Raw genomic sequence first — 144,179 nt, 5'->3', positions numbered from 1 at the left:
ACATAAACGCAAACAAAAAATACCTTCAATAAAGTATTAAATGAAGTGAGGTAGCATAGCGATCTGGAGAAAAGTTCGGTCGGAAGACCACTTGTTGCCCTAGCAACAAGAAACGCATCTAGTTATTATTCTTATTCTTATTTTTTTGACTTTCTAATTTTGTGCACGCGATTTCTCGTAGACTATTGGATGGATTTACACGAAGTTTTCAGGAAAAGTGTGTTGTAACATGAACTTGATCTATCTGAGAGATTTTTTGGAAATTAACTGCCGGTGCCAAGTTACAGACCATTTTCTGATTTCAAAATGACATTTTGTCCGCGGATAATCTCAAGAACGACAAGAGATATCAATGTCAAACTTTCAGGGATTATAGTTCGTGATAGGTACTAGCCGGATCGCTACTTTTCGTTCGTCGTCGGCACTTCCGGTCGCTTTCGGAAGTGATCAAAGAAATTGTAAAATTTCAACTTTCCTTTCTTAAATCAATACTTACATCACATTATTGGATCTCTTTTGTAGTTTCGAAATATGTTGGTCCCACCGGAAACAAAAAGGTCAACTTCCGGTTATAAGAGAAAAACTACATAATTTGAGTATTTTTCTTTCTCATTAATATCTTTTGTAGATGAAGTATTTGAAATGAATTTTAAATATGTTTTTCAGACTAAAAATGTCTAGAGTAACTTCAAATATCTTTGTAAAATTCACTTCCGGTCGCGTGTTTTCCTGTCCTCAAAATGAGAAGTTGTGTAAGCAAGATCTCGGAAACGGTAAGAGATTATGACACCAAACTTATATGAGCAACAGACCTTAAGATGTAGGCAAAACCATTTGGGTTAAGAGCGTCAGCCGTCACTTCCGGTCGTCAAAGGAAGTTATCAAAGAAAACGAAAATTTCAACTTTTCTATTTTCAATTAAAATTACATCACTTTATTGCATCTTTTTCGCAGATTCGAAAGATGTTGGTCCCACCGGAAACAAATACGACAACTTCCGGTTAGAAGAGAAAAACTAAATAATTTGAGTTTTTTAATTTCCCGTAAATATTCTTTATAGATAAAGTGTTTGAAATGAATTTTAAATGTGCTATTCAGAGTGCAAATGTCTAGAGTAACCTTAAATATTTTTTCAAAAATTCACTTCCGGTCGCGTGTTTTCCTGACCTCAAAATGAGAAGTTGTCTGAGCGAGATCTCAAAAACAGGTAAAAGATTTAAACACCAAAATTTTAAGAGTAATGGACGTTTAGGGGTAGGTGAAACCATTTGGGTTAAACGTGTCAGTCGTCACTTCCGCTTGTCACAGGAAGTAATCAAAGAAATCAAAAATTTTAACTTTTCTTTTTTAAAATTAAAACTTACATGGCCTTATTGGATCGCTTTTCCTGTTTTGAATAATGTTAGATTCCACCGGAAACAAAAACGTCAACTTCCGGTTTTAGGAGATAAACTACGTTATTCTTATATTTAACTTTCTCATAAATATCTCTTATCGATGAAGTACCTGAAATGGTTTTATGCATGTTGTAGATACTGCAAATGTCTAGAGAACAGTCAGAGATTTTTTTTTATAAAATTCACTTCCGGTTGTGTGTTTACCTGTTCTCAAAATTAGAATTTAATCCCACCATATTGTTCGGCAACAGTAAACGACTGAGGACTAAAACTTTCAGGACTGATATTCAGTCATCAGTTTATTTGAATCGTGAGAAAATCTTGCATCGCCGTTACTTCCGGTCGTGAAAGGAAGTGATGTAAAAAAGTGAATGGTTAAAGGTTAGCACGTTGGATTTTCACGCTGACGATTAGGGTTAAATCTCCAGAGTGTCTGAATTTCTTTTATCACTTTTTAAGCTTGAATTTTCCATTTATATTTTCAGAATCGGACGGAAGACCTCTCATTGCTCGCAATGAGTTTCTAGTTAGTATTATTATTCTTATTCTTATTTTTTTGACTTTCTAATTTTGTGCACGCGATTTCTCGAAAACTATTGGATGGATTTACATGATATTTTCAGGAAAAATGTATTGTAACATGAACTTGATCTATCTGAGAGATTTTTTGGAAATTAATTTCCGGTGCCAAGTTACAGACCATTTTCTGATTTCAAAATGACATTTTGTCCGCGGATAATCTCAAGAACGACAAGAGATATCAATGTCAAACTTTCAGGGATTATAGTTCGTGATAGGTACTAGTCGGGTCGCTACTTTTCGTTCGTCGTCGGCACTTCCGGTCGCTTATGGAAGTGATCAAAGAAATCGTAAAATTTCAACTTTCCTTTCTAAAATCAATACTTACATCAAATTATTGCATCTTTTTTGTTGTTTCGAAATATGTTGGTCCCACCGGAAACAAAAACGTCAACTTCCGGTTATAAGAGAAAAACTACATAATTTGAGTATTTTTCTTTCCCATTAATATCTTTTGTAGATAAAGCATTTGAAATGAATTTTAAATATGTTATTTGGACTAAAAATGTCTAGAGTAACTTCAAATATCTTTGTAAAATTCACTTCCGGTCACGTGTTTTCCTGTCCTCAAAATGAGAAGTTGTGTGAGCAACATCTCGGAAATGGTAAGAGATTATGACACCAAACTTATATGAGCAACAGACCTTAAGATGTAGGCAAAACCATTTGGGTTAAGAGCGTCAGCCGTCACTTCCGGTCGTCACAGGAAGTGATCAAAGAAAACGAAAATTTCAACTCTTTTAATTAAAAATTGCATCACTTTATTGCATCTTTTTTCGCAGATTCGAAAGATTTTCATCCCACCGGAAACGAATACGACAACTTCCGGTTTGAAGAGAAAAACTAAATAATTTGAGTTTTTTAATTTCCCGTAAATATTCTTTATAGAGAAAGTATTTGAAATGAATTTTAAATGTGCTATTCAGAGTGCAAATGTCTAGAGTAACCTTAAATATTTTTTTCAAAAATTCACTTCCGGTCGCGTGTTTTCCTGACCTCAAAATGAGAAGTTGTCTGAGCGAGATCTCAAAAACAGGTAAAAGATTAAAACACCAAAATTTTAAGAGTAATGGACGTTGAGGGGTAGGTGAAACCATTTGGGTTAAACGCGTCAATCGTCACTTCCGCTTGTCACAGGAAGTGATCAAAGAAATAAAAAAAATTAACTTTTCTTTTTTAAATTAAAACTTACATGACTTTATTGCATCTCTTTCGCTGTTTTGAAATATGTTAGATTCCACCGGAAACAAAAACGACAACTTCCGGTCTTAGGAGATAAACTACGTTATTCTTATATTTAACTTTCTCAAAAATATCGCTTATCGATGAAGTACCTCAAATGATTTTATGCATGTGGTAGATACTGCAAATGTCTAGAGAACAGTCAGAGATTTTTATAAAATTCACTTCCGGTTGTGTGTTTACCTGTTCTCAAAATTAGAATTTAGTCCCACAATATTGTTCGGCAACAGTAAACGACTGAGGACTAAAACTTTCAGGACTGATATTCAGTCATTAGTTTATTTGAATCGTGAGAAAATCTTGCATCACCGTTACTTCCGTTCGTGAAAGGAAGAGATGTAAAAAAGTGAATGGTTAATGGTTAGCACGTTGGATTTTCACGCTGACGACCAGGGTTAAAACTCCAGAGTGTCTGAATTTCTTTTATCACTTTTTCAGCTTGAATTTACGTTTTTATTTTCAGAATCGGACGGAAGACCTCTCATTGCTCGCAATGAGTTTCTAGTTATTATCATTATTATTAAGGTCTTCCGTCTTCACGGAAGACCTTATAGTGATTCTACTGTTTCTTATTAAGGTCTGCCGTCTTCACGGAAGACCTTATAGTGATTCTACTGTTTCTTATTATTAAGGTCTTCCGTTTCAGACGGAAGACCTAATAGTGATGCTACTGTTTCTTCTTCTTCTTCTTCTTATTTTTTTTTCCCCTTTTCTTTTCGGGGCGATTTCTCAGAGATGGCTGGACGGATTTTCTTGAAATTTTCAGGGATGATAGAGAATGAAAATACCCCCAGGCTTTTTTTTTCATGTTTTCAAAATTCGCTTCCGGTCGTCAGATATGTCCGATTTCCGGTTTTTTTTCAAAAATATTTTGTCCAAGTCATATCTCAGAAACGGTAAGAGATTAAGACACCAAACTCTTATGGTTAATAGATCTTGAGGAGTAGGCAAAACCATTTGGGATAATAGCGTCAGGCGTCACTTCCGGTCGTCACAGGAAGTGATAATAGAAATCGAAAATTTCAACTTTTCTTTTTTGGTTTTTTTTTTTTGCATCACGTTATTGCATTTCATTTGTAGTTTCAAAATATGTTAGTCTCACCGGAAACAAAAACGACAACTTCCGGCTATAAGCGAAAAACTGCATAATTTGAGTATTTTACTTTCCCATAAATATTTTTTATAGGTAATGTATTTGAACTGATTTTTGAATATGTTATCAAGACTGCAAATGTCTAGAGTAACGTCAAAGATCTTTGTAAAATTCACTTCCGGTCGCGCGTTTAAATGTCCCCAAATTGAAAACTTGTCCGAGTGAGATCTCAGAAACTGTAAGAGATTTAGACACCAAACTTATAGGAGTTTTAGACCTTGAGGAGTAGACAAAACCATTTAGGCTAAGAGCGTCAGCCGTCACTTCCGGTCGTCAGAGGAAGTGATCAAAGAAATCAAAAATTTCAACTTTTCTCTTTTGGAATAAGACTTACGTCATATAATTGTATCTTCTTCACAGTTACGATATGTGTTGGTCCCACCGGAAACAAAAAACGACAACTTCCGGTTATAATAGAAAAACTACATAATAGGGGTTTTTAATTTTCCCATACATATCACTTATAGATAGAGTTCTTTAAATGATTTTTATATATGTTATTGAGACTGCAGATGTCTAGAGTGACATGAAATATCTTAGTAAAATTCACTTCCGGTCGCATGTTTTCTTGTCCTCAAAATGAAAAGTTATTTCAGCGAGATGTCGGAAACGGCATGAGAGTAAGACACCAAACTTATAGGAGTAATAAAACTTGGTGAGAAGGCAAAACACATGGGGTTAAAAGCGTCAGCCGTTACTTCCGGCCGTCACAGGAAGTGATCAAAGAAATCGAAAATTTCAACTTTTCTTTTTAAAATTAAAACTTTCATCACTTTATTGCTTCTTTTTCGCAGATTTGAGATATGTTAGATTCCATTAGAAACAAAAACTTTAAACTTCCGGTTTCAAGAGATAAACGACGTTATTTTGTTATTTAACTTTCTCATAAATATTACTTATACATAAGTATTTGAAATGTTTTTTACATATGCTGTAGATACTGCAACAATCAAGAGAAAATGCAGAGATTTTTATTCAGTTCACTTCCGGTCGTGTGTTTTTCCTGTAATAAAAATTATATTTTTTTCTCACAATTCTTAGGCAACAGTAAAAGACTGAAGTCCAAAACTTTCAGGACTTAAAGTCAATCATCAGGTCATTTCCATCGTGTAAAAATCGTGTGTCATCATTACTTTCGGTCGTGACAGGAAACGAAGCAAAAAAGTATTGTTTTAAGTTATTTTGTTTCTACATAAGTTTTAGGCTAATACCGACGTTGGAAAAGACATGTTCATGCAAACAGGAAGTAGTATAACGGAAGACCTTCTCATTACTTGTAATGAGTTTCTAGTTATTATTATTTTTTTTTCTCCCCCCAAAATTTTGTGCAGGCGATTTCTCAAAAAACTTTTCAGTGGTTTTAAGGACGTATGGTAGTGACGATTTTGAATCCACCGCGCAACTCCGAATGACGTAAATGAATCTTATGTCCTTCATCTCTTTAGTAGAGTTGGAAATAAAATTTACAATGCAACTTATTTTAAAGATATACTTGATATAAAATCATATAAGATGTGACTAAAATTTCATTGGATTCAAACTAACAACAAGTCGAGGTAATTTTACGACTTATTTTACTTTTCGGTAATGTAAACAAAGCGGATGTTTCGAAAAGAATGAAATGCGGAGAAACGAGGATTTTGGTCAACCAAATCTATTCAGCGGTACAGCAGGGCTTCGTTGACTCAAAAAAGGCGATGGTGAGCTGCGTCTGACTGAAAATTACTGTGCAAAGATTAAACCCATCATTCGAATCACAAACGCATGACAACTCTAGCCTAGCAAAAACGATCTGCCCAGGTTTGTCTCTAGTATTTGACACCATTTAACTAACATTACCTCAGAAATTCAGTAAAAGTGATTGTGGCTCAGCAAAATACCGGTATTAGATAAGATATATATATATATATATATATATATATATATATATATATATATATATATATATATATATATATATATGAGTGAACTGGGTACTTTTTTTCTGAATTGGGGGCATGAGTGAACACACAACATTATAAATTAGTGACGATTCATGTTAAAGTTGTTTTTTTTTTTAAAAAAAAAGCAGAGATTTTGAGATTAAAATTTGTTATATTCTTCCTTAGTTGTTGTTTGCAATATAGATTCGAAAAAGGGATAAAGAGCACTACACTATATTATAATAAAAACAATACCACTGGTTACCAGTGCACACATGAGGGGGTAATTTACATGATTTATATACAATTCTGTTTTGTAATTTATTTTTATATTGTGTGACATGATTGCATTCCAGAATATTGGTGAATCAATAAAAATTCAAAAATTTATTGATGTTATTCAGGTGCGCTTGATTTTGGAAAAAATGTTTCGAGTTTCATGTACTCTATCATGTCTACATGTATGTATTGATGCTTTTAAATTTAGCAAACATAGAAAATATATTAAACGAAACAATAATTTATTATAAATGTCAAGTCATATGAGACACAGTTATAACTCAATGAAATTTGAAGGTAACCAGATGCAAGGTGTTGGACACTGTCTAGACAATATTTTCTTCCAAAACATACTAGATAAAAAATTCACTACACTACAACACAAAATAATACTTACCACTAAATTCTTTGGCCTAAAACAGGACTTTTCTTTTTATTAAGATTATTTCTTTTCTTATTAATTTCCAAGTTATGTTGATGGTGGAGTGTCTGAATTGCAATTTTGATTATAATCATTTTTTTTTATTGAGTTTTCTTCTGAGTTCATGAAAGCTAAAAGCATCAATACATATTATAGAGTATGTAAAACTCAATCATAATCATGTAGACCACACAATATGAACATAAAATAAAAAAAACTCGTTTTTTTATATACTGCATCTACATTTACATATATGCAGTGATAGGGAAGAAATCTCAGCTATATAGATTTAGTAGTACATGTATATTATTTGAATAGGTATCCCTAATATTGTGGACATTGAACATGAAGTTGAGAAGGAACAGGATCTGGAACCCTTAATATCTGCTAACTGGAAACTTGGAAGGAGGGTTATGGAACTGGGGATGATATGACAGATGCTCTAAAATGTCCATTCCATTTCAGCAGCTCTTCCATGCTGTGGATATCCTAACTTATGGATCATCAGCTATCATTAAGGTACATTTACATTTGTCAAAATGTTAGGCTGTGTTGTTGTTAGGCAAAATTGTTTCCACTTTCACAACCCAGTGAACCCACCCTATTTTGTAGCTGACCCTAATTTTTTAAAATGCTTTTTCAAGAAAAATATGAATATTCATTTTAAATTCCCCAATAATAGCAGGTATAAAAAATTTCCACCATAAATAAAACACTATTTCTTTGACATCCAGTCTATGCAAAAGACATCGGACCGTCAGACCTGACCAATGTGCAGTGCCTCTGGTCCGATGCGTCATTTTTTACACCGGACCAGAATGTCCGATGTGTCGGTGTTCAGTTTTGAGCATTATTATTTCTATGGGGAGTCATGTAAATGTTTGTTATAAGTAAAAAATTTCGCACAAATCCAAATACGTAAATGAAGGTGATTAAAACCGTCTACAGCACTGTGCGGGAGCAATCCCTTGTAAAAGAAAAGGTGTTAGGCTTACTACTCTGCATTTTCACGTGTTTCACTTTTTTACATTAGGTTTTATGGTCCGACAAAATTTGATTCGGTCCTGTGTGTTCATTGATTACACAGGACCGAATGTCCTGTGTGGTCCAAAAAACTTTTGCATAGACTGGACATCAGTGTTACTTGGTTGTTTTATTTAAAAAAGTCCATGTAATCAGTCAATTAGACCTATGTGTCACTTTTAGACAAATACATGTATATCATAGTTGATACCCATGACAAGTTTTAGATAAAGTTTAAAGTACCATATGTAGTGATGTAACGATTAATCGATTAAATCAATTATCTAATCGAAATGGTCCCCGATTATAGATAATCGATTACTCAAAATATTAGTTAAAAGCAAATTATTCCTTTGATTTTTGATTCATTCTTCTTTGAATTTAACTAAATCCTAAATAATAATCTAATAAATGAACCCAATGATACAAACTATTTCAAAAATGTATTTTGGAAATCACTCCAGAATTTCTAAACAATTTATTCTACATTTGAAATTGAAGAAATATAATATTTAAAATTAATCAATTTTTTTCGATTATAGTGCATCCCATTATTCCAATAATCAATTATGAAAAAAATCCCAATTTCCCATCACTAACCATATGCAAGAATTGTAACTGTTTGATGAATACTAACTGGTATATTAGGTTTGACATTAAATATTATGAATTATACATAAATACAAACATACTTAATTATTGTTTATTTATAGTATCATAGGGACATACAACTTGTATGTTTCATAGTTATTAACTTATTAAACATTTCATGTTTGAAATAAAGCCAACAGGTAAAGGTCTGTGAAATCACTAACTGCCCATTAACATGTAACTAGTTTATTGATGCAGACCTCTAGTAAAAAAAAAAAGGGTGGTGCAACCGACATCTTAATGAAAATTTACTCTATAGCCAAATACTATTCTCAGAAAAAAGTTAGGAGGACAGAACCCCCCCCCCCCCCAACACACACAACCATTCTGTAGGCCTGTATTGACTAGATCAGATGGACAAGATCATTTGATTGTTATTAAAATGAAAATTATTTTATCACCTGAACTAATAACTAAAACAAGATTATTGTTTCTTACAGAGAGCGGGAACATCATGATCATATCAGCAATGAGACGAGAAAAGTTTTCAACTTTTCACGAGAAAAGTTTTCAACTTTTCCCACAAAAAACAATCAATAAACAGGCAGACAAAATTACAGGTCTAAAAATAAATGGAATGAAGGTGTACAATAACAAGTGAACATAGAAGTTTCTCCTGTAACAATCAGAATTAGACTTAAGTTTTGAGTAACGACAAGAAAAGTGTAGTCACTGGATACACTATCATTTCCTATGATGTCCCGGTATTACTGAATGCAGTTTAAAACTGGCATTGTCAACAAATTTGATATCGAGTTATTGATGGAAGATGTGAATTGAAAACTGTGTGTGACTCCTTATAAAAAGTAAAGTGGATTCTATCTCAGAATGCAGACTTTTTCAGTTGAAAGACCCCAGAGTTTTATATGAAAAGAGTCATATATCTTCAGTCTGTTTGAAATGTCCATGACATCAGTTGTGGATACATTATTGGTGTTATCAGAATTTGCTATGTCTGTAGCATCATTTTTAGATACAATGTCAGTGTTTGGTACTAAATGTAATAAGTTTTCATTAATTTAAATTTGGTCAAATTACAAACTATTTTTCTTTTTTTTTTAATTGTAGATAGAGCAAATAAGTTTTCAGTATGTTAATGTATTTTGATTCTCATGAATTTTGCAATATTAAATACATTTCATTATAAAAATTATTTTATTACCTTATCATTGTATGAACAGATGCTAAATACACTGCATGTTAGAAAAAAAGAGTAGAACCTGTGAAATTCATCTTTCTTATTTTTAACAAGGTTTTCCATTGGAAAAATGATGAAAATGGCACACAAGGACTGCTAATGACCCAAATACGTGCCATGACCTTGACTCAAGATCCTTTGATCAAGTTAAATGTCATTTTAAGAATAACATTGAATTCCTTTATTTTGTATGGAGAACATGAGATGCTCATACTGATCATAAATATTGCATATAACCTAAGGTTACATGTATGTATTGAGTAACTGACCTTGACTCAAGGTCATTCCAGCAAGTTCAAGGCTTCTGGCAGAAAAGGTGTATTATTTGTACCTGGTCTATTACTCTCAAATGGAGGCTAATTGGTAGTTGATACTTGACACAAAAATTGCTTATGACTCAAATCTGTGTCATAATCTGACCCAATGTCATGAATGTATAATCTCCTACAACTTTCTTGTATTAATAATCTCCCATCCCTCATGCGTATGGCTATATTGAGGAGGTAATAAGCTGCCTCACGTCATGTACTGTAAGTTTTTATCTTCATTTATAAGCTCCTGTCAGTGTGTGAGAGTTATGTCAGGTGCAGTATTACAAAGCTGCTCAAGCCCGTAGAATGCTGGGGGGACCTACTTTTTCCTAGTATAGTAGTTTGCTATAGTGATTGCCCCCCCCCCCCCCGCTCCCCCCCCCCCCCCACGTTACTACAAGGTCAAGCACTGTCAATTTCCACGAAAATGAAATTTAATTAATTTGGTTTCTTTTTTTTTGCCTATCAGATTATTTTGGGGAGTTGCCCCTCCCCCTATTTTTGGTGAGTTTAGTTTTTTTCTTTTTTTTTTTTTTTTTTTTTTTTTTTTTTTGCTTGACAGATTTTTTTGGGGGAAGGTGCCCCCCCCCCAACTTTTGAAACCGCTGCTACAAGCCTGCTGCTTGACTTGTAAACTTATGATACTTATTATTAGAGAAACAAAGGTTATTTTAACCATAAAAAGAAAACTAGAAAAAGATATTTAAGTTAAATAGTTTAAAACCCTTCAAATTATAAAACATAAGTTCATCTATTTTAGTGAAGGACTATTTTTGTACTTTGTGGTTTTAGCTCTTAAAATTTTATCTGATTTTGTTAAATATTGCTGTTACTCTACACCATATTGTACACATGCATAGCAAAGTACAGTGTAGTATATTGTGGTGATGCTATTTTCCCTAGCTTCAACAGCATGTGTGATGGTTTAGTCAGACTTGTAGCAACAATTTCAAAAAAAGGGGGGGGGGCAACTTCCCAAAATCTGATAAAGGGAAAAAAGACCAAAAAGGGGGCAATATTTCTCAAAAATCTGACAAGCAAATATAAAAAAAACACCTAATTTCACTATCCAAATCCTGGAATTTGCTAGTGCTCGACATTGGAGACACTAGCATCTAATGGAAAATTTACTACAACAATATATTTTACTCATACCCCCCCCCCCAACCGGCATTCTACGGACCTGGGTTTAATAGCTGGATAGTTAATAGTTACTGAATCATATCTAATCTTTCAATATTGCTGAAGGTGGAAAATATTCATTCAAGACAAAGATTTATTATTAATTAAAATTAAACATGGAGACATATCAGATAATGACATACAATAAGCCTCGAGCATTCTGCATTCTGTCTTCGTCAATTCACTTTATTTCATCCGTTCCACTAAAACGTAAGAAATTATAAGCCGGAGTTTCAAATTCTATTTTTTTTTTTTTTTTTTTTTTTTTTTTTTTTGTTCAAAACAATTCATAGATAATTGTAAACACCTCCTCCAAGTCTACTTTCAACTTTGATTCCGATTCCGGATTCGGCATTTTGTGTACGAGTTGCAAACTGGAAGTGACGTGTACACGATAATGTACAAAACCAAACCGGAAAATCGGAAGATTTTCGGATTGTTCGGCAAAAATCTGGTGAAAAGCATTGCCCGCCGTGTCGCAAGAGAAAAATAATTATTATAATAAAAATTTGAGTTTAAAACGACAAAATCAGGAGAGTTAGAAACTATAAGCAAGTAAATAAATTGCAATCTCATTATTTTAACATTTTATAACAGCTTTTTGAGCAGAGGAAATTCGGGTCAGGAAATTCGGGAGCACATTACTCCAAAACTACACACTAACATTATAATTTTTTATTAGCAATTTGTAAAGCAAGCAAATCACTATAAATATAGCATAAGATATCAAACTTTTAATTATTCTTTCATTATTAAAAAATATGTTGTACATATACATGAACCCATTTTCCCAATAAATTGTCATGATATAAAAGAATCAAAATTAATTTGTCTTTTTGGCTTTTTTCTTGCACTATTTTGTTTTGAAATTAAAATTTCTATATTGTGGATGACATCTTTTTCAAAAAAAATATTTTTATATTGTTTTTATTGTTGTTCTCAATTTTTTAAAAATTGGTTATAAAAATATCACTTTATCATACAGAGTTACCCCCCTTATTTTAGTGCGTCATAATTTTAGATTTACTCACTAGAACCTTTTCTTAAAATATTTTATGAAATATATAAAGGTACTTCTTTCATTTTATGTGGATGTTTTAGAGTTTTAATTACTCTGAAATTAGGACTTGTCAGTACCATACTCCCTTAAATGAAACTTTCAAGAATTATGCGTCATCAAATGGACTTTATTAATCAGAAGGAAAATTTGGAAAACTCGCTTCCGGTGCCAAGTTATTGACAGTTTTCTGATTTTAAAATGAAATTTTGTTCCCCCTTTTTTTCAAAAATGGTTTAAGATATGACCTGGAGACTTGTTAGAGATGATAGGTTATGTCTTGTACATGAGGGGAATTACCTTTTTGTGCGTCGTCAGTACTTCCGGTCGTTACCGGATGCGAGTTTTTTAAAAGTCGAATTTTAAAACTTTTTTGTTTTTCGATATTTTTCTTTTATTTTAATAAGGTTAATAGAGGCTCTTCTGAAAATGCTTAATATATAATTTATTTTAGAATTGATCAATCCAAACTCTAGATATTCGCATTTCTAAATTTGAAGCGGGTCCAAAATGGCGGCTGTCTCTGTAAACTCCGATAAGTAGGTCGGAATTTACGGAGTCAGCCGAGCGTTTGTTTGAATGAAAGTACCATAAGGATCAAAGAAATGTGAAGGAATTGTTGGATTGTCACATCACAATTACGTTGCAATTCTGTTTCGAACTAGGGTTTTAATCCGGGGTTTCCTCAAACGTCTACTATAATTGTTTTTGTCTGTATCTCAAAGTAGAAAAACGACATGACTACAAGTGGAAATACGATAACTTCAACCTTTTGTTTTACACCACGGAAAAACTGATCCTATACCATGGTTATTACTAATAGCTTTTCAAGAAACTTGCCTGACTAAAGCAATCAATATATAGTAATTATTACGTGGCCATTGTTTTTTTCCCATGCAGGCTTGTGTCATATTAAATGAACAGAAAAGACAAAAATAAGAAAACCATTTTTTTTTAAAGATTGTTTAATGAAGTTGATATAAATATTTTTTTTTCTAAAAGATGTTTTTATTGAACGTAAATGGTATCAGATTCCTTGACCGTCGCAGGACGAGACATGTTTTTGGGCGAAACATTCCAGTCTTTTCATGAATGTGTAACTAATCGGAATAGTCCACTTTGGGGTAAAGAGGAAAATAAAACTTGTAGAAAATCTTACCTAAATCACTGCTTTAGTGTTACTTATCCATACGATATATAATAAGTACAATATGATAAATATATTTTCTCAAGCTCGATATTCAGGTTATATGAACATACATTTTGAAATTTCATTGAAGCTATCACCATTCAATAGAAAATACATTCCAAAGGAAATGCGGGAATATTTACCCGTGACGTTTCGCGCGAAATAATGTATCGTGACCAACCTTTCGTAGTAGGACACAAATGGTCTGATGCAGAAGTATATAGAAGTGCAGAAAAAGATTACATGGACATGCCTGTATATGGAATTACATAAAATAAAATATTGAATACATAAAGAATAAAAGAAAGTAAACAGTATCATCAGAAAATGGCTAAAGATATGAATATGAAACTTGCTGAGGTGATAGAGCATCAAATGTAGATATGGTGATCGACCATTATTTTTCGTCGTTCTTACTTCCGGTCGCAAACGGAATTGAATTCAAAAATGTTAAATTTGCAACTTTTTGTTTTTCAATATTTTTCTCTGAGATTTACAGGGTTAATAGAGAGTCTCCTAGGAGTTTTATGTATGTTTTCATCTTTTTGATTGTAAAAGTTTGCAGAGATTTTTATAAAATTCACTTCCGGTCGAGTGTTTACCTGTCCTCAAAATTAGAATTTGTTCTCACAATATTGCTCGGCAACAGTAAACGACTGAAGTCTAAAACTTTCAGGTCTGATAGTCAGTCATCAGTTTATTTGAATCGTGAGAAAATCTTGTATCGCCGTTACTTCCGGTCGTGACAGGAAGTGATGCAAAAAAGTGAATGGTTAATGGTTAGCTTTCTTGGATTTTCACGCTGAATGTCTTTTATCACTTTTTCAGCGTGAATTTTTGTTTTTATTTTCAGAATCGGACAAAAGACCGTTTTCACGGAAGACCTTATAGTGATTCTACTGTTTCTTATTATTATTATTATTATTTTTTTGACCAAATTTTGTGCAGGCGTTTTCTCAATAACTATTCAGTGGTTTTCCGTGAAACTTTCAGGAAAAATTAGTCATTGTATGAACTTGTTTCATCACAAGGAAAATTTGGAAAATTCCATTTTGGTTCCAAGTTACGGGCAATTTCCTGATTTGAAAATGAAATTTTGTCGCCCCTTTTTTTCAAAAATGGCTAAAGATATGAACTGGAGATTTCTTGGAGAGCATAGAATGTGACTTCTGAATTTGCAGAATCGCATTTTCGTTCGTCGTCGGCACTTCCGGTCGTTTACGGAAGTGATTAAAGAAATCGTAAAATTTCAACTTTCTTTTTTTAAATGAATACTTACATCACTTTATTGCATCTCATTTGTAGTTTCAAAATATGTTGGTCCCACCAGAAACAAAAACGTCAACTTCCGGTTATAAGAGAAAAACTACATAATTTGAGTATTTTTCTTTTCCATTAATATCCTTTGTAGATAAAGTATTTGAAATGAATTTTAAATATGTTATTAAGACTGCAAATATCTAGAGCAATGTCAAATATCTTTTGAAAATTCACTTCCGGTCACGTGTTTTCCTGTCCTCAAAATGAGAAGTTGTCTGAACGAGATCTCGGAAACGATGAGAGATTAAGACATCAAACTTATATGAGCAACAGATCTTAAGATGTAGGCAAAACCAATTTGGGTTCAAAGCGTCAGCCGTCACTTCCGGTCGTCACAGGAAGTTATCAAAGAAACCGAAAATTTCAACTTTTCTGTTTTTAAATAAAAATTGCATCACTTTATTGCATCTTTTTCGCAGATTCGAAAGATGTTGGTCCCACCGGAAACAAAAACGACAACTTCAGGTTATAAGAGAAAAACTACATAATTTGAGTATTTCACTTTCCCATCAATATTTTTTTCTTGGTAAAGTATTTGAAATGAATTTTAAATATGTTATTAAGACTGCAAATGTCTAGAGTAATCTTAAATATCTTTCAAAAATTCACTTCCGGTCGCATGTTTTCCTGTCCTCAAAATGAGAAGTTGTCTGAGCGAGATCTCAAAACCAGGTAAAAGATTAAAACACTAAACTTTTATGTGTAATAGACCTTGAGGGGTAGGCAAAACCAGTTGAGTTAAACGCGTCAGCCGTCACTTCCGCTTGTCACAGTAAGTGATCAAAAAAATCTTTAAAAAAAATTAACTTTTCTTTTTTAAATTAATGCTTGCATCACTTTATTGCATCTCTTTCGCTGTTTTGAAATATGTTAGATTCCACCGGAAACAAAAAGTCAATTTCCGGTTTTAGGAGATAAACTACTTTATTTTGATATTTAACTTTCTCATAAATATTGCTGATCGATAAAGTACTTGAAATGACTTTATGTCTGTTGTATATACTGCAAATGTCTAGGGAAAGTCAGAGATTTTTATAAAATTCCTTCCGGTCTCGTGTTTACCTGTCCTCAAAATTAGAATTTGATCTCACAATATTGCTCGGCAACAGTAAACGCCTTAAATCTAAAACTTTCATGACTGATGGTACGTCATCAGTTTATTTGAATCGTGAGAAAATCTTGTATCGCCGTTACTTCCGGTCGTGACCGAAAGTCATGTTAAAAAAAGTGAATGGTTAATGGTAAGCACGTTTGATTTTCACGTTGACGACCACGGTTAAGTCCCCAGAGTGTCTGAATTTCTTTTATCTCTTTTTCCGCTTGAATTTTCGTTTTTATTTTCAGAATCGGACGGAAGACCTCTCATTGCTCGCAATGAGTTTCTAGTTATTATGTTCCCCAAACGAAGTTTGGGAACATATTGTTAGGGTCTTCAGTCTTCAGCGGAAGACCCTTCTATTATTCTTCGGTTTCTTTTTCACCTTTATTAGGGTCTTCCGTCTTCAGCGGAAGACCCTTCTATTATTCTTCGGTTTCTTTTTTACCTTTATTATTAAGGTCTTCCGTCTTCAGCGGAAGACCTTCTTGTTTTTCTTAGGTTTCTTTTCCACTATTTTTTGTTATTATTATTATTGTTTTTTTTCTTACCGATTTTGTGCACGCGAGTTCTCGGAAACGGCTCGCTCGATTTTCATGAAACTTACAGGTCTGATAGAACATTAAAAAATCTAGATGTATATTTTTTTGTTTTGATGACGTCACTTCCGGTTCCGAGCTTTCCGCGATTTAGTGATTTTCGGAGGGTCACTTTGTCCGGCAGTTTCCCCAAAAGGGCTTCATGGTAGAAGCATGAAATTTTTCAGCGATGATAGAGCATTATGTGTAGATGTGACATACGCATTTCTTTTTCCCCGGAAGTGCCGTACTTCTTCGTTCGCTATGACCCGAAAAAAGTCCTATCGGGATTTTTAAAATTTCTAACACTTTTTCTACAATATCTTTTTACCTGTAAATATTTTGTTAAAACATATAGAGCAAAAGTTGTGTAGAATGATACGATCTTTCAAAAGATATCAACAATAAGGGGCTGGCCCCTAAAATCAGGGAGCTAGAGGGGCCAAAAGTGTTTTCCTGATATCTCAAAAAGTATTGAGAATTTGTATAGCATCATAGAAGCTAAGTTGTTCAAAACGACAAGTAGCAGCTAAGAAGATCATCAAAAGTCGTCAAAATGACGTCACTTCCGGTCACACCGGAAGTAATGGTAAATGGCTCATTCTTGCTCATATGACCGTAGATGTCTCCCGAACTCGATCTCATCTCCTTAAAATTTAGACGGAAGACTTATTTGTTGCTTTGCAACAAGCTCGTCTAGTAATGATTAACTTCTTTAACCTTTCTGAGCGAAATCTCTTGAAATACCTCTGTTTAGTGGATCTTTCCACCTGTCTGTATTACCTTGACCTTTGACCTTGAACTTTGACCTTGACCTATGACCTTGACATGAAGGTCAGAATGTTTACTGAGGAAGTGGAGAGTTAATTACAACTCCCAGTTTGTAACAGGCTAATGATTATTATATTAGCCCCCCCCCCTTTTTCGGAAAAAAAAAATCACAGCAGTTGCTACATGGAATATCTTTGTAAAATTGAATTCACACATCGGATCGACACAAAACTTTAGAGAACTGTAGCTGAGACGCCAAAGTAACTTCCTGCAGAGTTTTATCGGCTTTCTCTGAAAAATGTAGAAATTACAAATTTTTTTGGGAAAAAATTGAAAGAAAAAATTCATCCCGAGAGCAACGTGGAATCTTTCTCTTAATTTCAAGTCACACTTCAGATAGATATAAGATTTCACGGAGTTGTAGCTACGAACCTACAGGAACTTTCTAAAGCGTTTTATTGTCCTTCTCTCCCTCTCTCCAAGAAAAAAAAAAGAATAATGAAAATTATCGGCAAACATGACCTTAGGTTAAATTTGAAACTAAGGACATGCATCCAGCTACAGTATCAGGTTAAAATATAGAAAGTAAAGATTTTTTTTTAAATGACCTTGACTTTTGACCTTGATCCAAAGGTCACAGTCAGGCTTAAGGATGTGGAAGTAGTTACAATTCTTAGTTTAAAAGAGGCATAAAATATATAATTAAACCCAACCCCTTCTTAATAAAAAAAAAAAAAAAAAAAAAAAAAAAAAAAAAAATTACATCAACAACAACGTAGAATATTTCTGTAACATTCAAACCAGACCTCGGATCGACACCAAATTTGATACAAATGTAGTATAGACCTCAGAGAAACTTTCTGGAGAGTTTTACGGTGAGTCTTATAAGTTGATAAAAGTCACGAAGTTTCACGTCAAAAACTACAAGTTTTGTTGTGTTTGAAATTAAAGTGCAGGTGAACGAAGAAGTGATCCAAACCTTTTATCGGCTATTTCTTCAGATGTCGTTAATAGCATTCGATTATCCTGATATGATATGACATTTTAATAACGAGCATTCTCTCTTTCTTTCACATGTGGAATTTATTTGATTTTTATTTGGAATTAATCAGTTTCCCGAAATAGCGATTTTCGGTATATTAAAAACAATTCTCGCTGTCATTGTCGTGTTTCCCTTCTGAAAATGCATGTTGGGAGTTTAATTTGTGCTACATATATTTAATTTAACCCAAAGAAATGCTTATTTAAATGTTTCATATTTATTTCAGGATATTCAGTCAGAAATGTTAAAATCCGAACCCGATCTTTTAAGCTTTCAAAAAAGCTACATGTATTTACAAAAAATTCAGCATGCTCACAATATCGATGAATCGGGCTACAGTCCACTAATACATTTTCATTAGGGAACAGTGTTAACGTTTTCTCACGCAGCCCGTCCCTCCTTATTTTATATACTGCTTGCAAGTTCAGGAACTATTTCCTTTTACGGAACTTCTTTCTTCCCTTACCGATTCTAAAAATACGCTTGCATTTATTCTATAGACCTAAACATTTTAACTTACTAATGTTATCGGAATGCGTGGCCTAATGGTTAGCGCACCTGCCTTTCAAACCAAGGGTTTTGAGTTCGATCCCTGCTAGAGGAGCATTTTTTTTTTTTTTTTTTTTTAAATAGACTTTTAAGAAAACATCGAAAAATGTTTAATGACTAGTAATTTGTCTAAGAGCAATGATTTCTCTTTTGTTTTATTAAGGTCTTCCGTCTTCAGCGGAAGACCTTCTTGTTTTTCTTAGGTTTCTTTTCCACTATTTTTTGTTATTATTATTATTGTTTTTTTTCTTACCGATTTTGTGCACGCGAGTTCTCGGAAACGGCTCGCTCGATTTTCATGAAACTTACAGGTCTGATAGAACATTAAAAAATCTAGATGTATATTTTTTTTGTTTTGATGACGTCACTTCCGGTTCCGAGCTTTCCGCGATTTAGTGATTTTCGGAGGGTCACTTTGTCCGGCAGTTTCCCCAAAAGGGCTTCATGGTAGAAGCATGAAATTTTTCAGCGATGATAGAGCATTATGTGTAGATGTGACATACGCATTTCTTTTTCCCCGGAAGTGCCGTACTTCGTCGTTCGCTATGGCCCGAAAAAAGTCCTATCGGGATTTTTAAAATTTCTAACACTTTTTCTACAATATCTTTTTACCTGTAAATATTTTGTTAAAACATATAGAGCAAAAGTTGTGTAGAATGATACGATCTTTCAAAAGATATCAACAATAAGGGGCTGGCCCCTAAAATCAGGGAGCTAGAGGGGCCAAAAGTGTTTTCCTGATATCTTAAAAAGTATTGAGAATTTGTATAGCATCATAGAAGCTAAGTTGTTCAAAACGACAAGTAGCAGCTAAGGAGATCATCAAAAGTCGTCAAAATGACGTCACTTCCGGTCACACCGGAAGTAATGGTAAATGGCTCATTCTTGCTCATATGACCGTAGATGTCTCCCGAACTCGATCTCATCTCCTTAAAATTTAGACGGAAGACTTATTTGTTGCTTTGCAACAAGCTCGTCTAGTTATTATTATTTTTATTCTTTTTTCTTCTTACAAAATTTGTGCAGACGATTTCTCGGAGATGGCTCGTTCGATTTTATTCAAATTTTCGTGGTAGATGCGTTGATATCTGAAGTTAATTCCGGCAAGTCTGTTAAGTGATATTTACTTCCGGTCGGAAGTTATCGCCCTTTTATCAAAATTTAGAGTGCCTCCTTGTCTGCGATGGAACTCAAAAACGGCTCAAGCTAGAGCACTGAAATTTTCAGTGATGATAGACGACATGTTGCCATTTTGCACCCGGAAGTGCCTAGTATGGAGGCTCGGTAGGGGTCGAAATTAAGGACACGAATCATGAGTGAATTTTTGAGACATTTTGTGTCATATCTTTTAAAGTATAATTATTTTGTTAAAACATAGTGAACAAAATTTGTGCAGAATGACAAGATCTGTAACATGATATCAAGAAAAAAGCGCTGACTCATCACATTAGGGGCCAATAGGGGCCAAAAGTCTTTAATCGATAACTCTTAAACAAGCAATATTTTGGTATACATTACTGGAGCAAAATTATTCATCTTAACAATTTACAACTATATATTATGATTTTTACGTCGTGTGGCACATAATTAGGGGCCACAAGGGACCAGAATGCTAAATCTTTATATCTCGAAAAGGAGAAACATTTTGAAAAGCAATATTGAACAGAACTTGTTTAGAATGATGGTCTCAACAATGTGCATCCTTTGAATTTTTCCTAAACAGTCCCTATAAGGACTTAAAGGGACGGCCCCTAAATATTTTAAGTCCACATATCTCGAAAACGAAACGAAACTTCTGAATACTTGTTGAACAAAAAGTCTTCAGAATTACAAGACCTTTCATGGGATATCAAGAAAAAGGGGCTGACCCCTCAAATTAGGGGCTCAGAGGTGCCAAAAGTCTTTCATCTATAACTCCTTAACGTTAAATATTTTGATATTAATTATTGAAGCAAAAATTTTCATCTTCACAATCTGTAACTATATATCTTAAAATTTTCTTCAAATATTACGTCATTAGGGGCCATAAGGGGCCAGAATGCTTAATCTTTGACGCTTTATATCTCCAAAAGGGGAAACATTTTGAAAAGCAATATTGAACAGAACTTGTTTAGAATGATGGTCTCAACAATGTGCATCCTTTGAATTTTTCCTAAACAGCCCCATAAGGACTTAAAGGGACGGCCCCTAAATATTTCAAGTCCACATATCTCGAAAACGAAATGAAACTTCTGAATACTTGTTGAACAAAAAGTCTTCAGAATTACAAGACCTTTCATGTGATATCAAGAAAAAGGAGCTGACCCTTCAAATTAGGGGCTCATGGGGGCCAAAAGTCTTTCATCTATAACTCCTTAACGTTAAATATTTTGATATTAATTATTGAAGCAAAAGTTTTCATCTTCACAATCTGTAACTATATATCTTAAAATTGTCTTCAAATATTACGTCATTAGGGGCCATAAGGGGCCAGAATGCTTAATCTTTGACGCTTTATATCTCGAAAAGGAGAAACATTTTGAAAAGCAATATTGAACAAAAGTTGCTTAGAATGTTGTTCCCAACAATGTGCAACCTTTTAATTTTTCCTAATAAGCCCCTTTAAGGACTTAAGGGGATGGCCCCTAAATATTTCAAGTCCACATATCTCGAAAACGAAACGAAACTTCTGAATACTTGTTGAACAAAAAGTCTTCAGAATTACAAAACCTGTCATGTGATATCAAGAAAAAGGGACTGACTCCTCAAATTAGGGACTCAGTGGGGCCAAAAGTCTTCCACCTGTAACTCTTTAACAAAAATGTTCTTGTTCACGATCTGCAACTATATATATCTTAATTTTTTTTTTTATCAAATATTACCTTATTGGGGGGCCATAAGAGGGGCCGTAAAACCTTTTATTTATAACTTTTTAATGATCAAAATTTTGTGAAATATAGCTAAAGAAATTGTACAAAATTGTATGTTTCGACTATCTATATATCCATGAACGAAAATCTCATTTAAATTCATATCTCATCTAATCAAAAATCGGACGGAAGACCCACTCGTTGCTCGCAACGAGATCGCTTCGGGTTATAAGGGTCTTCCGTCTTCAACGGAAGACCCTTCTATTATTCTATTGTTTCTTTTTCACTTTTATTAGGGTCTTCCGTCTTCAGCGGAAGACCCTTCTATTATTCTTCGGTTTCTTTTTTACCTTTATTAGGGTCTTCCGTCTTCAGCGGAAGACCCTTCTATTATTCTTATGTTTCTTTTTCAAGTTTCTTATTATTATTATTCTTTTTTTCTGCACAAATTTTGTGCAGACGATTTCTCGGAGATGGATTGATGGATTTGCTTCAGATTTTCAGGATTGTTGCTAGGTTATCTGAAGTTAATTCCGGCTAAACAATTTTTAGAAATTCACTTCCGGTCCGGAGTTATCGCCCTTTTATCAAAATTTAGAAGACCTCCTTGTCTGCGATGGAACTCAAAAACGGCTTAGGCTAGAGCGCTGAAATTTTCAGTGATGATAGAGGACATGTTGCCATTATGCACCTGGGTTTAGATATTTTCCAGAAGTGCCTAGTATGGAAGCTCGGTAGGGGTCGAAATTTAGGACACGAATCATGAATGAATGTTTGAGACATTTTGTATCATATGTTTTAAAGTATAATTATTTTGTTAAAACATACTGAATAATATTTGTGCAGAATGACAAGATCTTTAATATGATATCAAGAAAAAGGGGCTGACCTGTCATATAAGGGGCCGAGAGGGGCCAAAAGTATTAAATCAATAACTCTTTAACGATCAATATTTTGTAATGCATTACTGAAGCAAAAATGGTTAATTCAACAATTTACAACTATATATAACAGTATTCACATCATATGTTACATAATTAGGGGCCCTAAGGGGTCAGAATGCTAAATCTTTGACACTTTATATCTCGAAAGTGGGAAATATTTTGATAAGCAATATTGAACAAAAGATGTTCAAAATAATGTTCTAAACAAGATGCAACCTTTCATTTTTTGCTTAACTTCCCCATTAAGGAGTTGAAGGGCCGGCCCCTAAATACTTCTTTTGCAAATATCTCAGAAACGAAAAAGAATTTCTGACTAGTTGTTGAACAAAAAGTGTTCAAAATCATGAGAGCTTTAAAGTGATATGAACAAAAAGGGGCTGGACCCTCAAAATAGGGGCAGAGAGGGGCCGAAAGTCTTTGAACAATAACTCTTTAACGATCAATATTTTGTGATGCATTACTGAAGCAAAAATGTTTATCTCAACAATTTACAACTATATATTATGATATTCACATCATATGTTACATAATTAGGGGCCATAAGGGGCCAGAATGCTAAATCTTTGACACTTTATATCTCGAAAGTGGGAAATATTTTGATAAGCAATATTGAACAAAAGATGTTCAAAATAATGTTCTGAACAATATGCAACCTTTCAATTTTTCCTAAACATCCCCATTAAGGAGTTGAAGGGCCGGCCCCTAAATATTTCTTTTGCAAATATCTCGGAAACGAAAAAGAATTTCTGATTAGTTGTTGAACAAAAATTGTTCGGAATCATGAGAGCTTCAAAGTGGTATGAAGAAAAAGGGGCTGGCCCCTCAAAATAGGGGCCGAGAGGGGCCGAAATCTTTAATCAATAACTCTTTAACGATCAATATTTTGTAATGCATTACTGAAGCCAAACTGTCTATCTCAACAATTTACAACCATATATCATGCTATATACATCATATGGTACATAATTAGATGTTCAAAAATAATATTCTTAATAATATGCAATCTTTCAATTTTTGCTAGACGTCCCCATTTAGGACTTAAAGGATCAGCCCTTAATATTTCTTTTGCATATATCACAGAAACGAAAAAGAATTTCTGAATATTTTTTTAACAAAGAGTGTTCAAAATCATGAAAGCTTTAAGATGATATCAAGAAAAAGGGGCTGACCACTCGTAAAAGGGGCCAAAATTAAGTCTGTAATCTATAACCCTTTAATGATCAATATATATTGTTACACAGTACCAAAGCAAAATTGTTCCTCTAAACAATTTATTTGTGTCATTATATTTGAACAAAAATCTCATTCACATTCTCATCTCATCTTATCAAAAATCGGACGGAAGACCCACTCGTTGCTCGCAACGAGATCTCATCTAGTTATTATTTTTATTCTTTTTTCTTCTTACAAATTTTGTGCAGACGATTTCTCGGAGATGGCTCGTTCAATTTCATTCAAATTTTCATGGCAGATGCGTTCACATCTGACGTTAATTCCGGCAATTCCGTTAAGGGATATTTACTTCCGGTCGGAAGTTATCGCCCTTTTATCAAAATTTAGAGGACCTCCTTGTCTGTGATGGAACTCAAAAACCGCTTAAGCTAGAGCGCTGAAATTTTCAGTGATGATAGAGGACATGCTGCCATTTTGCACCTGGGTTTGGATATTTTCCGGGAGTGCCTAGTATGGAAGCTCGGTAGGGGTTAAAATTTAGGACATGAATCATGAGTTAATTTTTGAGACATTTTGTATCATATCTTTTAAAGTATAATTATTTTGTTAAAACATATTGAACAATATTTGTGCAGAATAAAAAGATATGTAACATGATATCAAGAAAAAAGGTCTGACTCATCACATTAGGGGCCGATAGGGGTCGAAAGTCTTTAATCGATAACTCTTAAACAAGCAATATTTTTGTATATATTACTGAAGCAAAATTATTTATCTTAACAAACTACAACTATATATTATGATTTTTACGTCATATGTTACATAAATAAGGGCCACAAGGGGCCAGAATGCTTAATCTTTGACGCTTTATATCTCCAAAAGGGGAAACATTTTGAAAAGCAATATTGAACAAAAGTTGTTTAGAATGATGATCTGAACAATGTGCATCCTTTGAATTTTTCCTTAACAGCCCCTATAAGGACTTAAAGGGACGGCCCCTAAATATTTCAAGTCTACATATCTCGAAAACGAAACGAAACTTCTGAATAGTTATTGAACAGAAAGTCTTCAGAATTACAAGACCTTTCATGGGATATCAAGAAAAAGGGGCTGACCCCTCAAATTAGGGGCTCAGAGGGGCCAAAAGTCTTTCATCTATAACTCCTTAACGTTAAATATTTTGATATTAAATATTGAAGCAAAAATGTTCATCTTCACAATCTGCATCTATATATCTTAAAATTTTCTTTAAATATTACGTAATTAGGGGCCATAAGGGGCCAGAATGCTTAATCTTTGACGCTTTATATCTCGAACAGGGGAAACATTTTGAAAAGCAATATTGAACAAAAGTTGTTTAGAATGATGATCTGAACAATGTGCATCCTTTGAATTTTTCCTAAACAGCCGCTATAAGGACTTAAAGGGACGGCCCCTAAATATTTCAAGTCTACATATCTCGAAAACGAAACGAAACTTCTGAATAGTTATTGAACAGAAAGTCTTCAGAATTACAAGACCTTTCATGTGAAATCAAGAAAAAGGGGCTGACCATTCAAATTAGGGGCTCCGAGGGGCCAAAAGTCTTTCATCTATAACTCCTTAACGTTAAATATTTTGATATTAAATATTGAAGCAAAAATGTTCATCTTCACAATCTGCATCTATATATCTTAAAATTTTCTTTAAATATCACGTAATTAGGGGCCATAAGGGGCCAGAATGCTGAATCTTTGACGCTTTATATCTCGAACAGGGGAAACATTTTGAAAAGCAATATTGAACAAAAGTTGTTTAGAATGATGATCTGAACAATGTGCATCCTTTGAATTTTTCCTATACAGCCCCTATAAGGACTTAAAGGGACGGCCCCTAAATATTTTAAGTCTACATATCTCGAAAACGAAACGAAACTTCTGAATAGTTATTGAACAGAAAGTCTTCAGAATTACAAGACCTTTCATGTGAAATCAAGAAAAAGGGGCTGACCCCTCAAATTAGGGGCTCAGAGGGGCCAAAAGTCTTTCATCTATAACTCCTTAACGTTAAATATTTTGATATTAAATATTGAAGCAAAAATGTTCATCTTCATAATCTGCATCTATATATTTTAAAATTTTCATCAAATATTACGTAATTAGGGGCCATAAGGGGGCAGAATGCTTAATCTTTGACGCTTTATATCTCGAAAAGGGGAAACATTTTGAAAAGCAATATTGAACAAAAGTTGTTTAGAATGATGATCTGAACAATATGCATCCTTTGATTTTTTTCCTAAACAGCCCCTATAAGGACTTAAAGGGACGGCCCCTAAATATTTCAAGTCTGCATATCTCGAAAACTGAATAGTTGTTGAACGAAAAGTCTTCAAAATTACAGGACCTTTCATGTGATATCAAGACCCCTTGAATTAGCGGCTCAAAGGGGCTTAAAGTTTTTCATCTATAACCCTTTTACAGTAATTTTCATCTTCACGATCTGTTACTATCAATATTTTAAAATCTTCATCAAATATTGCGTTTTTTGGTGTCATAATGATCAATATTTTGTTAAACATAACTGAAGCAAATTGTACTTTTTCACTATTTATATATTTATGAACAAATATCTCAGTCAAATTCGTATCTCATCTTATCAAAAATCGGACGGAAGACCCACTCGTTGCTCGCAACGAGATCGCATCTAGTTTTTACTCTGTTTCTTCTTCTTATTAAGGTCTTTCGTTTCAGACGGAAGACCTTATAGTGATTTTACTGTTTATTATTATTATTTTTTCCCCGTTTTTTGTCCAAGCGATTTCTCAGAGATGACTCGATGGATTTTCTTCAAACTTTCAGGAATTATGACAAATTAAATAAACTAAAAAGATTTTTAAGGATTTTGCAAAATTCACTTCCGGTCGTCAGATATGTCCAATTTACGTTTTTTCAAAAGAGATCATGTCCGGACGATATCTCAGAAACGGTAAAAGATTAAGACCTCAAACTTTCAGGAATTATAGATCCTGACAAGTACGTTTGCAGAATATGTTTAAAATTGTCAGCCGTCACTTCTGGTCGTCACAGGAAGTGATCAAAGAAATCAAAAATTTCAACTTTTCTTTTTTGGATTTAATCTTGCATGGCATTATTGTATCTGTTTCGCATTTTTGAAATATGTTGGTCTCACCGGAAACAAAAACGTCAACTTCCGGTTATAAGCGAAAAACTATATAATTTGAGCATTTTACTTTCCCATAAATATCGCTTATAGATTAAGTGTTTGAAATGGTTTTTTAATATGTTATTTAGACTGCAAATGTCTAGAGTAACGTCAAATATCTTGGTAAAATTCACTTCCGGTCGCGTGTTTTACTGTCCGCAAAATAAGAATTTGTCAAAGTGAGATCTCAAAAACGGTAAGAGATTAAGACACCAAACTTATAGGAGTAATAGAACTTAAGGAGTAGGCAAAACCATTTGGGTTAATAGCGTCAGCCGTCACTTCCGGTCGTCACAGGAAGTGATCAAAGAAATAAAAAAAATCAACTTTTCTCTTTTGAAATAAAACTTGCATAATACAATTGAATCTCTTTCACAGTTTCTATATGTGTTGGTCTCACTGGAAACAAAAAACGACAACTTCCGGTTATAAGAGAAAAATGTAATTGGGATTTTTATCTTTCCCAAAAGTATCGCTTATAGATAAAGTTTTTTGAAATGATTTTTATATATGTTATTGAGATTGCAATTGTCTAGTGTGACGTTAATCATCTTAGGAAAATTCACTTCCGGTTGCGTGTTTTTCTGTCCTCAAATTGAGATTTTGTTTACCAAATTGCTCAGAAACAGTACATTGCTGAAGTCTAAAACTTTCAGAACTGATAGTCAGTCCTCAGTTTATCTACATCATGTAAAAATCGTACGTTGCCGTCATTTCCGGTCGTGACAGGAAGCGATGCAGAAAAGTGAATTGTTACAGTTTTTTCTTTTTACAGAAATATTTGGCTAATGCTCATGTTAGATAAACCATAACCATGCAATTTATTTTCACCGGAAGTGCAAACCGAAAAACCGGAAGTTGTCTCAAACATGAGTAGTTTTTCAGGAAACTTGTAGGGAGGATCAGTTGTGAATAATTAAGGTGTAGAATGAACATTTTATTCGTTTGGAGCACTTTCGTTCATGATGAAGTACATAAAGAAAACAAGAAAGCAATTCCGTTTGTTTTTATTTGTATTTACATATCTTTGGAAGCCTTGAGATAACTTTTGTTAATTGTTTAGAGTAATCCTATTGGCAAGATTGTGGGGGTTTTTTTTTCGAAGAAGTCAAGAAAACGGAAGACCTGTTATTGCCTAGGCAATAAGTATCTAGTCATTATTAAGGTCTTCTGTTTCAGTCGGAAGACCTTATAGTGATTCTACTGTTTATTAAGGTCTTCCGTTTCCAACGGAAGACCTTCTACTGATTCTGTTGTTTCTTTTCCACTATTATTATTTTTTTTTTCTTACCGATTTTGTGCAGGCGATTTCTCGAGAACGCCTCGATAGATTTTCATGAAACTTTCAGCAATGATGGCAAATCATCTGAACTTAGGGCGTTTTTTTTTTATTTTGCCGTCGTCACTTCCGGTCGCGAGATACGGCCATTTTTCTTTTTAAAGTTGCATTTTGTCCGAAAGTGTTCTCAAAAACGCTTTGCGATTGAGTCTTGAAACTTTCAGAGATGATAGATTGTGACAAATAGATTTGAATTTTTTGATTAGTGTATGTTGCCGTGACGTCCGTTGTCCACCGGAAGTAGTTTAAAAAATGCAAATTTTTATTTCTTTTTCTTTTTTAAATGTTTACAATAGAGATAATAGAGACAAATAGACTGTTTCAAGTCATACTATTTCCACCGGAAGTTATTTCTTCCAAACCGGATGTAGACGAGAAAATGCTCATTTTTCTTCGAAACTTTGAGGGATGACTCCTCCACACTCAGTGAGGAGTTAAAAGTCATTTTGAGTACTTCCGGTCATATCGGAAGTGAATATAAAAGACCGAAAGTTGTTTGAAATTGATAGATTTTACTCTTTCATGTGTTGTTAAGCATATTTTGAAGAATTGATATGAATATTTTTTTTTCATTTGAAGTTCTTCTACTTTCTTTAATCAAAATTTCCCAAATCTAACGGAAGACCTACTCGTTGCTCGCAACGAGGTCTCATCTAGTTATTATTATTATTTTTTTCTCATTTTTTGTCCAAGTGATTTCTCAGAGATGGCTCAATGAATTTTCTTGAAACTTTTAGGGATTATGACAAATAAAATAAACTAAAAAGATTTTTAAGGATTTTGCAAAATTCACTTCCGGTCGTCAAATATGTCCAATTTCCGTTTTTTTTTTTTCAAAAGAGATCATGTCCGGACGATATCTCAGAAACGGTAAAAGATTAAGACCTCAAACTTTCAGGGATTATAGATCATGACAAGTATGTTTGCAGAATATGTTTAAATCCGTCAGCCGTCACTTCCGGTCGTCACAGGAAGAGATCAAAGAAATCGAAAATTTCAACTTTTCTTATTTAATTTAATCTTGCATTGTATTATTGCATCTATTTTACAGTTTCGAAATATGTTAGTCCCACCGGAAACAAAAAGGTCAACTTCCGGTTATAAGCGAAAAACTACATAATTTGAGTATTTTACTTTCTAATAAATATCGCTTATAGATGAAGTATTTTTTTAGATATGTTATTTAGACTGCAAATGTCTAGAGTAACGTCAAATATCTTGGTAAAATTCACTTCCGGTCGCATGTTTTACTGTCCGCAAAATAAGAACTTGTCAAAGTGAGATCTCAGAAACGGTAAGAGATTAAGACATCAAACTTATATGAGTAATAGAACTTAATGAGTAGGCAAAACTCTGTTGATTAATAGCGTCAGCCGTCACTTCCGGTCGTTACAGGAAGTGATCAAAGAAATCAAAAATTTAAACTTTTCACTTTTGAAATAAAACTTGCATCATATAACTGAATCTCTTTCACAGTTTCTATATGTGTTGGTCTCACTGGAAACAAAAAAACGACACTTTCCGGTTATAAGAGAGAAACTATGTTATTGGGATTTTTAACTTTCCCAAAAATATCAATTATTGATAAAGTTTTTGAAATGATTTTTACATATGTTATTGAGACTGCAATTTTCTAGTGTGGAGTCAACCACCTTAGGAAAATGCACTTCCGGTAGCGTGTTTTTCTGTCCTCAAGTTGAGATTTTGTTCACCTAAATGCTCAAAAACACTACATAACTGAAGTCAAAAACTTTCAGAACTTATAGTTAGTTACCAGTTTATCTACATTATGTAAAAATCGTACGTTGTCGTCACTTCCGGTCGTGACAGGAAGCGATGCACTAAAGTGAATTCTTAAAGTTTTTTTTTTCTTTTTGCAGAAATGTTTGGCTAATGCAGATGTTAGATAGACCATGACCATGCAAATTATTTTTATACATTTTATTCATTTGGAGCACTTTCGTTCATGACGAAGTACATAAAGAAAACAGAAAAGTAATTCCATTTGTTTTTATCTGTACCTACATATCTTTGGAAGCCTTGAGAAAACTTTTGTTATTATTTAGAGTAATCTTATTGAGATGGTTGTGAGGTTTTTTTCAAAGAAGTCAAGAAAACGGAAGACCTGTTATTGCCTAGGCAATAAGTATCTAGTTAAGGTCTTCCGTTTCAGTCGGAAGACCTTATAGTGATTGTACTGTTTATTAAGGTCTTTCGTTTCAGACGGAAGACCTTATAGTGATTCTACTGTTTATTATTATTATCATTTTTTTTCCCATTTTTTGTCCAAGCGATTTCTCAGAGATGGCTCGATGGATTTTCTTGAAACTTTCAGAGATTATGACAAATAAAATAAACTAAAAAGATTTTTAAGGATTTTGCAAAATTTACTTCCATTCGTTAGATATGTCCGATTTCCGTTTTTTCAAAAGAGATCATGTCCGGACGATATCTCAAAAACGGTAAAAGATTAAGACTTCAAACTTTCAGGGATTATAGATCATGACAAGTACGTTTGCAGAATATGTTTAAATCCGTCAGCCGTCACTTCCGTTCGTCACAGGAAGTGATCAAAAAAATCGGAAATTTCAACTTTTCTTATTTTAATTAATTCTTGCATGACATTATTGCATCTGTTTCGCAGTTTCGAAATATGTTGGTCCCATTGGAAACAGAAACGTCAACTTCCGGTTATAAGCGAAAAACTACAGAATTTGAGTATTTTACTTTCCCATAAATATCGCTTATAGATGAAGTTTTTGAAATGATTTTTAGATATGTTATTTAGACTGCAAATGTCTAGAGTAACGTCAAATATCTTGGTAAAATTCACTTCCGGTCGCGTGTTTTACTGTCCGCAAAATGAGAACTTGTCAAAGTGAAATCTCAGAAACGGTAAGAGATTAAGACATCAAACTTATATGAGTAATAGAACTTAATGAGTAGGCAAAACCCTTTGGGTTAATAGCGTCAGCCGTCACTTCCGGTTGTTACAGGAAGTGATCAAAGAAATCAAAAATTTAAACTTTTCTCTTTTGAAATAAAACTTTCATCATATAATTGAGTCTCTTTCTCAGTTTCTATATGTGTTGGTCTCACTGGAAACAAAAAACGACAACTTCCGGTTATAAGAGAGAAACTATGTAATTGGTATTTTTAACTTTCCCAATAATATCACTTATTGATAAAGTTTTTGAAATGATTTTTACATATGTTATTGAGACTGCAATTGTCTAGTGTGAAGTCAACCATCTTAGCAAAATGCACTTCCGGTCACGTGTTTTTCTGTCCTCAAATTGAGATTTTGTTCACCTAATTGCTCAAAAACAGTACATAACTGAAGTATAAAACTTTCAGAACTGATAGTCAGTCACCAGTTTATCTACATCATGTAAAAATCGTACGTTGCCGTCATTTCCGGTCGTGAAGGAAGCGATGCAAAAAACTGAATTTTTAAAGTTTTCTTCTTTTTACAGAAATGTTTGGCTAATGCAGATGTTAGATAGATCATGACCATGCAAATTATTTTCATCGGAAGTGCCAACCGAAAAACAAGAAGTTGTCTCAAAATGAGTAGTTTTTCATGGAAACTTTTAGGGATGATCAGTTGTGAATAATTTAGGTGTAGAATGAACATTTTATTCGTTTGGAGCACTTTCGTTCATGACGAAGTACATAAAGAAAACAGAAAAGTAATTCCGTTTGCTTTTATCTGTATTTACATATCTTTGGAAGCCTTGTGATAACTTTTGTTAATTATTTAGAGTAATCTTATTAAGAAGATTGTTTTGTTTTGTTTTTTTTCAAAGAAGTCAAGAAAACGGAAGACCTGTTATTGCCTTGGCAATAAGTATCTAGTTATTATTATTATTTTTTTTCCCGTTTTTTGTCCAAGCGATTTCTCAGAGATGGCTCAATGGATTTTCTTGAAACTTTCAGGGATTATGACAAATTAAATAAACTAAAAAGATTTTTAAGGATTTTGCAAAATTCACTTCCGGTCGTCAGATATGTCCAATTTCCGTTTTTTTTTCAAAAGAGATCATGTCCGGACGTTTTCTCAGAAACGGTAAAAGATTAAGACCTCAAACTTTCAGGGATTATAGATCATGACAAGTATGTTTGCAGAATATGTTTAAATCCGTCAGCCGTCACTTCCGGTCGTCACAGGAAGAGATCAAAGAAATCGAAATTTTTAACTTTCCTTTTTTGATTTTTTTCTTTCACCGCATTGTTGCATCTTATTTGTAGATTCGAAATATGTTGGCCCCACCGGAAACAAAAACGTCAACTTCCGGCTATAAGCGAAAACTGCATAATTTGAGTATTTTACTTTCCCATCAATATTTTTTATATATAATGTATTTGAACTGATTTTTGAATATGTTATCAAGACTGCAAATGTTTAGAGTAACGTCAAAGATCTTTGTAAAATTCACTTCCGGTCGCGCAGTTAAATGTCCGCAAAATGAGAACTTGTCCGAGTGAGATCTCAGAAACTGTAAGAGATTTAGACACCAAACTTATAGGAGTTTTAGACCTTGAGGAGTAGACAAAACCATTTGGGTTAAGAGCGTCAGCCGTCACTTCCGGTCGTCACAGGAAATGATCAAAGAAATAAAAAAAAATCAACTTTTCTCTTTTGGAATAAAACTTGCATCATATAATTGTATCTTTTTCACAGTTACGATATGTGTTGGTCCCACCGGAAACAAAAAACGACAACTTCCGGTAATAAGAAAAAAACTACATAATAGGGGTTTTGAATTTTCCCCAACATATCGCTTATAGATAGAGTTCTTTAAATGATTTTTATATATGTTATTGAAACTGTAGATGTCTAGATTGTCGTGAAATATCTTAGTAAAGTTCACTTCCGGTCTCGTGTTTTCTTGTCCTCAAAATGAAAAGTTATTTCAGCGATATCTCGGAAACTTCATGAAAGTAAGACACCAAACTTATAGGAGTAATAAAACTTGGTGAGAAGGCAAAACACATAGGGTTAAAAGCGTCAGCTGTCACTTCCGGTCATCACAGGAAGTGATCGAAGAAATCAAAAATTTCAACTTTTCTTTTTAAAATTAAAACTTTCCTCACTTTATTGCTTCCCTTTCGCTGTTTTGAAATATGTTAGATTCCACCGGGAAAAAAAAACTTTAAACTTCTGGTTTTAAGAGATAAACTGCGTTATTTCGTGGTTTAACTTTCTCATAAATATCACTTATAGATACGAGTAAGTATTTGAAATGTTTTTTACATATGCTGTAGATACCGCAAAAGTCAAGAGAAAATTCAGAGATTTTTATTCAGTTCACTTCCGGTCGTGTGTTTTCCTGTCCTCAAAATTAGAATTTTTTCTCACAATTGTTCGGCAACAGTAAAAGACTGATGTCTAAAACTTTCAGGACATACAGTCAGTCATCAGTTCATTTGCTTCGTGAAAAAATCGTGTGTCGTCATTACTTCCGGTCGTGACAGGAAACGAAGCAAAAAAGTATTTTTTTAAGTAATTTTGTTTTTACATAAGTTTTAGGCTAATACCGACGTTGGAAAAGACATATTCATGCAAACAGGAAGTAGTATAACGGAAGACCTTCTCATTACTAGTAATGAGTCTCTAGTTAGGGTCTTCCGTCTTCTGCGGAAGACCCTTCTATTATTCTATTGTTGATTTTTCACTTTTCTTATTATTAGGGTCTTTCGTCTTCTGCGGAAGACCCTTCTATTATTCTATTGTTGATTTTTCACTTTTCTTATTATTAAGGTCTTCCATCTCCAACGGAAGACCTTATTGTTTTCGTTCGGTTTCTTTTTCCCTATTATTATTATTATTATTATTATTCTTACCGATTTTGTGCACGCAAGTTCTCAGTAACGTCTTGGCCGATTTTCATGAAACTTTCAGATCTGATAGGTATTGATCTGAGCCTTATAGGAAATTTTTTTCGTTGATGACGTCACTTTCCATCTCGAGATATTTAGGATTTTCTGATTTTAAGAGGGTCGGCTTGTCCTGGAAACTCCTCCAAAACGACTTAAGATATTGAGTCAAGATTTTCAGTGAAGGTAGGGAAAGGTTTTAGATTTGCAGGCAGGTGTCCAAATCTCTCTAGCGCAAAAGGCGCCGAAGCTCGATAGGGCTCAAAAATGTCTCAGAAACATCTCACAAAATTTTACACCTTTTCTTTCATATCTTCATACATGTTAAGAATTTGTTAAAACATATAGAAAAAAAAGTTGTGCAGAATGATACGACCTTTCATTTGATATCAAGAAAAAGGGGCTGACCCCTCAAATTAGGGTCTTAGAGGCGCCAAAAGTCTTTCATCGTTAACTCTTTAACGATCAATAATTTGTAATACATTATTGAAGCAAAGATGCTTATATTAACGATTTACAACAATATATGATAAGATTCTGATCATATGTTACATAATAAGGGGTCACAAGGGGCCAGAATGCTAAATCTTTGACACTTTATATCTCGAAAAGCGGGAATATTTTGGTAAGCAATAATGAACAAAAGATGGTCAGAATAATGTTCTAAACAATATGCACCCTTTCAATTTTTGTCAAACGGCCCCATTAAGGACTTAGAGGGGTGGCCCCTAAATATTTCCATTCAGCATATCTCCACAACGAAAAGAAATCTCTGAATAGTTGTTGAACAAAAAGTCTTCAAAATCACTAGACCTTTCTTATGATATCAAGAATAAGGGGATGACCCCTCAAATTAGGGGCTCAGAGGGGCCAAAAGTCTTTCATCGTTAACTCTTTAACGATCAATAATTTGAAATTCATTACTGAAGCAAAGTTGCTTATCTTAACGATTTACATCAATATATGATAAGATTCTGATCATATGTTACATAATAAGGGGTCACAAGGGGCCAGAATGTTCTAAACAATATGCACCCTTTCATTTTTTGTCAAACGGCCCCATTAAGAACTTGGAGGGGTGGCCCTAAATATTTCCATTCAGCATATCTCCATAACGCAAAGAAATCTCTGAATAGCTGTTGACCAAAAAGTCTTCAAAATCACAAGACCTTTCATTTGATATCAAGAAAAAGGGGCTGACCCCTCAAATTAGAGGCTCAGAGGGGCCAAAAGTCTTTCACCTATAACTCTTCAACGATCAATAATTTGTGATACATTATTGAAGCAAAGATGCTTATCTTAACAATTTACGACAATATATGATAAGTTTCTGATCATATATGAAGTAATAAGGGGTCATAAGGGGCCAGAATGCTAAATCTTTGACGCTTTATATCTCGAAAAGGGGGAATATTTTGATAAGCAATACTGAACAAAATATGGTCAGAATAATGTTCTAAACAAAATGCACCCTTTCAATTTTTGTCAAACGGCCCCATTAAGGACTTGGAGGGGTGGCCCCTAAATATTTCCATTCAGCATATCTCCATAACAAAAAAGAAATCTCTGAATAGTTGTTGAACAAAAAGTCTTCAAAATCACAAGATCTTTCATTTGATATCAAGAAAAAGGGGCTGACTCTTAAATTAGGGACTAAGAGGTGCCAAAAGTCTTCAACCTATAACTATTTAACGATCAATAATTTGTAATACATTATTGAAGCAAAGATGCTTATCTTAACGATTTACAACAATATATGATAAGATTCTGATCATATGATACGTAATAAGGGGTCACAAGGGGCCAAAATACTAAATCTTTGACGCTTTATATCTCGAAAAGGGGGAATATTTTGATAAGCAATACTGAACAAAAGATGGTCAGAATAATTTTCTAAACAATATGCACCCTTTCAATTTTTGTCAAACGGCCCCAATAAGGACTTGGAGGGGTGGCCCTAAATATTTCCATTCAGCATATCTCCACAACGAAAAGAAATCTCTGGATAGTTGTTGAATAAAAAGTCTTCAAAATCACAAGACCTTTCATTTGATATCAAGAAAAAGGGGCTGACTCCTCAAATTAGGGTCTCAGAGGGGCCAAAAGTCTTCAACCTATGTCTTTAACAATCAATAATTTGTAATACATTATTGAAGCAAAGATGCTTATCTTAACGATTTACAACAATATATGATAAGATTCTGATCATATGTTACGTAATAAGGGGTCACAAGGGGCCAGAATGCTAAATCTTTGACGCTTTATATCTCGAAAAGGGGGAATATTTTGATGAGCAATACTGAACAAAAGATGATCAGAATAATGTTCTAAACAATATGCATCCTTTCAATTTTTGTCAAACGGCCCCATTAAGGACTTGGAGGGGTGGCCCCTAAATATTTCCATTCAGCGTATCTCCACAACCAAAGGAAATCTCTGAATAGTTGTTGAACAAAACGTTTTCAAAATCACAAGACCTTTCAATTGATATCAAGAAAAAGGGGCTGACCCCTCAAACTAGGGGTTCAGAGGGGCCAAAAGCAATTCATCGATAGCTCTTTGATAATGTATTTAAATCAAAGGATTGAAATCTAATTAGGGAAGTCTATATATATTATTATCTTTTAACAAAGATCATAGTCAAAATCATATCTCATCTTATCGAAAAATCGGACGGAAGACCTACTCCTTGCTCGCAACGAGATATCATCTAGTTAAGGTCTTCCGTCTCCAACGGAAGACCTTATTGTTTTCGTTCGGTTTCTTTTTCCCTATTATTATTATTATTAAGGTCTTCCGTCTCCAACGGAAGACCTTATTGTTTTCGTTCGGTTTCTTTTTCCCTATTATTATTATTATTATTATTCTTACCGATTTTCTGCACGCAAGTTCTCGGCAACGTCTTGGCTGATTTTCATGAAACTTTCAGATCTGATAGGTATAGATCTGAACCTTATTGGAAATTTTTTTCGTTGATGACGTCACTTTCCATCTCGAGATATTTAGGATTTTCTGATTTTTAGAGGGTCGGCTTGTCCTGGAAACTCCTCCGAAACGACTTAAGATATTGAGTCAAGATTTTCAGTGAAGGTAGGGGAAGGTTTGTAGATTTGCAGGCAGGTGTCCAAATCTCTCTAGCGCAAAAGGCGCCGAAGCTCGGTAGGGCTCAAAAAATGTCTCAGAAACATCTCACAAAATTTAACACCTTTTCTTTCATATCTTCACACATGTTAAGAATTTGTTAAAACATATAGAAGAAAATTTGTGCAGAATGATACGACCTTTCATTTGATATCAAGAAAAAGGGGTGACCCCTCAAATTAGGGGCTCAGAGGGGCCAAAAGTCTTTCATCTTTAACTCTTTAACGATCAATAATTTGTAATACATTACTGAAGCAAAGATGTTTATCTTAACGATTTACAACAACATATGATAAGATTCTCATCATATGTTACGTAATAAGGGGTCACAAGGGGCCAAAATGCTAAATCTTTGACGCTTTATATCTCGAAAAGGGAGAATATTTTGATAAGCAATACTGAACAAAAGATGGTCAGAATAATGTTCTAAACAATATGCACCCTTTTAATTTTTATCAAACGGCCACATTAAGGACTTGGAGGGGCGGCCCCTAAATATTTCCATTCAACATATCTCCACAACGAAAAGAAATCTCTGAATAGTTGTTGAACAAAAAGTCTTCAAAATCACAAGACCTTTCAATTGATATCAAAAAAAAGGGGCTGACCCCTCAAATTAGGGGCTCAGAGGTACCAAAAGTCTTTCATCTTTAACTCTTTAACGATCAATAATTTGTAATACATTACTGAAGCAAAGATGTTTATCTTAATGATTTACAACAATACATGATAAGATTCTGATCATATGTTACGTAATAAGGGGTCACAAGGGGCCAAAATGCTAAATCTTTGACGCTTTATATCTCGAAAAGGGAGAATATTTTGATAAGCAATACTGAACAAAAGATGGTCAGAATAATGTTTTAAACAATATGCACCCTTTTAATTTTTATCTAACGGCCCCATTAAGGACTTGGAGGGGTGGCCCCTAAATATTTCAATTCAGCATATCTCCACAACGAAAAGAAATCTCTGAATAGTTGTTGAACAAAAAGTCTTCAAAATCACAAGACCTTTCATTTGATATCAAGAAAAAGGGGCTGACCCCTCAAATTAGGGGCTCAGAGGGGCCAAAAGTCTTTCATCTATAATTCTTTAAATATCAATAATTTGTAATCAGTTACTGAAGCAAAGATGTTTATCTTAATGATTTACAACAATACATGATAAGATTCTGATCATATGTTACGTAATAAGGGGCCAAAAGGGACCAGAATGCTAAATCTTTGACGCATTATATCTCGAAAAGGGGGAATATTTTGATGAGCAATACTGAACAAAAGATGGTCAGAATAATGTTTTAAACAATATGCACCCTTTCAATTTTTGTCAAACGGCCCCATTAAGGACCTGAAGAGTTGGCCCCTAAATATTTCCATTCGGCATATCTCCACAACGGAAAGAAATCTCTGAATAGTTGCTGAACAAAAAGTATTCAAAATCACAAGACCTTTCATTTGATATCAAGAAGAAGGAGCTGACCCCTCAAATTAGGGGCTCAGAGGGGCCAAAAGTCTTTCATCTATAACTCTTTAAATATCAATATTTTGTTATCAGTTACTGAAGCAAAAATGTTCATCTTAATGATTTGTAACTATATATTATAATATAAAGATCCTATGTTGCATAATAAGGAGCCAAAAGGGGCCAGAATGCTAAATATTTGACGCTTTATATCTCAACAAGGGGAGATATTTTAATAAGCAATATTGAACAAAAGATGTTCAGAATAATGTTCTGAACAATATGCATCCTTTCATTTTTTGCAAAACGGCCCCATTAAGGATTTGAAGGGTTGGCCCCTAAATATTTCTATTCTACATATCTCGAAAACGAGAAGAAACTTCTGCATAGTTGTTGAACAAAAATGGTTAAAATCACAAGTCTTTTCATTTGATTTCAAGAAAAAGGGGCTGACCCTTCAAAGTAGGGGCTCAGAGGGGCTAAATGACTAATATGTAATTCTACAATGATCAAGAATTTGTTACCAATTACTGAAGCAAAAATGCTTCACTTAATTACATGCAACAATATGTAGTAAAATTTTGATTCTCTATTGCGTAATTAGAAGCCATAAGGGGCCAGAATGTTAACTCTTTTGCGCTTCCTATCTCAAAAAGGGGAAACATTTTGAAAAGCAATATTGAACAAAAGATGTTCAAGATTATGTTATTTAAATAAAAAAAAAAATTTAATCTAAGGGGGGAAACAAAAACTTAATCAAAATTACATCTCATCTCATCGAAAAATCGGACGGAAGACCTACTCGTTGCTCGCAACGAGATCTCATCTAGTTATTATTATTATTCTTACCGATTTTGTGCACGCAAGTTCTCGGTAACGTCTTGGCCGATTTTCATGAAACTTTCAGATCTGATAGGTATTGATCTGAACCTTATTGGAAATTTTTTTCGTTGATGACGCCACTTTCCATCTCGAGATATTTGGGATTTTCTGATTTTCAGAGGGTCGGCTTGTCCTGGAAACTCCTCCGAAACGACTTAAGATATTGAGTCAAGATTTTCAGTGAAGGTAGGGGAAGGTTTGTAGATTTGCAGGCAGGTGTCCAAATCTCTCTAGCGCAAAAGGCGCCGAAGCTCGGTAGAGCTCAAAAAATGTCTCAGAAACATCTCACAAAATTTTACACCTTTTCTTTCATATCTTCATACATGTTAAGAATGAGTTAAAACATATAGAAGAAAAGTTGTGCAGAATGATACGACCTTTCATTTGATATCAAGAAAATGGGGCTGACCCCTCAAATTAGGGGCTCAGAGGAGCCAAAAGTCTTCAACCTATAACTCTTTAACGATCAATAATTTGTAATACATTACTGAAGCAAAGATGCTTATCTTAACGATTTACAACAATATATGATAAGATTCTGATCATATGTTACGTAATAAGGGGTCACAAGGGGCCAGAATGCTAAATCTTTGACGCTTTATATCTCGAAAAGGGGGAATATTTTGATAAGCAATACTGAACAAAAGATGGTCAGAATAATGTTCTAAACAATATGCACCCTTTCAATTTTTGTCAAACGGCCCCATTAAGGACTTGGAGGGGTGGCCCCTAAATATTTCCATTCAGCATATCTCCATAACGAAAAGAAATCTCTGAATAGTTGTTGAACAAAAAGTCTTCAAAATCACAAGACCTTTCATTTGATATCAAGAAAAAGGGGCTGACCCTTCAAATTAGGGGCTCAGAGAGGCCAAAAGTCTTCAACCTATAACTCTTTAACGATCAATAATTTGTAATACATTACTGAAGCAAAGATGCTTATCTTAACGATTTACAACAATATATGATAAGATTCTGATCATATTTTATGTAATAAGGGGTCACAAGGGGCCAGAATACTAAATTTTTGATGTTTTATATTTCGAAAAGGGGGAATATTTTGAAAAGCAATACTAAACAAAATATGGTCAGAATAATGTTCTAAACAATATGCACCCTTTCAATTTCTGTCAAACGGCCCCATTAAGGACTTGGAGGGGTGGCCCCTAAATATTTCCATTCAGCATATCTCCATAACGAAAAGAAATCTCTGAATAGTTGTTGAACAAAAAGTCTTCAAAATCACAAGACCTTTCAATTGATATCAAGAAAAAGGGGCTGACCCTTCAAACTAGGGGTTCAGAGGGGCCAAAAGCAATTCATCGATAGCTCTTTGATAATGTATATAAATCAAAGGATTGAAATCTAATTAGGGAAGTCTATATATATTATTATCTTTTAACAAAGATCATAGTCAAAATCATATCTCATCTTATCGAAAAATCGGACGGAAGACCTACTCGTTGCTTGCAACGAGATCTCATCTAGTTATTATTATTATTCTTACCGATTTTGTGCACGCAAGTTCTCGGTAACGTCTCGGCCGATTTTCATGAAACTTTCAGATCTGATAGGTATTGATCTTAACCTTATTGGAAATTTTTTTCGTTGATGACATCACTTTCCATCTCGAGATATTATAGGATTTTCTGATTTTAAGAGGGTCGGCTTGTCCTGGAAACTCCTCCGAAACGACTTAAGATATTGAGTCAAGATTTTCAGTGAAGGTACGGGAAGGTTTGTAGATTTGCAGGCAGGTGTCCAAATCTCTCTAGCTCAAAAGGCGCCGAATCTCGGTAGGGCTCAAAAATTGTCTCGGAAACATCTCACAAAATTTAACACCTTTTCTTTCATATCTTCATACATGTTAAGAATTTGTTAAAACATATAGAAGAAAAGTTGTGCAGAATGAAACGATCTTTCATTTGATATCAAGAAAAAGGAGCCGACCCCTCAAATTAGGGGCTGAGAGGGGCCATAAGTCTTTCATCTTTCACTCTTTAACGATCAATAATTTGTAACACATTACTGAAGCAAAGATGTTTATCTTAACGATTTACAACAATATATGATAAGATTCTGATCATATGTTACGTAATAAGGGGTCACAAGGGGCCAGAATGCTAATTTTTTGACATTTTATATCACGAAAAGGAAGAATATTTTGATGAGCAATACTGAACAAAAGATGGTCAGAAAAATGTTCTAAACAATATGCACTCTTTCAATTTTTGTCAAACGGCCCCATTAAGGACCTGGAGGGGTGGCCCCTAAATATTTCCATTCGGCATATCTCCACAACGAAAAGAAATCTCTGAATAGTTGTTGAACAAAAAGTCTTCAAAATCACAAGACCTTTCATTTGATATCAAGAAAAAGGGGCTGATCCTTCAAATTAAGGGCTGAGAGGGGCCAAAAGTCTTTCATCTATAACTCTTTAACGAACAATAATTTGTAATACATTACTGAAGCAAAGATGTTTATCTTAACGATTAACAACAATATATGATAATATTTCGATTATATGTTACGTAATAAGGGGTCACAAAGGGGCCAGAATGCTAAATCTTTGACGTTTTATATCTCGAAAAGGGCGAATATTTTGATAAGCAATAATGAACAAAAGATGGTCAGAATAATGTTCTAAACAATATGCACCCTTTCAATTTTTGTCAAACGGACCCATTAAGGACCCATTAAGGACTTTGATGGGTGGCCCCTAAATATTTCCATTCAGTATATCTCCACAACAAAAGGAAATCTTAATATTTCTTGAAAAAAAAAAAAAACGTTTTCTAAATCACAAGAACTTTCAATTGATATCAAGGAAAAAGGGACTGACCCCTCAAACTAGGGGCTCAGACGGGTCAAAAGCATGTCATCTGTAGCTCTTTGATAATGTTATATAAATCAAAAGAATGAAATCTAATTAGGGAAGTCTATATATCATTATCTTTTAACAAAGATCATACTCAAAATCATATCTCATCTTATCGAAAAATCGGACGGAAGACCTACTCCTTGCTTGCAACGAGATCTCATCTAGTTATTAGGGTCTTTCGTCTTCAGCGGAAGACCCTTCTATTATTCTTAGGTTTCTTTTTTACCTTTATTATTATTATTATTATTATTATTATTCTTTTTTCTCCTTACAAAATTTGTGCAGAGGATTTCTCGGAGATGGCTCGTTCGATTTTATTCAAATTTTCAAGGTAGATGCGTTGACATCTGAAGTTAATTCCGGCAAGTCCGTTAAGGGATATTTACTTCCGGTCGAGAGTTATCGCCCTTTTATTAAAATTCAGAGGACCTCCTTGTCTGCGATGGAACTCAAAAACGGCTTAAGCTAGAGTGCTGAAATTTTCAGTGATGATAGAGGACATGTTGCCATTTTGCACCTGGGTTTAGATATTTTCCGGAAGTGCCTAGTATGGAAACTCGGTAGGGGTCGAAATTTAGGACACGAATCATGAGTGAATTTTTGAGACTTTTTGTATCATATCTTTTAAAGTAAAATTATTTTGTTAAAACATATTGAACAATATTTTTGCAGAATGACAAGATCTTTGACATGATATCAAGAATAACGGACTGACTTGTCATGTTAGGGGCCGAGAGGGGCCAAAAGTATTAAATCAATAACTCTTTAACGATCAATATTTTGGTATACATTACTGAAGAAAAAATGTTTATCTTAACAATTTACAACCATATATTATGATATATACATCATATGTTACATAATTAGGGGCCATAAAGGGCCAGAATGCCAAATCTTTGGCACTCTATATTTCGAAAGTGGGAAATATTTTGATAAGCAACATTGAATAAAAGATGTTCAAAATAATGTTCTAAACAATATTTAACCTTTCAATTTTTGCTAAACTTCCCCATTAAGGAGTTGAAGTGCCGGCCCCTAAATACTTCCTTTGCAAATATCTCAGAAACGAAAAAGAATTTCTGAGTAGTTGTTGAACAAAAATTGTTCAAAATCATGAGAGCTTTAAAGTGATGTGAAGAAAAAGGGGCTGGCCCCTCAAAATAGGGGCTGAGAGGGGCCGAAAGTATCTGAACAATAACTCTTTAACGATCAATATTTTGTAATGCATTACTGAAGCAAAAATGTTCATCTCAACAATTTACAACTATATATTATGATATTCACATCATATGTTACATAATTAGGGGCCATAAGGGGCCAGAATGCTAAATCTTTGATGCTTTATATCTTAAAAATGGGAAATATTTTGATAAGCAATATTGAATAAAAGATGTTTAAAATAATGTTCTAAACAATATGCAACCTTTCATTTTTTGCTAAACGTCCCCATTAAGGACTTGAAGGGCCGGCCCCTAAATACTTCCTTTGCAAATATCTCAGAAACGAAAAAGAATTTCTGAGTAGTTGTTGAACAAAAATTGTTCAAAATCATGACAGCTTTATAGTGATGTGAAGAAAAAGGGGCTGGCCCCTCAAAATAGGGGCTGAGAGGGGCCGAAAGTATCTGAACAATAACTCTTTAACGATCAATATTTTGTAATGCATTACTGAAGCAAAAATGTTTATCTCAACAATTCACAACTATATATTATGATATTCACATCACATGTTAAATAATTAGGGGCCATAAGGGGCCAGAATGCTAAATCCTTGACGACTGAGATCTCAACAGTGGGAAATATTTCGATAAGCAATATTGAACAAAAGTTATTCAAAATAATGTTCTAAACAATAAGCAACCTTTTGATTTTTGCTAAAAGTCCCCATTAAGGAGTTGAAGGGCCGGCCCCTAAAGACATCCTTCGGATATATCTCGGAAACGAAAAAGAATTTTTGAATAATTCTTGAACAAAAAGTGTTCAAAATCATGAGAGCTTTAAGGTGATATCAAGGAAAAGGGTCTGACCCATTAAATAAGGGGCTGAGAGGGGCCGAAAGTATACAATCAATAACTCTTTAATGATCAATATTTTGTAATATATTACTGAAGCGAAATAGTACATCTTCACACACTTTATCTAAACCACATGATGTTGATATCATATATTACGCAGTAAGGGGTCTTTAGGGGGCCAGATTGCATAATCTTTGGCGCAATATATCTCGAAAAGGAAGAATATTTTGATAAATAGTATTGAACAAAAGACGATCAAAATAATATTCTGAACAATATGTACTCCTTCAATTTTTGCTAGACGTCTCCATTTAGGACTTGAAGGGCCGGCCCTTAATATTTCTTTTGCATATATCCCGAAAACAAAAAAGAATTTCTGAATAGTTGTTGAACAAAAAGTGTTCAAAATCATGAGAGCTTTAAGATGATATCAAGAAAAAGGGGCTGACCTCTCACATTAGGGGCCAAGAAGGGCCGAAAGTCTTTAATCTATATTCCTTTAATGATCAATATTTTGTAAAACATTACTAAAGCAAAATTGTTCGTCTTAACAATTTATTTATATCATTATATTTGAACGAAAATCTCAGTCAAATTTTTATCTCATCTTATCAAAAATCGGACGGAAGACCCACTCGTTGCTCGCAACGAGATCTCATCTAGTTATTATTCTTTTTTTCTGCACAAATTTTGTGCAGACGATTTCTCAGAGATGGGTTGATGGATTTGCATCAAATTTTCAGGGTTGGTGCTAGGTTATCTGAAGTTAATTCCGGCTAAATATTTTTTTGACAATCACTTCCGGTCAAAAGTTATCGCCCTTTTAATAAAATTCAGAGGACCTCCTTGTCTGTGATGGAACTCAAAAACGGCTTAAGCTAGAACGCTGAAATTTTCAGTGATGATAGAGGACATGTTGCCATTATGCACCTGGGTTTAGATATTTTCCGGAAGTGTCTAGTATGGAAGCTCGGTAGGGGTCAAAATTTAGGACACGAATCATGAGTGAATTTTTGAGACATTTTGTATCATATCATTAAAAGTATAAATATTTTGTTAAAACATACTGAACAATATTTGTGCAGAATGACAAGTTCTTTAACAGGATATCAAGAAAAAAGGGCTGATTTATCAAATTAGGGGCCGAGAGGGTCTAAAAGTAATAAATAAATAACTCTTTAACAATCAATATTTTGGAATACATTACTGAAGCAAAAATGTTTATCTTAACAATTTACAACTATATATTATAATATTTATATCATATGTTACATAATTAGGGGCCATAAGGGGCCAGAATGCCAAATCTTTGGCATTCTATATCTCAAAAGACGGAAATATTTTGATAAGCAATATTGAACAAAAGATGTCCAAAATAAGGTTCTAAACAAGATGCAACCTTTCATTTTTTGCTAAACGTCCCCATTAAGGAGTTGAAGGGCCGGCCCCTAAATACTCCTTTTGAAAATATCTCGGAAACGAAAAAGAATTTCTGACTAGTTGTTAAACAAAAAGTGTTCAAAATCATGAGAGCTTTAAAGTGATATGAAGAAAAAGGGGTTGGACCCTCACAATAGGGGCTGAGAGGGGCCCAAAGTCTTTGAACAATAACTCTTTAACGATCAATATTTTGTAATGAATTACTGAAGCAAAAATGTTTATCTCAACAATGTACGACTATATATTATGATATTCACATCATATGTTACATAATTAGGGGCCATAAGGGGCCAGAATGCTAAATCTTTGAGGCTTTATATCTCAAAAGTGGGAAATATTTTGATAAGCAATATTGAATAAAAGATGTTCAAAATAATGTTCTAAACAAGATGCAACCTTTCATTTTTTGCTAAACGTCCCCATTAAGGAGTTGAAGGGCCGGCCCCTAAATACTTCTTTTGCAAATATCTCAGAAACGAAAAAGAATTTCTGACTAGTTGTTGAAGAAAAAGTGTAAAAAAAATTATGAGAGTTTTAAGGTGATATCAAGGAAAAGGGTCTGACCCCTTAAATAAGGGGCCGAGAGGCGCCGAAAGTATAAAATCAATAACTCTTTAATGATCAATATTTTGTAATATATTACTGAGGCGAAATAGTTCTTCTTCACACACTTTATCTAAGTAACATGATGTCGATATCATATGTTACGAAATAAGGGGTCTTTAGGGGCCAAATTGCATAATTTTTGGCGCAACATGTCTTGAAAAGGAAGAATATTTTGATAAACAGTATTGAACAAAAGACGTTCAAAATAATATTCTGAACAATATGCACTCTTTGAATTTTTGCTAGACGTCCCCATTTAGGACTTGAAGGGCCGGACCTTAATATTTCTTTTGCATATATTCCGAAAACAAAAAAGAATTTCTGAATAGTTGTTGAACAAAAAGTGTTCAAAATCATGAGAGCTTTAAGATGATATCAAGAAAAAGGGGATGACCTCTCACAAAAGGGGCCAAGAAGGGCCGAAAAGTCTTTAATCTATAACCCTTTAATGATCAATATTTTGTTAAACATTATTAAAGCAAAATTGTTCGTCTTAACAATTTATTTATATCATTATATTTGAACGAAAATCCCAGTCAAATTTTGTCTCATCTTATCAAAAATCGGACGGAAGACCCACTCGTTGCTCGCAACGAGCTCTCATCTAGTTATTAGGGTCTTCCGTCTTCTGCGGAAGACCCTTCTATTATTCTATTGTTGATTTTTCACTTTTCTTATTATTATTATTCTTTTTTTTTTCCTTACCGATTTTGTGCAGAAGATTTCTCGGAGATCTCTCGATCGATTTGCTTCAAATTTTCGGGGTTAATGCGTTGCTATTTGAAGTTTATAACGCTATGTCAGTTTTTGAAAAATCACTTCCGGTCAGAAGTTATCGCCCTTTGATCGATTTTTACGTAGACCTTGTGTCTGCACAAAAACTCAAGAACGACAAATGCTAGAGTGTTGAAACTTTCAGTGGTAATAGAGGACATTATTCTAGATGTGCACCTTGGTTTTCAAATTTTCCGGAAGTGCAAAGTATGGAAGCTCGGTAGGGGTCGAAATTTAGGACGTGATTTATGAGTGAATTTTAGAGACATTTCTTAAAATAACATTTTAAATAGAAGTATTTTGTTAAAACATATTGAACAAAAAGTCTTCAGAATCACAAGACCTTTTCGTTGATATCAAGAAAAAGGGGCTGACCCCTCAAATTAGGGGCTCAGGAGGGCCAAAAGTCTTACATCTATATCTCTTTAATGATGAATATTTTGTTATAAATTATTGAAGCAAAAATGTTCATCTTAACATTCTGCAACTCTATATAAAATTTTGATCATATGTTACGTAATAAGGGCCATAAGGGGCCAGAATGCTAAATCTTTGACACATTATATCTCGAAAAGGGAAAATATTTTGATAAGCAATATTGAACAAAAGATGTTCAGAATAATGTTCTAAACAATATACACCCTTAAAATTTTTGCAAGACATCCCCATTAAGGAGTAGGAGGGCTGGCCCCTAAATATTGTTATTCTATATATCTCTTAAACGAAAGGAAATTTCTGAATAATTGTTGAACAAAAAGTCTTCAAAATCACAAGACCTTTCATTTGATATCAAGAAAAAGGGGCTGACCCCTCAAATTAGGGGCTCAGAAGGGCCAAAATCTTTCATCTATAACTCTTTAATGATGAATATTTTGTTATAAATTATTGAAGCGAAAATGTTCATCTCAACATTCTGCAACTATATATTATAAACTTTTGATCATATGTTACGTAATAAGGGGCCATAAGGGGCCAGAATGCTAAATCTTTGACAATTTATATCTCGAAAAGGAGAAATATTTTGATTAGCAATATTGAACAAAAGATGTTCAAAATAATGTTCTTAACAATATACACCCTTTTAATTTTTGCAAGACATCCCCATTAAGGACTTGGAGGGCTGGCCCCTAAATATTGTTATTCTATATATCTCTTAAACGAAAGGAAATTTCTGAATAATTGTTGAACAAAAAGTCTTCAAAATCTCAAGACCTTTCATTTGATATCAAGAAAAAGGGGCTGACCCCTCAAATCAGGGGCTCAGAAGGGCCAAAAGTCTTTCATCTATAACTCTTTAATGATGAATATTTTGTTATAAATTACTGAAGCAAACATGTTTATTTTAAAGTTCTACAACTATATATTATAAAATTTTGAACTGATGTTACGTAATAAGGGGCCATAAGGGGCCAGAATGCTAAATTTTTGAAACTTCGAACAAGGGGAAATATTTTGATAAGCAATAATGAACAAAAGAAGCTCAGAATAATGTTTTAAACAACATGCATCCTTTCACTCTTTACAGACGAATATCTCAGTCAAGATCTTGACTAATCTTATCCAAAATCAGACGGAAGACCCAGTCGTTGCTCGCAACGAGAACCATCTAGTTATTATTCTTTTTTTTTTCCTTACCGATTTTGTGCAGAGGATTTCTCGGAGATCTCTCGATCGATTTGCTTCAAATTTTCAGGGTTAATGCGTTGCTATCTGAAGTTTATAACATCGCTTCAGTTTATGAAAAATCACTTCCGGTCAGAAGTTATCGCCCTTTGATCGATTTTTTGATAGACCTTGTGTCTGCACAAAAACTCAAGAACGACAAAAGCTAGAGTGCTGAAACTTTCAGTGGTGATAGACGACATGTTCTAGTTGTGCACCTTGGTTTTCAAATTTTCCGGAAGTGCAAAGTATGGAAGCTCGTTAGGGGTAAAAATTTAGGACGTGATTTATGAGTGAATTTTAGAGACATTTCTTATAATTACATTTTAAATAAAAGTATTTTGTTAAAACATATTGAACAAAAAGTCTTTAAAATTACAAGACCTTTTATTTGATATCAAGGAAAAGGGGCTGACCCCTCAAATTAGGGGCTCAGAAGGGCCAAAAGTCTTTCATCTATAACTCTTTAATAATAAATATTTTGTTATAAATTATTGAAGCAAAAATGTTTATCTTTACATTCTGCAACTATATATTATAAACTTTTGATCATATGTTACGTAATAAGGGGCCATAAGGGGCCAGAATGCTAAATCTTTGACACTTTGTATCTCGAAAAGGAGAAATATTTTGATAAGCAATATTGAACAAAAGATGTTCAGAATAATGTTCTAAACAATATACACCCTTTTAATTTTTGCAAGACATCCCCATTAAGGACTTGGAGGGCTGGCCCCTAAATATTGTTATTCTATATATCTCTTAAACGAAAGGAAATTTCTGAATAATTGTTGAACAAAAAGTCCCTCAAAATCACAAGACCTTTCATTTGATATCAAGAAAAAGGGGCTGACCCCTCAAATCAGGGGCTCAGAAGGGCCAAAAGTCTTTCATCTATAACTCTTTAATAATAAATATTTTGTTATAAATTATTGAAGCAAAAATGTTCATCTTAACATTCTGCAACTATATATTATAAACTTTTGATCATATGTTACGTAATAAGGGGCCATAAGGGGCCAGAATGCTAAATCTTTGACACTTTGTATCTCGAAAAGGAGAAATATTTTGATAAGCAATATTGAACAAAAGATGTTCAGAATAATGTTCTAAACAATATACACCCTTTTAATTTTTGCAAGACATCCCCATTAAGGACTTGGAGGGCTGGCCCCTAAATATTGTTATTCTATATATCTCTTAAACGAAAGGAAATTTCTGAATAGTTGTTGAACAAAAAGTCCCTCAAAATAAGACCTTTCAATTGATATCAAGAAAAAGGGGCTGGCCCCTCAAATTAGGGGCTCAGAAGGGCCAAAAGTCTTTTATCTATAACTTTTTAATGATCAATATTTTGCTATAAATCACTGAAGCAAAAATGTTCATATTAATATTTTGCAGCTATATTTTGTAAAGTTTTGATCATATGTTGCGTAATAAGGGACCTTAATGGGCCAGAATGCTAAATCTTTGACACTTTATATCTCGAAAAGGGGAAATATTTTGATAAGCAATATTGAACAAAAGATGCTTAGAATAATGTTTTAAACAATATGCATCCTTTAATTTTTTATAAACGAATATCTTAGTCAAGATCTTGACGAATCTTATCCAAAATCAGACGGAAGACCCACTCGTTGCTCGCAACGAGAACCATCTAGTTATTATTATTTTTCTTCCTGGGTACTTTTTTTGTCCATGAGTGATCTCGTAAACTACTCATCCAATTGAGGTGAAACCTTTTTAGGGATAGTAGGCATGTTGTGTAGATTTGCGGAATCTGGTCATTTTGCGCGCACGCGCATGCACGTGCGTGCGCGTGCAATGCGTAAAATGACCAATATACTTGATATAGCTATAACTTTTATATTTTTTGATAAAATGCTTTGATAATCAGAATATAAGGATATATCAATAGTGTAGACAAGATGACATGGCCAGAACACAGGCACTTGGGGTATGGACCCCCCCCCCCCTTTTTCCATTTTTATTTCTTTTTAAATCTGGGGTCGAGGCACCTTTTTCCTATTTTGTATTCTAATATGCACTGTATGTTATCAATAATGTAACTCTTTTATCTCTATAAGCTGTTTTTAAATATATCGTTTTCGACTGATACATAAAAAGAGAGAAGGCTTGCAACTCTTTTCTCGTCGTCTGCCTCACCTCGCTTAAACTTCGCCTGATTATTTATCGAAAGAATAAGAAAACATGGAATATGCATACATCAATAAATTCGTTATACATTCTTCTTCCTTTTCATATTTCCATTTAATTTTTATGTGCCCCCGATTTGTAAATATTTCGATTAAATCACCCGCATCTAGGGTAAATTTTGTTGATTATATTGTTGACAAGACGACACGGTCATCATGGACATGCATGCACGTGCGCGCGCTTGCAATGCGTAAAATGACAGATATACTTAATATAGCCGAATTTTTTTTTATCTTTTGATGAAATTTGAATATAAATATGTATTAAAAGTGTAGACAAGTTGACATGGTCATTTTGTGCATGCATGCCCGTGCGTGCGCGTGTAATGCGTAAAAAATCCAATATACTTAATTGCCTTATTTAATGAAGCTAACATGGAATAAGACACCGAAACGAAGTTGGGGAGCGTTTGGGGAACATCTGTAACGGTCCCCGTTACAATTAATACTAGTTGCTTTTTATATTTGATTGGAATAGCTTTTGTTAAGTAATATTGGAGAAGGAATTTATTAATGATATACTTATAAAATTTTGCATCTTGATAAACAATTATTTGCTCGAAACTTGTTTGAAAAAAAATTACTACAATTCTCTGTTTAATAATAGGAAAATGTGTTTTCAATTGAATGCTTTCCTGACTATACCAAAGATCGCCTAGCCCAAATTCAAACAATTTTTCTTTAATATTTGTTACCCAGCTATTTTTTTTTTCACATTCCTCAAGTAATATATTATAACAAGCTAAAAGAATACACTTTTTACTTTTTAACACCTTGAACCAGAATTTGATAATTCTAAGTAACCTTCTACCTTCGAAGTGTATCTCCCTGTTTCATAATAAATCATTACAGATTTTGTATTTTTTCTTACACCTAACACGTATTTTAAATATTGCAAATGCACATTTTCTATATCTTTTGCATTATAAAACCCCCAAATTTCACATCCATAATTTAAAACACTTGCAACATAATTATCAAACAGAGACAACATTGCTTCTGTATTCAAATACATTTCACTAGTTTTAGCTTTCAGAGAGAACGTAGCTTCTCTACCTTGTGTAGACAATTGCTTCTGTGTGATATTAAATTTTCCATTTTAATTTAAAAGCATTTCAAGTAGATAATTTTGTCAACAATCTCAATAGGTTCTCCATTCAAATGCCATGTTTCGTTATGACCAGTTTTTCCTCCATTTCTAAATATAACAATTTTAGTCTTTTCTACATTGATTTTTAGATCCCATTTTTGGTATAAGTATACAATGTACATATGCATGTATTTAACATAGACTGTAGTTCTTCTACACTTTCCGCAAAAGTTACCATGTCATCAGCATACATAAGAACAAAAAGATTTAATTCTAATATTTGTAATGGAATATTACCCTCTGTTAAAAATTCCATTTCAAAATCATTCACATACAGGGAGAATAATATCGGGGACAATACTTCCCTTGTAAAAGGCCCATTTTACATCTAAAGAATTCTGATAAAGTGTCTGTAGACCGTACACATGACTTCATATTTTGATACATATTACGAATAATTTTAAGCAATTTACCTCTTATACCAATAACACTTAGTTTTCCCCATAATTTCATTCCATCTACTTAGTCAAATGCTTTTTTGAAATCAATAAAACAACAGTATAAACGATTTGTCTTACGTAACGTGATATCTCTTATAGAAGAAAGACACATTATAGCCTCTGTAGTTCCTCTATTGGGTTGAAACCCAAACTGAGCATCTGTAATAATATTATTATCATTTGACCATAAGAGGTGACGTTGATTTAGAATTGAGGTGAATAATTTACAAAAACAGCTAATTAGGCTAATGCCTTTGTAATTATTTGGATCTGACATATCTCCCTTTTTAAATATAGGAACTATTGTACTCTCAGACCACATTCATGGAAAAAAAACAGATAATAAATTTACAGTCATGTGGCAAAAGATTTCCTTTAAATTCTATAAAATATTCATTAATTAAGAAATCTGTTCCATGTGATTTTTCTTTCTTTAATCTGCCTATGGCATCTAAAATTTCCCTCTCACATATTTCTTTATCAAGTTCTTCGAATATAATAGTGTCATTAATATGTAAATCAGGGCACGCCCGCGTGTTAGTGTTAGATGCAATTTCCTTAAAATGATTAAATAGGGTATCGGTATGTTCACTTCATCAATATTTTTTCCAAGTTTTCTAAAGAACGCTTTTGGAATTTTCTTACGAATATAATCGAGTATGTTCCCTTCCTGACGTTTAAACTGTCTTTTTAGCCTTGCCTCCTGTGTCTTGTATTCTTTTTATTGACTGCATTAAATTCTGGTGCGCGATATGAGTCTTATTTTGATTGAACAGGTTGAGGTCACGGTTGTATATACCGAGTTTTCTTTTCAATTCTGCTGTAAACCACGGTTTGTCCTTGGATTATTTGTGTCTCAAATTCAAAAAAAAACAAAAACAAAAAACACTCATACAGACGGTTTACATTATTAGGGTAATGTAAACACATCCTATGTATATGTCTTCTCCTACATGATATAATATATCCTGGATTTTTAACCATAAAATTGAGTCGCACTGTTTTTTAACAAAAATAACATTAATTTTGCATGGAATTTTTTCTTGACCAAAATCACTGACCCCCTCCCTGTACATGTATACTTCTACTCTTTTGTCTCGGAAAGTAATAGGAATCAAAACCTTCAATAGAACCATGATTATATTTTTCTAACCAACATTCGGTCAAAAAGCGACAATTTATGAAAACGTACAATTTATCTCAAGTAGACGTTAACCAAAGAACCTGAAAAGACTACTATGTAACTCTAATTTTGAAGAAAAGTATTCAGTGACTAAATGTAAAAATCCTCGATGTGGAACCTGCGACCATCTAACTGAAGGGACTTGTTATAACTTTAACGGCCGAAGATTTACAGTGAACGCCAATATGTCGTGTGATACTCAACATGTTTTATATGTTATAACCTGTCCAGGGTGTAGTGAATATTATATTGGTGAGACCAGTAACACTCTCCGTACTCGGGTTCGTGTTCATAAACAGCATATAACACGCCAGTATACAGACAGATACCACTTAGTGAACATTTAGACGTGTGTGGACAAACGAAAGTTAAGATATTTCTTTTTTATAAAGTAACAGGAGGAAATGATATTTGTAGACGTCAAAAAGAAAAACATTTTATTTGTACGTTGAAACCAAAGCTAAACAATCTGATTTAATATATATATCAATTTAATGATGGATGCATACATGTATGTATATTTGTATTTTTATTGAAGTTTTCCCGAACTTTTTACCTGAACGCAAAGAGCAATTGACTGTGACGTCATAGTACATTTGACTTCACAATTACGACGTCATATACTCCGCGTATCATTGTGTAACGTTACTATGTAACTACTGTTGTTTATTTTGTAAAGCTTCTGAAGATAGAATGAAAGGCCTAAAGCTTTACTGAGGTTTTTCGTGTTTTTCTTCTTTATTTTGAGTTATATATATATATATATATATATATATATATATATATATATATATATATATATATATATATATATATATATATATATATATATATATATATATATACATGGACAGTTGTAAAATGCGGGGGAGACTTTGACGTAACGTTAAGATAGGTATGTCACGTCACCTTCTAAGAGCATTTTACCCTCACGTTCAAATTGACTTGGACATTCTACAGAACACTGCATTTTTTCTCCATTTCTGTCTTCAAGAAAATTGTGGGTACCCTCTCGTACTCACTTTCTTCATATTACAATCATTTTTTAAGATATACTTCCGTTTTTCCATATGATGTTTCGATTTCCGTACCAATGTCAAGCACAGTACGTTTGCGGTCCAAGTCCATTAACGCTTAATTTGTCTACTAGGAGAAAATGACCCTCCAAAAGGCAGTCACACCTTTCTTCAACCTCCATGGAAGTTCTACTTTCCTTAAATTTTTCACACCACTAGAAAGCCATTTGCTTACTGCATTTTCGTCCTGCCTGTATCACTAGTATTTGCGTTTAAGTCAGAGTTTTCCCGAGATTTTCACACAACGTATTACTTGACCGAATTTCGACGTGTCTAACGAAGTCATGAATGAACAACTAATCATCAATTGATGAACTAAATTTTCAGTAAAATCAATAAACTCTCACACAAAGGTTTATAAGAGGTCAAGCAATCGTAATAATGACACAAGTAATAGCTTTTCAAAAAGCTTGCCTGACTAATCAATCAATATCTATGGAACGTATAAGCAAGAGAGGTGCTAACGTTTCCGTCATCAAGGAGTGACATAGTTGCGATATTTCATTACACAAGATGTACAATTGATTTTTTAAATGCAATACTAAGTTACCAAATACTACAGATTAGCAAATATATAAGACATGCCACTATTTGGTCATTTATTAGTTAGCCCACGGGCTGACTAGTTACGTTGGGATGAAATTGAAAGTGCGCTAGCGTAGATTATAATTTTGGGAAAAATAATAAGATGATTCGTTTTAAAGAAATTCATTTAACATGTACTCTCGTACTAGAAGGCGCGCTTCTTCATGCGTTCTAGACGACGAAGTAAATTATGTACAGTTTTAACTGGGTAAGTTGTCTTGAAATGTTTGAGACAAAAATGCTTCAATGCTGCTCTAGGACGCAAAGTAAATGGCTTGTACACTTATTCACCGGTTAGAACGGTACATTCGGGGTGACGGCAATGCGTGACTCGGGGTGGCGGCACCGAGGCGAGGAAAACATCAACACGGTGAGTAAACCTGATTTTTTTTCATATGTTTAGACGTCTTAGATCAGAAAATTGTATTCAACCTACCTCTGACCGTTTTCTCAAAAACTCCTCCTCACTTTTCGGGGTATCAACGTTTTCGACTTTTGACACAATATTCTGTTTCAGAAGGGATTTTTTCCTTATATCTTAAACAGTAATAAAGTAATACGATAGAATTTAACTTCAATCCTACTTTATAAGTCAACACATTTTACTAATTAAGCCAATTTAGGCTTCAATCTCGATGTGACGCTCGGAGTGGCGGTTTCTGTGTCTTCCGGGGTGGCAGAATGTCTGAGAAATAGGGATTACTTTTTCATGCAGCGTTCTCCTGGCCCCGTTTCGAGACAAAATAGATTCAGAACTCTTAGAAGAATTAAGATCATGTAATGGTACGATGTTATTTCGCTATAAATGTGGCTACGTCAAACTTTAAGAAGTATATTTTTTCATAATTTAAAGACCGGAATGAACAAGGAATGGGCACTATTATATTATAATGATAGTAGTGTGTTGCTAATATTGGTATTACTTCAAACAGTTCCTACATTTACGTTTTGAATAGAAGTTATTAAAAAAGTAACAAAATAATAAATGTAATATTGAAAAAAAAGTGGAAAACAGACCGAGTCAAGAAGGGACGTCCTATTTACTAGGTGGAGGGAGTTTGTTAATAATTGGACTAGTCCATTTATGTGATTATTAGAAAGAATAATCGGCAAATCCATTGCTTTAGTGTTGCCTGCCCATATACAATGTGTTCTTTTAAAAAATGAGATAAAATCTATTAAAAAATCTGAAGCTTAAGAATCAGGTCAAAAGAATATTTCCATAGAGGTTATCACACCCATCCAATAGAACAATCCAAGAAAAAGGCGCGAAGATAATTTACGTGACAATTGGCGTGAAATGATTGTGTCACCCCTTTCGTAGAAGGAAAATAGACTGATCCAGTAGTTTAGAAACACAGAAAATATGTTACACGGACATGTCCGTACAAAGAATCGCAAAGAATAAACCTGTGCATGCAAAAAAAATGAAGGAATTAAACATATCATAATTTTAGTAATATGATTCTTTCTTCTGCAAACTGGTTATGTTTAAATGCAAGTGGCAAATTGGGATGTAAATCAGCTTGCACAAAATCAAGTTCATTAAAAATGGTCGCTTACTTTCGGATCATGGACAAATTAATCCTTATACTGCCTGACGCACGTGGCGTCAGGCAATAATTTTCTTTTTATATGCCACTTATCGCGTTTTTTTAAATCGTTTTCAGTATTAAAAATTAAAATGATAATGAACGAGTAAATGTCTCCCCGCATTTTTTAGAAACATCCCCCTCTATGGCAACTGCCTAAGTGCTACAATAATTTATATTTCAAATATTTTTTTTATTAAAAAAGTTCAACAAGTGTATATATTTTCTTCTGTAATTTTCAAAAACTTCCATTATTAAATAAATAAAATATTAAAAAATTCCACGAACTTTTGGATCAACCCTTGTACATATATATATATATATATATATATATATATATATATATATATATATATATATATATATATATATATATATATATATATATATATATATATATTTGCGAATGTTTCCCTTACATAACACTATTGAAAGCAACGCGTATCTATATCCGTATAAACACAGGTTCCTCGCGTCATAAACGTGCGACGTAATTTCTCAGTGACGTCATAAAGGGTCGACGCGCAAACAATGGATCAAATACGTGCCGTTGAGTTTGAAAAATAAAACATTTCCCGCGTCAAAGATTATAATCAGGAAAATATAAAATATGAATAAGTCATAAATGTAAATATAAGTAATAATGTATTATTTTTAAACATCTATCGGATATAATACGGGTTGGAATGAGATCAAATTTACCATAAAGACCTTCGAGCTTTATGGAATTTGATCTCGTGACCAACCCGTAATTATATCCCAATAGATGTTTAAAAATGATACATTATTTCTTTTATATATATATATATATATATATATATATATATATATATATATATATATATATATATATATATATATATATATATATATATTAGGAATGACTCTAATTCTTGGCCAAATTATTCGAGTATAACCTGGTTTGGGTCAGTTTACGCTTTATAATCCGCAAAGCGGATTATAAAACAGCGTAAGCTGACCCAAACCAGGTTATACTCGAATAATTTCGCCAAGAGTTAGAGTCATTCATTATAATTTAATTCTAAAATCATTAAACAACTGTGGGTGTAAAATGTCGTTGCTTTTTATTAGTTCAAATTTGCTGCTCAATAATACAACCCTAGTAACGGAAGTGACGGGAAGCGAGGGGAGGTAAAAACTGATACATAGTCCTAGCAGCCATGTTGTTTTGTTTACATGTGGTGAGATCCAAGTTACTGTTTGAAGTTAAAGGTACATTTATTAAATCTGGAATTTTCCATGAATCCAAAGGACTGGAAATGAGAGGATTGCATGGATACAGACGATTCAGCTGGTTGTCAGGGGGATGTGTCCCCATACCAAACCAGGTTATACAGAAATAATTTGTGTTCCTTTTTGGATATTAACCAATCAGAGGCTAGAATACAAACAAAATTAAATTATATATATATATATATATATATATATATATATATATATATATATATATATATATATATATATATATATATATATATATATATATATCGAAAAATGAAAAGAAATATCACAGTGTCCGGTAATTAATATGAAAATGAAGAATAACAAGGCAACAATGTTAGTAAGACGTAAGCGCTTTCATTACTTCTTCAGACGTTTTACATTCAAAAACAATTCAAACATGTGACGTTATAACGCTACCTGATGATAACGTCAACAACAATGGAATGACGTCACAATGCTTATTGAGGAAACAATTATAGAGTCTAAGTAAAATTACGCAATTCATTAATAGCGTAATAAATGATTTGGTCATGAAATAGTCTATATTAAACTATTTAAGGACGGTTTAAAAATCTTGATGAAATGTTTTTCTTTTTCCCGTCTTTCTAAAAGATTTTCTGTTTTGAGTTTATAAAAGGGATAAACTGAGAATTGTCCCAGTTTATCCCTTTTATAAACTCAAAACAGAAAATCTTTAGAAAGACGGGAAAAAGAATATAAATAAAGAAAATCGGGAATACTCTCGACTGGAACAACAAGTGAAATGAAAAAAAAATGCCCTAAGTTCATGTAATTTACCATCATTGCTGAAAGTTTCATGAAAATCCATCCATGCATTTACGAGAAATCGCATGCACAAAATCGGTAAGAATAATAATAATAAACTAAAAACTCATTGCAAGCAATGAGAGGTCTTCCGTCCGATTCTGAAAATAAAAACGAGAATTCAAGCTGCAAAAGTGATAAAAGAAATTCAGACACTCTGGAGATTTAACCATGGTCGTCAGCATGAAAATCCAACGTGCTAACCATTAACCATTCACTTTTTTGCATCACTTTCTGTCACGACCGGAAGTAACGGCGATGCAAATTTTCTTACGATTCAAATAAACTGATGACTGACTATCAGTTCTGAAAGTTTTAGAATTCAGTCGTTTACTGTTGCCGAGCAAAATGTGAGAACAAATTCCAATTTTGAGGACAGGTAAAAACTCGCCCGGAAGGGAATTTTATAAAAAAAAAAAAGATTTTGACATTTCTCTAGACATTTGCAGAATCTACAACATACATAAAATTATTTCAAGTACTTTATCGATAAGCAATATTTACGAGAACGTTAAATATAAAAATAACGTAGTTTATCTCCTAAAATCGGAAGTTGACGTTTTTGTTTCCGGTGGAATCTGACATATTTCAAAACAGCGAAAGAGATGCAATAAAGTGATGCAAGTTTAAATTCAAAAAAGAAAAAATAAAATTTTTGATCACTTTGATCACTTCCTGTGACAAGCGGAAGTGACGACTGAAGCGTTTAACCCAAATGGTTTCGCCTACTCTTCAAGGTCTGTTACTCATAAAAGTTTGGTATCTTAATCTTTTACCTGTTTTTGAGATCTGGCTCAGACGACTTCTCGTTTTGAGGACAGAAAAACACGCGACGGAAGTGAATTTTTGAAAGATATTTAAGGTTACTCTAGACATTTGCACTCTGAATAACATGTTTAAAATCCATTTCAAATACTTTATCTGTAAAGAATATTCGTGGGAAAGAAAATACTCAAATTATGTAGTTTCTCTCTTATAACCGGAAGTTGTCGTATTTGTTTCCTGTGGAACCAACATCTTTGGAACCTGCGAAAAAGATGCAATAAAGTGAAGCAATTTTTTTTTTATAAAAAAAAGAAAATCTGAAATTTCTCTATTTCTTTCATCACTTTCTGTGACGACCGGAAGTGACGACTGACGCTCTGAACCCAAATTAATTTGCCTTCATCTTAAGGTTTGTTGCTCATATCAGTTTGGTGTCTTAATCTCTTATCGTTTTCGAGATCTTGGTCAGACAACTTCTCATTTTGAGGAGAGAAAAACACGTGACCGGCAGTGAATTTAACAAAGATATTTGAAGCTACTCTAGACATTTCCAGTCTGAATATCATATTTGAAATTCAATTCAAATACTTTATCTACAAAAGATATTAATGGGAAAGAAAAATACTCAAATTATTTAAAGTATGTTAAGTTTGGATTCCTATTTTTACATGCAGTCTGCACACAGAGTTATTTTGTGCAGTGAACTGTTTTATACTGGTCCTAAATTATATATTAAATAAATTGTCATGAATTCTATCATCATATTTGATAAATATAGCAAATGTATTGTGAAACTGAAGAAAAAAATAGCCCTTATTTAAGCTCAAAATTAGCACTATTTTAGTAGTATCTAAAAATTAACAGCACAGACCCCCACTTTTAATTTTCTTGTCTGAATATATAAGATACTTTTAACCATTCTTCTCAAATTCAGTAAAATGTCATTACTTTCAAATGATTTTTTTGCTTCTTAAATTTTTAATGCCAGCGAAATGAATTTTTTTTAGTGCAAAAAGGTCAAATAATTGAACACGCGGAGTAATTTGAAATTCTTTTCGTTGTCAGAAATTTTAATGGGTCTATTCAAGATGAAATAAGACTGTGTTTGTTCCCATAATTTATTTGAATAAAAAATATTGGAGGGAAAAACTTTAAAAATTGATTTATGTGTAAGACGTATTTACAGTGCAAAAAGGTCAAACTAAATGCTCTGTAGCGCCAAAAGAAGTGCATTGACCCCCATTTTTTGTTTTGATTTTTTAATATAGCTATGTGTATAAATTCTAAAAATATACTTGATAAAAAATTCTCATTACTTTTAATGGCAGGATCCAACCTCCTTAAGTTCATGTAATTTGCCATCACTGCTGAAAATTTCATGAAAATCCCTCCATGCATTTACCAGAAATCGCGTGCACAAAATCGGTAAGAATAATAACTAGAAAGTCTGCTATTGAAAGCAGTAGCGTATGTCGCCCCGAACTGGCTTTATTAGAAATGGTCTGAAAGTGTATTATTTCGTTGTTGTTGTTGTTGTCTTTTCTAAAAAAAAAAAGCTTTTAAAAACACATGGTCCAGTTGCTGGGATTGTATTACCGACTCTTGGATTGTAGAGAATTTGTTGTGCGGAAATAATAGTTTTGACAGGCAGTATTGGTGATTAATAAAAAAAAAATTGATTTCCTCAAAACTTCTTTTCTGTTTATTTTTTTTTTTTTTTTTTTTTTTTTTTTTTCTGATTGATGAACATGAAATACATCAAAACAGATATTTATACATGTAACTAACTAACATACCCGGAGAACTCGATTGTATTGAAGGAATAATATCGCTAGCTTTTAGTCAATACTGATACCGGAAAAGGATTAACTAATACAAGTGGTTTATATTAAGATGAAGTAATCGTAGATAAGATGATTTACACACACGCAACAGAGAAAGCAAAAAGTAAATTTTATATCTCTGTTCATCTGTACAGAAATTCGGCGATTAACTTTTTAAGTCAAAGGCAAGCACATTTTCATGAAAATACATTTTGGGTCTTTAGTAGATTTAAAGCCGATCAGAGGTTGATTTCGGGTTAAGAGAAATATTTTATGTTGTTGTTATTCTGGTTGAGGCGCACGCATGTGTGTGTAGGGGGAGGGGAGTAGTAAAAATGTACAATAACTTTTTTGACTTTACATTTATCAGTTAACAGACTTTTATTTGAAAACTGCATTTGAAAATAAAGAATTTCTCAAGAAAAAAAAATCAGAGAAAAACGACACTTATCAAAAACATACTTGCTGCATACACTATAAGGAATGTCAAAAATTGTGGTTTTAACATAGTTTAATACTTGTGCAAGTTCAAATCATTTCTTAAAATAAGGTAGCAATGCTCAATAGATGTATAACTTGTATAATTATACTGTAAAAAGAAAGAAATATTGTTGTCCTATAATTTCATAAAATATTATCTGCTAATTGGATTTTAAATTAAAATGCATCATGTCATGAAATTGACATCAGAAATCAAATAGAAATTTAAATTTCTGTTTCTAAATAGACATTTCATTTTTTCATCACTAAAGCAATACCCATTAGCCAAGCCTGGACAACCATCAACCCGTATCAGTCCTTTCAGTACATCGATTAAAAGAAAGTATACAATGGTCACGTGACCGCGACTTTTCTTGAATCATTTGTTCCTTACCTGGCGTCATCGACAAACTTTAAAAAAATAAAATATCCTAAGCACAACTAGGGTTGGTGCTTTTTATTTCTGTAAAGTTTCATGAAGATTTTGAAGGCCATCTACGAGAACGCTCGAGTACAAAGCTAAGGTGAACCAAAATGCGACTTCGTTCCGGTGGCTGAAGCGATGGACCTGCTCCATTTTTTTTTTCTTTTTGCGGAAAACAATTTAATCAAATAGAAGGAATAAACTTTAAAGGTTTCCAAAAGATTGCTTGCGTAGTGACTGAGAAAAATAGAAATTAAAAAATTGTCACTTTTCGTCCGTTTCCATGGCAACTGTAGGAATTTAGAGAAAATTGAATGTTGACTTCACACCTAGAGTTTCTAATAATAATTTCTCTAAAGTTTAATCAAGATTGTACAAGCCGCCTCTGAGAACATATGTGAGCATAATATTTTTTTTTTCTGTTTTGTTTCTATGGTAACTGTGCGCGGCCAATTCCAGTTTTTTTTTTTTTTTTTTTTTTTTTTTTTTTTTTTTTTTTTTTTTTTAAAGAACAGAAATAACTTTGACACAATGCAAGAAATCATCCATTAAAGTTTCAAAATGATTGCTTGGGCAGTTACAGAAAAAATCTAAGTTAAAGAATATTCACTTTTCCTCAGTTTCCATGGCAACAATTTACAATTTGAAAATTTCAAATGCGAATCGTACAACTACAATTACTGATCATCTTTTTTATAACGTTTCATGATGAATGTTCAAGGGACCAGAGAGAACTCTCGGACAAAATTCCTCACTTTTCGCACGTTTCCATGGCAACGGTAGCCATTTTGAAACTGAAAGTCTGCACTGCACAAGTACCACTAGTGATCTTCTTTTGTGGAAAGTTTCAGGAAGATTGTATGAGCCATCTGCGAGAAAATCAGCGGACACAGTTTTTTTAGGCGTGTAATAGCAATATGTCGCCCGACTTCGTTCGGGTGACATAATAATAAAAAAAAGTTGAAAAGAAACAACAGAATAATAAGAAGGTCTTCCTTTGAGACGAAAGACCTGAATAATAATAGAAAACAGACGGAAAACAATAAGGTCTTCCGAAGGAAGTCGAAAGACTTTAATAACCGATAGCGTACAAATTCATTTTCAAAGAATCCTTCCGCGATTTAAAAATAGTGCAACTTAAAAAGTGAAAATACGACAATCTTTTGAATAAAAATCAGTTTAAATTAATAAATTAACAACAAAATTTTAAGTAGATGTGATGTTTTTTCCAACATTATTACAAACATTATATAAGACGGAATGTTTACCTTATCGTTTGCAGCGTTATAATACACAGCGTAAGACAGAAAAATCTCACACTGCTGTCTCACACTGTTCAGGTCTATCTAACACCGGTGATTATGCAAGAAAACATATGTCCTATTGATACCAGAGGAATCATAGTGCAACAAATGTACCTTAGATAATAAAAATTCAAATCAGGGAGAAACATATGGTCTGGACTGAATTCGTCAAAAAAGTTAATTTAGAGGCGCCAGCGTTGACTTTGCTTCAAAAGGTGTTCAAATTGTGTCCACTGACGTCAACACATGTTCTTGCATACGCTAAATGTCTTTAACCACTCCTATATACTCCTATGGAAGGACATACATTTATATTTTTAAAACTGAGAAAACCTGTCACAAAATATTGTATAAATCAGTAAAATAGAAGGTAATATTAGATGAAATGTCCAGAACTGATAATCTTCCATTTACGACAATCAAGCTGAAAAAGGCGGAAGAAGAGATATCTCTACTGGATGTCTAGCCAAATAGCAAGGTATAGGAATTGCAGTACCGTGTAACTAGAAAGATAGTCACATAGCAAATTCCCTTAAAAAATGTATAACTCTAAAATAAATATTAAATTCCAGACATCCTAGACAAAACATTATGTATTTATCCATAGGGGCTATTGAAGGACTCCCTTATATACGTCAGTCTATGCAGAGGTTCGGGAAAGCTATTATGACGTCACGTTAAAACAATACCAATCAATCTCGATGAATAAATACTAATGTTCTATTTAAAACACACTAAATACTTTCGTTTCTCATAAATATTATAAATATTAATGGATGTGCAACTTATCTTGCCATAATAGCACTGAGCGTATGTAGAATGAAAGCCAGCTTGATCTCGCTGTACTTACCATGATGACGTCATTTCTTAGTTTGACACGCAGTTTCTCTGTACTTGAGGCGTGGATCAATCTTTTATCGTAGCTTGTAGAAATAAAAATCTTTTATCGTACCTTGTAAAAATAAAAATAAATACAAAACATGCGTAGTAGGACCAAAAAAGAGACATATTCTGAAATATATTAATCCACTGGGAGCTGGTTGTGCATTGTTTATTTATTCCGTAATGTAACATCATTCCAATGTGTATTACATTTTTGTCTGGAGTTTATAGAAAGACGGCTAAATTTTAAAGGGTACCTGCAGTGGCTTTTTATTTTTAAATATGTTGTAGATCATGCTAAAATAAAACTAAAGAAAAAAACCGCACCGAAATCTATGCACAACTAACGAAGCTATTGGGGAAAAACCCTATTTCACACCTGAGCGATTTTCTGAAACGCTCGGTTTTCGGGCCTTAGCCGCTGTGACGTCACAACATGTACCGGCCATTTTGAATGCATAGAATACGGTGGAAACACGATGAGGTTTTTTAGTGTTTTTTCCATTAATTTTAAGGGATTTTGTGAATATTAAATTAACTATGACTATAGTATTTGCTCTTAGTTTTGTTTGAAATTAGTTTAGTGAATATTTTTTCATTATTTCTTTGTGTGTGGTTATAATAAGTAACGATACAAGGAATTGCCAAAAATCATCGATTCATATTTTCCAACAATTAGGAATCGATGGGTTATGCCATTTCTATCGTCATTTTTTTCCTTCCGAATATGTATTGACATTTTTTTTAGAATTCTATTTGTAAGCAATAATCACAAAAAGACAGTACAGCGACCGTTTCACTAACAAATCGTAGATCGTAAACGTACGTTAATAAAAGAAAACATTTCTAATTTAAGGTATGTCACTCGTGAAATTTGTTATATCAAGGATTTTTTGAGAAGTATATTTTGGATAAGTACTCATATAGTATGACTCAAAATCGCGGAGAAAATGAGGGGTCAGTGTGCATCTAACTGAGCTACGGTACAATTAAGTTGACCTTTTTGCACTTAAATCGTAACTCTTTGGTTAATCACTTTATCCGTTATCACATTTTATAAGATGTAACCATGGCAATAAACATAATCTTATTTTACGTAAAATGGTTTGAATAATATTTATCATTGAACAAATCATGCAAATTAATGCGCGTAAATTATTGTGTGACCTTTTTGCACTAAAAAGTCTCATATTTAGGCTATTAAAAATCTAAATAGGCAATAGAATATTTTCTTGTATCAAACTTTTTACGACTTAAGTGCTGATCGGTCAAAAGTATCGAGTAGTTTAAAATAATGAAAGAAAAAGTTGGGGTCAGTGATGTTAATTTTGAAATATTGGTCAAAATATGCGATTTTCAGGCAAAAAACTGTGTAAATTTTATCTCGACTTCCTTAATATATCTTCATTTCTTGGCAATGTTTGATGAGTGAAGGTGTAAATTTTGTTATAAAAATATAAATTGAGACGTATATTTAATATTCCAGGCATATCATAACGGAAAATATTCTCTGAGTAAAAGTATGTGAGGCTAAAGTTCCAAGATATTAAATTTGATAAATGTGTAGATTTGCAGAATTTTCTGCTAAATATCCTCCCGCCACAAGAAATAGTCCCTTATAAATCTTGCTTCTTTGTGAATTTTTGAGCAGTTTTTTAATTGAATGTTGAACATTTTACATTGTTTAATTTAAATATGTTATAAAGATTGAATTGTAATAAATAGTTTTTAAGTAAGAGGTTCTGACTGAAATTTTCTAAAAGGCTGACGAGTGACATACCTTAAATAAAAAAAAGTAAGTACAGGGTTAGTGTATAGGTCCCTGGTAAGTACTTATATGATGTTTGCTGTTGTATTCTTTGAAAAGTGAAAGTATAGAATACGCGTATATATTTTTCTATTATTTAGTATTGGGAAGTACATAGAATTAATATGAGAGAGTGAGTGAGACTGAGATTCCCTTGTTTAACACCCCTCCCCATGTTATTGATTCAACAAATGTTATTTAATTTTATGTTCTTTGTTATATCTTCAATATCAGTAACATTTTTATTATTATATTGGATTGTTCATTTTTAACGTCAGTTGAATTTATAAGTACCCCCCCCCCCCCCACACACACACACATAATTTTTTGATTAAAACAAGTGTTTCTGTATTCATCTTTCTTACATAATCTGTCAAAGCCATTTTTAAATAAATTTCTTGCTTATTCAACTTCTGTTTATTCGTGTTTCTTATTTTCCTGCACCAGGGACCTGTAACATGTTCGTCTCCGTGGTTACGTACGAAATCCACGTGCTTCACCTGTCAATCAAAATCACGAGACGCAATTTTGAGACATTCATCGGCTCCTTTGTCAAATAAATAAATAGCCGGAGGTACCGAATGTTTATCACACCTTTCCAAGTCATCGGTCTTGACCATGGCAAGTGTATTAATCACGTAATCCCAAGTCCTACCCCACCACACGTGTAAATTAAACTGATTACCAAGAACTTGTTGAAAAATCTGATAGATTAAATATTTTACACTTTAATGAATTAAAACTGTTTTGTCTGTCAAATGGTGATTTGTATACAGTTTTAAAAAAATATACAAAACACAAGTATATTCACCTAACTTTTAGTTCATATTTTACTGAATTATAATAGATTGTCTGAATTAGTGATAATTAAAAAAAATGATTTTTTTTTTCTCAGTTGACATGTTATTCTTCTAAATTCAATATACATTTAGAATTTAAATTATTCATAAAACCACTAACGATCGGAATTACATATGAGTTTTGTTTCCGAATCTATTACAGATTTGATAAGGGGAGGGGGGTCTTCTGTAATTAGGACCGTAGACTATGAGAGAGAGATGAGAGGGGTTAAGATTTATTTAGCATTGCAGACACACTATTTGATATAATGTTAAGTGTTCTAAATTTTTATTTTGTAAATTAATTTTAATTAGTACAGTGACAAAAAAAAAAAAAAATATAAGTACATTACCATAATTAGGAGTACGCGGATATCATAATTTAACAATTAGTTTTAATTACTTGTATATTGATAATGACCCGATTTTTGAAAATATATTTGGTCGTGACTTTGAAGTAAAATTAAATTGATAATATTGCTGCTGCTGATTGCTAAATGGTAACAACTGATTATCAAATTTAGACATAGAAGAATTTTTATCCAAACGAGAAAATCGTCAATTATCATTTAGCCGATAGTAATGAAGATCTTGTTGAAATAATTAACAGCTTGATGAACGAACTGTTTTAGGACATTGAAAATATAGAATTAAAAATTCCTGTATTTTGGTTTTGATGATTTTTTTTCCAGTCATATTCAGTAGGCTGTAACAGGGAGATATATACAGGAACTTTAAATGTAGTATACACGACCCTGGCTGTAGGTTGTTTTGAAATCTCTATAAATTTCCCGTTAGAATCGGTTTCTGGTTCAGCCTAGTAAGGTCTGATGCAAAGCTCAATAATTATTCCGTCTGAATTTTTAAAACTTATAGACCAATGCCTCATATCAAAGCTAAAATCGTCGTTGTTTTCCAAGTTAATCTCATTGTCGTTAATACTGACCCGCTTATGCGGTACATGTTGTGACGTCACACCAGTAGAGCCTCGTTATCGATCATTTCTATTTTCGCTTGATTGGATTTTCAAAACAGGTAAAAATAGGCACTTTTAAAGCGCGATAAGTTTGTTATTTGTGCATAGATTTCGATGCGGTTTTTTTCTTTCGTATTATTTTATTGTGATCTTTATCATTTCAAAAAATAAAATGCTACTGCAGGTAATCTTTAAACAATTCCCGAGCATGAGGAAATTGCTCCCAGCACTTTTCGTGTTAAGGAATTTGTCTCAAAGAAACAAGCTAATTAAGAGAATTTGTGTTCCCCGCTTAGGGAAAAAAGAAGAGCATGCGCAGTTGGGGGGGTCACACTGCCCCCCCCCCTCCCCCGTATTTGTAGAATTATTAAATGTATACATGCATATAGAAGCAAATTAAAAAAAGGCAGTATGGATATAAAGATTCGATTGCTTATTCTTTAATATGTGTATAGAAGATTCTTTTTTATATACTTTATACAGAATATTCATCACAGTGTGATGAATACAGAATATTCATCACACTCTAATAATGATTTTATGAGTTTGTACACGCCAGACATCATAACATTTTCATTTCACATGTTGAATTATAATATCATTTAGTAAATCGAAAAAACAAAAAACAAAAAAAAAAAAAATTAAAAAAAAAGAGAGAGAATCGTCCGAGGATTGAACCCGGGCCTCTCGCTTGCTAAGCGAGCAACATACCACTAGACTACGGAGACACCTGATTATACAGTAAATTAAACGCAAACATTAAGTCACATATAATGCTTATATTCACGTTTGATATTGTCAAAATTTTTCACAACAAATGTCGTCTAATTTAGCCTTTACTAAACAGTTCTAATTAGAATATAGTCCGCCGACAACCTGTATTATACGTAAAAACTCTCGACATGCCCCTGTGCTAAAAGTAGTACCAAGCGACTTTTAATACAATAAATAAATTTAAAAAAACGGTGCGGGAAACTTTGAGAGGGGCAAGAGAGGCCATAGGGAGTTATGGTATAAAATTTCATTGCAAAAGCTCAAAAGCTTCTTGAGATATCGCCCGGAAACGAAAGTGTTACACACAGACGGAATGTATGAATTTACGACCTTGAACTTTTACCTTTTGACCTCAAAATTTTTAGGGGTCTTCCTTACGCCATAGGGAGTTGTTGTGTAAATTCATTTCAAAAGCTCAAAGGATTCTCGAGATATCGCGCGGAAACGAAAGTGTTACAGACAGAATTTATGAATTTATGGCCTTGACTTTTGACCTTTTGACCATCAATAGGGTTCTTCTTTAAGCCATAGGGAGTTGTTGTGCAAAGTTTCATTGCGAAAGCTAAAAAAGGGTTCTCGAGATATCGCGCGGAAACGAAAGTGTTACAAACAGACATTATACATGTACCATCGTCTTCAACTTCCCTCGATATAATTTATTTTCTCCATCCATGAGCCTACTCTGCTGTTTTTTGCAAATATAACAACAAATTATTTGTCGTAAATGGGCAATTATTAGAATGTCAAACAAATTAACCAAATATGTACAAAAATTACACATGCCCATATTTGAATATATCACTTATAAGGATATTAATATACATAACGAAAAAATACAAATATGACTAGAAGAATTGGCAAAAAAGATGTTGCAGGGGAGGAGGTGGGTCAAAAATTTGTTTCCATCAGAATGCATGGTCTAGAGATAAACAAGATCAAGTTACAAATCTATAGAAGCAAGAATTAACTGAGGCACTGAAAATTCCGGAAAAATTCTCTATTGACAGTAGAATAACAGAGATGGTATAAATTACTTTATGTTGCACATAAATACAATTATACCATCGTCTTCAACTTCCCTTGATATAATTTATTTTCTCCAGCCATTAGTCTACTCTGCTCTGTTTTTTGCAAATATAACAACAAATTATTTGTCGTAAATGGGCATTTATTAGAATGCCAAATAAATTAACCAAATATGTACAAAAATTACACATGCCCATATTTGAATATATCCCTTATAAGGATATTAATATACATAATGAAAAAATACAAATATGACTAGAAAAATTGGCAAAAAAGATGGGAGAACAAACACGCCACAAACTTGTCGATAACTTACAAGTTATAGACAAGTGCCCCATCCAGAGGAGACGAATAGGAAACATTAAAACCTCACGAGTAGCAACTAACAGAGTAACATATGTACAAACCATCAGGTGCACGATTTAACTATACATTTCCTGTAAATTGACAAAATATCTAATGTAGTTCTTGGGGATGAAGCCTACCAACAATCTTTCAGAATTTCCATGGGTACTAATCGCTACCCGTTATTAGCAGACATATTTTTGTATTCATGTTCCTATGTTGATCCTATATACCCCATGAACTCGAAGTGAAAGAAAACACAAGAGTCCAAAACATCTGCTTCACATTTGGATCTCCCACTAGAAAAACTAAGTCAACAATAAAACTCTACAACAAAGAGATGACCTCAATTCTTCCTTCGTCAACCTCCCTTAGCTCTATTTCGCAATAAACCATTATCGCAGGCATATGAAGCCCATGTCCCCCAGCCGACTCGATCGATACACATGCATAAGATTCACGTACGAACTATTTCCAAAGTGAGGCAAGCCATTGAAAATAAGTTGGTGAAAAAAGACCATCAACAGTCTTGTCCAAGGTCAACATCTGCAAACTCCATAGCTGGCGTAATGCCCTTGCCAACAAATACAATCTATCAATGAGTAAAAATGTCATATTGCTTCAATGGACTTTTGACATTGATTACTGTTCCTTATCTTCATATTTCACTGTAACAATGTTGATAAAATTACAGGGGGGGGGGGGGAGGGGGGGTTAAGTACAGATATAAATTTTAAACTAGTCTTAAAAACATAACACAATACAAGGTCATCAACTTTGCCGCCTCAGACAGTCATACCGATGTAAATTATTTTACACTTTAAACAGACAGAACAATATAACAATGGGTTATCAAGTATACCACCTTAGACAGTCATCCTCATGCAATTTGTACTACACTGTAAACAGAGTATAGTAATGTGTCAACAAATATTGATGAAACTATACAGTAAACAGAATATAATATAAGGTCATCAACTACAGTGACAGTCATACTTCTGTAAAATGCCGCCTTAAACAGACATACAACTGTAATTGTTTTACTCTGTAAACGCAATATAATTGAAAAACATCAACAATACCACCCCGGACCATGGTAATGATGGAAACTGTTTAACACTTTAAACCAAATATAATACAAGGTCATCAACTATGCCGGCTCAGACAGTCATACTGATGTCAATTGTTTTATACTGTAAACAGAGCATAAAAAATCTATGCTGCATCAGACAGTCATACAAATGTAAATTATTTAACACTGTTAACAGAACATAATAAATATCCATCAACTATGCTGCCTCAGACAGTCATTCTGTAAACAGCTATAACATGAAAATAAAATCATTGACAATGCTGCCTCGACAGTCAGTCATACCAATGTTAATCATTTTACACTGTAAACAGAATATAAAGTCATCAATATGCTGCCTCAGTCAGTCATACTAATGTAGATTGTTTTTCACTGTAAACATAGTAATACCGTAAACAGAATATAATAAATATCCATCAACTATGCTGCCTCAGACAGTCATTCTGTAAACAGCTAGAACATAAAAATAAAATCATCGATAATGCTGCCTCAGACAGTCATAACTAATGTAAATCATTTTACACTGTAAACAGAATAATATAAAAAGTCATCAATATGCTGCCTCAGCCAGTCATACTAATGTAGATTGTTTTTCACTGTAAACAGAATCTAATAAAAATCCATCAACTATGCTGCCTCAGATAGTCGAATTAATGTTAACTGTATTTCAGTGTAAACAGAATCTTATATATTATTGACTATGCTGTCTACAGTCATACTGATGCAAATTGTTTTCACTGTAAACAGACCATAAAAAATCATCGACTATGCTGCCTCAGACAGTCAAACTGATGATAATTTTTATACTGTAAACAAAATATACTTAAAAGTCATGGACTATGCTGGCTGAGTTAAATTACTTTACATTAATTATAAACAGAATATATTAAAAGTCTACCAGTTCTACCAGATCAGTCATACTGATGTATATCTATCTATCTATCTATCTATCTATATCTATATATATATATATATACATGTATATATATATATATATATATATATATATATATATATATATATATATATATATATATATATATATATATATATATATATATATATATATATATATATAATAACATACACAGAACATATACAGTTTCATTCAAAACCATAAGGTAAGATGATTGTACAATGTGCATGTTGCATTTGACAGTCATTGTAATGTGTTGACACTTAGGTATATACTGCCAGAAATGTTGCCTCAGATAATCACTCTAGTTAGAAATGGAGTATTATACTCTCAGAAATGCTGCCTCAAAAAGACATTGCAGTTAACAGTAGACATACAATTTTTTCAGAAATGCTGCCAAAATCATTCTGGTATAACTTAACAAGAAACCACTAAATGGTATAATATTTAGCTGCATCAGACAGTCTGCCCTAAAGGAAAAATACAAACTATTAAACAATGAAATCAAAACTACTGTTAAAATGTCTGTAATTGACCTGTAAGGCAGATTTAACTGAAATAACATCTGAGGTACTGTAGGTAACTGAATATTAGGCACACCTGATAGCTGTGGAACACCCTTAAATCTAAATTGTACTGGGTTAGTTAATCCTTGGATTATGATTTAAGAAATTGTCTCTAAATATATGAGTTGGTTGCATTGTAAGGTCTGTCTTCACATATGTCTATGCATGTTAATATGTGAGTAATTTAAGAGGAAAATCTATGGCATTCAGAAAAAGTTAAATGATCATGGTATGATCATGAGTGATACAAAATTAGTAAAGTCATTCAACATTTTTTTTTAAACATTGATTATAAATACTACTAGTATTACACTGTGCTGGTTTGGTATATATTCTTGTGCAGTGTCTACATGTATAACCCTGGAATTTCTTGATAAAAGGCATAATTTAAATTATTTTGAAGATTACTAAAAACTACCATTTTATCAAAATAAAATTGTATTGAACTATTGGATAAACTCAGAAGCAGCAATATCACAATGAGGAATAATTTTTTAAAGGTGCTGTAAAGTTCCTGCTATATTTAATAAGGCATTTCTTCCTAATTCCACACATGAAAACAATGTTACATATCCCAGTATAATTTCCAGCAGTAAACATCTGACGTTTGCTAGCAAAGAATATATATATATATACAAATTTTCTTTTCAAGTTTAAATTGGAACATCTATTGTTGTATAAAAGCCTGAACATATATCATCAGAGATAAAATCATTAATAGATCACATCTTTTTTTTGTTACTAACAGAAATGAGTGAGTTTTGCAGAATATCAAATAGGGATATAACAAAAAGGATTTGCAATCTTACCAAGTGAAATTCCTAAAGATTCACCAATGTTTCCATGTTCATTTGAAAGTAAATTTAAAGTAAATTCTTGATTGCATTAATTTTATAAAATGGTGCTAAAGCAAGCAGTTAATAGTAAACCCAGTATGTGAACATTAATGCACTAATTGATTTGACTGACTATAGAAACATAGGATTACATGAATCTTGGTAAATCAATAGCTACAAATTAAAAATATGAGTGTATGCATATAATCATCAGGAATTACTAATAATAATCTGAATACATGTACTTGTATTAGAAGTTAATGCATGTCAAAGTTAACATGAAAGTAGTTGACTTTGAATTACAATTAACCTAAATAAAATATTATTCATCAAAACTTATTCCAAAGTAATAATTTAGAATATTTAATTCTCAATTCTAAATGTAACATTCCCAGGAATGCTTAAAGTAAAGTTCTACAAGAGATGTGTAACAATGCTGGAATACACTTACATGTATCACCCAAATAGGGGCATAATAATCTTAGAGTACCTACATCATAGGAGCGAGAAATGTAAAAACAACTATCTAGGGGCATAGATATTTATGTGAATAAATTATGCAACCAAACCATTATGCCTAATGAGTGCTATAATAAACCAGTGATCATAGCCTGGAGAAATACCCCAACCATATACTGGGGCACAATAACAAGGCAATAATTATTGCTAAAGATTACCCCAGCCACAAAGCAGCTAACAATAATGCAGTATTCCTAGATAGAAAATAAACTCCAACTGCATAGTTACAAATTAATAAACCAGTTATCCTAGCTAGAAAAACATTCTGAACTTATATGGGTACAACAATAAAGCAGTAATACTAGAGCGAGCTCGTTGCAAAGCAACGAATAGGTCTTCCGTTGGAGCTGCGGAAGGAAGAAGTGACCTTGAGTCAAGGTCATGCCACATTCTAAAGTTATACATGTAAGCAATCTTGTAAGGGGAAGCAACTTACAATATTTCGCTAGGAAAAACTGTAAAGGAATGTACGTGACCTTGAACATTCCAAATGCCTTGTGTCAAACCATGACACACTCTCGTCATAAAACCCAATCTGTGTGTTACCGACTTGAAAAGTTCACAGTGACACGTCATGTTCTTTTAGTCCATACATACAATCAAAACATCTTATCCTTAGTGACCTTGAACTTGAGTCAAGGCCATGTCACACTCTGCATGATACCAGCAATGTTTCACTAGTACAAATACGGTAGCGAAATTACAGTTTCTCTGTCAGTGACCTTGACTCGACCAAATGACATTGCATCAAGGCCATAACACACACTGGTTAAAAGCAATCCCAGTCTGTGAGTTTCTGAACGGATAAGTTCAGCCATGTTTTTTCAGGTCATACAGCGAGTCGGAATAATTTGTTAGGTTCAACATAATGATTAAAAAATTCATTGAGAATGTTTTATGCCCAGTTTGGATAAGTAGTAAAACGTGGAGATCGATCCTTTGGATGAGACCGGTGCTTGTGGACAGGACCCCCCCCCCCCCCAATATATACCCCGGGGTCCAAGAATATTTTTATTCGTCTTTTTCCATAACGTTTTATTAAAAAATCATACCCGCGGTATTATGAAATAGAGAAGGTAAGTCACTTCCATTTGTTAACACTGGACCCCTCTTGGATATCGGGCCTAAAATATCATATACATGTACCTACCACATGTCACCAAAATATGTTATTATATCTTGTTTCATCGTCGCAAGCCACGGGTTTTGTGTCCATTCTATTTCCACAAATCCGTGGCTGCCTCCTTCAAATTTCTCTCGTTCTCATGAATATTAATAACATACATTCAACCAATTGAATAACATCTGACGCTTCAAGTCAGAACCAATGAAAATGATGTCTATCTTGTATTTGGATGTAACCATAACCACGAGCTGTACATCAACTTCGGTTCGAATTTCCTTTCTTAACGAGTAACGCTATTCAGCGTTCTCGCACAACGTCTACATTCAAAACCCTGTATTTTAATGTAAAACCTTGTAAGTATTTTAGAATATACGTTACTCACATCTGTTCTTCAGGATCTATCGTATTTTTTTTTCAATAAATCTGCCACGCATAGCAAACATGATTTCATTATGGGCGCCGCCATTTAAGCGTACCAAAAATTGCTACAGAGTGATTTCATTGGTCAGGGTAAATCTGGCGTCACTTAATAAATATTCAATGATTCAGTCGCGAGAACGAGAGAATTTGGTAGGAGCTAGCCACGGGTTTGTGGAAATAGAATGGACACAAAACCCGTGGCTTGCGACGATGATCTTGTTTCGGTAGATATTTTTGTCTTTAATCGTGCTATTTAAACGAAAGACCTTAAATAGTGTCTGTGGCTGTCACTATTTCGGTGTTTTTCAGAAACTTGATCGTAGAATTGGTCAAAGTCCACAACTGGACAATAAACTGATAAATCGGCTACGGTATATTATCTGTTCACAGAAACGACATATTGAAACTGGAAAAAAAAATAATCCAGAAGCAATTCATTTCATTGAAATTCTATCATGAATATTTTGTTTTAATCGATGGACTCGATAAATCAATAAACTGACCGAAGGAAAAACGTTGCACGTGCCGTAACATTCTGTACGTTTTTTTTTTTATTTTACATTCTACTTGCATAATACATGCACATGTACATGTACATATATATTAAACAGAAACATAAATACCAAGCCCGTCGGCATTTAAAAAAAAGTAATAAAACATAATTTGATTTGATCTATTTTATTTCATTTAAACTCTATTAATTTGTTTTAAAAGTATGATTGATCTTTTTCCTTTTAATATACACTCAGGGTAAAAAGAAAAAGTATATATTGACTCGCGTAACTTTCATGGTTGTAGTTACATTTGAAAATGAAGAAACGTTGAAGGGACTGGTGTGTTGTATGGCTAGACAACGCCTTGCACATGCAGAGAAATTTACCACAGGTACTCTAGGACAGGTGTGAAACCCCTAGGGCATGCCGTTTCCTGCTCTTGCTCTGCTAATCCCTATACACAGGAAATGATCGCGACTAATACTTAATACACAAAGAAACAGAATATATTCAAGTAAACTTGGCATTGATTTTTTTCTTGAGTATTATTGACAATAATAAGTTTTAGTGATATAACCCCCCCCCCCCCTTTTAATTCTTTTGTGAAGTTCATCACCATGCACATTCCATCTTCTGTAATTGGAGAAATGTTTAAATTAAAAACAAACCACTGTTTACAAAAGAAGTAAATATCGAGGGATAAAAATTGTTATAATTTATTGATATCTTTTATAACGTTCACGCGCCCACTCACTGCAAACGCTCACCATCGAATATTACAGCTTTCCGGTCATTCGACAATTTCAGGGAAATGCTTGCACATTAATACAGTAAAGTGAAATTATTTAAATGAATTATATTGTTCTAAATTTGGTAAAAAAAAAAAAAAAAAAAAAAAAAACATGAACAGTATATAGATATATTTTTTTTTCCTCATAGGAACGCTGAAAACTGTTAATCGGAATTCGCACTGACTATTGTTTAGCACGTGTATGTAACATTGCAGTTCGCATATAATTTGAAAAGAGAAGTTATTAAAACTTATATTTCCGACATAAAAATTTGTCACGTTAAACTCTCAAATGACTCAGTTTATAAATAGTTTTCTTGATACTATTTAAAAAAAGATGTCGCTTTAGTATTGATATATAACTTAACAAAATTAATAATAATAAATAAAATTTAAAAAAAAACGATTAAATATATTCTGCTTTACAATTTTTTTTTTTTTTGTTCATTCATTATTTTCACCTTTTGCGAAATAAAAGAAAATACTTTCATAAATATACATACATTGCGGGATTTTAATTTGTTTTTTAAAAGAGGGAATTTTGCAAAATTCCTGTTCGGGGAGATAACTCCCGTTTGTTTACGATACTAGTTGATCGATGATTTAACCGCGGCGGGGACAGGTACATGTAGGTGATGAATTTCCCGCGGAGGGAACGCGGTTTACCTGTCTCACCTGGCCAAATCCCACGTTGTGTTTATACCGCGACGGGGCGCGGGAAATACGGGATCCGCGTTGCCTGTACTGTACATGTATAGTCAATCAGATTAGAAATACAGCAACTATCAGAATTTCGGGCCGTAAAAAAGATCTGATTTTGATTAGATTTCAGGTGTAGGCGAATGTGTGTGTACTGAGGGGTTAGTTAATTCATTCAAGATTTATTATATTGTTCGTTTGGACGAAGGCTTCATGAAAATATACACACTGCTTGTACAGGTACACATCAATGAATGTTCAGATTAATTCAAAAATCGGCAGACATTAATTTAATTTAGTCATCTAAAGGCAATGTTATTTCCAGAGACATTTATATTTTCTGTTTTTTGTCTCGGATTTTTCTTTTTTGTGATTTACCGGTTTACAAAGGCCTGTGTTTTAACAGCTGTTCATAAACGCTGTCAATTAATATATGATCAGAGAAAACGAGACATCTCCCGGTAATTCATTTCTTATGGAAAATATATGGATTGACATCTTAGTATTTACCTGTGTAATTACGATGTTACAAACCGATGACTGGCCAGGAGGACTACCCGTTATGAAAACAACTCATGATCAACTCAGCGGACCTATAATTGACTTTAATATATGCTGTAAATCAATAAAATCATTTCAGTTTAACCGATATTTTATTGCAAAGATAATGGGAAAAAAAGACTTGGGATTTAGAATTTTTCTGAATTTCAAACGCTTGATATGCATATATTTGGGGCGCTCTTGCATATGCACTTATAAAACGTGCATGTTCTGTACTTGCATGCGTGTACATGCATGTCAGAAAAAATAATGGGAACCTATAAATAATTACATGTTTATCATTTTGTTCGCATACAATAACAACTTAAGTAGAAAAAAATAATTTGTTCAAGGTTAGGTGTCTAATAAATTTGTAATATTCAAATACAGTTACGCATGTATGTCTCATTCTACATATTTTGGAGGCGCGTGTGAATGTGGGATTTTGTATTTCCATACGCTCGATATGCATATATTTGGGGCGCTTTGTATATATACAGTTGTACATTTTAAGGGCGTCGACAAAAAACGTATATTAGATTACATACATGTACATTTAAGTTTCAAAAGTTCCATTACTAGTAGGAATTAATTAAGGTTACATATTTTGAATTTTATTATGAATAAAACAGACAATTAACTCGATATCGAGAAATAAATTGTTTATAAAACTAACTATGCAACTTTCCTGTAATTCAGCGAATAAAATATTAAATAAAATACCCTAGCGATTTAATCAAAGATATTATGAAATAATCTGAAAAATTCAACATATTTATCCACTCATGACTTAGTTTACAAAATGAATTTGGAATGGCCATTCTCTGATTTGTTTTGTGTATGACTAGGTCGCTGGATCACACACGCCGATTGATCCCCGGTGACCTCCTTTGCCACGCGCTATCGAGGGAGGTGTTACATAATTGTAAACACACAAGGTGAATGTAAAAGGCGCACACTTAATGGCTGTAAATAGTCTATGCTTCAAAGTTATGTTTTATTTTCTCAGTATATTGTTTGTTTCTATATGATAAGAAGAAAAGGTTATCTTTTTTCCCCTTTTTTAGTAGACTGGTTTATTCGACTTTGAAAGAAATGAAATAAAACGAAAAGTTGTCAAAAAATAACTTGGAAATAAAGCACAAAACACTTCAAGAACCTTATTCTAAAGAATATTAGCATCTAATGTAGCCAGATTTATTATTTATAGTAAGTTTATTTTAGTTACACGCATGAAGAGCTCTCGTTTACTTGCTGAATGAAAACAGTTACCTGTATATGGGTCAAGCTTCTGGCGCATTTAAAACACAAGACTCGAACAAAATAACGTTTTCATGAAATCAATAAGATGTTAAAGAACAACTTTTTTAACGACAACCATTTCGAAATATTTACCGTTTTTGAGTTATAAAGCAAAAACTTTAAAGGGCTCCAGATCCCTAATTTGAGGGGTCAGCCCCTTTTTAGTGGTGTCAAATGAAAGGCCTTGAAATTGTGCACAACTTTTATTCTACATGTCTTATCAAAATATGTTTAGTTTTAAAGATACAAAGGAAAATATGTCTAAATTTTCGCTCTTTTAGGGGTTCTAAATTTTGACCCCTAATTAGCGCCATTTTGAATACAGAAATCGAAAAACAAAAACCGATGTGCACAACTTCAATCCTTCTATTATCTAAATTCGGTAGAATTTCTCCTCCAGCTTTTGTAGTCTCGGAGCCTTTGTCTGGAAATGAAGCCTAATAAATTTTCATTTAAAGGGCAATAACTCAAAAGCGGAAGTGACGTTTTGAACTGTTTGACAGCATTCTGATAGAGTTTTATAACGTCTATAAACTCTGCAAATTTGAGCAAAATCCGTTGAGAAATGAGCGAGATATGAGGTCTCAAAGTTGGCGTCTAGGAAAAAGAAGAAAAAAAAAAGAATAATAATCTTAACCATCAGAATCAGTAGAAGGTCTTCCGTTGGAACGGAAGACCTTAACTAGCTGGAGATTAAACCCCAATCATACAGGGGCACAATAATAAACCAGTAATCAGGCTAAGAGGCACACTCCAACCATGCAAGGGCACAATAATTGAAATTTCTTATTACTAGTAATTCAATTTTTAAACCCTGGAAATGGGTGCAAAATCTTGCACAAACATTCCAATTAAGAAATATATATTGCATAATTTATTATTTCTCAGTCTATGAATAATAACAATTAACCATAATCCCAACTATATTGGGGGCAAGATCCTGCTAAAATAAAACTCCAACCATATACGGATGCAGTATCCTGCAAAATTAAACTTCACCATATAGGACGTAAAGGATCCTGCTAAAATTGAACCCCTACCATGAAGAGGTATAATGATCCTGCTAAAATTAAACCCCAACCATAAAGGGGTGCAGGATCTTGCTAAAATTAAACTCTGACTATACAGACGTACAAGATCCTGATAAAATAAAAATTTTACTATATACCATTATAGGAGTACAGGATCCTGCTAAAATTTTACACCAACAATATAGGAGAACAGGATCCTACATGTACTAAAATGAAACCTGCAAAATATATAGGGGTAGAGGATCTTGCTTAAATTAAACCTGAACCATATAGGAGTGCAGGAACTTGTTAAATTTAAACTATGAGCAAATATCAGTACAGGATCCTGCTAAAATTAAACCCTGACCATATAGGGGTACAGGATACTGCTTAATAATGTAAAAATTAAATTAAAAATTAGGATCCTGCTAAAATGAAACTCCGACCATATAGGAGTACAGGATCCTGCTAAAATTAAACCCCAACCATATAGGGGTACAGGATCCTGCAAAAATTAAACTCCAACCATATAGGAGTACAGGATCCTGCTAAAATTAAACTCCAACCATAAAGAGGTACAGGATCCTGCAAAAATTAAACTCCAACCATATTGGAGTACAGGATCCTGCTAAAATTAAACTCCAACCATATAGGAGTACAGGATCCTGCTAAAATTAAACCCCGACCATATAGGGGTGCAGGGTCCTGCTCAAATTATACTTCGACCATATAGGAGTACAGGAACCCTGCTAAAATTCAACTCCAACCATATAGGAGTACAGGATCCTGCTAAAATTAAACCCAACCATATAGGGGTACAGGATCCTGCAAAAATTAAACCCCGACCATATAGGGGTACAGTATCCTGCTAAATTTAAACCCCGACCATATAGGAGTACAGGATCCTGCTAAAATTAAACTCCAACCATATAGGAGTACAGGATCCTGCTAAAAATTAAACTCCGACCATATAGGACTACAGGATCCTGCTAAAATTAAACCCTGACCATATAGGGGTACAGGATACTGCTTAATAATGTAAAAATTAAATTAAAAATTAGGATCCTGCTAAAATTAAACTCCGACCATATAGGAGTACAGGATCCTACTAAAATTGAACCCCGACCATATAGGGATGCAGGGTCCTCCTCAAATTATACTCCGACCATATAGGAGTACAGGAACCCTGCTTAAATTAAACTCCAACCATATAGGAGCACAGGATCCTGCTAAAATTAAACCCCAACCATATAGGGGTACAGGATCCTGCAAAAATTAAACTCCAACCATATAGGAGTACAGGATCCTGCTAAAATTAAACCCCAACCATATAGGGGTACAGGATCCTGCTTAATTTAAGCCCCGACCATATAGGGGTACAGCATCCTGCTAAAATTAAACTCTGACCATAAAGGTGTACAGGATCCTGCTAAAAATTAAACTCCGACCATATAGGAGTACAGGATCCTGCTAAAATTAAACTTCAACCATATAGGGGTACAGGATCCTGCTAAAATTAAACCCCAACCATATAGGGGTACAGGATCCTGCTAAAATTAAACTCCGACCATATAGGAGTACAGGATCCTGCTAAAATTAAACCCCGACCATATAGGAGTACAGGATCCTGCTAAAATTAAACCTCAACCATATAGGGGTACAGGATCCTGCTAAAATTAAACCCCAACCATATAGGGGTACAGGATCCTGCTAAAATTAAACTCCGACCATATAGGAGTACAGGATCCTGCTAAAATTGAACCCCGACCAAATAGGGGTGCAGGATCCCGTTTAAATTGTTCATTGTGTTGATATAGCTTTTCCATTGTTATTTTTAAATGTAGGTTAATAACAAATTCAATCAGCTCATGATAAATCTTGTCCACTGTTTCTCTAACATAAATCATTTGATACTGCACGGCTGATAAGAAATCCACATTTGGAAAGTCTGTTACGTAACTTGTGCCTTGCGCGCACTTTTAGTTTTAGCCAGTGCTGCCCACCATACACCTGTATCATAAAACGATGTGATGTCACTCGATCGTCTAAACTAACTGAATCAAAAGTTTTTCATCCACGTACAGAAGAATATCACCAAATCATGTTTTTTTTTTCTAAAGTGCCATTCTCAGGTCTGGGCAGCCTCCGTTTTTGGAGGATAGCTAGATTCAATATGGCTGCCAAAATTTTTACCATATATGGAAACCGCATTGCATTGTGGGATAGTTTATCCTCCGATTTCAGAGGATAATACAGGTAATTTTCAAACACCTCGTGCCTACCTTTAATCAAAAAGTGCAAGCACCAGAGTACATGTAAATGAAAGTTCAAACATTAAACTATCGATTGTATGTGGCGATTTGAGATTCTATGTCTAGATATTTTGCAATTTATTTTCAAAGTTGGCACTTTTTGCGCTCCATTATTACTGAATATTTCTTGTTATTTTGTTTCATTTTTTATGATTTTCCCCTATTTAGACAAATAAAAAAAGGACTTTAATATTTCTTTCATGTTTTCTTTTAATTCAAAAAAGGAGAACAAAGGGAAATACAAAAAGAAACACATTTTAAGCGTATTTAAAACGCAAAATATACTCTGCCTTATAATTAAAGCAAATAAAACTATAAATGGATTGAATAAATAATTATGAAAGTGAATAAATAATTTTAATAGCATTAATAAATAAAATGAATAATTTAACACATTTACTAAGAAATTAACATATATTCATACAGCTATTTGTATACATAAACAAAATATTACAAAGTGATGTGCTTAATAATTATTAAATGAAAGAAATAATAAATTATTAAACTTCTTTTTTTTCAATTTTGTAAAAATATCAAAAGTTCTAAACTGCTTATCACATAATTACGGTACTGGAAAATCAGAGTGGGTTTAATTAACCGCAGTCACAGGCACTGCCAGGTAAGTGCAATATAATTTATGTTCCAAGCTGTATATGGAATAACTGATTGACGGCAATTACAAAAATATAATTATATTGATTAATATCTGGAATTATCCATCATCATATTAAATTGTACCTTTTATTTGTTTTGATTTAGAATTCAGCGTACGGTTCATAAATGCAAGAGTTGCTGTTAATTGTTTGGTTAAGAGTTAACTGCCCTTTGTTTTGAAAATTCCGGTAGGTGGCAAGACTGCTATCCTCTGTTTTCAGAGGATAAAATATATCCTCCAAAAACAGAGGCCGCCTAGACCTGATTCTATTATCATCGCAGCATGAAAAGTCACGTAGCCACAAAACATTGGCATAACGTTAGTTCACGATCACAACATGTATACTTACACAATGTTTGTAAACAATATCCAAAAAATATTAAGCAGCGGACACCATTACAAGTCAAAGAAACGGTGGGAGGATGTAAATCAAATCCGATACATAAACAAATCCAATCAAAAATTTGTTTCCATCAGAATGCATGGTCTAGAGATAAACAAGATTAAGTTACAAATCTTTAGAAGCAAGAATTAACTGCGGCACTGAAAATTCCGGAAAAATTCTCTATTAACAGTAGAATAACAGAGATGGTATAAATTACTTTATGTTGCACATAAATACAAGAATTTATGAATTAATGGCCTTGACCTTTGACCTTTTGACCTCAAAATCAATAGGGTTCTTCTTTAGGCCATATATATAGGGAGTTGCTGTGCAAAATTTCATTGCGAAAGCTCAAAAGGGTTCTCGAGATATCGCGCAGAAACGAAAGCCTTACAGACAGACAGAAATACAGACAGACGGACGGACAGGCATTCAGACCCAAATTAATATCCCCCACTTTCAGTGAAAGCGGGGGACAACAAAATATATTTTATAGCGGAAAGATGCCCGTATATCGTTGAACTTTTACGATCTTGGTAGTAGTACATTATATGGTCCAATTTTAAACCTTTCACGTTACAAACAAGCGTTGTCACTTTGGTCGAACTCAGCAGAGACCCGATTTATACAAATGCAAACACCACAATTCACATTTGTCAAAACTACTGCTGTAAAAAAATATTAAAATTGTATTCATTTTCCCTGAATATATTAAGGCGCATTTTTCATGGGCCTCCTTAACCTAGCTGCGTTATTTATTTATTTATTTATTTTCGTTTTGTTTTTTTTTGTTTTTTTTTTGTTTTTTTTTTTTAATTCCAATGTTAAATCTATCAGTCTTCTAAGAAAAGACCTGCCAGGAAACACTATGTTTCATGCAAAATTAAATAAACCTATAAGTGACTGCAATTGCTTAGGCCAAAAATATGTGTTTTTTCGGATACCCGATTATCCTATTTTTCTTCAGCCAAAGTCCAGGTCCTACACTTGTTCCGGAAAATTAAGAGTCTTCGTAACCGTTTTTATGACATCATAATGGCAGTGTACTTGTTGCCTGCAAGTAGTCTGCGTTCGTTGCTGTATCATGTCGTTTATATAATCATAAATGTATCCTTTTCAAATTATTTAGAGAGGAAAGTGTAATGAATTGTCCCCTGTACGTTTTCACAGTAGCAATCTTGAGAATATTAGAAGGATCAACCTGGGATCATATTAAATTTGTAATGCGACATAAATCTAATAAATGACCACTGATGTTTTGAAATTGATCATTAAATTATTTTCATGCCATTTAAGATACTTAAATGCTATAATGATCTTAAAAACAATTACAGATATCAGGCAATTGTCAAAGACCTTATACTGTTTATACATGCATCAAGGATGTAAATAATTGTGTGTTACAGTAATATCTGCAAGCGATCAAAAATGTTATCCAAATCATTTTTTTAAGATTCTATCAATAACATAGACCTAGTAAAGGAAATATATCAATTATATGTCAATTATTTGTTTTATTTAATGTTATTAATCATGAACATTTAAGAAAGCAATTATCTTTCATTTTTTTATTTTATTTATTTATATATTTATTTTGTGGTAATAAATCTAAGGAATGTTGAACCGTTATTATGGTTTGCTGTTTTTTGATTTTTCTTTAGGTACATGTAGATTTCAATTAGATTTTAATTACAAAATCAAAATTCATACTGATAAGTTATTTATGCATTTTTTAATGTTTTAAAAAAGGGAGAAGAAAATTAATAACGGGTGCATCAAGCCACCTTTAATTTTTAAAACTTTTCTTTAATTTGCTTTGAGGGAGAGGTGAAAACTAACTAAATTTTAGGCCTAGGTTAGACTTTGGCTAAACCTAGATTCCATGTTCATTATGTTCCATAGATATTGAATCTCCAACTAACACCTCAATATCGTGTTTAAAAAAATGTGCCTACCTACTCTACTTTGAAATTCTATGTAATAAGAAACACACATATTTTTTTTTCCTTTAGTGGCCACTTGTGTTGTTGTAAAATCGATATCATTTTCATAACACACTTAACAATGTTACAATGTATCTTCTGGAAGCTTAGATTCCTTTAAACTTAATCCAATTCCTATCCGAAGTACTAGTAAGTTATGATCTGGCTGGGATCACTTTTTTTTTCAGGTGATTTTGTTTTGTTTGTTTGTTGTTTAACGTCCCTCTCGAGAATTTTGCATTCATATGGAGACGCCACCACTTGCTGGTGGAGAGCTGCAAATTTTGTCCTATACTCGGCACTTACGGCTATTGAGCATTGAGGGGTCTTTTTGTACCAGCACCTACTGCGACACGGGACCTCGGTTTATATGGTCTAATCCGAAAATATACAAATATATTTACAAATATATCAAAATGAAGTGATTTGTGATTTTAAACTGTAGGAGACAATTACACTACATCAAAACTTACTATAACATGCGTTTTTGTTAGTTAAATCCCACATAGCAAGGTATAAACAAGTCACTGATTGCACTGCACTTGTCGATGAAATATATGGAGATAACGAACAGTTTTCAAGCTCAAAAGTCCATTAAACAATACAAAATAGGAGCAGAGCAAACACGGACCTCCAAACATCAGAGGTGGGATCAGGTGCCATGGAGGAGTGATGTGACGTCATTCCGTAAAACTTGACACAGTTTGTATGCAGTGAGAGGCGGATCAAGTAATATTTTCACAACGGAGAAATGTATTTTATAAATAAATAAAATATTATTTGAAGATTTTTAAGAGGCCATTAATTTGGATGCAACGTCCTTTTATCAGTTTGTTCATATATTTCCAGTACATTTCCTAACTTACGGATACTGCCGTATATTTGTATGCAGGTACATTGGAGGATGATCTAAGGGTTTTGACAAGTCGATCTAGTGCAAGGGCATGCGTTCAATGGATCATGACAAGTTTTTAATCATAAACTCTATAGAAGTATTAAGCTATTTGAAAATTTCTGCGATCCTGTTGAAATCTTGAAACTGAATTAATTACAGTACCGACCAGACACAACCTAACACCAGAGCGAACCCAAAGCGCACCCTTGGTTCGCTTGGGGTCCGCTGCGGGCCGATCCGCTTTCAGAAATTTTGGGACCGCTCTGGGTGCGCTTCGGGTTCGCTCTGTGTTCGATCGGGGTCAGCTCTGGGTCCGCTGGGGCGAACCCGGCGTTCGCTTTCCGGGTTCGCTATACGCACTCATGCATGAAGCGGACCCAGCTTTAATCTTGCCGCCAATAAGCCCCGACCCTTGTATATTCCAAATACAGTAATAAAATCGATCATTGTTGTTTTTATGGCGATCGAAACATGTACATGTAAGTGACAATATGGAGAAATGATAAATTTTTAAGAATTTCACCGTACATTCGACGTAGAATTATCACTTTTATTTTTCTTAACTTACAAGTATATCTCGAAAAAAAAAGAGGAAAAGATGTTGAATTTATTTTCGATGTATCGGAATTGATAAGAGTATCTAAACAAAAAAAAAGCTTTCAAATTCATTTGTTAACATTATTCATGCGTGAATAGTTTTAAAATCAGTTGGAACTTCAAATTGTAATTGCAATTGCTAAATCGTAATTTAAATGTTTAGAAGACAAACAACTAAATTATGATCTTATCTATGGAATAGGTGCTGTACACCTAAAATGCTAAGTTTTCATATTTAGCAGTTTAACGGAAAACGTAAAAAAAAAAAAAAAAAAAAAAAAAAAAAAAAAAAAAAACTAATAACTGGTCCACTGATAAGAATATATTAATTTTTAAAGTTATTTTCAAATAAATGATCATTTGAATAGTTTGTGTTCCTTACTGCCTTACTGGTTCATGTACCCCCCCCCCCCCCTTTACATACATGTACACACTGGAGCTGCATGTTAACAAACAAAATTCTAAATGTTTATAATTAAATATAAACAAGAAAGAAAAAAAAAACATCAAGAATTCAATGGCTATAAACACGCATGATTAAGTATATGAAATAAAGATAATAACGCCCGATGTTTTTTTTTTTTATTTCTATGAGCCCCAACCCCTATCTGTACTCGAATTGTTTTATATGGGCCGGTTGTAGCGATTTTAATTTCAAATAATATACAGTGCTCTCTCTCTCTCTCTCTCGTAAAGCTATTTTACTAATTTTCAGCATTCAGGTGGCAGCAAATTACATGAACATGTACTCTTCATGCAACGTACCAAACTATGACGTTTCCAAATTCAAAAATCAAAAAAAAAAAAAAATAATAATAATAATAATAATTGGATATCTCATTGATAACGTGCCCAGACGAGGTAAAAGAAATAAACAAAAATGTAAGCTGTAAATATTTGGGTAGGTTGTTCCAGAATTGCTAATGCGAATTAACGGTAAAGTTTACACTATATAGAGAGAATGAACTTGTTTGTTACAATCCGGGATTGGGTCTAGTTCACGTTCATCCTGGTAAAGTCATTCAGTTTGTTAATACCATTATCAGATTTCCAAATTTATAATATTTCCAAATTCATATTTTAAAATTGCCGTTCCATATCATCTTTAATTTCTTTTCATCATGTATAGTTTCGCTATTTTGAGAGAATAAGACAATGTACGATTTACTGCTTGGTCGTAGTTAATTAGCGATAATTAATTCGTTCAATTATGTAAATCGCACTTCACCAGAGTACACCCGATAGACCGGACGCAATTCATCGCGCTCCGGATTTCTTTGTTCACAAGTGTTTATAAACTTCAAATTAAACATGTAATACTGTTAATATTAAGTGTTTGGTAGTTTAGTAGTAGTGCTAATTGTTTTTGTTTCTCTATTTCCTTTGTTTTTATGACTTCTTAACTTTTTTCTTTGTCCTGAGGAAGGGACAGGTTGTTCCCTAAATTTGACAATTATTATTGTTCGTGTCGTTGGTAATTTTTAGTGCTTTATATAAAGAACTACGCACGCTAACTCTCGATTCCCGCCTACATTTTACACTCATTTAATTCAATATTAATGGCAATTTCGCCGTAAAAACTTTAGTGAATGCAAAGAGCAGTTCAATGGTAATTGACTGATAATATTAATACTAGTATTACAGTGTAATTAGTTAATTACTCCTAATTCCAGCTCTTTAAATAAGGGGGATACACGATATTTTTCATTGAAATCGGACTCTAAAACATCACCACATTTTAAAATATACTTGGATGACGTTACGCGTGATGTTGGTGACGTTTGACGTTACGCTTTCATAGCGCTACGGAAAAATAGACGTAATGCTTCTACAATGTAATAGTGTTACTAGCTTGACTGGTACCATATCGCTATGTCTTTGTACTTGAAATATGAGTAAAAAAAATAAATAGGCTACTTGTAATTAAACTAATGAACAAAAAGGGTGCTTTGATAAAGTTTGTTAATTACTCAAAGCACTCTCAAACGCATTTTTGTGTATTACGTTGAAGCAAGACGAATTACGCGTCAAGAACGTCCACCGGACAAATATGTTGAACCTCCTCAATGTTGCGTAAAATATTAATTAATAAAGTAAATTTATCAATCTGACATTCATTCTGATTGTTTAGATTATCACATTATAAACTTATAATTATTTTTATAATCGATACAAAAATATAAGAATTTAAACCCTCGAAAAACGGGTTGATCTTATTTTTGCACGTCATTTTAGACGCTGGACATTTCTGTTGAACTTCTGATTCATTTATTAGCTACAAAGCATGCAGTTTAATGTCAACATTAATGAAATATTTAAAATATCTAAGAATAGCACATTATTTTGATATAAATTGTTTCTATTTAAACTTTCTTGTAAATGAGTAAATTTAATGTTTATATTCATATGCACGTTTTTAATTAATAGCATTACAGATTCTTATCCTAAAAAAAATATCGCTTTCTTTTTCTTGCCACCATTGAATGTAGAATCACTAATGAAGTCATAAACGACATTATTTGCTCTTGTTTTGTGAGGAAAATGAAAACTCTAGATTCATTTTTGAACACTCTACACAAGAAAAATGCGCGATCCCTGCTTAAAAAATGTAACACGTTACACGCTTAAAATACCCTTTATTTGCGCTGTAAAAATTCTATATTTTGCTTAAAATTTATTTAAGTGTTATTTTCTGACTGGAATCGGGTAGTTCTATTCAAAACCTATCCATTCATACCAAAATCACCCATATTGCGAGTATTTTATAAAATCACCGATGAGTTTAATAGGTCAGGTACAAAAATTGTAAAATGGCATCAACATCGCGCGTAACGTCGATATGAATAAATGTTCCTTACATCTTTTCTTAGTTTTACTCATATAAAATTAAACATATATTATTAATAAAATAAAAAGTTTTAGTTGTAAACCCCTTTGAAATTGGTGAAAAAATAAGCATTTTTGTTGTTTTTTTGTCTGTAAACATATGTTCCCCCCCCCCCCCCCCCCGTGAAACACAAAAAGCTTTGGTACAAATTTGTGAAATGACAGTCCATATTACCTGTAAAAAGGAATTTTTGTTTCACGGGGGGAAAGATGTTTTAAAAATATTTTCCGTTTTCCGTTGATTTCTATAGCGAAAAACACATGTTTTACCAAAATTATAGAGTTATGTCTGTTTGTTTTCCCAAAGAAGTAATGTTTTATGAAAATTCATATAAATATCTATATAGATATGAAAAATCATTCAAATGTGTTAACTTTTGAAAATTGACTTGGAGGTAGGCGGGAGAACAATACTATCGTTCGCAGTTCTTTCCATCCGTGACCTTGTATCTACTTAGTAGATCCGACACTTAGGATATACAGTGTTGTTGGTTTTTAGTGCTTTATATATATATATATATCGACGTGAAGGAAAGTGATAAGCATTTTTGTGTTTTTTGGACCGTCTTGCAAGTAGTTACAAAAATTCAAAAACATACACTCTAAGGTCTACATGTAGAATGATTAGAATTGACAAAATAATCTTTCCCCATGAACATGTATTTAAATTAAGCTATTTATTAAATTTTGATAAAAGATTAATTAAAAAAATATAGTAGTTTAAAAAAAATGAGATTTTTTTTTTTTCAATTTACGAATTGACATAATGCACATTTATATATATAACTGTACAATGTACATTTAATTTTTTTTTTCATAATCAATTATTAAGATCAATAATGTCGATGTTGATCTGGATGAATTAAAACATGCATGTAAATTGAAATTATTAAAATAAAATAATTAAATTAAAGCACGTACATGTTCTGATACTGTATCTTGAGATAATGAAATTCTTTAATTTGTCGAAGACCAGTTTTTTTTTTTAATTCTTTTCTCTTTTTAAGTAACAATTGTCATAACCATTATTATCTTCTTCTTTTTTCTATAATGCGTTAAAGTACTTTTTGTCTGATAAATTTACGCAATGTATATTTATATATTAATGGATTTTAAAAATATAAAGAAAATAAATATGTAATTATACATGTAACATGCTACCTGGATAATAAAAATATATAATGTAAAAATACATTTTAAAAACAAAAAGTAATGAAAATAAATATGTAAATATTGCATGCTGTCTGGAGAATTAAAATATATAAATATAAATCATGTTTAAAAATCATATTAATAATATTTTTACACTGTACATTAACACGCTTTGCTTGTGCAATGTTTAGATGACAAACTTGCATGTTGACTGTCGACGCGCTGATGGTCAACGCATTTTATCACTTATCCTGATTGACAGACCTGTTTGGTATGTTGATTGGTCGACGTGCTGATCTGTTAATCCATAATCCTGATTGACAGCTCTGTTACGCAACACCGATCGCGAACACGCGTTCGCTTTCTGGGACCGCTACTGTATTTGGGATTCGCGTTCAGCGTTCGCTCTGGGTCCACTCTGGGTTCGCTTCGGGTGCGCTACGGTGCGCTCCGGGTTCGCTTAGGGTCTGCCGTAGCGGACCCCAAGCGAACCCGAAGCGAACCCAGAGAGCGAACCGGGGGTGCTCTCTGGGTTCGGTTTCTGTTAGGTTGTGTCTGGTCGGTACTGTATTTCTATATTTAATGAAGCTGACCAGCAAAAAATTCAGTATGCGTTCATACAAATATGATTTTAACAATGGAATAGTACAATCTACATAGGACCGCAGCACTTTTCAAAAACTATAATGGGTGTTGAAACTATTTAAAAATAAACTTTGAATTTAAACTTGGTTATGCCCTTGCACTATTGACATTTATAGGCGACCTCAATACTGCAAGTATATGTGCTAAATCACGTGACAAGTCTAAATAGAAAATCTAATCGTCCTCAATATGACAGTTAATAACCATAATTACATTTTTATTAGTAAAGAACTAAAAAGAATCGACATCCTGAAAAATATATTTTGTTTCATAAAGAATCGCCGATATTTCCATTGCGCACCTTAACTGTACTGCTTATTCTACAAAAAGAACTAAGACCAAATTACAAGCAGATGTTCACATAATATTTGTTATTCCTCTTGAAACCAACAGAATTGATTCCAAAAATTCTACATGAGAAGAGAAACACTTGCCGTGGCTTCAACTTGACATTTAGATATATCGACGACTTATTATCAATTAACAATAGTTACATCCATTCATTTGTGAACCGTCACGGTAGCTCAGTTGGTAGACCGCACGCTCCGTGATCGGAAGATCGTGTGTTAGAATCCGGCCTGACTGACCTAAGTCGATAAAAAATAGGTAGAAAGTGTTCCTTCACCAAGAGCTCGGCACTTTGAAGTGAAATTTAGGTCATTCGAATGAGACCATAAAAACCGAGACCCCGTGACACGGTAGGCGTTGGCACGATAATAAACCCTCACTGCTCAATGGCCCTGAGTGCCTGGTAAAGGTCAAAATTTGAAGCCCTTCACAAGTATATGGTTACGTCTCAATATGAGTGACAAATTCTCGAACGGGACGTAAAACAACAAACAATCAATCAATACACTCATATGTGGACTATATGATTATCCAGAGAGCTTAAAATAGAAGATGTCACCGAGTCTGATACATATGTTTCATATTTAGATATTTTACTAGAAAAGAGTTTTATGATCAACAGAGCTTTATGATAAACTTCATGACTTCAAATTTTCAATCGTCAAATTCCCTTACTTATGAAGCAAAAAATCCTTATCACCTGCATATGGGTTTTTTTGTCTCCAAGTTGATTAGATGCGCAAGCGCATGCCCTATGTATGGACAATTTCTAAAACGAGGCAAGCTATTGACAAATAAGTTGATGAAACAAGGGTATCAACAGTCGCGTTTGAAGTCATCATAAGTTGATGAAACAAGGATATCAACAGTTTCGTTTGATGTAATCATTTCGCAAGTTTTATGGTCGATACAATGACCTTGTCAGCACACACAACCTGAGTAAATTGCTGATTGACGTTTTTCATACTACAAGCAATTGTTAGGCCATTATTTATACACTGAACTGTGTACGAATTTTTCTTATTTTTTCTGATCATGACAAGGAGTAGACAGTGGGTGTGACTGGTCGGCAGGAAATGCTAAATCCTCCATGGCACCTGATCCCACCTCTAAATTTTGAGGTCCGTGTTTGCTCTGCTCCAAATTTGTATCATCATTTGTTTCATTGGACTTTCGAGATTGAATACTGTTCGTTATTTTTATACTTTGAACTTGAATGCTATTCGTTATCTCCAAATTTCTTTTTAATTTTGACTGATGTATACTTATAATTCTAAATGCTTACTTTATATCTGACTTAAGCAGTTTGCACCTTTCCCATAATCTTTAATTAATTGAATAGCAACTGAAACAGATGAGTAGTGAACAAATGACTCCCGTGGAATCCCTCATTAATTATTTTTTTGGGATATGATAGATGATGAATCATTCTGTCTTCCCCAGGTTCTTTCTTTGAAATTAAGCCCAACGGAGAGCATTGTTAATTAGGCATTTATTCGATTTCAAAAGGTCCGGTACTCCATAAAATCTCCCAGCCATAATGTCTGTTTGTATCTTACGAGTTTTAAGCTGGGGATTTTGCAAAGAAGAATTTGAATTCCTTGGTAAAGTACAATGACATTCACTAAAAAAATCCAAAGAAAACCCATTTGAAAAAGAGGCCCATGGGCCACAACGCTCACGTAAGTTACTTTGCCCCTGTTGTTCTTTACCAGATTTTCCCCTTGCAATAATAGTTATATTGCGGCCCAACCCTACCCCCTGGGAGTCATGATTTTAACAATTTAGAATTGACCCTACCCAAGGATGGTTCCTCATAAGTTTCAGTTTATCTGGCACAGTGGTTTTAGAGAACAAGATTTTTAAAGATTGGATTCCCTATTGTGGCCACGCCCTGCCCCTGGGGGTCATGATTTTAACAATTTACAATCTACACTACGCAAGGATGCTTCCACATAAGTCTCAGCTTTTCTGGCCTAGTGGTTCTTAAGAAGAAGATTTTTAAAGATTTGTCTATATATATTTCAATGTAAATTTGGATTCCTTATTGAGGCCCCGCCCTACCCCCCGGGGATCATGATGTTAACAATTTAGAATCTACACTACCCAAGGATGCTTCCACATTAGTTTCAATTTTTCTTGCCTAGTGGTTCTAAAGATTTTTTTTAAAGATTCTTTCTATATATTTCAATGTAAAAATTGGATTCCCAATTTTGGCCACACCCTACCCCCGGGGGTCATGATTTGAATAATTTCGAATCTACACTATCCTAGAATGTTGCCACATAAGTTTCAGCTTTTGCGGCCTAGTGGTTCTTGAGGAGAAGATTTTTAAAGATTTTTCCTATGTATTTCAATGTAAAAAATGGATTCCCAATTGTGGCCACGCCCTACCCCGGGGTTCATGATTTTAATAATTTAGAATCTACGAACTCTACCCAAGGATGCTTCCACATAAGTTTCAGTTTTTCTGGCCTAGTGGTTCTTAAGAAGAAGATTTTTTAATGACCCCACTCTATTTTTGTCTTTTCTTGATTATCTCCCCTTGTAAGGGGACTTGGTCCTCCATTTTAACAATTAAAGCTCTCCTTTACTTAAAAATACTTTGTACTAAGTTTGGTTAAAATTGGCCCAGTGGTTCTAGAGAAGAAGTTGAAAATGTGAAAAGTTTATAGACGGACAGACGGATGGACAAAGGGTGATCAGAAAACGTGATCAGAAAAAGACTACGTGAGCTTTCAGCTCAAGTGAGCTTAAAAAAATATTATATATTTACATTCATCTCCACCAACTGCTAACAATTCAGCCAATCTATTTACTTTTAACGTTATCATCCTTTTGTTTGGAATAGTTGCTTGGTTTGTTTTAATTGTTTGGTGGTAGAATTTTCTAAGGAAACAAAAGGCTGCTGTGTTTGTGTTTTATAGTGAATAAATGGATGGTAGCCACCAGATTTGAATTTTTTTATGTGTAAAGCAACTGGATTAACATGGAAGACACTGCTTACCTGTGTGATAAAGGAAACAAGCCCTTTTTGGGATTTTTGAGCTCTGACTACATGTCTATTTTTACAATTACTTTTATCGATAGATCAGTGATCTAACATTTACATTTGATTCCATGTGAACATTCCCCCCATGCTACCTGTCCTTGTGCTACAAGTTGTCTAAATTCTGAATCATAATTCTTAAATACCTTTGGCATCGGCGATATCTCTTTAATTTTGCCTGCTGTTCAGGCTATTTTATACAATACGTAGATTGTAGTTGTTCCAAGCTATAATCCAGTCATGCATTAAAAAAAAAACACTTGACTTGTTTTCAGCATCATTTTCAACATGGTGAATGGTTAACTTCCTCTGAGTATCACAATTCCCTACTTGCAAAAAGAACTTACCCTTCTTTTGTTCTTCCTTTGATAACAGTTTAACAAAATCAATACACTGATTAGACCATATCTTGGCCTTGATTTGGTCAGACACAAGAACTTCTATTGGCACTGTTGTGCTGACAAATCCCCTTTTCTCTTAGATTTATTTGACTCAGTACCAACGGGCAATGCAATAGACTGAGAATTCACTGAAACACTTTTATCTGAGATGGGAATCTCTAAAGATGTAATCACGCTACTATTGTCTATACTCCCCTGATTTTCTGAATTCGATAATGTACCTTACCGCTTAAATTAATTTGAAGCTATTCAATATATATGTCCAATTCACGGCATCCTAAAAAGAAACAACTGAAGAGCGATGCTATCTGAACGAGTAACACCAGATTTTTCCGGCGCACGATTTCCATCGTGCATTTAAAAAAATGTCGTCGATTACTAGAATCACTTGCATTGTATTTCCTAATTTGGCAACGACAAAAATTTCCAAGGGCAATGCAAATGAGATAACTTTTTCAATATAAAATAAGTGCATTCCAATATACGAGGGTTGTCCCAGGAAAAGGCGAACTTTTTTAAATATTTCATACTCTACCTGGCCAAAATTATTCACCTTTGGTTCAATGTTGGGAAATAATATTTTCGTTATTTTGACCAAATACTATAAGGTTGGAATATCATATGCATTTCGGAACAGCATTTGAAGGGTGTTAAATATCGATGGTCGGCGCACGGCAATTTCCTGACTTTCAATATTTGCATTGTCATCTATGTTTTCTTTATTACAAGACTATATGGAAATATATTGTGACAAAAATTACATCCGTAGAAACGGTACGATCTAGAGTACTCGTGTTTTAGAAATTATTACTTTGACATCATAAATAACAAAAACATGACGTTATATAACTTAACACTATTAGTTAGATATTGTCAGAAACGGGGACGTCAGGCGATGATGCAGCGTACCAAATTATCACTCAGCAGTATGTGGAGCAGAGTATGACTCCCGTTTATACGGAAAAAAGAGCTGGAACGAAGGAACGATACAAATACACATATCGAATAATGGTTTTTACATGTACATAGGAAAAGAGGTTAAAAATTGGATGGACTGGTTATCCGATGGAAAAAGCGTTTGGTAGACCAACAAAAATGACGACAAACTGAAAAGTCTAGAGCTGGACGTCAAAGATGGCGATCGCCGTTAAGTATGCGAGCAGTTAAGTTTATGATTAGGTTGGGAAACTCTAATAAAAGAATCAATTGACTCATTCTTAACTGTAGTACGTGTGAAATGGATAACTTGGTAACTAAAAGAAAATCAAATGCAGTATCGAATTTCTTCTTCATACGATTTTTAAAGACGCACGATTCCTTAACAAATTCAAAAACTCCACGAGCTACGTTTTGACGTCGTCGGCGTTGCGCCGTGAGCTAATTTGAATGATTCGTTCATCAGAGAGAAAAATGTTATTTATAGAAATATTTATTAATGAAATTTCTGCGAATTATGTAAAAACTGTTGATTATGGTGCATGCTAATTTTTAACTTTATAATACATGTATAATGAAATATGAAGATAACAAACAGTATTCAGTCTCGAAAGTCCAATGAAACGATACAAAGTTGGAGCAGAGCAAACACGGACCTCAAAATCTAGAGATGGGATCAGTTGATCCCAATATAAGTGAAACGAAAAATATTAAAAATGTTCGCATTAACATAAAATCTTTGAAGCAAAACTTAAAAATTAATTTTCTTGATCTTTGATATCTCTTTTTTCTCCCTTGGCCAACAAAAGTCCTTCTTTCAGTTTTATTACATAATTTCATTGCCATTCTATGGTTACTTTATAGGAATGTATTATATTCAGGTACCCTTGAAGGCCTTTGGGAAACTTGATTTTTAATGCCATTACATACATTCCTATGTGCGAGGTATGTATACTAGATATGTAATACTTCATTTTCTTTTTTGACGAATAGATCCCTGTTCTTCTCGAGGTTGTCAGCAGATATGTGTAAACACTCCAGAAGGAGTTAAATGCCTCTGTGCTGAGGGTTACATACTGTCCTCAGATGGTCGGTCATGTACAGGTATTAAACTTTATTTTATTTTCATTATATATTTGAGAAAATAATACATATCTTATTTGATTCTCATAAAAAATAAAATGTTTAATTGCATAAGTATAGAAGTAGATATTTTTATTTATCAAATTTTGTGTAGATCGCACTGGGTTATATGACAAGGGCATAATTATGAACAATGCAACGGATTTTCGAATGCTGGAAGTGCGAATAATCAACGGTATAGATACATTCAATTTGGTTCGGTTCCATAGGCTTTTCTACACTGCCATTGAGACATTTGCAGTTGATGCCAACTTGCATCTTATCTATTTTGTGGACGGCATTAGTAATTATCTGAAAGTATTGAACTTAGTTCGTACAGAACTGGATCTTGTAACCGATAAGAGTGTTTCTGCTAAAACAGGTACGTGTTAATTCATAAAACTCTTGTCGTTTAAGAATAGTATAAAATTCATATGTGAATTAATTTCTCTACTAACAATAAGGTAATTAGTGTCAACCGGAAGGAAGCCGCATATTGATACATATTTTCCTTAACAAAGTTGGAGGAGGGAGACATATTCCTATTGTTCCTAATTCCAGGCGTTCATGCAAATAGTCTATACAAATTTATTGAAATTTCATAGTCATTATAACCCAAGAGAGTAGTGCCTGCAGGAATTATGCCGACTGGAGGAAAGTCAGTTTAGGGTGACATAATACATTATTGTCCTTCAGAAGGATACATTCAATCTGGTTGATTTAGAGCAGGTCTCGACTGTTGAAAGATTGTATTGATTGATTGTATGTTGTTTTACGCCCCATTCGAGAATTTTTCACTTATATAGAGACGTCACAATATACCGGTAAAGGACTTCAAAATTTGATCTTTACTCGGCACTCAGGGCCATTGAGCAGTGAGGGATCTTCATCGTGCCAACGCCTGCTGTGACACGGGGCGTCGGTTTCTAAGGTCTCATCCGAAGGACCCGCAACTTTCACTTCAAAGAGCCGGAACAGTTGCTTCCTATTTTTTATCGACTTAGGTCAGTCGCGGCCGAAATGCGAACTAACGACTTTCCGATCACGGAGCGAGCGCTCTACCAAAAAAGCTACCGTGAACGGTGACAGTTGAAAGACAATTCTTGATGTCTCACTCACGTGCAGGGAGACAACTGCGTTGTCCTTCGTCAGATGACAATAAAATAGCGCAAACGAGCGTACGTACAGCGTGACAACAGTTTTCCCCTTTTACATGATAATAAAATGTAATTAATGTTGTTGAAAAAAGTCATATTATATATATATATATATATATATATATATATATATATATATATATATATATATATATATATATATATATATATATATATATATATATATATATATATATATATATATATATATATACATGTATCGTTCGCAGTTCTTTATGTGCGACTTTCTTAAAATTAGCATTTATAAATGAAACTTCTGCAGACATATATATATATATATATATATATATATATATATATATATATATATATATATATATATATATATATATATATATATATATATATATATATGTATGTATGTATGTATGTATATATATATATATATATATATATTGGGGATCGGTACATCACTAATTCCTGTTGACAAAGTTCTAAAGTTTTGAATAAGTGCAGTGGATAGTAGAGTAGAATAGGTTTGATATTCCTTTCTTTATTTTATTATTAATTAAGATTTTTCAGATAAAGTAAACTCTTATGGACTGGTCACTCAGAAGGGAGACATTACAAATTATTAGAAGTGAGTAGGGCTGTCACTACCTAGGCGTAAGCATTTTCAAGTGACAACCTTACTTACACCTGATATTTTTTTATGTTTCCTCTCAGAATAGTTTCCGAAAAACCAATGGTTAACAGAATATAATTTATATCGAATGTCGTCAAGTTATTTTTTACCAATGTTCCTGTTATGGTCTAACAATACGTTCATAGAATGTAAGATTTTTTGTATATCTTTATAATGTACCAAAAGTATTTATAATCTTTATTACATGTATCTTGTGATTTCTAAACTGGTTTCAAAATGCTTTAAAAGATGTAAAGAGCAAGAACTATGCTATAAGTCATTGAAATGGTATGAAAATAGGATTATATAGAAAATACAAGTTCTGGTATCTTGCAAAAATGCCTGGTAATGTATCTCCATTTTTCGTGAAGAAGCTTGTTAAAGGAGCAAGCTCTTACAAAAACATTATATATTAAAGAGAAACGAAGTGCTTGAAGAATCGTGAAGAATCGTCTAACTGACCTTTAACAAACAAAAAAAAAATTCCTTGATCGTGATCGGAACTGTGAAGTTTTCGCCTGCTTGTCATTTAAGTTTTTGCAATGCCTATTTGTTATTGTTATTAACCCTCATTTTTAGCTCTACTGGTCAGAGAACAGAAGAGCTTATGCTGTAGTACATCTTCGCTAGCCAATTAAGGGTTTCTGATACGCTACTCTCCTCATAAACCCTTGGCATACGGTATTAAAAAAAGTTGGGATTTTTTTTCTCAAGTTGTGATTGGAGTTGATCGACATCATTCGACCAATCAGCAATTGTTTTTTGTAAATGACGATATTTGCGTTCGGGATATATCTTGACTCTTTCATATCGGGAATGAAAAATGCAAGTAAACAACGATCCGTAAGATAACATGCCATTCTATGAATAACTATATAGTGTCATCCAATATCTTAAGCTGCGTGCAAAATATGTCATTAAGAATCTATACTGAAGATGTAGATTTGCATTTTAACATGTTTAAATAACAAATTAACATAACTCAATACCTTCTTGTTAATTATTCTTTAAAAAACATTATTTTTTCAAATACGCTTTTTATTTCTGTCGATGACGCAATCTGTGCGTACCTGGTAAGAAGCGTGATCACGTGACGAAAACAATCCCGTCTTTTGTCAGCAACGTATGCCAAGGGTTTATGAGGAGAGTAGCGTATCAGAAACCCTTGGCTAGCGAAGATGGCGGTAGTAAGGTGTCCGTCGTCCGTCTAGCTGTCTGTCTGTCTGTCTGTAAACAATTTTTTAAAATGCTACTCCTCCTACGGTTTTGGTCTGATTTCAGTATAACTTGGCACACAAGTAGACTATACTAAGATACATAATTCTATTAATCGGTTTTTGATTTCGATGAAGGGTGTTGCCATGGTTACTAGAAAGTAGAAATTTCTGTGAAATACATTCAAAATGCTACTCCTCCGACAGTGTTGGTCTGATTTCAATATAACTTGGCACACTTTTAGACTACACTAAGATACATTATTCTGTGTATCAGTTTTTGATTTCAATGAATGATGTTGCCATGATTCTAAAAATAGAAATTTCTGTGAAATACTTTCAAAATGCTGCTCTTCCTACAGTTTTTGTCTGATTTCAATATAACTTGGCACACAAGTAGGTTACATTAACATACATTATTCTTCGTATCGGTTTGTGATTTCAATGAATGATGTTGCCATGGTTACTAAAAATAGAAATTTATGTGAAATACATTCAAAATGCTACTCCTCCTACAGTTTTGGTTTGATTTCAGTATAACTTGGCAGACAAGTAGACTACACATAGATAAATAATTCTGTATATCGGTTTATGATTTCGGTAAACAGTGTTGCCATGGTTTCTAAAAATAGAAATTTCTGTGAAATACATTCAAAATGCTACTCCTCCAACAGTTTTGGTCTGATTTCAATATTACTGGGTACACAATTAGACTACACTAAGATACATAATTCTGTGTATTGGGTTTTGATTTTGGTGTTGCCATGGTTACTAAACAGAAATTTCTGTGAAATACTTTCAAAATGCTACTCTTCCTACAGTTTTCGACTGAATTCAATATAACTTAGTACACTAGTAGACTACACTAAGATACATAATTCAGCATATCGGTTTATGATTTCGGTGAACAGTATTGCCATGGTTTCTAAAAATAGAAATTTCTGTGAAATACATTCAAAATGCTAGTCAAACGGACATCCAGGAAGACAGACACCATCAGTATACAAAGAAACCATACTCAGACATGATATGCCTCTTTGACCCTGAGCCACCGCTTAATATAAATATATCAACATGTAAACGTCGGCGTATTGGAAAATTGCAAAATGAATCAGATATTTATAAAAAAAAAATCGCAAAATATCAATACTTAAGCATGCAGATATTATCAGCTCGGCGTGACCAGCCATTGATCAAGTCGGGCCAAACTTGACCTCCTACAGTTTTGGTCTGATTTCAATATAACTTGGCACACAATTAGACTACACTGAGATACATAATTCTGTATATCATTTTTTTTTTATTTTGGTGAAGTGTTGCCATGGTTACTAAAAAATTGAATTTCTTTGATATACTTTCAAATCATTACTTTGCCTACAGTTTGGACTTATTTAAATATAACATGGCATTCAAGTAGACTACACTGAGATACATAATTGTCTTAATTGATTTTTTTTTATTTTGATGAATAATGTTGCCATGGTAACTAAAATCGAAATTTCTCTAAATTCTTTTAAATGGCTACTCCTTCTACAGTGATAGTCTGATTGCAATTCATCTTGCCACAAAAAGAGAGTGAACAAGGATTACTTTTTATTTATTGCTATTGCAAAGTTTCTAGTCTAAGTGAGTGCTACTTTTTCCTTAATTGTTACAAAGACAAACCAGTAGAGCTACAGTCTCGACAGAGACTTCTGGTTATGGATTCACAATAACCTTTACCGAGCGCATTGAAAATCTTGCTATAAAAGATTTAAAGATTTAAACTGTATAGAAGAACCGAGTCTGCATTGTATTAAACATTATAATGAAATTTATTAAATTTTATGACATGTAAATCTATTATATACGTAAACAGGCAATACAATTTTTATAACAGCATGTTTTTCATCGCATTTAAGTATTACTGTATGCAGTAAGTTTAATTTGAAGTTTAATTACAAGCCATTCATATTCGAGTATTCTAAGTAGAGATATAAAATCTATTGCTTGCAATAGGAAGTTGTTTTGTTCCATTTCCGTTTTTTTTTCTTTTTACTAATTCTTTCCGCATGGTTAGAATTCTACCAAAGGACTTTAAAAAACGGAAGAAAAATCTCACCAAAGAGATTAGGCAAGTTCAGTTGTGTGTTAATTACATGTAAGATTTTAAAAATGTCGTCACTTTTATGGAAGTTATATGGAAATTTTAATGATGACATTTTTTAAATAAGATTATTCTTTGAATCAAGTCAAACTGATTTCTGAATAGAATTGACCATCACTTTATCATGGAAATAAGAAATGTCGGAATTTTCGAACATTTAATTTTTTTCTCTAAAGGTATTATACACTGCATAATATATGTGTAAGTGCGTCACAAAGTTTCTAGATTAAATATTACCAAAGACCTTAATGATCAAAAACCTTTAAGGAATGCATTTGTAGTATTATCATCTTCTGGTAGTAAAATATTAATTACAATATGACAACGTAGATTCAGATTGGAGAGATTCTGTTGCTTTTTATAGTAAACGGTGGATCTCTCCTACAGAATCAAAACTGTGTTTTGAGCTTAAATACCGTTCGTTAACAATGTTCTTAACCTTGATTTTCTACATTCACGCTGCAGATTTGATTTTTGACTGGATAGCTAATCTTCTTGGATGGATTGAACCTACCCATTCCAGGATACAAGCATTTTCCCTTAATTCTAAGAAGCTTTCAAGGATATATTCCGAACTTGAACAACCTACATCTCTAACTGTTGACGCCCATAATGGGTTTGTTGTTACACTACACTACATGTACAATCATGCGGAGTTGAGTAGTATTATATTGGTTGCATTTAGAGAGCAAATAACGCATTCCAAAATCGAAACAGAAAATCTTTTTTTCTGTTTTAGGCATTTTGCCCTTAGGTATTGACAAAATCTAACAAAAAACAGTTTTATAAGATATTTATTGATAAAATTGTAAAACTTCAGCGTTTTTAGCTCACCTGAGCTGAAAGCTCAAGTGAGCTTTTCTGATCACATTTTGTCCGGCGTCCGTCTGTCTGTCTGTCCGTCTGTCTGTCTGTCTGTAAACTTTTCACATTTTCGACTTCTTCTCAAGAACCACTGGGCCAATTTCAACCAAACTTGCCACAAAGTATCCTTGGGTTAAGGGGATTCAAGTTTGTTCAAATGAAGGGCCATGTCCTCTTTCAAGGGGAGATAATTAGGAATTAGTGAAAAAATAAAGGCATCATTTAGAAATCTTCTGAGAAGTTTAGTCATATTTATATGGAAGCATCCTCAGGTAGTGTAGATTCAAGTTTGTTCAAATGATGACCCCTGGGATAGGGAGGAGCCACAATGGAGGATCAAATTTTTACAAAGGAATATATGGGAATTTTTTTTTAAAATCTTCTCAAGTAAAACAAAGCCATTTGTTATATTGACATGGAAGCATCATCAGGTAGTTTTAAAATTCAAGCCCCCCCCCCCCCCGGTCTTTTCAATACTGAACTGATTTGTGCTTTTGCCTAGCCAATGTGCTCAGGTGAGCGATGTGGCCCATGGGCCTCTTGTTCAAATGGAAACACGCTCTAGTGTCACAAACAAACTGAAATGTAAATATATAGAGAAAACATTGACAATTTAGCAAGACGTTACGGGGCAGATTTCCCCCGAAAGAAAATCACTGATTCACATCTTAAAGATAGCAAAAACCTACAGGGTAAATTTCCTTTCAAAAATGACATTGATACAGTTTACCTACAGTAATTCAAAACAAAAGCAACCATCTTGTAGATAGCAAGACTAAGACTTTACGGGGTAAATCCCCCCCCCCCAAATAATATCACTGATACAGTATTCACTACTCTTATAAAAAGCGAACATTACACTTTGAAAATCGTAGAACTCTACAGGGTAAATTTACTCTCAAAAAAAAGACATTGATTCAGTTTATAAACAGTGTTTGAAAGCAAACGCAACCATCTTGATGATAGAAAGACTTTACAGGGTGATTTCCCCCCATAGAATATCACTGATACAGTATTCACTACTCTTATAAAAAGCAAACATTATACTTTGAAAATCGCAGAACTCTTTAGGGTAGATTTCCTCTCAAAAATGACATTGATACAGTTTACCTACAGTAATTCAAAGCAAAAGCAACCATGTTTTAGAAAGCAAGACTTTACAGGGTAAACTTCCCCCCAAAGAAAATCAATAATACAATATTTATGATTTGCAAACATCGTGAAGATGGCAACAATCTACGGAGTAATTTTTCTCTAAAAAATGACATTAATGCAGTTTATACACAGTACTGCAAAGCGAAAACACCCTTCTTTTAGATAGCAAGACCTACGGGGTAACCCCCCCCCCCAAGAAAATCAGTGATACAGTATTCACTACTCTTATAAAAAGTATTCACTACTCTTAAAAAAGCGAACATTACATCTTTTAGATAGCAAGACTTTAAGGGGTAAACTTCACCCCAAAGAATATCACTGATACAGTATTCACTACTCTTATAAACAGTATTCACTATTCTTATAAAAAGCGAACATTACATTTTGAAAATCGCAGAACTCTACAGGGTAAATTTCCTCTCAAAAATGACATTGATTCAGTTTATATACAGTGTTTGAAAGCAAAAGCAACCATCTTAATGATAGCAAGACTTTACAGGGTAAATCCCCCCCCCCCCAAAAAAAAAAAAAAAAAAAAAAAAAAAATCACTAAAACAGTATTTATGATTCGCAATCATTTTGAAGATAGCAAAAATCTACAGGGTAAATTTCCTCTCAAAAATGACTTTGATGCAGTTTATACACAGTATTGCAAAGCAAAAACACCAATCTTTTAGATAGCAAGACTTTACGGGGTAATTTTCCCCTCAAAGAATATCACTGATACAGAATTTATGCTTCACAATATCTTGGCGGTAACAAAAATCTACAGGGTAAATGTCCTCTCAAAAATATTATTGGTTTTGTTTGTTTGTATGTTGTTTAACGTCCCTCTCGAGAATTTTTCACTCATATGGAGACGCCACCACTTGCCGGTGGAGAGCTGCAAATTTTGTCCTATGCTCAGCACTTACGGCCATTGAGCAGTGAGGGATCTTTATCGTGCCAGCACCTACTGCGACACGGGACCTCGGTTTATACGGTCTCATCTGAAGGACCGATCTCCACTTCCAACAGTAATATTATTGGTACAGTTTATCTTATACGTAGAAAAAGCGAACATTACACTTTGAAAATCGCAGAACTCTACAGGGTAAATTTCGTCTCAAAGATGATATTGATACAGTTTATATACAGTAATTAAAAGCAAAACACCCATCTTTTAGATAGCAAGACTTTACGGAGTAAATTTCCCCCCAAAGAATATTACTGATACAGAATTTATGCTTCACAATATCTTGGCAGTAACAAAAATCTACGGGGTAAATTTCCTTTCAAAAAGAAAATATTATTGATACAGTTTATATTATACGTAGAAAAAGCAAAAATTACACTCTAAAAAAGCAAATACTACGGAGTAAATTTCTCCCCAAAGAGTAACAAAGATATATTATATATTATATTGAAAGCATGAACAAATATTACAACTTGATGATAGCAAGACTTTACGGGGTAAACCGCCCCCTCCCCCCAAAGAATATCACTGATACAGTTTATATTATTCACAGAAAAACATTACGTACATATTTAAAACAACAGAACTTTACAAGGTAAATTTCCTCTCTTAAAGTAATTTGATACAGAACTTACTTTTTACAGAAAAAGCAAACATTACATCTTGATGACAAAAAGACTCTCTGGGGTAAATTTCATCTCAAAGAATATCAATAATAAAATATATTATTCAAAGCACGAACAACATTACAACTTGATGATGGCAAGTTTCGATCTATGGGGTAAGCCCCCCCCCCCCCCAAGAATGTCAATGATAAAGCCCACCCTTTTATGATGGCACGCATATCAGTGCCTGCTTTATGGTATGTTTATTTTATAGGGGGTCAGTTTGCATAATATGATGCCAAAGATTTTTGTGTTCTTAGAAGTTTTTTTCTAGTCTCTTCTGACCCCCTTACTATGTGTATTTTTGTTTTGCGTCATTTACTTAAATAAATGACATTTTTTTCACTTTCAATACTGTTATCATTTTCTTCTATCCATCAAAAAACTAGCTCAGTTGACTTGGCTTCAGATTTGCAACAATAACAAAGGAACATTAAGTATACATTTTTCACAGGAAATGCAAACGAGATCTTACGGAAGATTCTTTGGGGTAGACGAAAAGTAATATTTAAAAAAGGAAATACAAACTTAAAATCTTGATGCTAGCAACACTCTACGGGACTAATTTACCTCAAAGAATATCAATGTCGCAGTATATTTTATAAAAAGCAAAATTAACAAACATTACATTTTGATGATAGGAAGACTCTACGAGTTCCACCTCCCCATCTTAACTAAAACATTTTCGGAGTTAATTTCCTCAGTATCTGACAAACTATGCAATTATATCGAGATTATGTAGTTACAGTTTAAAATTTCAAAGCTAGGAATTCAAGGGATAATTTTTTTGAAATGGTGATTTGCTAATCCTTATAATTTTGTTAAAACCTCCAAAAAGCATTCCAGCGGTAATTTCTTGTAATATAATAAAACATCAAAAAAAAAAAAAAAAAAAAAAAAAAAAAAAGAAATACAATTTTACTTCTCTCTGATTTAAAATTGAATTGTAGGAAAAATAATTAATGACATAAAATTTCATGATAATGAATGTATAATGTTTATATTAAAAACGATGTTTCTATCTAAATACCATGCAAGCTGGAAAATCTTAATATCAAGGTTAACATAACATTACATCTTCTAAATATAAAAAAGAGTGAAGCTTCTCGAATCTTTCTTTCAGTGTTTAAAGGTATAAGATTTTCTTTTGTCTCCCGTTAATCTTTCTTTATTTAAACAGCGTCCAACATGCATCTCTGACCGAAGTTCCATTTCTATGCTTTTCTCCCTGATGATGCAATAGATAGATTGCAGAGTGGATTTTCCAAAGAAAATCTGGCAACCATATTCTGAACCAATCCAAACTCCACCTAAGGATGGAATTTTAAGACTCGCTAATCATCTCATCATATAGTTTTTCAATTAACTTCAATTTTCCAAACCCTTACTGAATTTTATATGATTTCATGACAGGCATGACGGATTTAATATTGCGCACAAGAGTAGAGCAGCAGATGCCTGCTCCGATTTTTCGTAAAACAGTTTATTTGGTATGGAAATTGCATTCAATAATCAAAAGACCCACCCCCAACCCCCGACAACAGTCACATATATACACATACATTGAAATGCTTCTTCTGAGATGTATGCTTATTTTGATATGAGTCAATATTATAAGATTATCAAAAAAGTTAAATTCACTATAGTATTGTATTTGTAATAAGAAAAGTTCAGACAGGACGTATAATTACATGTATTACTTATGCCCTCTAAGTCCATCTTGGAAGTTTTATTAATTGGGAAGTGCGAGAGGTAACTGAGAGCCTATAGTTGTACTGCAACCTAAATGCTGGTTAAGTGTTTGAACATTTCAGCTTCAGTTATTTCACATAATAAAGAAAGCAACCAATTTCCGAAATCCTCCTGCTGGGCAATGGAATTGTAGATCAGGAACAAATTCAAATGCAGATACTGCTTAAATATAAATATATATATATATATATCGTGACATTTGTATATAATTGTATATTTACCTTTATTGTTCAAGATTTGGTGTTCAATTAGTAATTGTTCAATTCAGCACAAAACAGTCACTTGTGTATCTAATCGTCATAAAAATACACATTTGAAACACTCCTTAAATGCCTGTGTTCAGAAAACTGAGAGGTCATCTAGCCTGGTTTCCTTCCCTTAATTTGCTTAGTGTTCTCTGTGAACTTGGCGAGGATGAACCAAGGAACAAGGAAAACGGACGCCGCGCATATCAATACGGCCAATAATATTTAAATTCCCAACGCACAATCCATCAAGTATGAATGTAGGCTATATTACAGGGAAACGAACAGAATCAACTGTTTTCACACAAAAATTAAAATAAACACATTCCTTTCAAGAAAATTATTGAACATATTGAATTGAGGTGATCTGTCCCTCATCATTTTACGGTTTACTTTCCCGCTGCTTGAAGTCCTGTTTATTCAACCCCTTATATTGAATAGCACTGCGGCCGTGTCATAAATCTTGCCTTAGTTAGGCTGTTATTTCTAAATTTTCTCAGCAACTAAATCTGTTATCTATCAAACCTAAGAGCATTGGAAGAAATTCTGGTGATTTTCTCGGTGTACCTTTTATTAGACTGTATTTAATCAAAGTGCAATTAACGCTAATCTTTACATTACCCATGAGATTGTTGCGAGACAAAATGATGTCAGCAGTGTTGAGGGAAAGATCCAAAACTTTTTCACATATTTTGAAATTAAAGCTTTGAAACTTAATTTTCAGAGAACAATCTGAGGCCCTATTTTTTTAGGGGGGGGGGGGGGGCATGATTTCAATATACTACGCGCTCAATAATAATAATAAATTTAAAATGAAGCATATAATGATAGGAAATAAACGAGTTAAAAATAAACAAAGTAAAACAAAAAGGAAATTAAAATAAATGTTCGAATCTGTAATCCTTAATTTGATGGTACAAGGTATAATTATGTCATAGCTAGGTTACTAATTTTACCCCATTTCATGGACCAGGCAAGTAGTGCCAATTAAAACTAGATGCTGTCATGAGACAGTAATACCCGCACTAAGGTGTTTGCCTCTAAATGCGCACTCCTTCATATTGGGCTTACCAAGGAAAAAGTCAAAATAATTCTATAATTTACACAATACATGTATTCGTCAAATCGAGCATAAAATGCTCAGGTGACGATGAGACTCATGAACCTCTTATACGCATTTCATATACTTATTTCATTTCCAGTCTGAAATAACAGATTGTAATTAATGATGTAAATTAGGGTTTGATAAAAGGGGGGGGGGGGTTATAAATTTTTGGCCCATAATTGGAACTTTTTAAATTTATTTTCTCAACAACAAATAATATTATTTTAGTACAAAGCGTTTTTAATGAATTTATCAAAATGCGCAAACTTTTTTAGTATTTGATTAGGCAAAAACCTCCTTGAAAAGCCATACCCAATCAATTTTGTCACCCCCCCCCCCAACACACACACAGTTTCCCTGTTTTTAGAAATAGGCCTAGATGGCAAAGTTATGTTAAAACATCGTTTGTTATGATGATTTAATTTTTTTTTCTTGTACTGTACATGTATGTGAACACCTTTTAGAAAATTTCTACATCACACTGGGCTTAAGCTTGCGTCACCCTACCAGTACTAGTACTAGTTTTACTATTATCATTTTTAGATTGCACATGGTGCAGTGCTACATGTATATATCAGTGGAAATTAATTCATTTTGTGTTTTATTTGGATTATATTTCATGAAGTTGACAGGACCTATGACAGTCGGTAAGTACAAGTTTAAGTATAGATTGAGGTAAAACAAACCGAAATGCAAATGGTTAGGTTAAAGTTTAAAAAGGATCAGAGATCATCGGCAATCTCCTATGCAGAGTTGTCGTTCGTTTCTCTCTCTCAGACACTGAATGTATGAGCCGATGGTAGAGAGTGGATCATCGGATGCCACAATAGACGAATTTCACATTCTGAAGATTTATCTCCCGTTGTCGACATTACATTTAGTTACAGGCACAGTTCCAGAAATTTATCCCGGGGGGGGGGGGGGGTCCACACCTGTCAAAAAAAATTCCAGTCCAGAATTTCCTGAGGAGTAAAAAACAAACAAACAAACAAACAAAATGAAACAATGATGAAGGGGTCCACGTTTTTAAAGGGGGGGGGGCATCCAAAGTCAATTTCTATTTGCTTCTGTAAATCAGTATATAGTCCTATTTAAATAACTCTGCAAATTCCAGTGGTGGGGGGGGGGTCCAATCTCCCTAGCCGCTCCCTGTCCCTGGAATGACAAATGATCATGTGACTCCTAAATAGTAGAAAACTCTTCCATTTGACTATACATAATTTTGTTTCTTGTGTTATTATGTTATGTTCATTTAATGGTTTAAGGTTATGAACCCCTGGAGGTCATCCCCACTCTCTTAATGAACTGGAAATGATCAAAATATGACTGCATCAAATTAAAGTGCATCAATGATAAGATTACTTGACATTTCATTCATGAATTTGGGTCAACCCATGTACCCTCCTAGAATTAGGAACGAAAATCATTCAAAGAGATGGACCATTAAACTATTTGTATATATTCACATTTTTTATGTCAAAACAAAGTATTAGTTTGCACACATGAACAAACAGGAAGGGGAAGGGACAAGAAGAAGGAGTTATCTCTTTACGTCTTAATTGTTGAAAACTCCTAAAATGAATTATAACCTCAAATCCGACTTTTACATCTTCATTATTTTTAAGTGTTGGTGTCTCCATATGAGTGAAAAATTCCCGAGAGGGACATTTAACTACAAACAAACATTAATGACTTAAAAAACACAATATACATGTACATATTTATTAGTCAACGGATATACTTCTGGTCATATCTCTAGTTCTCCCTTGAATCAGAAATGATGATATAAATATTTTACGAATGATAAAGAGTTGAAAAGGTTGTACATTTTAAAATTGACTAAGCTCTGTGGTTGAAATAGGTATACCATTTTAGCTTATTTTGCTACTCAAAGCACCTTGATTAACTATTTTTAATCATACTGTTTTCTGAAATGTGAAGTTTTTTCAACATGGACACAAGTCATACCTTTTCAGCTTCTGAAAACAATGCATGAAAAAAAAACTCCTTTTCAAATACTGCAACTCTTTCCAAGTACTTGTGATCATAAGTTTTTAGCTCACTTGAGTTTTTCTGGTTTTCTGATCACTTTTTGGTTGTCATCCAACTCTCCGCCTGTAAATTTTTCACATTTTTGTCTTCTTCACTAGAACCGCTGGGCCAATTTCAACCAACCCTGCCATAAAGCATCTTCTGGTAAAGGGGATTCAAGTTTGTTCAAGTGAAGGGTCACACTCTCTTTCAAGGGGGGATAATCAAGAATTAGTGAAAATTTGGTGGTATCATTCAAAAAAGTCTTATCAAGAACCACTGACTGGGCCCAAAAAGTTGAAACTTTCTTTACATAGACTTGTGTAGATTCAAATTTGTTCAAATTATGACCCACTGGGGTAGGGTGGGGCCACATATGGGGATCCAATCGTAAATCTTCTTCTCATGAACAGCAAGGGCATTACTGTCATCCGTTTTCGCGAAAGGGACCCACGGGACATTAAATCTCATTTGCTTGTCAGTCTGTCCATTTGTCAGTCTGTCCGCTGTCACAATAAATTTAACCTTGGTCATAACTTTTGAATAATAAGAGAGAGGGCTTTCATATTTCACATGTACATTACCTACAAGAACTTTCTAAACACACTATGATTTTTGAACCATGACCTTGACCTATGTACTTTTCAAAAAAATTAACATTATTTTAAATTGATCATTTTGAAAGAGAAAAGATAGGGCATTCATATTATACATGTATATTACCTGTGACAAGACCTTTCTAAATATATCATGACTTTTGACTCTGTGACATTGACCTTGAACTTTAACCTACTTTTCAAAAATGTTATATTTCCTTATTACTTTTGATTGAGAAGTGATAGGACTTTCATATTTGACATGTGCATTACCTGTAACAAGATGTTTCCGAACATGCTATGATTTTTTTACCCCTTGACCTTGATGTTTTACCTATAGTGTAGATTCAAGTTTTTTATGCCCTGCCATGAATATGGCCGAGGCATATAGTGTTTGTCATGTCCGACTTCAATTAAACGAGATATGCTGATACATACTGATGTAAGTTTTTCAACTGCATCAACCTTTTTGATCTTGACCTTTCCTTTGACCTTGACCTTACTTTTCTTAAATTAGTGTCTAGATCAGTTTTGAATAAACAATTCAAGATATATTTATTAAACTTCATATGCTGATATATACTGTTGAGAGCTATCAATTGCATCAACTTTTTTGACCTTGACTTTTCCTTTGACCTTGGCCTCACTTTTTCAAATTAGTGTTTATCTAAAATTAAAAACTAAAATTTTAAATAAACCATTTTTGATATTTTTATCGAACTTCATATGCTAATAGTAAATACATGCTGATGTAAGATTTTCAACTGCATCAACATTTTGACCTAAACATTTCCTTTGACCTTGACCTCTCTTTTCTCAAATAAGTGTTAAGCTCAGTTTTAAATAAATCATTCAAGATATTTTTATCAAACCTAATATGCTGATATGTATTAGTGAGAGCTATTCAACTGCATCAAAAACTTTTCACCTTGCACTTTCCTGTGACCTTGACCTCCCTTCTCTTTAATTATACCCGAACTTTCTAAAGAAAGTTCGGTTATATTGTTGTTACTCATGTCTCTCCGTCCGTCTGTCTGTCCGTCCATCCGTCCATCCGTCCGTCCGTCTGTCACACTCTTCTTTCTCAAACTCCTCTTATATTTTAAACAGTAACCTAATCATATTTTGGGAGATGGTTAGTGATGTCATGTAGATGTGCAGTAAGGTTTCGGATTTTTTTTTTTTTTATTTTCACCCGGGGGGTCAAATGGGGTCAAAAAATGACGTTTTTTATGCAAAAAGACCCTGGTTCCCTGAACTCCTTTTACATTTTACACAGTAGCCTAATCATCTTTGGGAAGATGGTTGGTGGCGTCATGTAGATGTGCAGTAAGGTTTCGGAATATTCATTTTCACCCTGGGGGTCAAATGGGGGTCGAAACATGACTTTTTTTTATGAAAAAAAGCCCCTGGTTCCCTGAACTCCTCTTACATTTTACACAGTAGCCTAATAATCTTTTGGGGGATGGTTAGTGGTGTCCGGCAGATGTGCAGGAAGGTTTCGGAATTTTTGTTTTCATCTGGGGGGTCAAATGGGGGTCGAAAAATGACGTTTTTATGAAAAAAGCCCCTGGTTCCCTGAACTCCTCTTAGGTTTTACACAGTAGCCTAATAATCTTTTGGGGGATGGTTAGTGGTGTCCTGCAGATGTGCAATAAGGTTTCGGAATTTTCATTTTCACCTGGGGGGTCAAATGGGGGGTCGAAAAATGACGTTTTTCATGCAAAAAGCCTCTGGTTCCCTGAACTCCTCTTACATTTTACACAGTAACCTAATCGTCTTTTGGGAGGTGGTTGGTGGTGTCCTATAGATGTACATGTGCAGTAAGGTTTTGGAATTTTTATTTTCCCCCTGGGGGTCAAATGGGGGTCAAATTTAAAAAAAAAAATTTAACATGTTTAAACACCCTGGTTCCCAGAACTTCCCTTTTATTTTATGCACTAGCCTTAAATCATGATCATTTGGAAGATGATTGATTTTGTCCTGTGGAAGTGTAAAATGGTTTTAAAATTTGCATTTCCCTGTGGATATAGCAAATAGGGGCAGGAAAAAAATGGCCCCTCCCTAACCCATGGGGTCATGATTTGTACAACGTGAATCTACACTACTTGGGAATGTTTCCATATTAATCATGCTTTTGTTGTTTTTAAAAAGAAGAATTTGGAAGATTTTTTCCCCCTTTTATTCCTATATAAAACTTTGATCCCTTATTGTGGCCTGACCCTATCCTCGGGGGTCATGATTTGAAAACTAGAAATATGTCCATAGGACATAAATGCCCCGCCGAATGTATATTACTAATGCAACATGAAAATTTGTATGAGTGTATGAAGTTTGATGAGAATATCTTGAACAGTTTCTTTAAGATTGAAACTAAAATCTAAAAAAAAAAAAAATGGATATAGATGATAAATTCTCACCAAATTATGTATAAGTGCAGGCTTACATAACAATATCTAAGATTCTTTCTTTAAAACTGAGTAAAATACAAAGTAAAGAGAAGGGAGGTCAAGTTCACAAGAAAGTGCAAGGTGAAAAGTTTTTGATGCAGGTGAATAGCTCTCACTCATACATATCAGCATATTAAGTATGATAAAAATATCTTGAATGATTTATTTAAAACTTAGCTTATCACTTATTTGAGAAAGGAGACGTCAAGGTCAAAGGAAAGGTTGAGGTCAAAATGTTGATGCAGTTGAAAAGCTTACATCAGTATGTATTTACTATTACATATGAAGTTCGATAAAAATATCATAAATGGTTTATTTAAAACGTAGATAAACACTAATTTAAAAAAGTGAGGTCAAGGTCAAAGGAAAAGTCAAGGTCAAAAAAGTTGATGCAATTGATAGCTCTCAGCATATGAAATTTGATAAATATATCTTGAATTGTTTATTCAAAACTGATCTAGACACTAATTTAAGAAAAATAAGGTCAAGGTCAAAGGAAAGGTCAAGATCAAAAAGTTTGATGCAGTTGAAAAGCTTACATCAATATGTATCAGCATATCTCGTTTGATTGAAGTCGGACATGACAAACACTATATGCCTCGGCCATATTCATGGCAGGGCATAAAAAACTTGAATCTACACTATATGAGGATGTTTCCACATCAAAATAACTAACAGGCAAATTCAAAGAATTGTGGTTCCCTGCTTTCCGTGTCCTAGTGGATGGGATGCCATTATTTATGACTAAATGTTTCAAATATGCACGCCCTATCATATGTCATTCAAAAGTAATCACCAAAGTTAAAATTTTTGAAAATTAGGTAAAACATCAAAGTCAAGGGGTAAAAAAAATCATAGCATGTTCGGAAACATCTTGTTACAGGTAATGCACATGTCAAATATGAAAGTCCTATCACTTCTCAATCAAAAGTAATAAGGAAATATAACATTTTTGAAAAGTAGGTTAAAGTTCAAGGTCAATGTCACAGAGTCAAAAGTCATGATATATTTAGAAAGGTCTTGTCACAGGTAATATACATGTATAATATGAATGCCCTATCTTTTCTCTTTCAAAATGATCAATTTAAAATAATGTTAATTTTTTTGAAAAGTACGTAGGTCAAGGTCATGGTTCAAAAATCATAGTGTGTTTAGAAAGTTCTTGTAGGTAATGTACATGTGAAATATGAAAGCCCTCTCTCTTATTATTCAAAAGTTATGACCAAGGTTAAATTTATTGTGACAGCGGACAGACTTACAAATGGACAGACTGACAAGCAAATGAGATTTAATGTCCCGTAGGTCCCTTTCGCGAAAACGGATGACAGTAATGCCCTTGCTGTTCATGAGAAGAAGATTTACGATGGAAAAAATCCCCTGCATTTTTCTATGTAAATCATTGGATCCCCATATGTGGCCCCACCCTACCCCAGTAGGTCATAATTTGAACAAATTTGAATCTACACTAAGTCTATGTAAAGAAAGTTTCAACTTTTTGGGCCCAGTCAGTGGTTCTTGATAAGACTTTTTTTTTAAATGATACCACCAAATTTTCACTAATTCTTGATTATCCCCCCTTGAAAGAAGGTGTGACCCTTCACTTGAACAAACCTGAATCCCCTTTACCCGAAGATGCTTTGTGGCAGGGTTGGTTGAAATCGGCCAAGCGGTTCTAGTGAAGAAGACAAAAACGTGAAAAGTTTACAGGCGGAGAGATGGACGACAAACAAAATGTGATCAGAAAACCAGAAAAGCTCAAGTGAGCTAAAAACGTATGATCACAAGTACTTGGAAAGAGTTACAGTATTTGAAAAGCAGTTGTTTTTTTTTTTTTTTTTTTTTTTTTTTTTTCATGCATTGTTTTCAGAAGCTGAAAAGGTATGACTTGTATTCATGTTGAAAAAACTTCACATTTCAGAAAACAGTATGATTAAAAATAGTTAATCAAGGTGCTTTGAGCAGCAAAATAAGCTAAACTGGTATAGCTAATTCAACCATAGAGCTTAGTCAATTTTAAAATGCACAACCTTTTCAACTCTTAATCATTCTTAATAAAATATCTATATCATCATTTCTGATTCAAGGGAGAACTAGAGATATGACCAGAACAAAATCTGTTGACTAATAAACATGTACACGTATTGTGTTTTTTAAGTCATTAATGTTTGTTTGTTGTTAAATGTCCCTCTCGGGTATTTTTCACTCATATGGAGACACCAACACTTAAAAATAATGAAGACGTACAAGTCGGATTTGAGGTTAACATTCATTTTAGGAGTTTTCAACAATTAAGATGTAAACAGATAACTCCTTCCCTAACAAAGAAATACTATAGTAAACTATAGTTAACTATAGTTTACTATAGTTAACTATAGTAAATCAAAGTTCCAAAGTTTTCACTATAGTAAATCAAAGTTCCAAAGTTTTCACTATAGTAAATCAAAGTTCCAAAGTTTTCACTATAGTAAATCAAAGTTCCAAAGTTTTTACTATAGTAAATCAAAGTTCCAGAGTTTTCACTATAGTAAATCAAAGTTCCAAAGTTTTTACTTTGGTACTATAGTTAGCTATAATAAACTATAGTTAACTATAGTTTACTATAGTATTTTTTTGTTAGGGTTCTCCTTGTCCCTTCCCCTTCCCAGACCCCTGTTCATGTATGCAAACTTATACTTTGTTTTGACATAAAAAAATGTAAATATATACAAATAGTTTAATGGTCCATCTCTTTGAATGATTTTCATTCCTAATTCTAGGAGGGTACATGGGTTGACCCAAATTTATGAATGAAATGTCAAGAAATCTGATTGATGCACTTTTATTTAATTTGATGTAGTCATATTGTGAACATTTCCAGTTCATTAAGAGACTGGGGATAACCTCCAGGGGTTCATAACCTTTAACCATTAGATGTACCTAACATAAGAACACAAGAAACAAAATTATGTATAGTCAAATGGAAGAGTTTTCTACTATTTAGGAGTCACATGATCATTTGTCATTTCAGGGACAGGGAGCGGCTAGGGAGATTGGACCTCCCCCCCCCCCCCTGGAATTTGCAGAGTTATTTAAATAGGACTATATACTGATTTACAGAAGCAAATAGAAAATGACTTTGGATGCCCTCCCCCTTTAAAAACATGGACCCCACGATCATTGTTTTTATTGTGTTTGTTTGTTTTTTTTTTTTCTTGCTCCTCAGGAAATTCTGGGCTGGAAATTTTTTTGACTGTGATGTGGACCCCCCTCCCCGGAAAAAATTCCTGGATCTGTGCCTTAACGGAATGTAATGTCGACTACGGGAGATAACTCTTCAGAATGTGAAATTCGTCTTTTGTGGCATCCGATGATCCACTCTCTACCATCGACTCATACATTCAGTGTCTGAGAGAGAAACGAACGACAACTCTGCATAGGAGATTGCCGATGATCTTTGATCCTTTTTAAACTTTAACCTAACCATTTGCATTTCGGTTTATTTTACCCCAATCTATACTTACAGTAAACTTGTACTTACCGACTGTCATAGGTCCTGTCAACTTCATGAAATATAATCCAATTAAAACACAAAATGAATTAATTTCCACTGATATATACATGTAACACTGCAATATGTGCAATCTAAAAATGATAATGGTAAAACTAGTACTAGTACTGGTAGGGTGACGCAAGCCCAATGTGATTTAGAAATTTTCAAAAAGGTGATCACATACATGTAAAGTACAAGAACAAATTTTAAATTATCATAACAAACGATGTTTTAACATAACTTTGCCATCTAGGCCTATTTCCAAAAACAGGCAAATTGTGTGTGTGTGTTGGGGGGGGGGGGGGGCAAAATTGATTGGGTATGGCTTTTCAAGGAGGTTTTTGCCTAATCAAATACTAAAAAAGTTTGCACATTTTGATAAATTCATTAAAAACGCTTTGTACTAAAATAATATTATTTGTTGTTAAGAAAATAAATTTAAAAAGTTCCAATTATGGGCCAAAAATTTATATCCCTCCCCCCTTTATCAAAACCTAATTTACATCATTAATTAAATTCTGTTATTTCAGACTGGTAATGAATTAAGTATATGAAATGCGTATAAGAGGTTCATGGGTCACATGGCCATGGTCACCTGAGCATTTCATGCTCGATTTGACGAATACATGTACTGTGTAAATTATAGAATTATTTTGAATTTTTCCTTGGTAAGCCCAGTATCAAGGAGTGTGCATTTAGAGGCAAACACCTTCGTGCGGGTATTACTGTCTCATGACAGCATCTAGTTTGTATTTTGCTCAGTTTTAAAGAAACAATCTAAGATATTTTTATGTAAGCATGCACTTATACATAATTTGGTGAGAATTTATCATCTATATCCATTTTTTTAGATTTTAGTTTCAATTTTAAAGAAACTGTTCAAGATATTCTCATCAAACTTCATACACTCATACAAATTTTCATGTTGCATTAGTAATATACATTCGGCGGGGCATTTATGTCCTATGGACGTATTTCTAGTTTTCAAATCATGACCCCCGAGGATAGGGTCATGCCACAATAAGGGATCAAAGTTTTATATAGAAATAAAAGGAAAAAAAAAATCTTCCAAATTCTTCTTTTTAAGAACAACAAAAGCATGATTAATATGGAAACACTCCCAAGAAGTGTAGATTCAAGTTTGTACAAATCATGACCCCATGGGTTAGGGAGGGGCCATTTTTTTCCTGCCCCTATTTGCTATCCACATGGAAATGCAAATTTTAAAAACATTTTACACATGCACAGGACAAAATCAATCATCTTCCAAATGATCATGAATAAAGGCTAGTGAATAAAATATAAGGGAAGTTCTGGGAACTAGGGTGTTTAAACATGTTAAATATTTTTTTCTAAAATTTGACCCCATTTGACCCCCAGGGGGGAAAATAAAAATTCGGAAACCTTACTGCACATCTATAGGACACCACCAACCATCTCCCAAACGTTGATTAGGCTACATGTACTGTGTAAAATTTAAGAGCAGTTCTGGGAACCAGGGTCTTTTTGCATTAAAAAAAACGTTATTTTTCGACCCCTGTTTGACCCCAGGGTGAAAATAAAAATTCGGAAATCTTACTGCACATCTACAGGACACCACCATCCATCTCCCAAAGGAGGATTAGGCTACTGTGTAAAATGTAAGAGGAGTTCAGGGAACCAGGGGCTTTTTTCATAAAAAAAACGTCATTTTTCGACCCCCATTTGACCCCCAGGGTGAAAATGAAAACTCCGAAACCTTACAGCACATCTACATGACACCACCAACCATCTCCCATAAGATGATTAGGCTACTGTGTAAAATGTAAGAGGAGTTTGAGAAAGAAGAGTGTGACAGACGGAGGGACGGACGGACAGACGGACGGACAGACATGAGTAACAACAATATACCCGAACTTTCTTTAGAAAGTGCGGGTATAAACACATTTCCCCCCCTTAAATATGTCTAATAATGCATACGGGGTGGATTGAGCTGATTTTAGGGCATAGAACGGAAGGACAGTGCATGGGGGAAAGGAATTAAAATTTAAGATATTGAGAAATGTTGTCTTTGAATGATTAGTAGGAAGGATGTAAATAGGTCATGTTTACCTTCTTCTCAAGGGGTAAGTGAAATATGCATCGTATGGGGTACATGTAATCTGCCATAGAGGGACTTGCACACTATGGATTTTCCTTAGATTCAGAAAAATTTAAAGGCTATAATAAAAAAAAAATTGTTAAATTCCAAGAAAAATTTAATGAATGCTAAATAGAATGAAATAAATTCCACATTCAAAAATGTAGAAGAATGCGTGGTAGCAAAATAATTAATCATATCAAAGGAAATTAATGCTTAAATTACCAATGACATCCAAAGAAAATATTTGTAAAAGTAATCTTTTTCCTTAGATCCACCTCTCCAAGATTCTGCCATCAATTGTCTCGAATCACTCTTAGGGGAATATCAGTGATTAGCGTTAATAGCACTTGTATTGAGTTCAGCTCACAGATAAATCGGACGGGATTTCTTGGGATGCACAAACTGCCCTCTTTGAATTTGGTGATTTTTTAAGGTCCTTGAATTTCATTCCATTATACTAAGTTACTTGTTTTACATGTACTCTACTGCAATCGCACATGCATAATTCATTCATGTGGCAGTAATTATTGCACTGTTGAAATTTTTTTCTTCAAAATGTAACAAAAATCATGAACAGTTATTCCTTTCCTAAGAAAGTTCATCTATCTATAATGCTACTCCTTTAAGTTAAAAAAAGGAAAAAAAACCAATAAATTAAAAAAAAAATAGCTATTAAAAAAGCAATATTGATAGATCGAACTTTATTCCGAACTTTAAAAAAATGAATCTATGAGTACATCATTCTTAACATTAAAAAAATATGCATTCTTTGTGTATTTCTATAATCTTGTAACACCATGCTAAGCAATAAAGTGTAAAAGATTTTTTTTCTTCTAGTTAATTGACTGAATTGCATGGCAACTTTTGCAGGATGGGCAATGCGATTTCATTGCCATTGAGTACCTAAAGCATACATGCTGAGCACACATTGCTACTAATCGTGAACTAATGGGTTGATATCTGATAGCCATCTATACTTTGATGAGCGGGGTTGTTTTGTATAACGTGGAATAGAGAAAGTCATTGTAAACGATACGTTTTTGAACTAAAATAGAATGACCTTGACTATGACAATCGCAATCATCTCGGACCTTTCCGGCATAATCGATTGTCGAAAATGTCTGCTAAGTAACTATTCTATTCTTTCAAATTGTAATAAATAATTCTGCCTATATGTGCAGTGTTTAAATATCCAATTATTAAAATTAATCACAAAAAATGTTACACTTGTATAATAAGAAGTTAGATGAGATTAATACTCGAAAAACATTCGGGAATTCCTTTTTTTTTTCTTCTTTCTACTTATCAAATGTACGATTGCCGATATGAGCCTGTTTTAAACATAAACACTACCATGTTTACCTGAAGTTTTATTTTTTTTTTAATATACATGTACATTATTCTTAATCTGTACATATACACATGTACATGTATACAAAATATAACGTGTTATAATTTCGGAAAAAAGACATGTAAAGATGAAAAATATAAACAACAGAAGTAGATAAAATTCGTCACTGTTATTATTGTACATGAAAAAAATCTTATGTTTAAATTTTTTGTCTATCATTCGTTCATTATTTTTTGCACTTGACATCTGATACTCCGCAAAGAATACAGCTATGAAAGGTACATGTAGACACCTGCATATAGAAAGCAATTAGAAGGTGGATATTTTTTTTCTTTAATTTTTAAAATGATGTACAATGTATTCGAGTTTTAAAGTCAAGAATACGTTCTATAAATATTGCTTTTCATTAGCTATTTTTTAGTTATTTTTCTCTTTTTCAACCTAAGGTTGTGTCAGTGTAGAAAGATCAACTGAAAAGAGAATAACTGTTCATAATTTTTTCACATCTTTGAAATCACATATTTAGTAAAGTAATAATAACTGACACATGAATAGATGATGCATATGCAATTGCAGTAGAGTATATGTAAAATGTCACCATGTTTTAAGGAGGGCAACGTTTGCTTTTTATAGATCAAGATATGGATGCTGACAAAATGTAGAAATTATCTTAACTTAGGTCAGATTTATGATATGGCCGCAATGCTATCCAATAAAAGGGTTGATTAACATCTGGAATTCACGCTGCGGAAGAATAAACAGTACAGTGATGAGAAACATATTACCTCAATTTTTCTCTCGCAACCACCCATTGATAAATTCACTCAATTTCCTTGAAAGCAATGTGTAGAGTTGATTTTGTCCGTTTCCCTGTAATATACACTACATGATGAACTGTGAGTTGGGAATTTAAATATTATTGGCCGTATTGATATGGCCGGCGTTCAATTTGCCTTATTCCCTGGCTCATCCACGCCTAAGGTCACAGAGAACACTAAGCAAATTTAGGAAAGGAAACCAGGCTAGATGGGCTGTTAGATTTTTGGACGCAAGTACTTTAAGAGTGTTTCAAAAGTGTACTTTTATGGACGATTCGACACAAAAGAGACTGCTTTCACTACTGGACGAAAAATGTGCTGAGAATCCCAAATTTTACTGATAATGTTTGATAATTACTGATACGGTGCTGTTCTTGCTGATAAATACTGATATTTACTGTTATTATTACTGTCGTTGCTGATAATTTTAGTCGTTTCTGATAAATACTGATAATTACTGTCGTCTTTACTGTGGAGTCTGATAAATACTGATAAATACTGTTGATGAGCTGTCGATGCTGAGATTTACTGATAATTACTGTAGTCTTTGTTTTTAATCTGGGAAGGGCTAAAGAAGAACTGAGGGCTGTAAAAATCTTCAATTATTTCTTTCTTTTAATTATAAATTATCATTACGACATTTTCATATTTCTTTAAATGTTCTGCTAGTGACAAAAATTACGCTGATCTCATTTACTACAATACGGTTGTGAAAATGTTGACAATAAATAAATGAAACCTTAGTATATTAAGCAAATGTTTTCTACCAATCTATGAAAATAGTATAATTTATCTGTAAGCAAGATAAATGGAATTTTATTAATGTACAGTAAATAAAAAGAAAATAAGACTATCTTTTAAAAAGATTCATCGCCGCCCTCTCCCGACTCCAAGATATTTGGGTAGGGAGGTCGGTGATTATTTTTTTTTCAATAATAAGAAATAGTTCTTAATGGGTGGGGAAAAAAAATCGGGATAAAAAATATTTCCTGCAGGTTAGAAAAGTTTGATTCGCACGGTTTTACTCCATCAACTGGTCAAGAGAGGACGACATTTTCTTTTTAAAGAGGACCTTTCATATAGCTATTTTTGTTTTTTCTTTCTCAAAGACATTTATTTTTTTTCATTTTTAAATGTTCGGTTTTCTGGTCTCTGTCAAGATATTTGAAAATTTGCTCGAATATTAGAAATTTTATGCATTTTTAAATTTAAAAAAAGAGATGAAAACAGAGGTGAATATGTTCAATCTGGAGGCACAGATTATTTATTTATTTATTTTTTATTTATTTATTCATTCATTCATTTATTTGAACGTAATATAGGCATTTTAGATTCTTTCAGAATATCTCTTCTACATCTACATATACACGATACATACATGTGCAACCGGCAGATTGGGGGCTGATTAAAAATTAGTGCATGATCAGAATACCCAGTGTCAGAGCGAAGGTACACATGTGTTTATGTTATTTTGATGTTGGTCTCTTAAAATTTCATGACACGGAACATTTTTATTCAATAAGTTTTAAAATCTCATTAATTTAATTTTATGGAATGTGAAATAAGAAATGAGACCTAATATAATATGTTTACTTAGTAAAGTACATGTATATGATCAAATTGATCGATTTTAATCTTGTGTGGTCAAAAATTGCATGGAAAAAATTGATCTTCATTGATCAAAAATCGAAGATCAGTCTCTGATTTGGCTGTATTGTGTACAAGTCTTCCGCCCCGGGGTAGAACGGGATACAACTTGTATATTCCATGTAAATGTAGTGGTCAGCGTAACAATGGACACTAATTACCTATTGTTCCTCGTCTGCGGCCACCGGTGTACATAATAAACAAACTACCTACACTGTACATGTACTTTCTTCTTTGAGCAGGAAAATTTTTACGGTCGCACGGGAAAAAAAATTATCCTGTAATATTCAATTTGTTGACGAATAAAATTGAAAATTGAAAAAAAAAAATATTTAGCAAAATAGGACATTGCAGGACTAAGATAAAAAAAAGAAATGAACTAAGTTATATACATATACATTGTACCGACTTAATATTCAATAATTATTTTAATTCACATAAATCTATCTTTGCTCAGTATTTAATTTTATTTGTTAGTTTTATGCACATTTCTTGACATGCTTGAGATAAATTCAAAAGAAAATCCCGGGGAAGGGGCTACATGTATTTTCAATTCTGAATCTCGGTTAACGATGGTTTGGGGCCCTTGAAACGGAGACGAGAAATTGATACGGAACATTTGACTTCATCTTATAATTAAAACATTATGCAAAATGTACATATAAATTTAAAAAAAAAAATAGATGGTTTAGTGAAAGCAATTATTGAAATTATATTAGCATTAACTGTTCACAATTCAGAAACAGGGAATTAAACTCCACGTCGCTCAGAATCCGTGAAAAAAAAATCTTTTATGAATTTTGAATGACAGTAACATGACGTTTGTTTATCGCACTCATGAATAAATGTTATAGTTCTGAATTTGGTATCGTTCATTGATTCTCTAAAATAATTTTATACATGTAAATAAAAAATATGTAATAAGTAATTATAACATGTATTACTTATTGAACATAAAACTAAAGAATCAACCTTGCGCGTGTCAGTTTTATGTTAACAGTATATTTCACCCCCCCCCCCTTTGTGCTACAATAAAGCATAATCAAATCGGTAAGCGCCCAGCCTGTACTGTTCGTTTATACAAAGGTCTCCGACAAGGAGAAAATGGAATAAAAAACATTATAATCTCTGTACAAAACTATTTCTAATTTTACAAAAATTCATGTCGCACGATACACAGAATGTACAAATAATTGACCCGATTCTCAAAACGAAAGTAGAACTTTCACACGTGGTTGACATGTGTGTTCCAGAACAGCAATTTAGCTAGACGGCATTAATGGACGAAAGTAAAGAAAGTTTTGTTTTGTTTTATTTTGTTTTGTTTTTTTTAACTGACTGACCGCGTATAACATGTATAAGCAGTTATTTATTGATCTCCCTGATACTGGCGTATGTCCATAGACCTAACGCAGATTTATGTACTATTAACAAAGAATTAAAGAAAGACGTGTATTTCATTGATTAAAAATCACACTGCATGAAATTTATAGTGTACTGATGGCTTAACAATTAAAATATAAAAAAAGATAGAAAGCGTCGATACCACACAACGATATCAAATTCGCATCGAGGACATTATCAGAGAACTAGAGCGCACTGGCTATACGTATATAAAAGAGATTATTCTACAAATTAAAGATGTTTTATTTTTATTATTTAAACCTGTCACATTCTTCAATAAAAGGACATAGTGTACACAACATAAAATCAGAATAGATTTTTTTGTGAAATATATTTAATACTGGCTAAAGTGTCTTCTTAAAATGAGAGTTGTATGTAAATGGGGGGGGGGTCTCAACTTATAGAGCTCATACATGTTCACTTCTCCACACGAAAAAATAAATTGACAATAACAACCATTGACTATATTAAAGATGCCCTCTTTAAGTTTATGATGACAATACAAATACACGTGGAAAAAATATGAGATGGGATTTTTTTTTAACCTTTAAAAATAAAAAACTTGTTTTAAAAAGTACTTGGGGGAGAAAAACCACTGCAATAACAACACAATTATTATTTTCCGCAGATATTGAAAACTTTATGAAAGGAGAAATATAAAGGTAAAGAAAAACACAAACATTTATGATCTAATTTTAACATTATGATGTAAAAATGATTATAATAAAATTAATACATGAAATATGAAAACAAATAAAACGTGACTTTAATTTTTTTCTAGAATAATTTTTTTTTGTTAGAATACTGTAATGAATTTGTTGATAAAATACTTTCTTTAAAACAAATAATAATTTCTTAAGCTATTTTAGTCCCTTCCCAGATTAAAAACAATGACCACTGTAATTATCAGTAAATCTCAGCATCGACAGCACATCAACAGTATTTATCAGTATTTATCAGACTCCACAGTAAAGACGACAGTAATTATCAGTATTTATCAGAAACAACTAAAATTATCAGCAACGACAGTAATAATAACAGTAAATATCAGTATTTATCAGCAAGAACAGCACCGTATCAGTAATTATCAAACATTATCAGTAAAATTTGGGATTCTCAGCACTTTTTTCGTCCAATAGTGTTTGTGCTGGAACTGAACTACAAATTCAAATCAAAATCTTGAACAAGCAAGGTAAATATACAAGTTTATATATGTCACGATATATGTATTTTTAGGCAGTATCTGCATTTGAATTCGTTCCTAATCTACAATTCCATTGCCCAGCATAAGGATTTCGGAATTTGGTTGCTTTCTTTATTAGTGAAATAAATGAAGTTGAAATGTTTAACACTTTAACCAACATTTAGGATGCAGTAAAACTATCTGCAAATGCTCTCAGTTACCTCTCTCACTTCCCCTTAAAAACGTCCATTATGGATTTAGAGGGGATCAGTAATACATGTATTGATACATGTATGCCCTTTCTGAACTTTTCTTATTACAAATACAATGCTATAGTAAGTGCATTTAACTTTTTCATTATCTTACGATGTAGAACCATATCACGAATGAGCGTCACTCTCAGAGGAAACATTTTTAAATGTACGTGTGTATATGAGTGTTTGTTGTGGGGGGGGGGGGGATCTGTAGATGAATGCAATATCCATACAATATAAACAGAAAGACTGTTTTACAAAAATTCGGAGCAGGCACCTGCTGCTCTAGATCTACTCTAGTGCGCAATATTAAACCAGTCATATCTGTCATGAAATCATATATAAATGCCTAAGGCTTTGGAAAATTGAAGTTTATGAGACTTAAAATTTTCATCCATAGGGCGAGTATGGATTGGTTGAGAATATGGTTGCCAGATTTCCTTTGGAAAATGCACTCTACAATCTGTCTATTGTATCAGCCAAGAGAAAAGCATAGTAGTGGAACTTCGGTCAAAGATAGTAAAGGAGGACGCTGTTTAAATAAAGTGTAACGGGAGACAAAGAAATCTTATTCCTTTAACAGAGAAAGAAAGATGCCAGAGGTTTTTTTTTATGTTTTTGTATGTTTTTCTACGTTTAGAAGGTGTAATATTATGCTAATTTGAATATTTAGTTTTTCCAGCTTGCATGATATTTAGGTAAAAGTATCGTTTGTAATATAAAATTTTGATATGAAATTTACCCCGAGTCTTTCTGTCATCAAGATGTAATGTATGCTTTTTCTGTAAACAATATATACAGAATTAGTTTATTTATGAGAAGAAATATACCTTGAAAAGTTCTGCTTTTTAAAAAAAAAATAATATTTGTTTTATTCTGTGAATAATATAAACTGTATCAGTGATATTCTTTGTGTGTGTGGGGGGGGGGGGGGATCTACCCCGTAAAGTTTTGCTATCATCGAGTTGCAATGTTTCTTCATGCTTTGAATAATATACCTGTATACTGTATTATTGATATTCTTTGGGGGGGATTTAGGTCGTACATACTTGCTATTTTCAAAGTGTAATGTTTGCTTTTTCATAGTATGATGTAAACTGTATCAGTTATATTTTTGAAAGGAAATTTACCCCGTAGATTTTTACTACTTCCAGGATATTGCAAAACATAAATTTTGTATCAGTGATATTCTTTGGGGGGGGGGGGGGGGGGGATTTACCCCATAAAGTCTTGCTATCATCAAGATGGTTGCTTTTGCTTTCAAACACTGTATATAAACTGAATCAATGTCATTTTTGAGAGGAAATTTATCCTGTAGAGTTCTGAGATTTTCAAAGTGTAATGTTCGCTTTTATAAGAGTATTGAATACTGTATCAGTGATACCTTCTTTGGGGGGGGGGGGGGGGTTACCTCGTAAAGTTTTACTTTCTAAAAGATTGGTGCTTTGCTTTGAATTAATATATGGAAACTGTATCGATGTCATTTTTGATGGGCAGATTTCCCTGTAGATATTTGCTATCTTTAAGACGTTTAGAATCATAAAAACTATATCAGTTATTTTCTCTTTGGGGAAATTAACCCCGTATAGTCTCGCTATCTAAAAGATGTGTTTTTTTTGCTTTTAATTACTGTATATAAACTGTACCAATATCATCTTTGAGAGGAAATTTACCCTGTAGAGTTCTGCGATTTTCAAAGTGTTATGTTCGTTTTTTTACGTATAAGATAAACTGTATCAAAAATATTTTTGAGAGGAAATTTACCCAGTATATTTTTGTTACCGCCAAGATATTGTGAAGCATAAATTCTGTATGAGTGATATTCTTTGGGGGGAAATTTACCCCGTAAAGTCTTTCTATCATCAAGATGGTTGCTTTTGCTTTCAAACACTGTATATCAACAGAATCAATGTCATTTTTTCAGAGGAAATTTACCCTGTAGAGTTCTGCAATTTTCAAAGTGTAATGTTCGCTTTTTATAAGAGTATTGAATACTGTGTCACTGATATTCTTGGGGGGGGGGGGATTTACCCCGTAAGGTCTTGCTATTTAAAAATTGGTGATTTTGCTTTGAAATACTGTGTATAAACTGTATCAATGTCTTTTTAGAGAAAAATTACCCTGTAGATTGTTGCCATCTTCACGATGTTTGCGAATCATAAATACTATATTAGTGATTTTCTTTGGGGGGAAATTTACCCCGTAAAGTCTTGCTATCATCAAGATGGTTGCTTTTGCTTTTAAACACTGTATATAGACTGATTCAATGTCATTTTTGAGAGGAAATGTACCCTGTAGAGTTCTGCGATTTTCAAAGTGTAATGTTCGCTTTTCATAACAGTATTGAATACTGTATCAGTGATATTCTTTGGGGGGGGGGGGGGGGGGGTCTTGCTATCATCAAGATGGTTGCCTTTGCTTTGAATCACTGTAGGTAAACTGTATCAATGCCATTTTTGAGAGGAAATTTACCTTCTAGGTTTTTTGCTATCTTTAAGATGTGAATCAGTGACTTTCTTTCGGGGGAAATTTACCCCGTCACGTCTTGCTAAATTGTCAATGTTTCCTCTATATATTTACATTTCAGTTTTTTGTGACACTAGATCGTGTTTCCATTTGGAAAATGCTGAAGTTTTACAATTTCATCAATAAATATCTTATAAAACAAATGCACTGCAGTTGTTACTTTGGGGAAGCTTCGTTCCCTGATTTTAGTATTGGACGTCATTATGAGTACTTTTTATAGCCTTAGACTATATCTTGCGTCCGTATCATAATTGGTTTATTATTTAAGGACCCAAGTTTTGTTTTTAGAACATGTTTTTAAATGCTACATCACTGGATAAATAAATTCTTAGAAAATGTTTTTGTGTCTTTAGATTTGAATATTCTGTCAAATAGATTTATTAGTTATGATTAATTTTCAGATTAATAAAAATGATAAACGTATTAATAAGTGCACTCCATACATTAAAAACATCAGTCACATTTGTAAAATTGATAAAATGCATAGTTTTGTAGGCTTGGAAAAGGGCGATGTATTAGTAAATGTTTATTAAGAGTAAAAATCTAAGTAATAACGATTGATGAATGTTGTATATAAAGGATTTTAGACATTGGTGTCAAAAAAAAAAAAAAAAAAAAAAAAAAAAAAAAAAAAAAAGACAGGTTTCTCAAATTTCAGAAATGAATTCTTTTTATTCTTTGAATTGTCATACCTTCCTTTAATAAGGTGTTTCTGGCATATTTTTCGGTAAAACAAATAATGTGTTTTAAACTGTCATTTATTATGAAAAAGGAAGAAAATCAGCTATAAAATCGTGATTTTTTCCCATTTTTATTATATTTTATTTATATCTTTCAGAAAAAGGTAATGCACATGTACATTGACGTTTTAGAATAACATTTTATAGATTGAATTTTGAGATCCTGATTACTTTTTACAATATTTCTAATTGAATGCTGTGAATTTCCTTTATTTTCTACATAATTAAATGATACGTTTAAAGTACGAAAAAAAATTGAATTAATTAAGACTTCATAGTGGATCTACCAAAGGTCTGTCCCATTTTCTATATGTTGACCTCAATTTCTTTCTTTATAATTATTTTTGTATACATTTTTTGTGTTCTTTCGTCATATAAGTCAAAGGAAAATTTAAAATAAGTATATTTACACCTTACTGGTTTTTACAGAATAGTTTTTTAACACTTAATGGACTGTATGGAAGAATAATTTTCAGGAATTGACGGATCCTAACAGGCTTACTGTTTAAAATATTATGTTAGTTGAGAGCTCCATCTTAAAAGTATACGTAACATAAGCAATTTTAAAGTTCTATATTAGAGAATAAGAAAATATATTATTAAAGTAGGACGTACATTTTCTTTCAATAAATCATACTTTATTTGAAGCTACCTAGTGAGCCTGAAAAAAAAACAAAAAACTTTGAGATATTATTTAAATGAATGAATAATTAGGTGTAAACAAGCAAGTTGTTGAATTTAAAGTTACAGTGACTCACCGGCACCATACAACATACACTCTCTTTCGTTTACATTGCAGTGATCTGTATTGGATTTCGGGAACATCTAGAAAGGTAATAATGAAAGGAAACTGGAATAGGAATGCTCCCCTCACCATTATTTCGGGCGACAATCTAGTTGATCCAAAATCTCTCCGATACGATGTGACCAGTCACCGGTACGTTCTAACCAAGTTTTGTGTGACTTTTTTTTAACTTTTAAAAAAATGAACTTATTATTATTTAATGTCAAAAAATTTGAACCTTAGCATGTGCGAGAACCTATTCGTCTTTCTATCATAAGTATATCGTAACCAACTATATTTTCATTTATTCTAAAAAAAAAAGGTTTTTCTTTGTTTTCTAATTATAGAATATATTGGCTAGATAACTCATATATCAGAAGTTCAATGACCGATGGATCGGATATTCAAATACATATCAATACATCTGACGCAACTCAAATATTTATTTACAAGGTTCGTGAAGATATAACTATCATAGTCTCTTAAAACACGTTTATTTTTCCTGAAAGAAAAGTATATGTATAGTTTTAAGAAATTCTCGGATGGTTATAAGGACTAAGAAGAAAAATGGGCAGAGTCAATCACATAAATTCAATACTTGGCTTGTAAGAATGATATTGTTGATCATGTTTCAATTTCTTCTTTCTGAATATGATTTGACCAATAATTCTTAAAATATCTTTGAAACAAGAATTTGGTTATGCTTTTAAGCAAGATGCACAATTCATTTAATGTATTTTGATTTTTTTTTAAACATACGCAATGCAGAGTATGTAAATAATAACACTAATCATAATAAGATATGCGTGTTTATTTCATTTTTATATGCGATTATATTATCTTTATAGGATTATTTTGGTTGGATAAGTGGTAACATAACGTACGTTGCTAAAAAGAATTCTGCGTCTTTTGATGAGATAGGGATTCCAGCGATAAATCCATCCCAGATAGAGGTGTTTGATTCTTCCCTTCAGCAGGATAGAAGAAGTATATTTTCCACAGTCATGATAAATAATTCAAAAATTAATTTGAAGATTAAGATTAAGTCTTACTAATGAATATCAATGTATTTATTTCCATTTTAAGTAATTGTTGTTTGTTTTTTTTTAAATAATTTTTTCTTTGAGTCTTAACATGGAATTTTCATGTCAATGTGTACCTGGATTTGGAAAGCATTTACTATGATTTCTTAATATTTTTCTCCATTCTCTGTTTTCACACAAACACACTAGCTAAGCAAAAACGTTTTAGGAAAATACTAAAGGAAATCTTAGCAGACTTAACATTATTCTTAATAAAACAAATCGTCCTAAGATTTTAATGGAAATGTTAACTACATTATTTATCTTTTAAAAAAAAAATACGCCTTTAGAAAAATTACATAGTCGATTTAAAATGAACACGAATTCTACTAATTAAAATATAGGCAGTTGTCAAATACTGAATGGCGGTTGTGAAGACATTTGTGTGCCGAATCAAAGTGGTTACAAATGTATGTGTGATTTTGGACTACAGCTGAAAGAAGATATGAAATGTGAAAGCAGTGAGTATTATCTATATAAACTCAAATATGATAGCACCCAAGAGAAAATGGTGCTTATGGCATTTACAGTCCCTGAAACGTTCTACTTTCCCACTTGAACGGTGAGCGAACGCTAGACGAACGGTGAACGAACGCAGAGCGAACGGTGAGTGAACGATGTGTGATCGCTGAACGCAACTTGGTGAACGATGTGTGAACGGTGAACGGTGAGCGAACGCAGAACGCCAACGGAGCGCAAACGCGAGCGCAAAGTGAACGGTGAACGAACGATTAACGCAAGATGAACGATTTATTCGGAATGCCTCTGATCTTTTCCTTGCATTGAAACTATTCTATTATATTCTAATGCCTGGTGCTAAAAAAATAAATAAATAAACAAATCAATGAAAATTGTCCTAAGAAAGACGATACATGCACATTAAGTAAAATAATTAAATTAAGTTTCTTACAATATTTTCTGTACATATCTACGATGTTTAAATTCAACTTTTTAATAACACGATTTTTATCGCTGTAAAACATTGTAATTGTTACCAAACGCTGTAGTATAACAGATGAAATTAATCTAGTTGTAAAATAAATAAGTTTATTGCAGCCCGGAGGACCGGGCTGCTCTATACATATAAGTTTAAGTGTTGGTATATGGGGATTGAGGTGGGAGAAGTTATTCAGAATTAAAGGTTTTCTAAACATTAAAAAGATTGTTAATCAGAATGTTCTTTCCCTTTATAAATTACGAGATACACAATATATTTACTTCCATTAAGTGAATCTGTAAAAATATATATGTTTTTCATATTTAATATATAAAGTTGCTTATCATTTACTATCGAAAAAAAGACAGGTCCATTTTTTTAGAACATCGAATTTTACTTATCGCATAAAAACGTACTTTACACAGTTCGTGTTTTATATTCTTAAAGTGAAAGACATTTTTGAAAATAGGTGATACATGTGTCTGGTTTCAATTTATATTTTATGCAGCCAACATTTACTTGAGGAATTGATAAAGTTTAAAAGGGTATCGTTTTTGTTCGATTTTCATCCGACTATAAGTTTTCAAAATATTCTCGACTATCGTCTCCATCATTTAGACGCATGCCTTTTTCACACATATCGAAGCGGTTTGATGATCAAGACTCATTTCCATTGTTTACTTTATTTATTTCCCGGGCGACAATTGATGGTTACATCAATGTTTTCTTGTTCTTATTTGATATATCAAACCATTACAAATAATGTTGATTTTAGAAGAGAAAACTACGGACTTATAGAATGAATTATAGCTGTAACAACCATATAAGGCGATTACGTGTAAAATAATGAGAAAATTTTTTTTTACAAAAGTATGTGGACGTATTGCATAACCACACTCGCATTTCAAAATTTTAATGTAACAATATATTTATGTGTCAGTTTTATTTTTATGATGATTTATTGAGCAGACTTCTACATGTATCTGTAGACATTTCCAGGCCTTGATTATACTCGAACATGATACAAAGAGGCAATCATATTATTTGTTATATATTAAAATTTCACAACTTGATATTTAAGTAATATGCTGTCATAGCTTTTATTAAACGGACAAATGAGAGAGAGAGAGAGAGAGAGAGAGAGAGAGAGAGAGAGAGAGATTCGGTTTTAGCCCCCCTCCCCCTTCATCAAATGTTTGTACCTATATCAAACAAAAATTCTAATTTTTTTTTTCTAAATATATCAGGCAGTGAAAGTAACCATTTTTTATCAACAAATCCATTTATTTTACAGTCATACTCGTTTTTCTTTTAATTTTCCTGCTTCAAGTTCAGATGAAGTCCACGTGCTTGACCTGTCAATCAAAATCATTCGACACTATGCAGGTGTGAAAGTCTCGTCACACCGAAGGCAAAGTGTTAGTATTTCCAAGAAGTTTTAACATTTTTCTTATCATTTCTAGATCCGATTCCAACATTTCTAAAATAAATAAATAAATAAATGAATAAAATACATTGGGAATAAACACTTGGAATGATTAAGCCGCTTGAATTTGAAACATATTCCCTGCCAATTTAAAAATATCACCGCCGGCACATGTATATTTTGAACTACTATTGTTTAATGACTTTGTTTAGATGCATGTTTGTTTTGAGACAGAAATTTCTGTGCTACAAAACACATTAACTTCTTTTCAAATGTTAACTAAAATGTACTGGAAATACTAACTAAGTAACCGATTTATAGGGGAAGGGGGGGGGGGGGGGGGCTCTTAATAATATCGAATGACAAACATATAAAGTTACGGTGGAAAATATCATTACTGGAGAATCACCTTGGTTATATAAATGATAATCATGTTATAAAGGCATTTCTCTCTCTTATTAAAGACTTTATATATGTAAAGTAGAAAAAAAAAAATTAATGTATTAAACTAGATATCCGCAGTACTGTTTATCATTCTCAGAACAAGCTCTAACACGTTGTTCTGTATTATTTGAAAAAAATGTGATAGAAATAAATATTTTCGTAATTTTGCTGCAGTTGGTAAATTTATTGACATGGATTATTATCTCTCCATTAACGACTTGTCGTCTTTAACATAACAACAAAATATTGCAGTGCTTGAAGTATCTGTATATTGCCCGTATTTAAATTTAATTTTTCAGCATCGTTCTACATAGCACATACATGTACTTATAACAACATTTATTTTCCAGATAAAATGTTATAAATAACCTAACAGCTAAGTTAGAATAATAAAAAAATAAATATTGTAGATAATTTTTTTCCCATGAAATAATGATTCTTTAAACACAGTATGTTATTTATTAAATTCAAAACCTGTAAATCCTTACTTAAAAAAAGATAAGTCCTTTCACTTCGGAGTTCCTAATGACACTGAAGACGGAACGATAAGTGAACGCTGAACGCAAGGTGAACGCAAAGTGAACGAACGAAGAGCGAATGGTGAACGCTTTGTGAACGGTGAACGCGAGCGCACGGTGAACGCTGAACGCAAAACTGTGAACGGAGAGTGAACGGTGAACGCACGCTGAACGAACGGTGAGCGAACGGAAAAATGGGAAAGTAGAACGTTTCAGGGACTGTAGATTACTAAAAAGAGAAATAACGCCATAAAGCTATGACGTTGCAAAGTGACAGTGAACGTCAACGCAGATTTTTTTAACCAAGTGTTTTTGTTTTACACAAGGTTTGCCGTACATCTGAATATTGATAATTCCTAGTTTTATTTCAAATATATATTTATTTGGTTTGCGTCTGAATCTATTTGTCTACTGGCTTCAATAAAAAAAATGACAGAATTTTATTCGAGATCGGATTCTTTACTAGTAGCGTCGGATCTACATTCATTTCTGTCAGAAACTTCAGACCCTGTATAAGCTTTCAATCCTTTTTGAAGCTAGATCTTACCTGACACCTGTAGGTAAAGTGTAGATATTGAATAAAAATAAATGTAAACCGAGGCAATCCCTAAATGGAATCCAAGATGGCAAGTTGCGAACCTTGTGAACAGAAATAGGATATTTTTTTTAAATGCTCATTTCAGCATTTTTATTTTTTTTTATTTCAATGAGTATATTAAGATATGTATAGAAAAAAGATACAATACACAAAATACACAATCCTGAAATTCTGTTCTCAGCACGTAAACATTGAATCATCTGTGCATGTTGCATTAACTTTTGTTCTAAATTATTAAATGCTATGTATTTGGACAAAACTTGAAGCTCAACACACTTTTTTTAACATAAAAGAAAAGTAACGTTCTTCTGAAGACTTAAAAATCTAGAAAAATGACGGTAGACAAGGCATAATTTTCTATAGATAAAAACAAGAGAGGCAACTCGAGGTACTGGGGAGGTACCAGAAAGGGAAATCGCATGGGTATGTTCCCATATTATTTATATATATATATATATATATATATATATATATATATATATATATATATATATATATATATATATATATATATATATATATATATATATATATATATATATATATATATATATATATATATATTATTTTACAACGGCTAAAAACACGTTTTAGTTTTTTTGTAGATTTACGAAAAAATAAACATTTTTGTACTGTCTCGAAGTTCTTCGAAAATGAAAAAAATAAACAACCAAACAATGCAGAATTGAGCCAATGTTTTCATTTTATTTTTTACTTAAGGAGGCTCATTACACCACTTTTTGATGACGTACTACACAGAAAAATAAACCTCCATTGTTTCATCCGTTTTTTTCCTGGGGACGAGTTGTAAAGGTTCGCTTTTCTTATGATCTAAATCTTTAAAACGCTCTAAAAATAGACTACATGCGACGTTGTAAACAATGAGAACAAGGTAACGGCTTCATTATAAATTACAAACGAAGAAGGTTACTTTTAAGTAGAAACTAAAGGGAATGACAGTCAATTCATCGCTACCCAAGTAGTGTACAATGTCATAGCGAAAGCAGCAAGTTCTACCACTGACAACATGTACGTATAGAGGAAATTCGAGTTGAAATCTACAACCTCTTTGAAATAAATTGTAATTAACTTGCGCTTTTAGAGTACTGTACTCTTGTAGGTTTGTGTGCTTATCTTTATTTCTTTGAAAAAGGTATATTTATTCAAATTTTAGCTTATTTTGAATATGATATGTTCAACCGTTCCTGAGTGTTTTGAGACAGGGGGGTTAAGAAAGATAACTCTTGCAAGTGGACTTTTTATTCCAATTATTTTTTTAAATTGGAATTTTCATTTCCTTAAAACAAATTTCATCCAATTTGTCACTTGTTATTCATTAATATACATTCCTTGTATATTGATAACTGTTTTTTTTTTTTTTTTTTTCAAATTATTCCTGCAAAGATTAAGAAGAAAATCACATTAATTCTTTTTTGAAGGAAATTATTTTTTTTCTTATAAAAATAATATTGAATATTATGAAGTGTAATTATATTGCTTACATATCTGAAGATGATATCCATTACTTGACACTGAGATTTCTGCAATACTATCAATCAGAAACTTGAAATAAAACATTTAACCAAAATCAGAAAAAAAAATTTAAAATTATAAAAAAAAGTTAAAATATTTATCGTATCATAACCTTCATTTGGATATTTGAAATCTTCATAACAAGTGGTGCTGTAAAGAAATCTAAAAGAAACTGGGTGTAATGAGCCTCCTTAAGAGTAATTCTCTGTAAGCATCAAAATGGGTTGGAAATTGACTCTCACCGATGTTGTTGAAACTTGGTGAAATAATTACATTATAAGCCCATTTTATAAAAATATTGTTGGAAATGATGGATTTGTCTTGTTTCCATGGCAACAGGTTACCTATTTTTGGACATAGGTGGAAAATACCTATAAATGTCATTTCATCCGGTTAATGTATATTTAATTGATATAGGCGACTATTATTATTTTTTTCTTAAAATAATTTGTATTTGTATTTGTATTTTTTGTATCTATACAAGAAAGTTGGGGAAAATTTTTACCTTAAACAATTATGAAGAACATATTAGAAAATTGGAGAGGTATTATTTATTTTAAGAAAATAAATTCATTTTAAAATTTCTAAAAGTCTCTCAATTTACACACATTTTTGTCATGAGGTCGGCCCGGCCCGTAGGAAGCAATTTCAGTTGGGGGGGGGGGGGGGAGGCACAGCCATACATTTTCAGTTGAGGGGGCACTATCAACAGCCAAAAATTCATTGATAAGCAACAGAAAAAGAAAAAGGTCAGACGTTTTTATTGAGGAGGCACAAGCATATAGTATCTATGTTTTCTATAGTACTCTATATTTCGGCAAAATTATTGGGTAGACAGTATACATGCTTTAAATCACATCGCTAAACTGAACACGTGACAATATTGCAAGTTGTTTTATTTTTAAAACTTAATTTTGTTATGTTTTTGTTTTGTTTTTTTTGAAAGGGGGATGGTGCCCTTTCATTTAGGAACTGATAGCAAAACAATTATAAGAACTTTGAAATTTATCTCTTATCAGATTATTTAATTGCAGCAAAGAGAAAATTAATTTATATTAAGAATTTTCTCTATCATTTCAACTAAATGCTCAGTAAAATTTAAGTCAAATTACAATATGTGCACTTTACTGAAACAATATCACGTATACAATAAGGTGGAGAAATATGGCAATTTCCAGTGAAGAAGAGTTCCTTTACATGCATCCAGATGTTGAGTCTATGTATAATGCCCATTGTTGAAATCTTGATTCATAGATAAAATTTATATGGCCAAATTTTAGCAAAGATTTTTTTTTTATTTTTATGTCATATTTTATGAGTACATCTCATTATTCCATTTATTACAAACTTTATGTTCGAGAAAATATTTTAAAGAAGCTTTCCAAATAGTTTTATGTAAAAATGAACCTGACAAAAATATTTATGCTAATTGATCAAAGTCTTTTTTTTAAATTACATTTGGGGGGGGGGGGCACACTAAAGTGTGATTTAAAAAAAAAAATATTTGGGATATAGTTTCTCTGTCATACATCGATGTACATGTGTACTAAAGGTAAATTTACATTCACTTTGAGTTAAAATGAGGTTGTCTTTTTATTGAATTTCAAAAGCTTTCAGGGAGTTCACTCCCAGTGTGCCCCCTACGGACAGTTTTTTGGACCTCATAAGAATGGTGGTGGTCTGTAGACTGCTTTCCACCTAATAGCATCTTCCCTAACACAAATCTTGGTTTTGTGTCTGAATGAGGAAGAACAAAATCTTTAAATTATATATTGAATTGTGATTGTCAATTTTAATATGTATGATGATTGACAATTATATCTTCAACAGTTTCTTTGTACTTGAGCTAAAATGTAAAATGACGGAAGGGAGAAAGAAATATGAGGTACATGACAAATAATATATTCCCCTAGCATATTGTTTGTGGCAAAATTTGAGGGACATACTACTGTTGTTTCATTAATATTCGTGGGCATAAATGTTCGTGGATTTAGAAAAAAATCACTGTTTCGAGGATACGTAAATTCGTGGATAATGATCGTACAACAACAAAAACTTGTCACCTTTTCATTTTTGTTTAATCTCCGTATGCTTCAGCGGGAATCTTCACGCCATTTACAATGTTAAGAGTACGTTAATATTTTAAAACAATTATTAACAGGTGAAAACTCTTTAACTTATTCTTGATATATTTTAGTCATCTGTATGTTTAACAGTCGGAACTATCAAGCGTTTACAACGCAGTATACTTGGTATAAAAATAAAGGGTGAGGAATTCCAAATTGTAAGACTATGATCTCAATTGGCAAATTTAATCTCGGATATTGAAACAGATTATTAAAACAATTAATTAAAATAGACTTTATTTTAACGTATCGGTTAAGAGGTGTGCAAGTACCTTAAAATATTAATACAAATTTAATTCTATCTTTTTGGCGCACATACGGATGATAAGTGTGGCAAAAAATTCACAAAAATTATTAAGTACTTAAATTTACGAAATGGTGTATGGACTTATTTTCACATGCACAGCGTGTTGTTTCTGGACTTGACAGTGACATCCAGACCCCTTGTTTGTAGATCTCCGAACAAACATATCCACGCTCGCTGGATACGACTCAACTCTTAAACACGCAAAATGGACGACAAACAAGCCTTGAATTGCTTCGAAATGGCAGGACTTCAGCAACATACATAGTAACCCGTTTTCTCAAGTTTAGCAAAAAATTGTTTCAAAGTCAAATTAGCATTAAATTAAGTTTATAATTTATATGATTTAAGCCAGTTATGAACAGAGAGTATTTAAATATTTCTACCGGAATTTTTATTTTACGATAATTTGTGTTTTCATTGTGCATGTGATAATTGGTGTTGGACAGAGATTTTTTGAGAATAACTAATTTACACATTTACAAACTGATTATCTACCAGCCACTGATCGGTATATTCACCGCGTTGACAGGTCTACGTTTTGTTTGTTTATCCCTGTACAGAATATTTAAGCATATTGACTAAAAATTGCCAGATAATAGTATCTCTTCTTTCTTTAAATATTCTTAAAAACAATAAAATAAAATTTTTAAAGCAAACCTGTTGTGGAAAGGGGGAAGGTATTCGCATATTAACGAAAGTCGTTCATGCAATAGGCTTTTTAAGGGTTTATCATAAATCAAAATGGAGGCACCAAACTTCGATGAACATTTGATTTTCGTGGATCGACTCAACAACGAAATCCACGAAAAGTAGTGTTCCATGAACAATGATGAAACCACAGTTTATGCTTTAAGGGGGGAGGTATAATATGGAGGGGGTGTCTACGTCCGAGTAAATTTATGAATAAGAAGTACCATCAAACACTGAGGCTATACGTTTTGTATATTGATACTGTACATCGATAATTATAGGGATCATTCCTGAACTATTTGGTTTCCATAGCACCTTTTTTTTCAAATTATGAATTTCTATTTTTCATGCAAGTGAAATAACAAGGTTATTGTGATTTATTTTATTGAAGAAGAAATATAAATCAATAAGGCTATAGATTTTGTATATTGAAAATATCAATAATTATACTAGGATTTTTCCTGAACTATTGGCTTCCATAGCAACCATTTTTTTTAATTATGAATTTCTATTTTAATAAAAATGAAATACAAATTCAATTAATGCGATTTATTTTATTGAAAAAGAAAAATAATAATGCATGAGGCTATTATAATATTTGTTGTATACTTGTGATAGCAAACGTTCATTTGTAAAGAAGTGTTCCAGAACTATTTAGTTACCATAGCAACATGATTTTAGACGTATGGATTTTTTTTAAATGTAAGTGAAATTACAAATATAAAATGTGTGATCTATTTTATTGAAGAACTCTAATTATGCACTGAGGTCATAGTTTGTTCATAATGATAACGTCAAAAATTATGGTGATTGTTCCTGAACTATTTGCTTGCCATAGCAACACAATATTTTTATTTAAATTTATGAACGTATATTTTTTTTATTTTTTAATAATATGAAATGATAAGGTTTATTAGTGTGATTTGTTTTACTAATGATTTTTTTAAAGCTGTAATGTACAAAAAATGAGCCAAATGCTGAATCTACAAATTAATCCAAATTCTCCATAGCAACCATTCTTGTTTTTAATTTATTTTATTTTAAGAAATAATACCTCTCTGGGAAATTTTATAATTTGTTAAGTAAAGAATGAACTTTTCAATGATGGTAGTCGTTTATTATGGATTGACCGCGTTTTCTTGCTACTATATTTAGAAAATGCCAAAAATTGGCATTTTTTTTTCAAACTTGTTAAATTAAAAAAAGAATGACATTTTTCACTGAAAGATGACTCTTTCATGAGCTACTACTGAATCAAATCAATAGTTGTGGAAGTAAACCCAACAAATAGTCCATCAGAGTAGGCAACAATTCATCCTGTAAAATATGTAGAAAATAGAAATTTACGATGAAGTTGATACAATTTCAGTAGGCCGCTCCATATTTGTGGCCTAAAAATGGTGCTTTTGGGTACTATGGCAACCGGTACTTAAATTAGTAATTGACCTCAAATATGCTTTATACACAGTGATTCTACATTACATGCAAAAAATCAGCCAAATCTGTGATGTACCTTTTCCAACTTCTTTCTAAATTCTTTGATTCTTACAGAGAATGACTCTTAATATCTTTAATAATATTAGAAATCAGATAATCTTTAAAAAAAGAAAAGAAAATAGCTTGAATTAAAAAATAATTTTGAGCTAGCTAGTCAGTTTTGTTTGTTTGTTTCAAAGGTACTTGTGGACAGAACCCCCCCCCCCCCCCCCATTCAACCCCGATGTTTGTTGGACGTTTTTTGACAAATTATATTTATTACACTTACATGTTTTCATCATGCGTACCATAGGAAAAAATCGTGAAAACCCCAAAATAATCGTTTCTCACAAAAATACCCCACTATACATTATAAGAGAGAAAAGCATGCCGCTCCGGTTCTTTTACGCTGTGCCCCCACAGGTCTTTCTGGGTTTAAAAACATGTATTTATTTTATTTCAACCTAAAATGTAGGTTCATCCTGTCTCTACATATATTTCTGACTTAGTTCATGCTATCGGATTGACTCTGCATCGCGTAAGAATCCCACAATTTCTCCTTAAACAGCATTACAGTCAGTGTGTTGAAAAATCCTTAGGTAAACGCAACGGAATTGCATAGAGAATATATTACATAATATTATGATAACACCCGAGAGAGATTATTACGTCAGGCCAAAACTCTCTCGGACGTTATCGTAATAAGTGATACATTCTTGGTGTACTTCCGTTGCGTTTAAGGTCAAGATCTAGTAAATGACTTCAGACTAACTTTTCGGTGCTAGATCCATTATGACGTCATAATCAATTTTAACTTTCTTTTTCCCGTACGTTTTACGGCTCTAGTAGAATTTTGTAGAAAATAAAAGTACTTTCATAGAATTCAATTTGACATCATGTGAAAAGTAATCCCGATACCTATATCCAATTTAATATTATTTTAAAGAAGAGGCCAAGAACATACAAATTATCGTTTACCGAGAGACTGTAGGCAATCTGGATGCATTTCTTTGTCTGATATGGAAAAAAACTCCCGTATTCATGACTAGTTTTCTTAATTTTC

The sequence above is a fragment of the Saccostrea echinata genome, unplaced genomic scaffold (assembly GCF_033153115.1).
Source record: "Saccostrea echinata isolate AGI-Se365-2 ecotype Australia unplaced genomic scaffold, CSIRO_AGI_Sech_v1 ptg000035l, whole genome shotgun sequence".
In the NCBI taxonomy this organism is placed as follows: Eukaryota; Metazoa; Mollusca; class Bivalvia; order Ostreida; family Ostreidae; genus Saccostrea; species Saccostrea echinata.
Note: the sequence above shows the minus strand (reverse complement) of the source record.